Genomic DNA, 144179 nt, shown 5'->3' on the forward strand with positions numbered 1-144179 from the left:
CTATTTTAATAAATATCTACCTGTGCTTGTTTATAATAATATATCCAAATATAATGTATAAGGGCGCCTAAATTTTCTTTGCTTAGAGACGTCAGATACTCTTGTGCCGGCCCCGGTGTTATAAGGAGAATGAATCAAGAGCTATAACACACTCGTGATGAGAGTTTGTGTCAATAATTAAAATTTCAAGGGCAAAACCGCTCCATTGCCGACCTGGACGAAGCCATAATGAGTTGGCTGAAAAACCTCCTTCTTAGTACCCACGGGGCGGAAAGAGTTAAATCAAAATGCATCTCATAAGCTATTTAAAAAGCAAAAATAAACTGATAATTTCTGTCTTTAAGTAACGTTAAAAATCTGTCCGATGCGTCACGTAAGTTGCATTTCTTATCCTTTTCTCGTATCCTCGGGGTGAAATCTAAACATATTTTGTACAAAAGCTAATACTTTAAAGATCGGAACGTCTGTGTTTCCACTCGGACAATTTTCCCAGTAGTTAGAGCAGAGCGTACGAATTACATTTTGTCTCGATTAAATTCAATCGAGTATGAAATTACAGACGCAGAAACTTTAAGATCTTTTCACCTTCGGGGGATAATCTGATTTAAAAACGGTAATCACGTGATCTGTGCCGAATACTATTTAAAGCCGAACGTTTTCATTTCGAATCATTCACTTGCCTCGCCTTTCAAAAACGCGCATTGTGTCGAACACGATGTACTCGACGGTAAGAATACGATACGCTTAAATCTCATTTGCTTTACCACGACGATAATTTAAATTTAATGTGTTTTTTCAGTGTTTCATTTCCTTGTTTGCCTGCGCTCTTTTGGTCCAAGTTTCTTCTTTCGGAAAATCATGGTCGCATCACGGAGGAGACTGGAAGAAAATGTCTGACGATCACGGTTCTCACGGACACGGACACAAATTCGACCACGACGACTGGGGTAAGTGGGACAAGCACGGTAGCAACCAACATCACGATCAAGGTGGACACAATTTCGATAAATACGGCAAAGATCACGAAGGTTCCAACCATCACGGATTCGACGGACACGGATCGCACGGTGGATCCAATTGGGGTGGACACGGAAAGCACGACGAATCGGACGGAAGAATTCATTACCACGACAGAGGACAGAAGAATAACGGATTCAAAAATTCGTACCACAAAGAAGAATTAGGAGATCACAAATCCCATCACGACATCGCCAGCCAGGGCAAGTACCATAAGAATTACAACGACGAAGATCATTGGAAGAAGTACAACGGAGAAAAATACCACAAAAATCATCACAAAAAGGAATATTTCGATAAGGACGAACACGGAGACGATTTCCGCAAATTTGAAAAAGGTGGACGTAACGATTACGACGGAGGAGACTACAAAAAGGGTGGCAAATATTCCGACAAAAAGTGGGACCATAAGGACAATAATGCTCGCCATCATCATTCTGGCGGAGCGATGGGTGGACACGGCTCTAGTCACGGCAAGGGTGGACATTACATAGGTCATCATCATCATTGAAACGAGTAACGACGTTAGACCCGTAGTCGAAATCGGAACCGAGAACGAAACCGAATAAGAAAATGGTTACTTTATAATCACTTCTTCGATGTTTTGGATGTTGGTGTGTGTTGCATTTTTAAAACTGTTTGTGTCTCGCAATCTATTGTTACGCAATGCTTTAAATTATTATATTTTTGTATTCTACAAACTGAAAATTTTGATGTTATTGTTCCTAACGCTTAAGTAACCACAGCGAACTTTCCTTTTGTACGGAAAGAAAATAATAAAATATAATTTATAAGTTAAAAAAATGAATTACTGTATTCGATCCGTATGATTTTAGTCCCATCGTCGAATGAGTAAGAAATATCATACTTTTTAATTGTTTTAATTGCTACGTGACTTAAACTTACGGTTTCAAATAATTAACGAATAGTCAGTGGCTGGCGGAAAAATTCGAATTCGAATTACGTTTGCGAGGATTTTTCCTTCCTCTCGAGATTGTTTGGTATTTTCTAATTGGAAAGAAATTATCGCTTAAATATAATGATATACTCTCAATACAATTTGTATATCGTTATAGTTCTTGATCAACTCGAGAGTTCTTCATTATAGTTATCTTCTCAACAGTTTCGAGACAATACGAAGCTCAACCGTGGAACATTTCAAAGAACGACTAAATGAACAATGTAATGCGCTCCAAATTTGCCTGGTATTAAAAGAAAATTCAATATTACTTTCTAATTTATTACGAAGAATTCTATTTCTATAAATTGAATTTCAATATTTCAAACAATTATTAATAAATACAGAAGATAGCGATTAAATAATAAATGGTATAAGACTAAATAAATATTAGATCGACATTAATAGAAATGAGATGATATCTTGGCTAGTATTAGAATATATCTTTTAACTCGAGCTTTATTGAGAGTCGGATGGCCGAGAAGGTTAAGAAAGCTGCTCGGAAACCCGGGGTCGAATCTAGACAGATGGAAAAACCCCAGGAATTTTTCGGGATTGATCCATTCCGGAATCGTGTATCGGCCCCGTTCTTCACCATTGTGGGCTTGGCCGAACCCATAATGGGCTGGGTAAAAGAGACCCTCTTAGTGCTCATAGGGCGGAAAATAAGAAAAAACCACCCGTTCCATTGTGGACCCGTAAAAAGAACCAATAGAGCCATGGGACGAAAGTAAAAAAAATACACGGGAGATTTTGTATTTTAAATGAAAAGTGTGTAAGTGTAAATTAATGTTTATCTTCTTAATAAGTTTGTTTTTAAATATCCAATTTAACGTTTTGGTTTATTGTTATCATTATGAATATTTTTATTGTAACAGAAAGTTGGCAACACTGTCGACCGATCATTCACGCTGCGAAGTGTCGCTGGTAGCAGAAATTTGCCTGACAGTTTATTCTGGCAATAAATCCGATCCGAGATATATTAAATGGCCGCAAACGTTCGACAACAATTATTACATCTGGCAAATTTGGGAGGATCTCCTAAAGATCAAGTCGATAGGTAATTTATCTTATATATTCGCTTATGAATTGTTTAACACAGGGAAAATTATAAGATAGTCACATTTTACATAAAAATGAAAGTTAAATTACTAACAAAATCGCTTGAATCAATGTAATATCGTTATTAAATGTATTAATCGCTTGCCGAGAATTAATTAATAAACAAAATGGAAGTTAATGTCAACCAGAGAATTAAAAACACATTCATTGATATACAGTATAAGAAAGGTAAAACTTTGAGAGAAATTCCAGAATTTTCAGACAGAAATTATTCTACATTTCGGTGTATAGAAAGGCTGCAAAGCCAATTTTATGGGGTTTGATCTCCCGAAATCTGGATTTGATAACGCTAGACGGGTGAAAGAATTTCTTAATACTATTTTACAAAAATCAAACGTCTAAATTAATACCGGAACGATAAAGCTTGGGTTACGTAACTTGGTTGACGTAAGCTATGCGGGCGTCGTGTCCGAAACTTGGCGTCGACGGGCTTAAGTGTACGGATAACTTATTTATGATGGTCTAAAAATGGTCGTGGACTGCTTTGTCCGACGGACTGCCCGGGAGAACCGAGAGGAGAGTTAAAACTGGCAAGAACCCGTCGGTGGGCCGGTGGATAAAAGCGTGGAGAACCGATGGATGAGCTCACCCGACCCGTGTACTGGTCGTATAGAATTTTCGGGGTTTTCTTCGGCTGCCTGATGTCTAAATAAGGAAGTTTCTCATAGAAAGTTCTCCGGGAGGTGTCTTTCTTGGCACGCTGCTCGTGTTGCATTGCTGTATCTCGTCGTGATAATGGAAATTTTATGGAAATTTACAGTGACAAACTGTTATGAACACTGATTTCAAATGTTATGTTGTGATTTTTATTTTTTAATGATGAAATAAATAAATAATTGAGGCTAATAATAATGTTAATGAAGTTGCTTCTATGTGGCTTATGGAATTGCGTTCGTTCTCAAAATCTGTTTGATTGATTTTGATTAAACTATACCATTTTTTGTTAATTTCGATGAGGAATCCAAAAACTTAATAAAAATGGGGGTCTGTGACTTTGTTTTCGAAATATAAGGTCGTAGCACGAATGTGCACGACAGAACGATATTGCACGAATCGCGTGACTGTCGTGCGATGTTTTGCAGTTGCTAGCATACCTTTTGCAGGCTTATAGAATTGAGTTCGTTCTTAAAATTTAATGGACTGATTTTGATAAAACTTGGCCATTTTCCATTAATTGCAATAATGAGTCCAATTAATTTAAATGTAAGAATGACTTGTAAATGAGGATTTATGGCTTTGTTTTTGATATATGGAAGAATTAAAGTGACAATGTTCGTGCTGTCTGATGTGACTGAACGCACTTAATGTAATTTAGGCTATTCGTCAAAAATAAATATAGTATTGCGTGCACCTAACATAAAATAGGTGCAAAAAATGAACAAAACAATTAATGGCGTTTGCTTTGTTTTTGGGTCACTTCTATGTAGGAAAGTGCAAGGATTGTATCTCCGTACCCAGCCAGTGTCTCCCATGGCCTGCAGGTATGAGGATTCCTGTTCTAACAGGTGCAGAGATTGCTTCTTTCTTCCAGGCTCTGCCTAAATTCTATTGTGATACGACCTGTTTCTTGCCTGCCCCGTATCCCATCCGGCAGTACCGGGCTGTGCCCACGTTGTGTCGCGTCTTTGTCAAATATAGTCTTGCATGTTGCCCAAGTTTGGGTCTTGGCACTCTCTCTTCATGCAAAGCCAGGCTATTATCCCTGGTCTTTTTGTAAGGGAATTCCTCTCTTAGGACCTGGAAGCTAGATGGCTGTAAGGTCACTAGGGTAGTCTTTCAAGTATGTAAGCCTACTGTGTCCACAGTCGATTCTTGGCTATAAGTACCTTTCTTTTGTTACCTGCCCATGGTCTTTTGTTGGGCCTGGGTTTTGTTAGCCGCATGTACATACTTTGTTCTTTTGATGTAACTGTCCTTGTATTGTGTTGTTAATTTCATTACTGTCTAGAGCAGTTTTTCTCAAACTTTTTGGTCCGCGACCCCCCTTTTGCACTTAAAAATTTCAAAGGACCCCCGAAGAATGAGTAGGTGTAGAAAAACATCCCGGAGGGAGGGGGTTAATTTAAATTTAGGAAGAGTTAATTTCATTTGTTTAATTAATCTATTCCATGTTGAAATTTCTCTCCGTTGCGTCACTTTGCGTTGAATTTTTTTCAATGTTAAGACTAACGAAATTTTAAAAAAAATTATTTCTTTATTTTTCACTAACAAAATAAATATGTTGAAAAATATAAAAACAAAACCATTATATTTCGGAAGTTAATCTAGTCTCAAAACGTTCCGATTCAGCACAACACATTCCTCAGAAAAACAAGCAAAACTTACAACTCACGATGGGAAAAAAGTCTCATTCAAATACTGGCGCGTCCTTAAGTACCCTCTCATGGTCGCGCCAGTGCTGCCAGCTAGAAATGCATATCAACTAAAATAATATCTTAGTATCCCAAGACATAACCAAATATTGCAGCACCACAGAACTAGCGGAAATCCAAATTTGCCAACTGAAACGCTTTCGGTTGATCGATTTTCGGATAAGCAACACTCTACTGTATTTCTAACTCGACTTGCCTGCAGACACAACGCTGCTAGCAAACACCGTTTCAAATGACAATGCTGTTCTATCATAGTTTAGGCGGAGAGTGGAACTCAGGGGTTCCCCAATAGTGCACAAATTTATGAATATTATATTTAGGCTCGTATTTAAATATTTATATTGTTTTTATTATTTATATGTGCAATTTATTTAAGTAAAAATTATTTTATATATGTTTTATTTCTATTATTTCTAAACATGAATCCATAGTAAATTTATAAAATATTTGAAAAAAAAAAATTGATCTGGCATCAATTTTTCAGCGACCCCCCCCCAAATATTTTTCAAGACCCCCTTGGGGGTCGCGACTTTGAGAATCACTGGTCTAGTGCATACTCACTGTATAACTCAGGCTATGACCCACTCATTGTATTCTCTGTTTTTATTTGGTTTTAATAAACGGGTCTTGGTGCTGACTGCTCGTGAGATCTCACTTCACGCTTTCCTATTTTTCTTACCCCATCTTCATCTCTTCATTTTCACCCTTCTTACTCCTCTTCAAAGGCTAAGCCACTGGTATGGCCTTCTAAACTTTTCTAGTAGTAGTAGTAGTAGTAGTAGTATTGCGATACAACAAGTTGCATGATATAATAAGTATCAGGTCAGTCCATAAGTCCATGCGCATTTTTATGACCTTGAGAAAAATCTTGTTTTGCTGTTAAAAATGTCAGTCTAATGTCATAATTTTTACACTGAAGTGTTAAATTGGATCTCATTCATATAATACTGTTCAGAATTGTGAACATTTCAGTTGTTTATTTTCATTAAAATGGAAGTAACCGACGAATATAAAAGACATGTTTTATACTTTTTATTTTTAAGTGGTGATAATGCTACAAATGCAGCCAAAAAAATAAATACTGTACATAATCAAATTATAATTAGTGCAAGGACTGTGCAGAAGTGGTTTGAAAGATTTAGAAACAATGATTTTAGTGTGGACGATAAGGCTCGTACTGGAAGACCCGTCAACTTTCATGACGATGCTCTCTCTGCACTAGTCAAAGCAGAACCATCTTTAACAGTTGACGAAATCGTGGAATGTTTAAATTCATCCCACGGAACCGTTCATAGACACCTACAACAAATCGGAAAAGTTTCAAAGCTAGGAAAATGGATACCACATGAACTGTCAATAGCTAACCGACAACGTGTAAACATTTGCACATCTCTTTTATCCTGTATTGCTTTAGAACCTTTTCTTGGTAGGCTGGTTACTGGAGATGAAAAATGGATCCTCTATAATAATGTGACGAGAAAAAGACAATGGATGGATTGCGACAAGCAGCCAAAACCGACTGCAAAAGGTGGGTTGCATCCAAAAAAAAATTCTTTTGTCTGTTTGGTGGGATATGTCAGGTGTTAGAGCTGTTAGAACCTAATCAAACAATTACAGCTCAAATGCATTGTGAACAATTAGTGTTTAAATGAAAAATTGAAAAAAAATTGACTGTCGTTAGTGAACAGAAAGCAGGTTCTCTTGCAGCATAACAATGCCAGACCACACGCTGCAAAAATAACTGTACAGAAACTTGAAAGCTACAACTGGGAAATTTTACCTCATCCACCATATTCGCCAGATATTGCTCCCAGTGATTATCGTCATTTTCGCAGTTTGCAGAATTTTTTAAAAGGGAAAACTTTTGAGGATGAGAACAATGTAAAAAAGGCTATTTCTGAATATTTTGATTCAAAACCGAAATCATTTTACAAAGACGGGATTAAAAAGCTACCATTGAGATGGCAAGAAATTGTACAAAATAATGGTGAATACATTATAGATTGAAATAAAATTTAATTAAAATTTTTTGCTGCTTTTTTTGTAGATAAAAATACACATGAACTTATGGACTGACCTGATATTTGAAGAAATTTTAAGCCATATAGCACTATTTATACTAGATAGTCTATATATATTAATTTAAAAGGATACATTTCTCTCTTTACTTTAAAGATTGCTTCATATTGACTTTAAGAAGTTTGTATCAGGTTTTTTATTTTTTCAGATTTTAATCTGACAAGAATGATTCTGTAAATTGTGTCTTGACTCATCAGTGAACAGAACATTGCCTGATTTATTCAAAATCCAATGTCAATGTTTTTAACATTGCTTTAAACAGGGGATCTTAATTCTGTGCACAAGGGTAAATGGAATGCAATTTACTGGAATCTGAAAAAAGACCATTTTCTTGATGCTTCTTGTTTATTGTTGTGAAATTACTACTGGTGATTGTTGAAAGCTCTGCAAAGAGTTGCCTACCAGATATTCTTCTGTTATAACATTCTGTCAATAGCAGTACTAGCTAGCAGTCCTATTGAGGATAAGTAATTCTTTGGGTATGTTTGTAAAAGTCGAACGAGTTAAACGAGAATGATATCATTGTTATTCTTATTTTGTTAGACTTTTCAACTGATTCGTTTATAACTAAATGGCTGTTTCTAAAATTGAAGATATGAATGTTGCTAATGCAGCGTTATCCAAAATATTTTTCTTAGATTGCTTTGGGTGGACAGTTATTTTTATCATTTCAGCTTTTAATTCACAGTTAAAACACTCGGGAAGATTTAGAAACATCGATATCGTTGGGTGGCATTTTTTTTTAACAAAGTAAACAAACTCTTTCCTTCGTGAACTACGTTAGAATTTTGTTCAAAACGTCATCATCGCAGAGCATGCGCACTGAATGACACTACTACTTTTTGACTGCTTTGTTACTAATGCATTTAACTCATTTGACTTTACAAACGTACCCTTCTTTGTCCACTTCCTGGTTGATCTACAACATCCATTCTTTAAAATTTGGCCCAAAGCTTAAATATGACACTGCAGTACAGTCTGACCAACCCAGAAAGGTACTCCCCTTAGGCATTGGACTACTTTACTAATCATTTGCAGGGATGAGGTTAGCTAGCATTTGGTTGACATACCTTAGGGATAGAGACTATGCTGACCAGTCACATGATACACCTTTACCCCTTCCATTGGTCAGTGAACTAATTCATCACATTGGGGGCATGCCTTCTAGGATTGGTCAGACTGTACTTTTGGAGTCCTGGACACATTTGTCTGTGACTGGCCTGCTTCTAGCCTTCCAACAATTCTTCCTTTTATAGTATTGTCATTGTGGCATTGTCACACAGTAAAAAAGTAATGACTGTTTTTGAATGATTAAACTGCAACAGAACAATGCCATGCCACTGTTATATTTGTGGAGCCTATATATTTTTCTCATAACTTTTTGTTGACCATTTAACTAAATCCTGAGTACTTTTTTGTTTGGAAATGGTCACATAAATATTTTGTTAATTTTTCTCTTTCTATGGGTTGGACAATTATACTGATTTCTTAGATAGTAATAAACATTAATTGTAATAAAATTTTAATTATCATTTGTGATAGAGTGCTCATTTTATAGAATATAAAAATTATGAATTTGATACTTTTCTGTGTGTAGATTTAATATTTTTAAAATAAAATTCTTGAAATGTTTTTTCTGAAACTCAAGAAATATTTTGAAATTTTCTGGGACTTATTTTCTTAAAAAAACAAACATTTTTGGCCACTTCATTGGTTCTCTTTAGTTATATGAGCAGTAAAAAGAACTCAAATGAGGTTCCAAACATTCCATTGAACTTTTGTTCATTCAAATTCTTTTTTCTGCTCTTATACCCGAAGAGGACTAATGAAAAGGCCGAAAACATTTGTTTTTTTAAGAAAGTAATTGCAGAAGTGTTAAAGCACTAGGTAATTATTATTTATCTTGTTTCCAGCTTCTGTGAATAGTTTGATGAATTTTTTTTTGGGAATTCCTGGGTCAGAATCACTAATACATAGCAAACAATACAGGGAAATGATTATCCACAAAGACAGGCCCAAAACCAAGTGCAAATATGGATTTGATATTCCAATACTATTAGAATTTATACAAAAACACAAGACAGGAGGATCTGAAATGTTTACATGTTCTTTTAAGAATCTGGTAACTTTAACCATCTGACTGATATGCAATTGTTATCAGCAGTGGGAAATTCAATTTTTTTTTTTGTTAAACTGAATCCTTTCACTAATAACTAATATGATGTAAATTTTTTATATATTGCATACTAAATTGAATTTAATGATATGATTAAAAGTTTTAATTATGGGAAAAAATCAATGTATTAAAACAATTAAAACAGCAATTTATTATAATGTTAATTTTAAACCAAGATGTCATAGAAGTACAAAAGTCTAAGTATAAAATTTTTAAATTGACTATATTTTAGTAAAATTTATTATATACGGAGGGGGAGTCTGATATTAAAGGTACAGGCCAAAATTACATTAACATTTATAATTAGAAAAATATTTAATACATTCCACAAAAACTACATGCTTTTGTTTATTTCTCAACATAATTGCTGTAAATGTTGAGACATTTATCCCAGCGTGACACTAGTTTGAACATCCCTACACGGTACTGTTGCTTGTCCAGTTGCTTGAAGTAGTCCAGAACAGTGTCTTGCAATTCCTCCTGATCTGCAAAGCATTTCCCCACCAAAAATTTTTTTAAAGGTTCGAATAAATGAAAATCTAAGGGGGTGATCTGGACTATACTCCACACGTCAAATCAAACCAAACTGTGGTTGGCACAGTGGAACTGGGAGGTCCTGCAACATCCTCCGTATAGTCCAAATTCAGTTCCCTTGGATTTTCATTTATTCAGACCATTAAAGAAATTTTTGGTGGGAAAACGCTTTGTGGATCAGGAGGAATTGGAAAACAACATTCTGGACTACTTCAAGCAACTTGACAAGCAACAGTACCGTGAAGGGATGTTGAAATTAGTGTCATGCTGGGATAAATGTCTCAACAATTATGTCAAGAAATAAACAAAAGTATGTAGTTTTTGTGGAATGTATTAAATATTTTTTTAATTATAAATGTTTGCATAATTTTGGCTTGCACCTTTAATATCGGACTCTCCACATATAAAGATTGATTTGAGTTTTTTTATACTTAATTTATTTCAGTAAAAAAAAATTGGTTTTTGATATCTAGTTTGTAGTGTAAATTGATTTAGTATTTGAATATTTTGATTTTTTTTATTAGTAAAGATAATTTATCTTTTTTGTTTTTAGATATAGAAGTGTTCTAGATAATATAATAAAATGTAAAGGAGAAGAACTTATTGAAGGTCTTAAGGCATTTGTAGAAGCAAGTGAGTATATTGTTTAACATACTTTATTTCAGAATGAAATCAGAATATGGTAATTCAAGAATGTTACATAATGGAAATCAATAAATCTTCACTTCTATTCATATACTTCACTACTTTTATTATTTTTTGTATAATAAAATATTTTTATATGTATTCTAAATAAAAATTTAATGCAGTTGTTAAGAAAGTACCTCATATATGAATCCAATTTAAACTTCTTTTCTTAGAATAAAAACTTTAGAAAATTCTGGTACACTTTTATTATTTTCTCTGCCCTGCCATGTGGGCACTGAGAAGACCATTTTTCATGCTTATTACAGATTTCACCAGGTCCACCATGAGTGGTCACCAATGATGGGGCTCAACATATTTGGGACCGACTACTATAAGGGTTAAGTCTAACATGTCTTAGAGAATGAAGTGATTTACATTTTTAATTTTAATGTAAATCACTTCATTCTCTGTTCATAAAAACATGGAGGAAGTTCAATGGAAGAGGGTAGAGAGATTCCATGGTTCCTCTATAATTGCTCTGGAATGCACTCTCAACACCTTTGTAACCAACCATCTGCCTGTCCAGAAATACAGTATTTCATAACTGTTAGAACTCATCCAGAAACTCCAACAAGTAAAACTGCATGAAGGAGCATATGTTACAGTTCTCGACTTCCAAGCAATGTACCCTTCAATCGAATTAGAGCCCTGTTTCTGCCACCTAAGGGATTTTCTTCTGAGCTGTTTGGTGAAATTGCATGCCAAAATACTAGAATGGCACTTTGCAATATGTTCTTTGTTTTTTGCATTCAACGGCAATACGTACATACAAAACAGAGGGGTTCTCACGGGAAGCCCACTTTAAGGACACACTTTGAGGTGGTAGTCAGATCTTTGGAAACTGTGGCATTACCTAAATATGATGAAAACATTGCCCTATATGCAAGATACATAGACAATGTATTAACTCTTTCTTGTCCGTTTATTTTTTAAAACGGCCAAGGGCAATATAGGTCAGTCAGGGTCACTCAGGCAATATTATTTTAAAAATTCACCAAAAATCAAATTATCATTATATCTATATGAAAAAAATCATGTACATTTGTTAATATCTTTAGTTTTAAATAGGATATTTCTCAATACATTTTATTAGAAAAATTTATAAGAAAAAAATAATACATATCAGAACTGACATTTAAACTTGATAATTTGTAACTTTTTGTCAAAATTAACATTGTCTAGTTACCTAGTTTTTGCTGGCACTGAGCCAGAAAGACGTAGATTATTGTTTTGTACAATTTGATATAACACTTATGCATGTACGTTTATTCGTTGTGAAATTATTGCGCATTATATAAAACATTTGTTTGAAATCAAAACTTTATTCTGCTATCAACTAATATAATGAACTAATATACTTTATTCACTGCATATCGAACGAGATTATATATTTTTGTAATAAACATATGATTATCAGTAGCAATACATGTAACATTTACTGATATTTTCGATTAAAATAAAAAATATAAAATATCAGAACTGAAGGTCATAACTTGAATACTTATAATACGTTGATGTTATAGCTGAATAAACTTATTATATCATGAATGAATTTATTATAGTAATATTATTGCATAAATATGCTAAAAATGAAATAAAAAATTATCATGAAATCAAAAATTAAGAAAAAAAAGCATTAATTAAAATTTTTTAAGTCGTCAAAACACCACCTGGACAAAAATATGTGAAACAGACAATAAACAAGACGCTGCCATCATGTGCTGACATCTGTTGTCGATAAATTTTATAAAAATATATTTTTAACAGGGTATTGATGAATCGGTATCCTGGACTATTCGCTTAACAATTAGGGGTATGACAGATTGGTACCCCAGTCAAGAAAGAGTTAATAATATGGAGATGACAGTCCAATATTCAACAGTTCATCAATGATATCAACACTAACCCATACAGATTGAAAATAAAATTAGAGCAAGAAAGTGCCACACGCACACTTCCTGGATGTTTTGCTCACACTAAAGGGAGGGACTATAGCCACAGATGTTTATAGAAAACCAACTTAAACCCACTTTTCATACCATAGATGTCCCACGATTCGATAAGCTATAAACTGGCAGCATTCCATCTCAGAAGAGTTCATTGTACAAACATATGAGATAGAATACAAGAGCTGGAATATGTTAAAGCTATCAGACAACATTTTAGATTCAAACCTCAAACAATAGAGAATATGATCAAGAAGCATAAGCTAGATAAGAAAAGGGGGACACAGACTGAATACACAGTAATCGAATATATGGCACCTCTACACAATTTATACAAAAAGATAGGAGTAGCTACAGGGAAGAAAATTACTCCACTATATACAGACTACTGTGGAATGACAAAGATTCCATCAATCCAATGCACATTCCAGGTATATACAAAATACCACTCGAGGACAATAGGATTGAGCGTGACAAGTACTACATAGGTGCTACTAGTCGGTTTAAAGAACACAAGGACAGCATCTGGAAGGCTAACTCTTCTTCTTCTATCTTCTATTAGCAGTTTACATGATGTCTTTCTCAGTAGACTGGGATCAGGCTAAAGTAATCCAAAAAATGCAAAGTAAAAACATAATAAGATACACAGAAGCATGGCAAATATACAAAACATCTTCAAGAGGGCAAACAGTAAATTATAATGACGGCGATGCAATATCCAGTGCATGGAAGGCTCTAATCGATGTGAACTAATATGTTAAAGTATGGAAGTGAGAAATATCGTATATTTCATGCACGTTATCTGCTAAGGTCGTGTTTTTTTTTTGTTCTTGTTGTTTATTTTTTATATATTTATATTTAAATCCAACATATACATGTTAATTTTTGATGTTTGAATATGTCATCTTTGTCAATTTATATTTGTAATTTATGTAGAAGTCTGACAAGTGCAGTTGGAATTCTAAAGCATTAAAATTTTGAAATGCAAATTGTTCCAGAGGACTTTTTTTGTTCTTATTTTTAAATTGCAATCTGTTTTTATCCTGAGGAAGTGTGTTTAAAACAACCAAAAATGTTAGAAGTAAAATTCACACTGCATTTAAAGGTATGAGTTTTTGTGATTTTGGAGTTATCAAGCAAAAGAAAAAAATGAATGCTGTGTAAACTTGTAGAGTCAACCAGAAAAAAAAATCCCTTCAAAGTAGTCGGAATATACAGCAAACACATTTTGTCTACACATGAAATGCAAAGTGCTCTGAGCTTGAAGACAAAAAAGAACATTGCATCGTGGATCTTGTTTGACTGCAGAAAGCTAAAAAAATAAAAAAAAATTTCCAAATTAAAACCAAGGACAATGCTCATTGGGTACACTCACAATGCCATGAAAGCCTTACAGGAAGTGTCTGTCAGGAAGAGGAGAAGGCTTCAAGAAGCAATGTTACTTCTTGAAGCCTTCTCCTCTTCCTGACAGACACTTCCTGTAAGGCTTCCCATACCTCTATAATGGGAGACAGCCAGTTTCTGTTCCTAAGCTTAGAGATACACAAAAGATACACATACATGAGAGTATCACAACTATGTAGGCTTACATTACAGGCTAAAAACTCAGAAAACTTTGTGGAAAAACACTGCAAGTCATAACAGTGACTCAAAAAGAGTCAGATGTTGAGCAGGCATGCAATTCTGATGAGAGATGACTGACTACAAATGGAATGTACACTTTTGAAATTGCTTCCTGGTAGTTTAATATAAATTTTAATCAAATCCTGTAGGATATAGGTTTTTTGCATGGAGATTTCTTTTGTAAGCCACCCATTTTTTAATATACATAATGTATATACAAATTTTACCAATAAACACATTAATGAATGCCAATGTTAAAAATTATTTTGTATTTACCTTCTGTAACACAACAAAGGTATAGTTCATTCACTTTATTCTCATTTTATTAAATTTAATACACCTGTCGGTTATAGGTTTCATGCATTGGGCCACAGAAATTTAGTTTAGACATAAAAATTTTTTCAATGGTGGCATGAATGTGTTAAGATGCAAAGTGCAAAGATCTAAACAGTGGATAAGTTGCCCAAAGGCAGCAACTGTAAGTATCATTTACAAAGGAAATCAATCATTTAGAGATATTTGGCAACTCCATTAGAATGGTGAAATAGTTAGCATTATGAGATATATTGGGAAGGCTTCAACCTCAAACATCCATTTTATGAGACAAACCAGTGACTTAATAGTGGTTATACAAAGGTTAGAAACAGAATTTTATGATGGAATCATGGAGGATAAAAATGTAGCCATGGTACAGTTTTAAAATCCATGCTCAAAGGCAAATCTATATTGGCTATTGATCACCTCTTGATATGAGGTGGGACAAACAAATGAGTTAATGTGTAGCAGAATTAATTGAGAAGAGTGGGTTGGACTTTGTCTATCCAATCAGATGATTGGATGGACCAAAAAAAAAGACTTGATACAGCTGTGTAGAAAAAGAGAGACTTGATAAGGCTGTTTTGACTATTGTCACATGAACTCTGGAACTGTCTCTGTCAATTATTCCATGGCTCTATCCAATACTTTATGGTACAGGCTAAATTGATTTTGGAAGTGACAGAAGAGCATTTTATTTCCTTACTAGATATCATGAGATATTGACAGATCCCCATATATCCTAATTCAAAGTACCTCACCACATTTGTAATGCACCAAGGAAGGGTCAGTGGAGGGTCATATCCTTTAGCTTAAAAAATTTAGGAGCAACCTTCCAGAAAATTATTGATCAGATTTTGGCACCACATTTCCATTATTCATTAGTCTTTATTGATATCATGGCTGTTTTCTAAAAAATCAGGAAATATCATGTGACTAATCTTGATGTGATATTACATGAGCTCCAAAAATCTGACTTCACTGTAAATTTCCAGAAGTGCCAGTTTGCACACACTCAGACAAAATTTTTAGTACATATTGTGGGCTTGGGGAAACACTCATGTGATCATGACCAAAGTACTTCAATAGCCAATTTAGCTCAGAAGCTTCTGCAAATATTTTGCAGAAGCAGCCCTCCCTTTGACAGAACTTACGAAATAGCATTTATCAAATGTGATATCATAAACTCTGCCTTCAAAAGACACTTATGAAATACTTGTTATGAGTGGTACCTGTTCTTTTTTCCCTGACCTGGAAAAGCCATTTGTGGTGTTCATGGATGCTTTGGAGCATTCTATAGGAGCGTGTTTAGCACAGATATCAGAACAGGGCACCTAACTTGTTTTGAAGTAGAATGTTAAGGGTGCAATTAGAGTGGACAATGAGAAGTTTTTGTTATGGTGTGGAGTTTCAAAACGTTTCACCAATGATTGTATGGTGAACTTTCACGGTATCCACTGATCACAACCCACTGAGGTGCCTGACACTGTAAACTGTTAAATTGGCAAGGTAGATATTGGCACTTCAGCAATATGAGATGCAAATTATACATTAGATAGTGTTGAACACAAATGCTGATGAATTCTCTTGGTTTAAAACTAGTCTTCATTGCAACCATAGTCTCAAACAGATTAGCTACATGGAAGGGGATGTCCATACATTTGTTACTCTGAAGATTTTTGTATTTTACTCATTTTTAGTGGGTATGTTAGGCTGATAAATAGATTGTAGTTTCTGGTGGCATTCTCCAGGAATCAGAGTCAGACAACATTTATTGTACACAGTCAAATATAGCAAATATAGATTATATTCATCAGTTTCAGTTGGGCATGGAAGATATATTTTTTGCAGATTGTCTGGCATGTTGGTCTATCTGGGGAGACCATAAAATCAAATATTTCTGTTTGGTAAAAACTGGCATTCCAGTTTATCCTGGAGAATGACAGCATGCCAGTTTAAGTGAGGTTATACATCTCTCTAGAGGGTGCATTAAAAAAATGAATGAGTTTTTATTCTAAATCTGTGAAACTGTCAGCATTACATCAAACACTATGATTATATGTTTAATTTCTGCATTTTGTCTTTTTTTTAATAATATAAAATATTTGTGGAATGCTGGAAGTGCTTTTTAATGTTTGTTTTATTGTAATTTTGATTCAAAAATGCAAGAAATAAACACATTAAATTTCAGAAACTCACTGTAAATTATCTCAATTTACACTATTAACATCTACTTACTATTAACTATTACCATTCACTTATACTATTAACATCTGCTTTGTGTGAAATTTGAGAGGAAAACATTATTTTTAAGGTCAGGGTAGACTGTCAGTGCAGTCCACACTGACTGACTACTGATTACAATGTTGTTATTTTATTGTACTCAGAAGAATGTTTTTAACATTTAATTAACAATAAGTTTTGTTACATTGGATTAATTTTATTTTTTAGTTGCAGTTTAGCTGGCAGGCTGGTCTCTGTCAGTTATATGCAGCATGCCAGTCAGTTTGCAGAAATACAGTATCATTTTGCGCATCGTTATCTTCCTTGTAGTGTACAAATGTGTTAGAGTCGCAAATGGTTATACCCTTTTGTTTTTGCTTTTAACTGTAGGGTGTCACATAGTTTTCTTGTCATTGTATGTACAGTGGTGTCTAAAATTAAAGTCTGAGCTATAATTTTAGATATATTATCAAAATAACAAAATAAAATAATACAAATGTTTTTGTGATGTACAAAGTAAGTTGATGAACATAATGCATTCTGAAATTTGCCTATTGGGAAGCAGAAAGCCAACAAATATACAAAATAAATTGTCTATAACCAAACTTACAATATGATGGGTATTTCTCATTCTCAGAGATAGCAAAAAAGATTTTTATTGCGTGTGATTGTTACCCTATGCATCACCCTTGTTTATCTAACTCAAATCAAGCTTGGGTTGTGAGGGCATTGAATATCTGTCCTAGGGTTTCTTGGTTGTGGTGACAGTTCAGTGAGACTGTTGTTTTAAGAAGGCCTGGTCAGGTTGTCCCAGGACCACAGTGCCAAGGAAAGACTTATTTAGCTTTAATCATGAGGTATTACAGAATATGCTGCAGAGAGCTCAGGCACTGTCTTCAGAGCTCTCTCCAGCCACTGGGATAAATATGTCAAGACAAACTGTATACTGTAGACTGCATGATGTATGCCTTTATGCCAGACCTGTGGTTTGTATACCTCTTATCTCCTCTCACAGAAGACATTGTATGAACTTCTGTATTCATAGTGACAAGATAATTAGAGTCATATTCTGTGTACAGATGAGTCAAGATTCTGTTTACAGTTTGATTCTCATCATTTCATCTGGAGGGAACAAGGAACCCATTATCTCACTTCTAACATCAAAGAATGAGATGACACTTTTGGAGACAGTGGTTTATTGGTGTGGGAAGGCATTATATAAATGGCTGAACACTTTGAGTGAAGAACTTTGAATGCTTTATGGTACAGGGTCCTCACTATTTTTAATGGATGATGATGTTTGATCTCCTAGAGTTTGTTTTATTGATGATATTCCACAAAGTGATGATATTCATAGGATGGACTGGTCAGCCAGATCTCCAGACTTGAACCGTATAGAGAACCGTATAGAGAATGCTTGGGACTACCTGGGAAGGCAAGTTGCAAATCATCTACTCTCATCCACAACTCTACAAATTAAATATAAATTCGATTATTAAAATTTAAAATTCGATTTTTAATTCGATTATTATCTACAAATTAAGAATGACCTCATTGAAGACGTGCATTGGCTCAGTTGGTGATGCACTAAAAAGATTTGCAGATGTATTTGATGAAGTAATTTCATTCCGATAAAAAATTGATAAACCAACAAGGCTGTTGGAGCAGTGTAGTTTTCAATGTGACTTTGCACTTCTTATTGATGTAAATGGTCATCTAAATAAACTAAGAAGTTGCTGTGAAAAAAACTAATTTGTTTTCCAATTAACTAATATTGGTCAGACTTTAAAATGAAATTTTTCCATACAACTTGAAAGTCAAAGTAAGTCAATCAAGCAAATACTATAATAGTCTTGTTTGTTTGTTTTTAAGTTATGGCAACACTTTTGGGTGATCTGCCTAGGGGGATGCCTTCCAGGTGGTCTTTTTTAAGGGGAACTGGCTCCTATTTAGGTGTTACAGACGTGAGGAAAACCCAGAAAACTCCACGTGGCCAGCCTGTCCGAGCGATGCGAACCCACGACCGAACTCCTAGTGTTCAGGGAAATGAAAACCTCTTGGCCACTGGTGGGCCCCTATGATAGTCAAAACTTTGTTCATTTTCTTTGCTGAAGTAGGATAAAAGCAAGTTTCAGAGATGAAAATGAACTGTACTCATTAAATTGGAATACCTTGAAATTCTTTTGATCAGAGATTTACAGAATCTATATATAATTATTTTAGAACTGTTTGGAAATCCATATATTGTACTGTACATGATGATATAGTTCTGAAGACTTCCATCTGGAATGTGCTGATTTGCAAATATCGGATTCTCACAAAACACAATTCAAGGACTCTGACCTGCTAAACTTTTATAAATTATTACCATCAGAATAGTTTGAGAATCTGAAGAGAAATGCTGCTGTGAGTACAACAATGATTGAAAGTGCATACAGGTATTTTCAATGATGAATTTCAATAAATCAAAAAAACCACTGTTAAAAGTGCATTAATTATGTAAATACTGATAAAATCAAAACTCCAACTCCAAAAATTAGTGAGAATTTAATTAAAAATGAATAAACATTTTTGATAACTTTAAGCTACTTTAATTAAGTTAATTAATCATAGTATCTAGATCATCCATGCTAAATAGTTCTTTCAAATATTACAGTTTGCAAATGAATGGAGATTGGGCATAATTTAAGTAGTTTAATGTATCATAAGTCAAATTGAATGGCAGATAGTGCTGTAAAAACTGATAAAAATATTTTGAGATAAAATATAGACTTAAGCCGAAATGAACCGAAAGCCACACAAGTGAACTGAGTGAATATGCTCAAGAGGGCAACAATTCATTATAATAGCTATTGTTTCAAGTAATGTGTGCTAGAATATTTTTGAGCTTTGATTATTTGGTATGAAATACAGTAGACTTTGATTGTTGTAATCAGAGTTAGATTATAGTTGTTATTATAAAAAAGTAGTTTAAATTGCTGGTGTTACACTAACTGTTGTTAAGGTCGATAACAGCATACAGTACTGTACAAATTATATATTAATTGATAAATTTTTACGCTATACATTTTTTAACTCTTTCAACATGTCCTTTTAATGTTAGATAAAATTCTGGTTTCATTGACTCTAAATGTTGTCTTACCTTATTTAATGTTACTAGTTTAGGCAAGTCCTATAATGAGTACAATAGTGAAGTCTATTATATGTAGAATTAAGAGAGAGTTGTTATATCTTAGATTCTTTGATCTGAAAGTTTTCATCACATTTTATGCAGTCAATGCAATAATATAGAAATATAAGTTCTTGTATAATAATGTAATGAGAAATTACTATAGAAATAAATGTAATAAATATGTTAAAGTATTGTGCCATAAACACATTTTAAAATTCAGATGCATATTTGGTTTCATCCTGTTGACATTTATGGATGTAGTTTATAATTTTAGAAATTAAAGAATGCACTATTCTTACACGTAAAGTGATAAAATAATAATTATATTTACGTAAAGTTTAATAAGTGATTTATCATCAGATGTAAAACCCTTAAGAGAAAACAATTCATTCTATTTTTTTCTATGTGAAAAATTATTATTGAGTAAAATAGTTCAGTTCAAACTTCATGGTTCTCTACAAAATATATTTTGTTCACTTATTGTAATCACATTAGGACTTGCTGAAACTGATAATGTTAATATGTATATATATAATTATTTAATCAATTTATTTTTTCAACAGTTGTTACACTGAAGATGATCTTGCCAAAAAATAATTTGATTGTTGTTTGTAGATTCTCTTTTGAGTTTAATAAAAAAATTAAATAAAATATTTTGTAAATGAAATGAACAATAATTATACGAGGTTAACTTAAGTTCGAATGTATAAAAATTAAATAACTTTTGATTAATTATTTAATTTTCCAAAATTTCAGTTATTCCAATTAATTAATTAATTAGTCTCATTAAACATATCAAAGTTGGATTATGTTTTGGTTAGAAATAAAGTAATTTTTAACTAAATTATAGAAACTTGTGATAACAAGTAAGATGGTAGCTTAATTGTGTGCTTTTAGGACAAATTTCAGAATTTTATTAATTAAAAAGTTTATTAATATTTCGTGTATTAAAAAAACGCAGATTTTAATTCAAAAATCAATCGTATTTAAAACATTAATGATTTTAAACATTGAAGATGAATGAGCATTATTTTTGTTCATTTTATCATATTTAATGTAAAATTTTATTTTAAATTATACTATTTAAGAATGTAGCTGAATTTTCAAGCTTTAATTTAAATCAAGTATTCTCAAAATTAAATTTTGATGAAGATAGGCAATTGTAATACCGTATGCTTTGTTGTATATATATGTAAGGGTGACTCCACATACTCACTACTCACTGATTGCCAAATAATTTCCTTTTGCCAAAGTGTTTGTCATATAGCAAGCACACATGCACACATGATTACTTTCCATTGATTATTCACTGGTTCGTTATAGTAATTACAAACGTTTGTTTGAGATTTGTCCTTTTTTGATTTGACATAGTATACTGCAGGGAATGGGGAGTAGCAAATACTAAATATTTGCCATTCATGAATAAATCATTCACACCACTCAATATTGGCCAAATGTTTGCTTAGCATTCAGTGAATACTGAATGTATGGAGCCACATTAATAAATGTATTCTGTGTATTAATGAATATATTGAGGCAATTTGATGATTGTCAATAGCTGCAGATTAACAGTTTATTGTTTAGTGTTTAGTTTAAAGTTATTCACTCTTAAAATTTGATTCAAATTTGTATATTCACAATAAGTAAACTTCTTTTATATTAAAGTAATATTATTAGTAAAAGTAAAAATAATAAATTTAATTTTTATTTTAGTTGTCAATGAAAATGTGAGTTTAGTAATTTCTAGACAGTTACTGACTGACGTTGGCAATCATCTGACTAGATTAACTGATGACATTTCGAAAACAGTTTCACACTTTACTCTGGACAGAGTACAACCAAGAGTTGTTTCTTTTGAAGAGCAGGTAATTATTAAATTGTAAAAGTACAGTAAACCACAGCTTAAATAACAAATAACCATTCCCTTTCTTCTAAAAACTGGTTGTATGTAATGAACAGCACACCCAAGCGTACCCAAAACCATTGTTTGATTGCTTAAAGTTGTTCTGTTCAATATTCTTTAATATATACCTGATGATATTTGTAGGTTATGGATGAAAATGTCCATATTATTAAATAGTTTTACTGGTTCCAGGTATATTTGGTTTATGTTTGCTTAATTAACCTTTATAAATCCTGTACAAAAATTTAATTTAACAGTGGAAATATTCTGACAAACATTTTTGATCAATACTGATCTTCAAGTCATTTATGTTCTACAAATGGAATGCATTGAAGAAGATCAGTATTGATTGAAAACATTCATCAGAATATTTTTAATGTTAAATTAGATTTTTTGTTTTGTGTTATTTAAGTTGTGGTTTATTGTAGTACTATGCAGTTAATAGAATTTAAGTTGTAAAAGTGTAATACTTATGTTAGTGTAATAGTTGTTATGTAACGTAACAATTATTAGAAATAACAATTTGTAACCAGTTCAAACACTGTTATTCGTTAGAAATGATCACATCCACGGATTTCAAAAGTACTAGCCAATCAACCACTTTATTTTACCCAGTTGTTGATTGGCTAATATTTTTGGAATCTGTAGATCATTTCTAGAGAGTAACCGTGTTTGAACCAATTACAAATTGATATTTGAAAAATTGAACAGAAGCGGATAGTTAAATTATTAGAAATAAATTTTTCTTTCTAGAAACCAAAGTTTATTTTATAAAACGAACATATCTTGCTATCTTAGGCTGTTTTCAGCTTGTAGATACAAATGTTTGAAAAATGGGACATTGTTGGAAATTTACTACAAATGAAAAAATATTTAATATACAAATAAACTTTGGTTTCCAGAAAAAGCAGTTTTATTTCTAATAATTTATGCTACAGAATAAACACACTCAGATATGGAAGTGGCAGTTAACAGCAGAACCTTTGATATCATTTTCTGCAGTTTTCCCTGAAGGGATAGCCAGCATCATGTTGAAATAGAGTAACAAAATTACTTTATATTTTTTATTAATAGTTTACTTGAATTGGCAAGTATTTGGATATATGCCAAACAATATTGTAATGCATTGGGCTATTTTTTGGCTACATTAATAATTAAATTTTCCATAGTGGATGAGTATATAGGCTATTGCCCCAGTTGACACTGTGTAGTAACTGTTGATGGTTATATCAATAATTAAATGTGTCTGGAAGCAAAGAATCACTTGGAGTCCATGTAGCATAACTGGCAATGCATTCACACAGTAAGGGAGAATTGTGAGTTCAAGTCCCACTCCAGGTCAATTCTTTTCTTCCAGAATATTATAAATTTTTTAGTAAATATTAATTTATTATAATTATTAATTTAACCAAAAAATAGCCTGATGCATTACAGTATCATTTGGCATTAACTAATAATGTCAGGTAATATTTACCTGTATGTGGATATTTATATTTTAAAATAATTTTGGTAAATAGAGATTAAAATCTATACTGATCAAAACAATTAGGAGACCAGTGAACGTTGGTGACATAATGTAAGCCAATCATATGATATACTTACTACACATGGAGTATATGTGCAGATCAGAGAGATGCATATCTGTATGGAAATGAATACACGAGACAGCAGATTATGCAATCAATCAATTTGTGTATAAATGATGTTGCTGCAGAACCTTTCTCATTAAACTGCAAATTGCCTTTACTGGTACAAAAATCTGTTGGTTTTATCCAGCAGTTGATTTCAATGATGTATCACCAGCATAATTTACTCAAATCAATGGCATGGAGTGTAATTGGAAGACTGGAAGCTGGCCAGATATAGAGGGTTGTAGTAGAAGCTATGGATGTCATTTTCTTATTGTGGATCTATTTCCATCGTACAAGATATATTTGAAGATGGCAAGGTCAGGGATGTCTGAGCAACAACATCAAGAGATGACTGTTACCATACTATTAAGTATCTATTGGAACAGGTTGTACAGTACTACAAATCTTCACCTGGAAACAGGACTTAGGATATCAGGTCAAACCACTCAAAACTTCCTTCTCCAAGGTGGCCTTTATGCATATAGACCAATGATTTATGTCCCTTTAAGTGTATGATAATGTGTACTTACAGAAACTGGGCAGCAGGGCTAAGGAAACATAGGGGCAGAGGGGGCACATGCCCATGGTGCTGAGATGATGGGACACCAAAATTCCAAAATTACAAGGGAAACTAATAAATTCATAGAAAATTGACACACGAGTATGAAAAATTATATTATTACATGTATTTATAATATGCATTATATTAATGAAAAGTGTTTTTTATTATGTAAAAACAACAAATGTTTTTGAACAGCTTGACTGTCCTGCTTCGGGTAAGTTATACATGTTCAATTTAGAATGTTTATCCTATCGCATTATAAAATATAAAATTTAAATTTTGTAAATTTCAAAAAATATTTGAAATTTGAATTCAATTTGAATGTGTAATGCGACAGAATAAACATTCTAAATTGAACATGTATAAATGACCTGAAGCAGGACAGTCAAGCTGTTCAAAATGTTCATCATTTTTAAGATAATACTGGAATAAAACTAACTGTAAGATTACTTAGGTGATTAATACAGTGGTGCCTCATATAACGTACGCCTCGAATAACAGACGCTGCGAACAACGGACTTTCTGGCATAATTGGTGACTGCTCCATGGGTGCATTCTTTAATAGCAGTTGCTCTGCGTCTCCCCTACTACGGGAGTGTGCTGCTGTTTGTAGACATTTAGGAACGACGGTGAAAGAAAGAAAGATGGCGGCACCCGCACTATCGATAGTATCGTGATAGAGGAATCTAAAATTCTAAAATATGAGCTTTAAAAGGCAAAAGAAGGGTCCCAGTTGTAAAATTTAACCATAAAACGGATTATTTGTTGAAAGAGCAATCAAAATAGCCTCGAAAAAAAATTCGTAAAGACACTTACATCACCGCGTGCGCTAACTCGCGCTTTCACAATTTCTAAATTTTCATTCATAAAACCACATAATGGACCTGGAAACAAAACTATCTGAGCCATGGAGGACACCATGTTGCTTTCCACCATAAACTACTGCTACGAGTGGCCGTTTTTGCCGTTTGATGGCGTGCACTCCTACCGGAATTTAGGAATGTGTTCCGCAGGAATTTTTAAACGGATGTAGCTCGCGCAGAGTTGCGCGGAGGAATAAAAGAACGCACCCCATGTTCATTTTTTATGATACAGTACGGTTATTTTATGCTGCGGAACGGATTAGAATTTTTAACATGTATTTCTATGGGAAAATGCGTTTCGTATAACGGACGTTTCACTTAATGGATGTGCACCTGGAATGGATTAAGTACGTTATATGAGGCACCACTGTATTTACATTTTTTCCAGTTTTTATTTGTTTCTCTTTTAGTAGTTTTTTTATAATGTTTAAATTTTCAACAGAATAATGAAAGGCTTATCCAAAAGGTGTCATATTTAAGTTTGTCCCTGGTACTGGGCAGAGGATCATTTGTGATTGGGGATATAACAAGTGGAGTCCAGTTCTCTTTACCAATGAGTCCAGATTTGCTCTGCAGTCAGGCAATTTACAAAGTTTCATCAGAAGAAAATTAGGCACATGAATTTATCCAGCATTTGTGCAGGGTAAATTCATGCTACTACATGACAATTACAGATACTTTTTCAATATGGTAAATTGAGATATGCCCTTTAACTATTTACAAGCTAATTAGTTTGGAGTGTTGCTTCTGCATCTGAAAGTGTTTATTCTGTGATTTACAGTATGGTGCCAAATTTAACTAAATGTAAAGATTTAACAAAAATTATATTTCTTGAATTTCTTTCATGTCTGGTGGTTGTCTGTTAGTTTTATTAATGGCCATCAACATCTATTGTAAATAGTTATTATACACAGAATAGGAAATATAGCCTGATTAGGAAATCATCAACATTTAGGGCTGTTTCACACTATCTTGTCTCTTCAATGTAGCATTCTGTAGCGCCAATTATATTGTTTCCTACGCCCTGGTTGTGCCACTGGCAGGTACAGGGCATGTAAAATAAATCTTTACGTCAATAAACCAACAATACAATACAATACAACAATACACTATGACCGACTGGTCCGACTCCAAGTTGTGTTGCCATGGCAACAGTAGTCGGCCAACCGACTGGTCGTTCCAGTTGGACAGATTTAAAAAGTTAAATACAGTAGAGACTCGTTAATCGGAACCCCGGTAATTGGAATCGCCGGTAATCAGAACGATTTTCAGTCTGACTGTGTCGTGCCGAATCGAACGTTTTTGATACTAGATTTACTTCTAAAGTATAATTTTTATGTTTTTATATTCTTCAATATATTTATTTTGTTTGTACAAAATAAAGAAATAATTTTTAACGATACAATAGCCTCGATTATTATTATAAAAATTTTGTTGGGCTTAAAATCGACAAAAATTCAACACGAAGCGACACGCAACGGAGAAAAATTCAACACGAAGCGACACACAACAGAGAAAAATTTGAACATCAGACAGGTTAATATATTTATTCGTACATAATCGGTAATCGGAACAAATCACTAATCTGAACAACCCCAGTCCCCAATTGATTCCGATTTTCGGTTCTCTACTGTATTTGTAGTCGGATTGGAGCAGTCTGTGAGCTATAGCCAATGAGAGCTTCAAAGCTATAGCCAATCAAAGTTTGGATTTATCCAACCTACGTCGAAGCTAGAAAATGACGGATTGTTGATTAAAAGTGTAATATACTTTTTCTCCCAAATTTTAAAAATTTACTATCGAAACATTTATCAAAGAGGTTCGTTAACTGTCTATAACCTCTGTTCTGTTTATAAAACATTCGGATAGATATCATTGCCAAAAATAAGGCCTGACGATAAATAGTAGCATATCCAGAACTACAATTTCTGGATACAAATGAAATATGTTTTAAAACAATTCGAAATGCACAATCGCTTTCCATGATGGCCATGTTTTAAGTTTACGTTGAAAAACTTACAATGATTGGCTACCATTTTGATCTGCAACACGCGTTCCAATTGGTCCTTACGAGTTGGCCACCGACATATAATCATACTCAGTGTGAATGCTTTTACTACTAGTCAGTCCGATTATAGGATCGGACCAGTCGGTCAAGTCGGTTATAGTGTAAAACAGCCCTTATTGGTTTATGTTAACTGGGGAATGCATTTTGGACCTTCTTATCCCTCATCGGCCCCTATACAATTTTTTTGCTTTTTAATTATTTTAAAGGAACATTTAACAATTTTGCAATTGTTATTATTTTGTCTATAAAAATTTATAGACTATAAATTGTAATCATGCTAATGCACACATGTATGTAGGAGAAACTAACAGAGAACTCAAAATTAGAATAAAAAGAATACATTGCTGTAATAAAATATAATAATGAGAATTATTAATACGTTGCAGAACATTGCAATAATAACAATTGCAAAATTGTTAAAGATTCCGTTAAAATAATTAAAAAGCAAAAAAATTGGTTTAAAAGAAGACTATGAACATATAGAAATTATAAAGTTAAAAGAAACAAAAAATTAATAATAATAATGACTTACAATTACATTGTTTTTGGTACCCTATTTTAAACACTAGAGGAGGGATATACAATTGAGTGAGTGTAGAAACAAGGGTGAAAGGGAGTAGGTATTTAATGGAAATGTACATTTGAATATGAAGCATTTATCAGCTTCTGCTGAATGTTTATCATTACTGTTAGTGAAAAATATTGATATAAATATGCAGCTCATGATTCATCAATTAGGTTCGGTAGTTTAAATACTCAGAACGATGAATAATTGTACAACATAAAACTTGGAAAAATCTATATACAATTTCAAGCAATATTTATAGCAGAAATGCTTACTAGATTAAAGATATTTGTTTATCATTTTGATAATGTTAAGTAATCTTACAACACATCAAAGACTGCATATCTAATCAATAAAACAAACTCACAACACCTTGTAAATGAGCAGCCAAATTTATTATCCTCTAACATTTTTGATCATGTTGAATGACCTTTCTCAAGAAAAAATTAAGAAAATCGAACACAGAAAATTTGCATTTTCAAACATAAAATACATTCGAAAATGCAAATTTTCTGTGTTTGATTTTCTTAATTTTTTTCTTGAGAAAGGTCATTCAACATGATCAAAAATGTTAGAGGATAATAAATTTGGTTGCTCATTTATAAGGTGTTGTGAGTTTGTTTTATCAAGTAATCTTAGATGCAGCAAGTTCATTCCATCTGTTACATTTAGTGAACATACTTAGAAGACAGAATTACATGTTAGTTATGTTGATACTATCATTCACAGATATCTGTAATTTTGAAAGTGATAATTACAAACAATAAATTCTTTAGGATGTAGATTGTTAAATTTGTTTTTACTCTTGTTAAATAGTCTTTAAGATATGTTATGATATAATCTCTCATTACAATCACTATAAGTGTACTTTGCAGACATCATCTCTGTTAAGTTCAATATACAATTAAACAAAATTGTAACACGTCTCAGGTGTGTTTATGTTATGTAGCGTTGATGCAGCTCTGTCACACGTGTCAGGTGTGTTATGTAACTGTAGACTTAAAAATGCAGGGTGAGATCGTCCTGCCTAGAAAGGGAGAAATTGTGTTTTCTCTTTGGTGTGTCCGGTCAGTGCTGACCAGAGTGTGTAGCTGTGTGGCTAGAAAAGAACCAGTGTTGTGTTTATGAATTAATTGTGGAGTGCCAGAATGTCACTCGCTTGTCGAGAAATTAAAGTTCAAATTTGTTGTTGTGTTATAAAGAATCTGCATACTGTTTTAGACCATGTAAACGGAATCATTTAAAAACATTTTACAATCTCAATTAACATTTTCTAGATAGAATGACTGGTTTGTTATTAAAAACCATATATTCAAAATATCCAAGCTTTATGGAAAGTGTGTATTTCTCTATACAGTATTCTTTAGCTGATATTTTATAGAAAAACATATTTTTTAATACAGTAGTTTAACAAAGTAATATGTGAAATAAGTCTTGAATTGAATTCCGAATACAATTGCTAGAATCTTAGAATCACAAGAAAGATATATTAAGTGTTAACAAAGAGATTATACATCTTGAATGTTGCTGATGCTGGAAGATACATTTCAGCATCATATACCAACACCACATATAACAAAACCTAAACATGTTTTTATATCATTAACAATAGTCAGTCAATTCTACAATTTACAGAAGTGTTACAGGCATTGTTAAGAATGTGTTGGAATTTATTTCTTGTTATTTTTTATTATAAATTTTTATCTGTATTTTTTTTTTTTAATCTCTTTTTCGCCATTTTCCATGCTAAATTGTAAATGTTAATACACATTATCATATTGTAAATATGTTATTGCATACAAAGAAGCTATTTGTTAACAACTATGTTAACTGTTTGGTGATTAGAAAGTGTTGTTTTAAAAATTTTAATCTTAATATGTTAGTTTGTTGATTTTATACAGTCATTCTATTATCTTTTGGAAATTAGTTGGGGTGTTTGGTTTGACTTTGTAATGCATTATAATTTTTCCCATTTAAAATAATGAGAAATTGGCCTGAAATTTGTTTCCCTTCATGACATCAGATTATCAGAAATGGATTATTAAGGTTAAGTGGAAATGCCTGTACTTTCAGAAGGGAGTTAATTAAATTTTGATATTTGACTGAATAATAATCTCCTATAATTGTTTTTCAAAAATGCCAGTAAAACAAATCTTATTACTGATGTGACAAAAACACACAAAAACATTTATTCAGTTCTACACAAGTTCTAACACAATTATATGTACAAAGAGATAATGTATAAATGTTATACAATGTGATTCATATAAGATCATCACTACAGTTCTATCCCCAAAACAAAAATGTTCTGGCTGATTAGAATCTTTGGGCTTTCCATACCCAAACATTTTGTGTAACTTTTATCGATTTATAAAATTTTCATTTAATCTATTGTTACAGTTAATAGTTTATTTTTTTAAAATTATGTTTAATATATTTAGATATTAACTAAATATGGCCACATTTCTTTGGGCTATTCTTTGGCTGGACTAATTATTGTAACTTTGTACTAAAGGTGATTGATCTGGAGTAGGACTTCTACTTATGACTCATTACTTCTATTTATTGTGCAGTTGCATTACTAATTATGCTACCAAATAACACACCTGCACTCTACTTTTCATTTCCAAAACTATTAATTTAAATTACAAAACTATACAGGTTAATTAGTGCGCTGATAGGGCATGACTTCATAAATATAGTCCTCTATAACAGGGGTGGCCAACTTTTGTGTACATAAGATCCACTTTTTATCTTAAAAATGTGTCGCGATCGACTTGTTGTCGTAGGCATAGTCTAAGTGGCGAGGGGAGTGTGAAATACATACTATGTTTATACACTGTGCTTCAGTACGAGGTACACTCCCAGAGAGCTATGGGTAGATAAGGAAAATATATGTTCAAAACTATTTTTTATTTTTTAAATCACTTATTAAGTTTTCAAGATATAAGCTCATAAAGAAAATAAATTTCCAGACCCAACTTTTGATATTTGCAGTTACGAGTTCATTCCGTACAGGCGGCACCTAAAAAAATCGATTTTTCGACACTTTCAAGATAGATTTTTATTAACTTAAAATATAATTTAATTTTTTTTATCAATTACAATGTATAAATTGTGGTACTATTTGTTCGTAAACTTGAAAAAGTTGTTATAAAACTGCACAGTACGGCTGATAATTTGATTATAAGATTTTACTTTCGCGATTTTTTTTTTGGGGCGAGGAAAATTTATCATGGAAGAATGATATAAGATTTTTAGACTTATTTTTTGCTAATCTATCAATAGCTCGCAGGAGTACTCTTTGTACTGAAACACCCTGTATATCTACCTACGTAAAAAAACAACGTAATTATTTAACGGGCCAAAAAACTCACGTCCAGGGGAATTAAAACAACATGAATAATTATTAACAATATTTATTAATTCAAATTAGCTACTGATAAAGACAGATTTAGAATTTATTTTATTACGTTACATTAATGGGAGGACTGAGTTTGCACGTCTCTTACCAAGGAAACATAATTAGGTGTATATCCTGACAAAGATGATAATAATGATTCTTCAGTATGGGAATCAGTCAGGACGGAATGTTTAGTCTTCGTTAACTTTAAGTATGAAAATGCCAATTCACACAGGTATGTAGTTCCGAAACAGGAATAAATATATTTGCTATATTTGGTGATACTGGGATATTTTTCTCAATTGACGTATTTCCAAAAATCCAAAATAATAGAGGTCTGTTGCCGAAAACACTCACTTATCAAGTAAATAGATAGGTAAGAAAAGCCATAATTTAATTTAAAACATAAAGGACAGGTACTTACATTTTAAACAAATGAAAAATTGAAACTCAACATTGTCACTGTGGATAAATAATATTGATTAATAATAATAATATTGTTAATACTAAAGAAAAGAAGCTACCGCATGACAGTATCAAATATTCAAGCTAAATGGCTGTGTTTTCTACGAGTCCAGTCGTAAATGCATGCATATTGTTGCTTTTGCGCGTTATGTTCACGTGTTGCGTTCAGTTACAAGTGTAACACATTAAGTCAAGATATCGCGAGCGATCGACCAAAATTGGCATCGCGATTGACCGGTCGATCGCGATCGACTTGTTGGCCACCCCTGCTCTATAACATTCAGCTGACTTAAGCATTCACATAAGCATCATCTAGCATAATTTATTTACATACAGTCAAACCTCAAATTACGAACACCCGTTTTCAAAAAATCCAGTGTATGAACAACACTTTGAACGTCATATTTGTGCCGGTTCTGTATGATAAATCAGTTTCCAAACAGCTACTCGGCAGAGCTGGCCATCAATGGTCAACTTCCTATACTTCCTACCTATGACATGGGCATACAAAAATTGCTACAGCACATACAAAAATGCATCGATCGAAATGGCGATTATGCAGAAAAATAGATAAATGTTCAAACTTTGAAATAATATGAACATTATTGAAAATAAACATTTTTTTGTATTTTTAAAAAAACAGGAGACCTTACTTTTGGGATTACCCTCATATATTTAGTTCAAAACTACTTAGTTACAATGATTGAAGTATAGCCAAACAATAGCTCAATGAAATTGGTCTTTAAAAATTTTGTTATAGATTCTAGATAGATATTTGGATTTTGGTTATTTTTATCTGTGTTTAGATAGTAATTTTTTTTTTATACTGAATAAAGATGAATAATCTGCCAAGTGTTTAAAAGAAGTCACTTCATTGTGTCAGCATAAAGATAGATAGTAATTGTTTTTATTTTTGAGTATAAAAATAATTTCATATCTCCTTTGTTAATAGCAATGATTATCTAATTTTTAAATCAATTTATTGAAACTTTTTATTCTGTTTCTAAGATTAATTCTCAGTTTATCTCATTTTTTATGTAGGTAGCAAGTATTCGACAACATCTGGCAGATATTTATGAAAAAGAACAATGTTGGAGAGAAGCTGCTAATGTTCTTGTGGGAATTCCCTTAGAAACTGGTCAAAAGTGAGTTTATAGTTGTTGGTGAAATAATTTCATAATGTTGTGTAGATGCAAAAGTAATAAATTTAACAAAAAATACATATAAGTTATGTATGTACTGTATAATCAACAAAATTAAAAATATACAAGATATATCTTATGCATTACTCTCAGAGAGCAGAAGATAACTTTTGTATGATGTTCAAGCAGTTCATCATGGTTATCTGTCACTATACTGAGGACCTTATTGTTTTATTGGTAAATTTTTTGGAAGGTTAAATAAAATCCAAAAAATACTCTGTGATAAAGCTATTGTAGATAGGCTAAATTTCAATTTTTTCATTAAGGATTTGGCTTTAATGTTCTTACTCTGCCAGCCAGATGACTGAGGCGATAAAGTGCTAGCCTACTGCTCTGAGGATTCAGGTCAAATCCACAGATTGAAAAACCTCGGGAATTTTTTGAGCATGGTCCATTCCAAATGCGACTTACCATCCAGCAACCTTATTGTAGACCTGGCCAAATCCAAAGTGGGTCTGAAAACAGCTTTCTCAGTGCCTGTACATTGAAACAGTAAAAGAAAATCTCCATACTCTATTTGGGATCATTTCAATTAGCTCAGCCATTGGATGTGTTAAAACCGTACTTTGTGCCTCATGAATTTTCATATATTGTATAATCTTTTGTCATCGTTAACAGGATTCCATCTTTGTCAGCTATAGTAATAATCAGATCTTTTTTACTTTTATGAATTTTCCTATATATCTTCTGAGATGTATTCTTCCTTCTTATTTTTGTGTTTTTTAATAATTTCCTATATACTTTTCCTTAAAGTAAACTCACTCAGCAAAATGTAAATCACAACACAACACCTTAAGTTGCTGAGAAATTTATTAAAAAACAAATGTTTTCAACCAAATCTATTGGCCATTGCCAGGTTAAACCAAATTCGAATATAAATATAATGGAACATATTTAAATACAAAAAAATTAATGATAGAAAATACACATATATATGTATAAAAAAATAAAAATAAAAAATTATTATGAAAATTATCACCTTTAATTGTCCAGCACAAATGTTTTAACAAAAATAAAAACGTTTTCGATCGTTTTCAACGGTCATCTTCAGTTACAACTCAAATTAAAAAAAGGAGTCATCACAACGGAGAGTCAAAAGATTCACAGCAACCCCATTAGCACGCCTGTTGAATATGCAGAAAGCCACAGTCCTTGCTCCAAAGGCACCAAGAATATTTGCATTTGGGAAAACTCATAAACCGGGTTGCCAAATACGACCGGTTATAGAAAAATGTAATTCTCCGACGTTTCGCATCGAAAAGCAATTAGTAAGATTTATTCGTTCTAAAGAACAAAATCACCCTTTTACTATCACCAACTCGCTACAATTGATAGAGAAGCTCAAAAACATTGCTCTAAAGGATGATGAGTACATGACTGTTATGGATTACGAATCGTTATATCCCTCCATAAAATTACCCCCATGTTTCTGTGCGTTAAGGGATTTCCTTTTTAAAAACATCGAGAATTCATACAAATACCATCAACACATCCTGGAGCTGTCTGATTTAATATGTTATACATCCTTCTTTCAATTTGAAGGGAGAGTTTTCCTGCAAGGTAGAGGGGTGCCAATGGGCAGTCCGATGTCGGCTATACTATGCGATTTGGTGTTACGACAACTCGAAAATACTATTCTTCCCGGATTCCAAAATGATATTATTCTATACACTAGATACATAGACGATATATTCATTCTATGGAATAATAAGCACAACACTCAACGATTCCTAAATGATATCAATGATAACCCTTATGGTTTAACTTTACAACTGGACCAGGAGAGCTATAATAATGTTCATTTCCTCGATATTAATATCACCTGCGGGGAAGGGGAAATCAAGACGAACATTTACCGGAAACCGGGTCTAAATACTATCATCATCCCGAATCAATCGGTGGATCCCAGGCATATTAAGTATGCGGCGTTCCGATCTTGGATCAAGCGTGCCTATACTCATTGCACAAACATATGTGATACCTATAAAGAATTGGATTACATACTCGAAATAGCAACACAACAAGGTTACCAGAGAAATATAGTAGAAAAACTTATCACAACGTTCCAGAATCGAAGTAATCACTCTCCCGCGGATAACGGTAAACAGAAGATGGTAATCAATTATTATCCCTTCTTGAACAAAATGATAAACGAAATTGCTAAGGCCAATAATATACGTATCGTTTACCGACGTAATCCGACAGTTTACAAATTGTTAAGGAATGACAAGAAGAGAGAAGATCGGAACTCTTTAACGGGGGTTTACTCCATACCAATAAAGGACCAACGATTTAATTCGGATATTGTTTATGTGGGAGCTACTTTACGGCACTTAGAGCAAAGAATCAAAGAACACCAGTACTCGATTAATAAGAATCTGGACAGTACGGTTCTAGCTTCATACGCCAAGCAACAAGATATTGAGGTATTGTGGGACCAAGCTTCCGTCATCAAGCCGACGAACAATAGACATACAATCAAACATCTAGAAAAGCTAGAAATATATAAAGCCCAAGAAAAAACGGGATGTATCAATCATAGAGACGCGGATTCTTTATCAACCGCATGGAAATCGTTTTATAAAGATAAACAATAACAACATACAAGAGATGCGGCCACGTATTTTTGTTTACATAATTTTATTCATTTATTCTGTATATTAGGCATCATGCGCAATATATTTATAGTTGTGCATGCGCATTTATTATTTTTGTATTTAATTCTATTTTATCGTTCTTTTTTTTAATTTGAGTTGTAACTGAAGATGACTGTTGAAAACGATCGAAAACGTTTTTATTTTTGTTAAAACATTTGTGCTGGACAATTAAAGGTGATAATTTTCATATTAAGTCTAATTTCCAGTAATTTAAAGTTGGTTTCTAAAAAATTATTATAACAAACCATACATATATATATAAATACATTCATAAGATAAATAAAATAAAATATTATGTCATTATATATTAGTAATGTACAGTACATAATATAAGAAATGTAAAAAACAAAAAAAAACCAAGGCATATACTCTGAGCTCTAACTTTTTAATTAGGTATTTTCATGCTGATGGTAATCCCTCAGCATCCCTAGCATTAATGCACGTATCATGCAATCTGCTTTTATAGATTTCAATCTTCTCCTCATTGATAGCCAAAGTGATGGAATGCACTGGCTTAATAATATTTGCTTCATCCCACTTAACCATCGAGCCCTCAGATTGGGCCATTTGCAACAGTATCATAGTGTTGGATCCTTTGCTGATATTGTATTTGTGCTCTCTTAATCTGATTCCTAAATTTATAGTAATGACACCTATATAATTTTTTTTGATGTCTAGTTCTTTGTTTTCATATGGAATCTTGTATACTCCCACTCTTCTTTCTTTGTCAATGTTGTCTTTGTCATTTCTTAATAACTTATACAGGTTGAGAGCTCTCTTAAAGATTAATTTGGATTTTTTGCGGTCTGAAATTTCCTTTATGATGGCCTTCTTACTTTTATCATAAGTGAATTTTGTGATTTTATCGAAACTGCCGCTTGGGGCCTTTGCTTTACTTACATCGTAGCTTCTGATCAGTGCTGTTATTGTATCTGCTATCCCTGTTAATATCCTATTAATTTCTTTCTGCCTTTCAGATATGCTACTACAGTAGAGAAAGGCTCTTCCAATTAGAGCTCAGAAGGTGTCACTATTATATAGGTGTCACTACTAGAAATTTAGGAATCAGATTAAGAGAGCACAAATACAATATCAGCAAAGGATCCAACACTATGATACTGTTGCAAATGGCCCAATCTGAGGGCTCGATGGTTAAGTGGGATGAAGCAAATATTATTAAGCCAGTGCATTTCATCACTTTGGCTATCAATGCGGAGAAGATTGAAATCTATAAAAGTAGATTGCATGATACGTGCATTAATGCTAGGGATGCAGAGGGATTACCATCAGTATGGAAATACCTAATTAAAAAGTTAGAGAGCTCATAGTATATGCCTTAAGTTTTTTTGTTTTTTGCATTTTTTATTTTATGTACATTACTAATATATAATGTTATAATATTTTATTTTATTTATCTTATGCATGTATTTATATATATGTATGGTTTGTTATAATAATTTATTAATTTTTATACATATATATGCGTATTTTCTATCGTTAATTTTTTTTGTATTTAAATATGTTCCATTATGTTTATGTTCCATTATATTTATATTCAAATTTGGTTTAACTTGACGATGGCCAATAGATTTGGCTGAAAACATTAGTTTTTTAATAAATTTCTCAGCAACTTAAGGTGTTGTGTTGTGATGTATACTTTTTATCTCTTTGCTTATATATATAATATATCTGTCTAGATGGGAAAATTTATATATATATATATATAAATTTTCTCATCTAGACAGATATGCTTTCTGACTAGTTGTTGTTTTTATTTTTCTTATTTTTTATTTAAAAGTAAAACAGGACAAAATTTAAAAGTCCTGTTTATAAAAATGTTTTTGATATAAATAAAGAGTGATAATGTAAATAAAAGACTTTTTTTTTTCTTATCTTCTTGATTGATTTAATTATCTTCTGTTTATAAAATTCATTATATTTTTTTAATCAATTTATTACTAAATATATTTTGCTTGCATTCTGTCAATCTTTCTAATTTCTTACAAAGGCAGTAAAAAAAAAATTCATATAAGGAATAAATGTTTAATGAAAGTGGACTTTGAATAAAATATAAAAGTAGAGTAACTCATAAGATAGTTGAACAAAAATGAGATATTTTTTATATCAAAAGCATAATTGATATAAGTTTTTTAAAGTTTTCTTAAGTAAATGTTGCTTACTAATCTGATTAAATAATCATTTATTCTTCTACATTATAAAGAAAGTATTTTTATTTCAGACAATATTCGGTTGATTATAAATTGGAAACATATTTAAAAATTGCAAGATTATATTTGGAAGATGACGATCCCGTTCAAGCCGAAGCTTTTATAAATCGAGCCTCTTTATTGCAAGCCGAATCTAATAACGAGCAGCTGCAGATTTATTATAAGGTAATTTTTTGAAAGTTTTCCTGTTGACTTTTAGTTTCTGAAATTTATACAGTTAAAATAATAATTGTAAACTGAAAACATTTTTGTAATTGAAAGATTAACCCAGCTTTCTTAGAAATACATAATATATTTTGATAGCCATTATCTGATGATATAGCTATATTATGTTAAAATATTGGATCTGATTATCAGACCTTACACTCTTAGAGTAGGATAAGGATCAAGCATCTTTGAAAGTGCTTATTAAAACAAAGCTTTGTGATTTCTCGAGAAAGTTTGACTTTTTCAATTATAAAATTAAACGAATAAGAAGAAAAGTTGAAAATATATTTTAATAAATAAATTTTATATATATTCAGAAATGAGATTTAAAGTAACTTTCAAATTAAATGTAAATATTGTAACTACAAAATATTTTAGTAATTTATTTTATTATCAACTTTGGAAATTTTTAAATTGCTTTAGGTATGCTATGCTAGAGTGTTAGACTACAGACGCAAGTTCATTGAGGCAGCTCAGAGGTATAATGAATTATCGTATCGTACTATTATACATGATGAAGAAAGAATGACTGCTCTGAAAAATGCACTTATTTGTACAATCTTGGCTTCAGCTGGTACATTTTTTTTAATTGGAAAAGCTGATTCATATTTTATAGAAAATAGAAAAGAAAACATCAAAAATGCTTAGAGATCAACACTTTCATACTTTTTCTTGTTATGTACTTTAATTCTCTTTTGGTTTGAAGGAAAATCAAGAAAGCTTCTGTTTTTATGTGCTTCATAACTTGCAATTTTTTGTGCTAATTATAATTGAGATTAATACAACAAATGTTTATTAAAGTGTTGTTCTTGTATTTTCAATTAAAAAATTTTGTGGATATACACATCTAAATTTGAATAAATATAAATTTAAAGGGTCTATAAAATATTGAAAATGTATTTAAAGATAACTACTCCTAATTTATCAAGTAATATAATGGTCCTTCTTAGTACCCTCAGAGTAGAATGAGTAAAAAATTAACAATAATTTTTATTCTCTCTTCTTAAAGCTATTTAACACGTGAACATTCTCATACTGTAAGCATTTTACAAGTTAGATTTACTTCAATGTGTACTTTTGAATATTGTTAAAAACTAACATATTATTGCTACTGACATTGCAAATGCATGCTTATCTTTCCCATAATTTTGAAATATGAATGCTTGTGAAATGAGAACAAGTATATTCTCTTTTCTTTTTTGTTCACTTAGAGTATGAATTGGCTTTTATTGTTATTTGTACTGATAATGAATATTACTTATTATAATTTGATAAATTACTGTAGATATTATTTAATAATGAATTTAATGGTAAATTGTTTAGAATTTTGAACTTTAGCTTAATATAGCTTATATAAGTTATGTTTAAGTATATATTATATTTAATAGTTTTTAATTAAAAATTTTAGTCCAAAGAGCTTTTAGTTTGCCAAAAATTATTGATTATATTGTTCAATTCTAATCTGGAAGTATTCCCAATTATTGACTAATTAAAATATTTACTAATTGCATAAGTTTGACATTATAATAGATCAAAATTATCTCATTATTAAGATTTCAACAGATTACCATGATTATTGTTAGTGATAAATTGTCAACTATCAAATAATTTACTCATAAAAATTACTTAATCTTATATATATATATATGTGCTATTACTATAATAGAAGTACTATATATAATATAAGTTTGTTAAAAGTTTTCAAAAATATATATTAAATTAAATTTATTACATTACAATTATATTTTAATTAAACATACATTTGCTGAAAGTCTATGTTGAACAAAAAATATGAAATAATGATAGGGATATGTGATGTTTTTAATGTGTCTTGTTTTTAATTTTACACACAAAAAAAAGTATTCATTTAAAATAAATTTAATGTGGATATTTTGAAATGACAAAAGAAAATTATCAAAACAGTTAGATAATAAAATAGCAACGAATTGAACTTGTAAAGAAATTCCAGGATAATTAATTGCAAATTCGATAATCAATTGCAACCTCTAACGTTTTTGATCTACTTAGGGGATCTTCCTAGGAGATTCATTAAATTGGAATGTGGAAATTGGAATGTTTTTAAAAATTATTTAAAAACATATAAATAAGAATTTTTCAACTAATTCTCTTAAAAATTTAAAATAATATTTTAAATTGATTAAATTGAATTTAAATTTCTCCAAAATAATTTTTAATTTGACTGCTCTCTTAGGTATAATGATTGCCATGTATAAGATACTTGTCCTTCCTCTTTGAAATTCATGCAACAGCTGCTCTTTATGGATTTAAATATTTCGAGAGCTTCCAGTGCCCTTATTTGGTCGTCATGTTTAGATCGTCTTATGATGGAAGCTTGGTCTAGATGGACTTGAATGTCGTCGTTTGTCGCATACCTGGCTAGGGCAGTGTTGTATTTTCCTTTACTGATATCATACTTGTTTTCGGCCAGCCTTACTTTGAGAAATCGTATGTTGGCGCCGATGTATTCAAGATAGTGCTGGAATCTATTGTCTCTCAGCGTAATCTTATAAATGCCAGGGACCCTAAGCATGTTGGTGTTGTCCTTTCCGTTTCTAAGGATGTTATAAATAGCAGGAACACACCTATAAGCTAATCTATCCCCTCTGTGACGGGCAGTCTCTCTATATAAGCTTTTCATGTTGTGGTTATAATCTAGAACTATGCGGCGCATGTTGTGAGCATTCCCACTTAGTGATACAACATTATTGGGCATAGGAGTACCCCTGTTGGAATAGGCATTTGCTAATTTATGAATAAGATGTTTTTTGTAACCATGCCTTTTAGCTATGTCTTCAAGACATTTAAGCTCTTTTAACATGTTCTCGTAGTATGTGCAGTGGGTAAAAGCATGTTTGGTTAAGGCATGAAAGGCAGCTATTTTGTAGATATATGGGTTTTATGAGTACGCTGGTATAAACAGTGGAAGGTGAGATGGTTTATGATAAATATTGGTATGGATAACATTGTTTATAATACTGATATAGAGATCTAAAAAGCATGCCCTTGAATTGCTGACATGGTCTAATTTTATGGAAAGTCCATATGAGTTGTTATTCATATGTTCTATGAAACTTTCTATATTTGGTTTTTCTCTCCACAATAAAAATATTGTCGACGTACTGTACCTTCTGTATATGATAATACTAGAAAGGAAAAAAGGTAGGACTGTTTTTTCTAATAACCTAATAACCATCTCACAAAGATCTCCCAATAGGGGATTGCCCATCGGTACACCTCTTTTTTATAAGTATATTTTGTATTCATTGAAAAAAGGAGGAATAGCATAACATATGCATAGTTCTAAAATATGTTTGTGATACTACCTATATTTAGATAAAGTTTTGATATTAATTAAAATTGTCCATAATATTTCTTAAAATAATGTATTCAGGTTATGCTTATAAGTGGAATATTGCAATATTAGTAAAATAAAATAAATTACACTTTATGCCAACTTTTGAATATATAATAACTATATTTAAGTGTTGTGGCATTACCAATATTAACTTTCAGCTTAAGAGAATGTTCACTAGTACTTTCAGTAGCATAAAGTTACCATCATCAGGCAAATATCGAATACAACAGCTATTGAATTTTAAGTTTTTGAACAATATTTGAAATTAAATATAGCATGTGGATGGAATATAAAATGAATTTGAATTAAAATGATGTTCTAAAAGTATAAACAGTAACGAGTGGTGTAATTTTCGTATTAGTGTATGAGCAAACATTCTCATATGCTAAAAGCTGATATTGGTAACACAACAACACTTAAGTGTAGTTATTATATATGCAATATTAGCTTAGTATAATGTCAATAGTGTAGTGAAATTGATGATTTTGTTTTATCTAAAACCTAATCATCAGCAAACACAGAAGAATGGTGTAATAAACAAAATAGCTACTGGAAAATTAATTATTAAAAACAAAAAACTTGATAATTCCAGCAAAAAATATTTAATAAAAACGTTTTCGACTGTTTTAAACAGCCTTCATCAGTTAAAACGAACTTAAAAACAAAAGAATGCAGAAAAAGAACTCAAGCAAATATTTAAAATTCAAATTAATTCTAAAGTAAAAATGCCGTTCTGAATAAGAAATTAACAAATTGCGCATGCGCAATATATCGCAGTGAGAATAAAAAATAAAAAATAAAACAAATAACAAAATATTGCCGCAAAAACTTGTCTATTACAAGAAAAAACGTTATGTACTGCGGTAAAACGATCTCCAAGCCGTGGACAAAGCATCAGCGTCTCTATGGTTAATACAACCGGTGTTAACGTGGGCTTTGTAGATTTCTAGTTTTTCTAAATATTTCAGCATTTGTTTGTTGGTCGTGGCCTTAATGATAGACGCTTTATCCCAATAAATGTCAACATCTTGATGTTTAGCGAAAGCTGCTAGCACAGTAGTATCCAAGCTTTTATTAATGGAGTATCTATGCTCCTTAAGCCTCTGTTTTAAATGCCTCATGGTTGCGCCAACGTATACCAGATCCGAATTAAACCGACGATCCTTTAAAGGTATAGAATATACCCCTGTTTTATAACTATGGTTTTCTTTTTTCTTGTCATTTCTTAATAATCGATATATTGTAGGATTACGTCGATACAACAATCTTAAGTTGTTATTTTTGGCCACTTTCTTAATCATCGTGTGTAAGAAAGGAAAATAATTGAGAATCACTTTTCTCCCTTGATTCATAGGAGGAAGCTGCTGATTTTTGTCCTCTGAAACCTGTCGATAAGTCCATCAATCTCCTTACTCCGATACCCATGTTGTAATGCTGTAGCATGAATGTAACTTAGTTCCTTATAGGTGTCAATAACACTGGTGCAATGCGTGTAAGCACGCTTGATCCAGGCATGGAACGCTGCGTATTTAAAATTCATCGGATCGACAGAATTTTTTGGTATAATAATGGGCTGATAGGTGGGTTTTCTATAAATGTCAGTCCATATTTGACCCTCCTTGCATGTGATTGAAAGATCAAGGAAATTTACGTTAAAAGCACTCTCTTGGTCTAGCGCTAAGGTCAAACCATATGGGTTTTTGTTGATTTCGTGCAGGAAATGCGGAGCGCTACAATCATTTTTCCAAAGGATGAAAACATCATCTACATATCTTGTATATAAAACAATCTGATGTTGAAAGATGGGTATGACCTTGCTTTCCAAACGCCGTAATACAAGTTCACATAAAATAGAGGACATAGGGCTCCCCATAGGCACCCCTCTTTCTTGCAAATATGTATCATCTTCAAATTCGAAAAACGACGTGTATACATATTAGAGATGTTTTCATCCTTTGGAAAAATGATTGTAGCGCTCCGCATTTCCTGCACGAAATCAACAAAAACCCATATGGTTTGACCTTAGCGCTAGACCAAGAGAGTGCTTTTAACGTAAATTTCCTTGATCTTTCAATCACATGCAAGGAGGGTCAAATATGGACTGACATTTATAGAAAACCCACCTATCAGCCCATTATTATTATACCAAAAAATTCTGTCGATCCGATGAATTTTAAATACGCAGCGTTCCATGCCTGGATCAAGCGTGCTTACACGCATTGCACCAGTGTTATTGACACCTATAAGGAACTAAGTTACATTCGTGCTACAGCATTACAACATGGGTATCGGAGTAAGGAGATTGATGGACTTATCGACAGGTTTCAGAGGACAAAAAATCGGCAGCTTCCTCCTATGAATCAAGGGAGAAAAGTGATTCTCAATTATTTTCCTTTCTTACACACGATGATTAAGAAAGTGGCCAAAAATAACAACTTAAGATTGTTGTATCGACGTAATCCTACAATATATCGATTATTAAGAAATGACAAGAAAAAAGAAAACCATAGTTATAAAACAGGGGTATATTCTATACCTTTAAAGGATCGTCGGTTTAATTCGGATCTGGTATACGTTGGCGCAACCATGAGGCATTTAAAACAGAGGCTTAAGGAGCATAGATACTCCATTAATAAAAGCTTGGATACTACTGTGCTAGCAGCTTTCGCTAAACATCAAGATGTTGACATTTATTGGGATAAAGCGTCTATCATTAAGGCCACGACCAACAAACAAATGCTGAAATATTTAGAAAAACTAGAAATCTACAAAGCCCACGTTAACACCGGTTGTATTAACCATAGAGACGCTGATGCTTTGTCCACGGCTTGGAGATCGTTTTACCGCAGTACATAACGTTTTTTCTTGTAATAGACAAGTTTTTGCGGCAATATTTTTGTTATTTGTTTTATTTTTTATTTTTATTCTCACTGCGATATATTGCGCATGCGCAATTTGTTAATTTCTTATTCAGAACGGCATTTTTACTTTGGAATTAATTTGAATTTTAAATATTTGCTTGAGTTCTTTTTCTGCATTCTTTTGTTTTTAAGTTCGTTTTAACTGATGAAGGCTTAGTTATTATAATATGCAATATTAGCTTAGTATAATGTCAATAGTGTAGTGAAATTGATGATTTTGTTTTATCTAAAACCTAATCATCAGCAAACACAGAAGAATGGTGTTAAACTATATTTAGTTTGTGGCGTGGTTTATTCAGAAAGTAGCAAGATATATTTGATAACTGGCAAAATCAAAATGCATTGTGGATAAATTGAAGTTATTCAAACATTCTTTTTGAATTTTAATACTTAAATATTGACAATATTGATATACTGTAAAATAAATCCGATATCTTAATAATAATAACTTGTACATACTCATTGAGTTCGAATTTATTTTAAAACTCAACATTTGAAAGTGTTTCAAAAAAAGATTGGAATCCAGTTTTCATTTAACCTGAAGCAGACCTTGGGTGAGGTTGAAAACATTTGTTTCACAAAATCTAATCATATTTTAGAAAATACAAGGGAAGGTCATTGGAAGGTGGAAGCGGCGCTTCCACCACTTCCAATGACGGCACGCCACTGTTGTGATCCTAATAATAGTGCAGATTGGAGATGAAGATGAAAAATTCTAGTAAATTTCTAAAAAAGTTATTGTTTTAAGAATGAAATAACAACGTAATACAAGAGTAAATGCAGAAAAACAGACAGGTGTTCCAATTAAGACTATCAAACAGTAAACCCAAGTTTTTTTTTTTAAGTTTCCAAATTGTTGTATATTTAATACAACAATTTGGAACACCTGCTACACCTTTAATACAATACCTGCCCTTTAATACCTGCCTTTAATACAAGAGCTTAAATCGCTCAGGCTGCTTTAGGTTAATTGTAGTTAAACTGTAGTCATATGGATATTAAGATATTTTGGACAGATATTTTTGAGCAAATCCAACAATACAAAATTATTGTTACATTAAACTGAAATACATTGCATGAATTTAAAATAATGCTAATGCAAATAAACTCCTACTAAAACACCGGATTGTAAATAAATCTTCAACCAAAAACCTAATAATCGGTGCCAGTCCACTTAAATTTTTTTATGGCAAACGTTTTCGGATACCTCACTGTGACCTTCCTCAAGCCTTCTTGTCTTCTTAAAATGATTTTCGAACAATCTAACTCTTATTTCCGCTACGCACGTGCCAACCGAATAAATTGAAAAATCGAACAACTCAAATTCAAACCGTTAAACTAACTTCCGTAAATAAAGCTTCCACCGAAAACTCTACTCTTTTGCTATTTACAAATTCCAAAACTGCTCCACCCTTCCTCTAAAAAACAACGACGCAAGCAGCTCTACATCAATGCCATACGTTTCACTTTTCTACAAATTTCAAAAATGCTCCTCCACTCCTTCAATAAAAGATCGTCAGCCCGTTTCGTTTCTTTTACTCCGTCTCGTCTTTTTGCAGCAGGGCCTGCCAAGCCATCGATAACTTCACCTCATCTTTTGCGTTTGTTGGCTGTGATGAATGGAAGGCCTTATAAATTTCCATTTGTTCCAACCATCGAATTTGATCAGCATGCTTAGTGGTAGCCAGTAACTTCGGGCCTCGAAGTCCGGGACAATTTCCGGATCGGATGCATAAATCGTTAATGAGGTGGTGGCTCTCCCATGTTAAATATCCTTCTGGTGCTCTCTCAATCTTACTTCCACCGCTCTTTTTGTGGATCCAATGTAAACCAATTCCTGGATATATGCTATCCCACTAACGGATAATAGATGCAATAAGGAATTGGTTTACTTTGGATCCACAAAAAGAGCGGTGGAAGTAAGATTGAGAGAGCACCAGAAGGATATTTAACATGGGAGAGCCACCACCTCATTAACGATTTATGCATCCGATCCGGAAATTGTCCCGGACTTCGAGGCCCGAAGTTACTGGCTACCACTAAGCATGCTGATCAAATTCGATGGTTGGAACAAATGGAAATTTATAAGGCCTTCCATTCATCACAGCCAACAAACGCAAAAGATGAGGTGAAGTTATCGATGGCTTGGCAGGCCCTGCTGCAAAAAGACGAGACGGAGTAAAAGAAACGAAACGGGCTGACGATCTTTTATTGAAGGAGTGGAGGAGCATTTTTGAAATTTGTAGAAAAGTGAAACGTATGGCATTGATGTAGAGCTGCTTGCGTCGTTGTTTTTTAGAGGAAGGGTGGAGCAGTTTTGGAATTTGTAAATAGCAAAAGAGTAGAGTTTTCGGTGGAAGCTTTATTTACGGAAGTTAGTTTAACGGTTTGAATTTGAGTTGTTCGATTTTTCAATTTATTCGGTTGGCACGTGCGTAGCGGAAATAAGAGTTAGATTGTTCGAAAATCATTTTAAGAAGACAAGAAGGCTTGAGGAAGGTCACAGTGAGGTATCCGAAAACGTTTGCCATAAAAAAATTTAAGTGGACTGGCACCGATTATTAGGTTTTTGGTTGAAGATTTAAATGCTAATGCACTTACTGATATTTAGTTAGACTCATTAATGTAATAATAATTATGTCAAAATCAAAGGCTGTGTTGAAATATGTATTAAGCCATGTATTGTCTGCCTTTGGATTAATATTTTCAATTTAGAATTGCCAACTGAAGAAAATATTTATTTGATGAAAGTTAATACTTCTTGATTTTATAATTTACAAGATTTATCAATGTAAATAAAAATTATATGAAGTTATTTTGACTGTAAATTGGATCTGGACATAAATTTTAGAAATATCATCCAGACTGTAATTATAAATGATTACATTATAAATTAATTAGGCCAGCAAAGATCCAGAATGCTTGCAACATTATTCAAAGATGAAAGATGCCAACATCTGCCTGCTTATGGAATTCTGGAAAAAATGTAAGAATGCTTTTATAATAAAATTTCTGATTTATATATTTCTTAATTTAAATTTTATTTTAACAATATTTCTTGCTATTACCATGCATAATAAAATTATTATATAAGAGTTATGTTAATTTACAATTTTATTACTGTAAAAATATTATATGTCATTATGTGAGTATTATTATTGATTAGATATAAGTTGATTATAACTTATATAATATTATTATGAAACATTACATTGTAACAAAATGTACAGTGATACCTCGGTTTTCATCAGTAATCTGTCCGAAAACAATCGGCAAAATTCGAAACTGACGAAAACAGAAGCAATTATTTACATATGAATCAATGTAAATCCAATTAATTCGTTCTAGACACTCCAAAATACATACCAAAAACACATTTTATAGTGAATTAATATAGTGTTAAATACAATAAGAAATTAATATATAAGACTAATCTAAAGGAAAGTGATGGAATTGTTTGGCTAGACGTGTGGGTAATGTCTTGTCCTGTAGAAGCTAGTTGGACATGAGCTTCTAGCCTATATTGTCTCGTGGTAAAGTGTGACATAATTGTCATGTAATAGTAGTTGTATGCATTTATGATGGTCATATCACGGGGAATAATGCCTTCCGGGAGGTCTGTTTAAGAGTAACTGGCCCCTATTCAGGTGTTACAGATGTGGAGAAAACCAGAAAACTCCAAGCAGCCTGTCCTGGCGAAGCATGAACCCACGACTGAACTCACAGTGTTCAGGGAAGGGAAACTTTGGCCAGTGGTGGGCTGTCGCAGGGTAATGCTCACACAACGAGAAATAACGTCACACTGAGCCGGAAAACGTCTGGGTTGCCCTTTGTTTTTGCAAGATTAGTGGCGATATCACTTGAGCACGCCAGTGAAATCCGAGGCAATTGATGAAAACTGAGACAGATTTTTTGCGAAAAAAAACAATGAAAACCGAAACTGACGATAAATGAAGTCAATGAAAACTGCGGTATTACTGTACTTCTTTATCACTGGAAACTTAATTTCATACCATCGAACCACTTTGGCATCCAGTACAACATGAAAGATGTGACAAATCACAAATGTTTTTGGGATCTACCTGATTCAAGCTTCAGATTGAAATAGCTTATTTTGAGTTGGAATATGCTGAATAGAATGCATATACAGGTATACCTCACCTTACGTCGGTAAGTACCTAGGAGAGGCGATGTAAGTTGAATTTACTTGTGTAGTTACGAGATAAGTCGAAACTATGATGGAAAATGCCAATAATGAGCACTTAAAGACTGCTAAATAAGACAACAACACAGAAACACAGATGCTTTCATGTTTTGTTCTCTAGGATTTATGATGATTATAGTAACATTTACTGTAAATGTACATATTTTAATATGATTTTATGTGCTTTTAACGCTTTTCTAGTGATATTATGACTTTAATATTTGTGGCAGACAGATGTAATGTCGAATAAAATGACTTAAACTTGGTTTTTATTTTTCCATATACTTTTTTGACAAACGACATATATTCAAGAATGACATAACTCGAGGTATGTCTGTATAACATTGAAGAGGCCAGTATAAGACATGCACTGAGCCATACTATGTCACCCAGGCTATAACAATGTTCCATACTATGCTTGCCATGCTTTGGATAGCAGTATCTCATCCTTAGAGCTTTTGCAATATCCTGTGTTCCAATGATCTTTTAGTGGCACCCAAATATACTAGATTCTTTCCAAACCTCTCATCTCTTAATGGAACCTTATACACTCCTGTGAGTTTCTGACAGTTTGAGGGTTTTTCTCATTTCTTAGTATTGAGAATATCATTGGGTTCCTTCTGTATATAATTCTCAACCCTCTGCATCTTGATATTCTTGCATATATCAAGTGCAGGTTGTAGTTGAAGTTGACCACTGCATGTTCTGTGACTTTAGTAGTGTTGTCAGTTAAAATACATGGAGGACTACCAGAAACACTAATGAGCTAATAGAGACACTATGACATGTCTCCTCTGAGGGTTACTTTACAGTATTAGATTTTAAGTTGTTATACCGTTCTATCAAAATCCAGCCATATATTTCCTCCATTAGGGACTTCTTGTTACATAAAGTAAGAACTACAGAGCTCCACCAGCAGATTTTAGAACTGTTCAATGTGTTTATGTTATTCTTCTGTGTTTCAATTTAACAACAAAATTTACATAAAGAAAACTGGGGTCCCTATGGAGAGCCCACTTTCAGGAGATCTCTGTGAGATGGTGATAAGAAAAACTCCTTGAACACAAAATTCTCCCTGTCTTCTTCCCTAGAATTTTGATACATAAAATGCTAGGGATGCATAAAAATTGTAACTATAAGAGATATATTGATAATATAGTCATTATGTGAAAATCGGAACCATTTCCACATAATGACTAGATTTAGATGAGTTTGTAACAACACTACTACATGTAATATCACAGAACACACAGTAGTCAACTTCAACTATAACCTGCACTTGATATATGCAAGAATATCAAGATGCAGAAGGTTGAGAATTATATATAGGAGGAACCCAATGATATTCTCAATACTAAGAAATGAGAAAAACCCTCAAACTGTCAGAAACTCACAGGAGTGTATAAGGTTTCATTAAGAGATGAGAGGTTTGGGAAGAATCTAGTATATTTGGGTGCCACTAAAAGGTCTTTAGAACACAGGATATGTGAACACAAATGATTATAAAGCAGGGATGGGCAACCTTTTTCTACGTAAAGGGCCTCATTTCAAAAGTTTTAAACTGACGCAGGCTGCACACAAGAGAAAAGAGGGGGGAAATGTCGATAAATCGACAATTCTTTATTCATATAGGCGTATAATTATAAATTAGCATAGGTATACTTAATATAGCTTCTGGCACCGATTTAAACGTAATAATATCAGAAATATTTGGTTAAATATTAGTCACCGCTAGTTTTAAATTAGTTTCGATGTGTCTGTTAGCCGGTTTCTTGTTTTAATTTTTACTAAATTCATTGCGAAAAAAACTTTTCACAAATATAAGTTGTAGAAAATAACGTTTGAATTTTTGTCGAATATCTCATTAAGCTGGGAAATTGATTTATTTATATCTTTCATTCAAAACCTACTAACCGGTGCAACACAATTATATTCCTGGCTAACGTTTTCGGTCACTCCACTGAGACCTTCCTCAAGCCTATATTTCTTCTTAAAACGATCTTGCATGCTTTACAACTGCGATCTGGAACGCTTTAACAAATTTCTATCTGTAAAGCGTTCCAGTCGTCACTGCCAATAAACGCAAAGGATGAGATGAGGTTATCGATGGCTTGGCAGGTCCTGCTGCAAAAAGACGAGACAGAATAAATGAATGAATGGGAAGTTTAACGAAGTAACGGAGGGGCAGTTTGGTGAAATTGAATAAATTTTGAAAAAGAATGTATATGGCATTATAATAAAAGGGGTTGGCAAGATCCTTTTAGAGGAAGGATGGAGCGGTCATAATTAGTTATTAGATTAAAGCGTTAGGATTTGGAAGTTTTATGGAAGTTTTTCAATGCTTGGAAGCAGAACTGTTCGATTTTTTCGATTTAATAGGGAGGCACGTGCATAACGGAAATTTAAAGGTTCGATTGTTCGAAAATCGTTTTGAAAAAGATCGTGTAAGAAGAAATATAGGCTTGAGGAAGGTCTCAGTGGAGTGACCAAAAACGTTAGCCAGAAATATAATTGTGTTGCACCGGTTAGTAGGTTTTGAATGGAAGATATGCTTATAGTCTGGTGTTTTTAGAGGAGTTTTATTGATTTATTTATTCATATTTTATGCCACGCGGGCCGCAAAAAATATTACTGTGGGCCGCATGCGGCCCGAGGGCAGCGGGTTGCCCATCCCTGATATAAAGCATTCGAAACTCACCACTACCCTGCTTAGATTTGCCTCAGAAGACAATATAAAGGCTCAGTTAAATTGAGTTCAGCTCATCTGATCTCTACGAATTGGTACATCAGGCTCTTAAAGTCCATTGAAATATTTAAAGCCGGCCGTAACTCCAATTGCAAAAGCTCTAAGGATGAGATACTGCTATCCAAAGAACGGCGAGCATAGTATGGAACATTGTTATAGCCTGGGTGATATAGTATGGCTCAGTGCATGTCTTATACTGGCCTCTTCAATGTTACATATGCATTCTATTCAGTGTATTCCAACTCAAAATAAGCTATTTCAATCTGAAGCTTGAATCAGGTAGATTCCAAAAACATTTGTGATTTGTCACGTCTTTCATGTTGTACTGGATGCTGAAGTGGTTCAGTAGTATGAACATTATATTGCATAGTTATTTGGCTTTGGTTATATTATGTGCATACGCAGGGTGTCCATGAGTCTGCAATCATAGGAGTTACATTGCTCTTTGTTTATTCTTTAATAGGTAAGACATGGTGATCAGTAAGGAGGAATGAATATGAGTTATTTTGATGATGGCATCCTGCAGTCGGTGTGAACTTATTGAATAGTTTAACAGGCTGTATCCAGATTGCTCTGTGTGATTGATGCAAAGTCTGAATGTGGCTTGTTAAATTCTTTAGCAACATCACACTGACTGTGGGTCTTCATCATCAAAATAACTTGAATTCATTCCTCCTTATTCTACATTTCATAAAGAATAAACAAAATTCAACATATACAACCACTCACCACACTGGGATTATGGTCAATCATGTATTCCAAACCAATTATGGTATGTAATGACGAAAACAAACAAAAATGAAAATGAATGTTTTATTGGGACTCTATGTGCAGGTGCGATGTGGCTTTAAATAATTTTTCAAACATATATTCAAACTGTTGTTCAAATTTTATTCCAAAATGAAGAACCATCCAGGAATCATTAAAAAACCTGATGAAGGACTCGAAAGAAGTTTGAAAACATTTGTTTTTGTTTGTTTTTGTCATCTACACACAGTAATTGGTTTGGAATATGTGATTAAAATTCAACATATCTTCTCTGACCACCTTGTACTGTACATAGAAGGAAAATCAGATTATCCAAAACTATCTTTGATACATAGTACATCATAGCACAATCTTTGATAAATGGTTTTCAAGGAAAACCATTTATCAAAGATTGTGTTTAGAAATGGTTTATAGTCTGAGCTGATAAGAAGAATTGATTGGTGGCATTATCATTGTGAAGGGCACAGTGAAAATACAGCAGATTGAGAAAAACTGTAAATTTACATATAGGAACAGGGATCAAGATTATTGGTTAGAGGTTTTCACAATAAACAACCTTTGTTAGAAAAATATTGTATAATTCATTGTTTACAAAATAAATGAACTTTTTATTTATTCTTTATGAAGTACTGTAACTAATCATGTTTCTTCTCTTTGAAATTTGATTGATTATTGGTTGATTCTTGTAATTTCTATGTTTTTATTATCTGTTATAATTTCTCAAATGTTTTTTAATTTTCTGAAAAATTGCATCGTAGTGTTAATGATATTGAGTGAATATAAAGGAACTTTCTGAGCTTTGGAATGTTTATACTGAAAGATAGCCAGATTAAGTTTTCTCTCTCCTAACTTGTATTTCAATGTATAGCAACCTATATATGGAAGATTGACATTTAACCACAACACAGTTGCAATGGACAGTTGAGTGGAGTGTCAGAAATGAAAAAATTGCAGATGTTCTTACTGAAAGTACTGTTAATTTTTATGGCTGCTTTAGAAAATATCTTTGAATTTTGGTTTGAGCCATATGGCTGTTTGGAGAATTTTATATGACAATAGAATGCATCCAATCCACCTGTCATTGCATCCTCAACTTTATAATGTTGATCTCAAAATTACATGGATGTCTGTTACTGAATGCCAAGTAAAAATCTACTTTTCATTTGTTAAGTTCTGTAGTCTGATGAAACTGTTCAAAAGCAAACAAGATTTTAATATTTATAATATATACCAGGGATGGTGAATTTATAACATGCATGCCGAAGCTGCACTTAAGGAGAAATCATCTGACATGTAATGAATCATACAATTTCAATTTATCATCTGTCGTAGGCACAAAAACCTTACACACGCTGTTTCTAGCAAACAAATTAATAAGCACAAACGTTTTCTGTCGTTTTGAAAGGCCTTCTTCAGGTGCACTGAGGTCGGTTGGAAAGTCGGATAGCAAATGTTTACATGATGTCATTGACGACAGAGACAAGGTTTTCTGGACAAGCGTAGATAAGGGTAGAAATGGCTACAGGCTAACGATATCATCCTTACTAGGGCGGATAAAAGCAGAAACGTCGTTCTTATGAAGAAGCATACATACGTTCAGCTCCTCGAGAATACATCAGGTCTACAGAATGCCAAAATATTGCGGAAAGTTTCTTAGACAAACTCCAGAATAGGTTGCTAGATTTACCTGTTCAGCTCTAGCTAAACACTAGCCTAGGAAATGCAACGATGCGGTCACCTGAGGTACCAAGACTTTTTGGCTATGCTAAAGCCCATAAATCAGGCAAACAAATATGGCCGATCATGGACAAGTCTAGATCCCCAGCACTCCCCCTTGAGAAAGGTTTGCATGAGCTCCTCAGAGCTTATTTGAAAGAATATAGCTACACCATTTCGAACGTGGGTGAACTCGTCTCTAAATTACAAGGCATTGCTTTAACCGGGCAAGAATTTATCACAGTGCTGGACTATGAAGCTATGTATCTGTCCATTAAATTGGAACCATGCTTCTGTGCCCTTAGAGACTTCCTCTTCCAAGCCGTTCCGCCCGGACCTAAGCATCACAAGCAGATTTTGGAGCTGGCCCACCTAGTATGCTACACCTCCTTTTTCACCTTCAACCAGCAAATCTAACTTCAAAGAAGAGGGGTCCCGATGGGTAGCCCCCTGTCGGGAGACCTCTGTGAATTAGTGGTTAGAAAATTAGATAGCGAAGTCCTACAAACCTTCAACGCAGAAATCGTACTCTACACGCGGTATGTTGATGATATTCTTATTATTTGGAGATCCGAACTGGACGTTGATAAGCTGCTGCAGACTGTTAATAACAATCCGTTTGGGCTTAAGTTAAAGCTAGATCAGCAGGATGATAAGATGGCCCATTTCCTTGACCTCAGTATTTCCCTGGACCGCGGTAGTATAACCACTAGTGTTTTCCATAAGCCTAATCTTCAACCCTTCTTCATCCCCTCAGGCTCGAATGACCCCTTTACCTATAAAATATCCGCCTACAGGCCTTTGATCCCTGATTCCCTATCCCTATCCCTGATTTGTAGGGCCTTTACCCATTGCTCTAACACTAATGACGCGCTTCGTGAAATCCAGCACATCAAACGCATCGCCGTAGCCCACGGTTACAACGGTAAACTTATAGATGTGCTAGCCCAGAGAATACATGGTCTCGTAGTTAACAAAGCTGTTAATTCCAGTCCCTGTAACCCGCGAAGTAAGCAATTTGTTGTTGATTTCGACCCTAGGTTGAGCCAAGCATATAAAATCTTATCCAAAAAAGCCAACGTTGGTCTTATGTACAAACGCAGCCCTACGATTTATAAGCTTCTGACAAATAACAAGGATAAATGCAGCGAAGCCAGAATTCCAGGGGTTTACTCTGTTCTGCTGGTGGACAATAGAGTTAAGCCAAGCAATAAATTAACCTACATAGGCTCAACCAACAGATCGCTTACCAAAAGGATAGCTGAGCATAGGTACGACGCATGCAACAAAAAATTTAATTCCACCCTAGCTCAGTTCGCAAGTGAACCCAGTATAATGGCCGAATGGAAAGATGCTAGGATTACCGTTCCTATACTTGACTCTAGCAAACTTAGAACGATCGAAGCCATAGAAATCTTTACTGAGTCCCTCAAAGGAAACTGTATTAACAGCAGGGACGCAGACTCGCTCTCCCCTGCCTGGCAGGTCACTCCTCGATAACCCCCTTAATTAAACAGGCTGGTCCACCCTCTCCTTGTCCATTTCGTTCTCTCGTGCATTTTCTAAATTTATCAGGTTTCTTTTTCTGCTTTTCACAAATCGCATATCTTCGACAATCGTTCACGCAGCTTGGCTAATCTTAAAGTATTTCCAAGGTCAGTTTCGTTTAAACCATCTTTGCTATGACGTCTCTTGTAAGAGGAAACCACTCATAAATAATGACGTCACGTAAACATTTGCTATCCGACTTTCCAACCGACCTCAGTGCACCTGAAGAAGGCCTTTCAAAACGGTCGAAAACGCTTGTGCTTATTAATTTGTTTGCTAGAAACAGCGCGTGTAAGGTTTTTGTGCCTACGATTCTAAATTAGTTCTAGCTTTGTGTGCAGAGATTATCATCTGTCTTTTTCAATTAGCTTCTTTAAATATTGTTATTTGAAAGTATAAAACTTCGGCAAGCGTAAACATCTTTAAAGCTAAGTATGCTTACTATATAGCACGTGGGCTCAAAAAGGTTTGCCATTTCTCATATATACTATTGCGCAGCAAGGAATCTGCACTGACCTAGAGAAGTGGGCAGCCACACATCTAGATCTATTAATATCTGATATAGAGTGATTAGGAATAAAATCATCAGCCTTTGCTTTTTAATCAACTTTGAATAGTCAAACTTATGTAGATTTCCTGTTAATACACTTCCTGCATGTCTGGAAGATAAACTATCAGCAGCTGGAAAAATGATATGGTCCAGCATAATGGTTGTTCAGCACATTTTACCAAGTTATGCAATATATTCTAGATCATAACTTTTGTCAAGTATGGATTAAAAGAGGTGGTCTGGTATTTTGGTTACCATGATCACCCAATTTGTCTATGTGATACGGGTGGTTTGATATACAGTGTATATCATGTAATAGTGTAGTTATAGCCATATTGTCACAGAGGACGTATGGATAGTTAATGTGAGAATAGTTAACCTGAATGACAACTAGAGACACAAAATACCTTATGTACTTTTCCAGCAACTTAAACTTTAATACAACTAATGTTTTTGGCTTGATTAATAAACCTTTATCAGGTTTTTGAATAGAAATTCTGTTTGGAACGATATTTAAAATTACGTTATTTTAGAATGATATTATTGGGACCTTGAATAAGTTCTCGCTGTTTTTTCGTAAAAATTAATGCTTTATTTAAAAAAAGTCATACAAAACATGTTACTGAAAGTATTGTCCATCACTAGCCACTACTTTCTCCCATCGTTCTGGCAGCATTTGAATTCCACGTCGGAAAAATGATACGTCTTTTGAGGCTATCCAAGAATCAACCCAATTTTTGGCATCTTCATAAGAATGGAAGTGCTGCTCAGCCAGGCCACGTGTCATCGATCGGAACAAGTGATAATCGGAAGGGGCAATGTCTGGTGAATACGGCGGGTGGGGTAGGACTTCCCATTTAAGTGTTTCCAAGTAGGTTTTCACCGATTGTGCAACATGTGGCCGAGCATTGTCATGTTGCAAAATCACTTTGTCATGTCTCTGCTCGTACAATGGCCATTTTTCTTTTAATGCTTGGCTCAAACACATCAATTGTAGTCGATAGCGATCTCCTGTGATGGTTTCATTCGGTTTGAGCAGCTCATAATAAACTACACCTAGCTGATCCCACCAAATGCAGAGCAGAAGCTTTGAGCCATGGATATTCGGCTTTGCCGATGATGTTGATGCATGGCCAGGCTTACCCCATGATTTTCTACGCTTAGGATTATCGTAGTGAATCCACTTTTCATCCCCAGTCACGATACGATGCAGAAAACCTTTCCTTTTCTGCCGTTGAAGCAGCTGTTCACATGTGAAAAGACGCCGTTCGACGTCTCTCGGCTTCAACTCGTACGGCACCCAATGTCCTTGCTTTTGAATCATTCCTAATCCTTTCAAACGTTTTGAAACTGTTGTATGATCAACTCCTAATGATTCTGCAAGTTCAGCTAGCGTCTGACATGAGTCTTCATGAAGTAATGCCTCCAATTCCTCGTCTTCAAACTTTTTCGGTGCGCCAGAACGTTTTTTATCTTCAATGTCAAAATCATTATTTTTGAAGCGTCTAAACCAATCTCTGCATGTTGTTTCCGACAGAGCATGGTCACCGTAAGTCTCAACAAGAATTCTGTATGCTTCAGCTGCAGATTTTTTTTGAATAAAATAGTGCAATAAAATTCCCCGCAAATACTCTTTTTTTGGCACAAAATGCGACATTTTTAACACCACGAGAAAAAAAGTTGTTAACACTTCGGCGAAATGACATATACTGATTTTCAAGGTCGCTTATTGTACTTCCTTACAGATGCGTCACCATCTAAAAATACACGCACACAGTTCTAGTAACGCCCCCTGCTGTAAAACAGCGAGAACTTATTCAAGGTCCCAATACATTACATTTAAAAAAATATATTAACTTAAATTAAAATTTAAAAGAGTTTCAGTAACTACCCTTGCCCAGTATGCAAGCAAACCCGGGGTGTCAGCCGATTTCGGCAGTGCTCGACTTATAAAACAAATATACAATGAATGCAAACTAAGAATGGCTGAAGTATTAGAAATATATAAATCTACATTAAGAGAGCATTGTATAACAGCTGAGACTGTTCATCACTATCCTGTTCATGGAAATCATTATTTGATAAACCCCGCAAAAAGGAGGTGTAGCAAAAATTGTAACACATTGCAAAATTTAATGTCGTCATAGCACTTCTAATCATTTCATTTTATTTACATTTATTCTTAATTGTACACTATTTTAGTATGTTGTTATTATTTAAATTTATATTTTATTTTTATTTGTAACTTAATTAATAATCTGGTTAAGTTTTTAAAAAAATGTAATGTAATATCGTTCTAAAATAACATAATTTTAAATATCATTCCAAACAGAATCTCTGTTCAAAAACATGATGAAGGCTTATTAATTAAGCCAAAAATGTTAGTTGTGTTAAAGTTTAAGTTGTATTTTATGTTTATAGTTACTGTCTAGTTTCTGTTTATACCAGTACTTATATGACAGATCCAAATTATTATTATTATTATTATTATTATTATTATATATCTAGAAGAGATGGGATGAAATCCAAGTTGTGTAATTGGTATTTCATCTGGCAGAAGTTGGATGTTTGCATTTCTTACTGGGTTCTTTTTTTCCCCAGAATTTTCTAAATCATTTAATTAATTTTTATAATTATTAATCTTGATAATATATACCCATCTTATATCAAGAACAATTGAAGTCTGGTTATTTGTTTGATATTTGAAGTGATTATCAGGTTGATTGTATTAATTACGGCTGTATTAATTTAATTGTAAATTTAATTCTTATTATAATTTGAAAAAACTTTGTTGTTTAAATTTGACTTAGATTATATTATATGTATATATAGAAATATGTATATTTTAGAAATCAGAGAAAAGCCAAAGAATCAATATATTATTTATCTGCTGAATGATGAAAAATATTCATTGTAAACCCGATGGTAGCTGGTAAAGGGCTAGCCAAAAAAAGATTGTAGATTAAACAATTTCCATTGAGTAAAGGTGTTTTACTTTTAGAAAAATATTAATATTTTGCAATATTAATGTGCTACTTAGTTTTTAGGTCCAAATCCAGAAAATTAGTAATACATTTTTGAATATTATTTTATGAGGATTTTATTTTATGAGATTGTCAGTTGTAATTAGAGGATTTGATCCTGGAATCTCAAAAATCGGGATCCCAACCACTTTTTAGTCCCGAAATTTTCGGGATTGACATCATTTTAAAAAAATTGCAAAATAGACTGCATGAAGCGAAACGTTCGGTGCCAGTGCTCTTAACAGAATTGCTTGCCTATCATTTTAATATAAAACTTCTTGTATTTTGAACTAAAATGATAGGCAAGCAGTTCTCACTGGGTTGCCTAGTAATATACTTCATTTTTGTACTTTTGAATTTTCGCAGGTGCCAATCAATTTTCTGGCGCAGTCGAAAGCACTTTTGGTTGGCTGTAGAGTTCTATCATTAAGTAAAATAAAGTTGAGAACTCACGCCAAATTTTAACTGGGTTCTGGTAGAAAAACTTCACTGATTTCGGCGTTAAACTATTTCTTTTTTATTACCACTAGCACTTTCAATGAGTTTATAATCGTTGTCTTCAGGTGAAAAGAATTATTTTAAAAACGAATGTGCATAATGTTCTAAGGAGAACAGAATTTTTGAATTCAAAAACAGGCATCCGGTAATTCCGTTACAACGTGCAAAAAGATGTTGGCATGTTCGAATTCTTAAATCTACGGTGCGGGCGGCGCATGCATGGAATTGACACCGCGATGGCGATACGATGTTAGGCGCGTTTCGTTGTTTAAACGCCGATATAATGCTACCCACACTCCGGGTAGATCTAGAGTGGGGACATTGCATGCTTCCGTAGTAGCTGTGAGTAGCGCTTCCCAGATGAGTACAAGCCTTCGATTGTTGCAACATTTTATTATTTCCGTTCTGGACCACAGGGGGTTGTAGCCTTGCTCGAGAACTTTTTTAGCGAGCTCTGTAGTATATTTTCCCTTGGCTACATCATCCTGATGCTCTGCTAGACGGGAGGCGAGCATTCTTGTTGTTGCTCCTATATATCTTGTGCTAGCTCCCGTTTCCGGATTTTCTAGGTGTATTGCTAGGTGTATCCTGATTTTTCTAAAGTGGTTAGCTTGTCACGATCATTACAGATGCACCTATGTAGGTTTGGTAGAGGGGTTATAGGTAGATTGTAGTTGTACCGCCAAAAGATACGACTGATGTGTATAGAGGGTGGTCCGAGATACGGCAACAGAATCTGGATCGTGGATGTTTTTTTCTTTTTTGTGCAGCATGGTACGTGGGAATAGGGACTCCTTTACCCTGCGGAGTACATGCTCATATTTGCCACGCGTGAATCCTGCACGAGATACCGCCACTCTGACGATGTCTAATTCACTTTTTATTGCTATCTGCATCAACGGAAGCAATAGCAGAATGTAGAGTTCTAACACAACCTTCAAAAATTGTAATAAGTCATTCAATGAAGGAATATCATCACCCTTAAGTGAGCGCTCCCACCAGCTTCTGGTTGTTGCATCCAATTTAAATTGAATAATGAGCATAAATAATATGCTCGAGAACTCATCTATATTAAAATTTAGAGCTTCTAAGTGCTTTCTCAGCAGCTGCATATACGTGCAACAAATTGAGAAGCAGACTCGGTGATGAGACACTGGATGCTTTATTTCTCGGATCATATTTTCACAATTCAAATTAGAATGTTATTATTAGATTAGTTTTCTTTATATTTAAGAAAAATGTGACTGACTAATATTATTTTTAAATACTTTTTGCTAAGAAACTTACTTTACTACCTACTTACTAGGTTAGTTGTCTATTTAGTCAATGTTGAGAGAGATTTTTGTTAATTTTCAATGTTTATTTGCATAATTTGTTACATAAAGGTTTTTTTCAATTTATGCAAGTTTAAAGAGATCTCAGTGATGCTTGAAAAAGAATAACTTTAACATGAAGACTGAGTGATTTTAAATCTGGTTAGTCTGACACTAAGTCTGATTAGTTAGAGTGATTCAATTAGCTAGGTGTATACCGTAAAATATGTTGATTTTTGTCTAAGTTTTGACTTGTTGATTAAAGAGCTGATTTCTGTAAGATTTTTCTTAATTTTTATTTTTTATTAACTCTCAATACCGAAATGATCCCGGGATTGACTAAGTACAATCCTGAAATCGGATTCTCTAGTTGTAATATTATTTTATCTATGTAGCAATAAATCTATACAACTTTTTTATTAATTTGATTTACATATAAATCAGCATTAATTATTGTATTTTCTTGATTCTAAGACTCACCGTGAGTTTGAAATCAAAGATTTTTTCTTACTGGAGGGAAAAACAATATAAATGCTATGAAATAAAAAGTTGGGCAACTCTGTTCTATACTCATCTAAGCAGATAAGTATAGAACAGAGTTGCCCAACTTTATAAAATAGCAATAACTCTTCTTTTAAGAAATTAAATGTTTGTTATTTGATAAGTTTGTTTTAACTAGTGTGATGGTGGACCAGCATTACTGGAAATTTCTATTTGGTAATAGACATTTGCAGTGCTGGTAGATCAACTCGGTACTTACCGGTAACCCATTAGTTAGCCTACTGGCAATTACTGCCGACTGTTGTTTTAGAATGCAAGCATAAGAGGCGTCTTTACTTTGGGGCGAGAGAAACGAGTTAAAAAGTGCATCTGAGAATTTGAGAAAATATGGTAATTAAATATGCAAGTATCCATAAATTTCAAATTTACTCTGTATTTAAAACTTAGGTATTTAGATAGAATAATTAGAAGAAGTGAACTGGAAGATTTTTCTGCCCTGTTGCAGTTACATCAAAAAGCCACAACGTCCGACGGTAAGTGAAGTTTAAACATTTCTAATATTTAATTATGTTTACAATGAATTTAATATTTAATTTTTACTTAAAAAGATTATTATTTTTTTATTAAAAATTATCATTTTGGTGTTCAAAATTTCTCAAGTTAATTTCCTAACAATAATCAATTAAAATGATAAAATGACTTTGAGATAAGTCACCATTTTACATTTTACAAATTATCTGTTTACTTTCATTATGCAAATACATATTATGTCTTAATTTTTATATAACAGAAAATAACATATGGATTTTGTTAATTATTAAAATAACAAATAAACAATTAATTAGAAAAAATTCTGCATTTAAATAAATGTGTGTGTTACTTCAGTATATTATGCATTAAAACAATAAACAGTCAAATGTTTGGGCATTTCAAACTAAATCCTTTGATATATCTATATGTCTCCTTTGAATGTTAAGTATATGTTATGTTAATGCCTGTATCATAATTATTGATTTAAAAATAATTTGTGATTTTTAACCATAGAAATAAAATATAAAATTTTTATTTTATAATCTAAGGAATAATTGCACTTAGTGTTGAGAAGAATTCAATAATTTAATCAAGTTTTTAAAATTTGTGCTTATTAGAAGCAGAATAAAAGTGATGAATTTTATTTTTACATTGCATATATTAATTTTGCTTAGCTTTTACGTTTTACATTACACAAGAATTTAGTTTTGAAAACATTTTTTACATTTTATTTGTCTTTTATCCTCTTTATCATATAATTTTTTTAATGAGCAAAGTCCAGGGTTGTAGATTATTTTATTCTTTTCATTCACTAAACAAACTGAAAACTGGTGTTGTTTTTTTATATTTTCTATAAAATACTATATTTATTTTATTGGCATTTACTGATAAATGGATGTAGTCAGTATTTAATTACTTTGTTTTTTTTTCAAATTTTTACAGGAATATTTTTATATAAATTTTTGTTTGAAGAGTGTCTAGCATTATGATGTCGTTTGGCATCCTTCCAATACGGTGTCTGAGGCAGCTGCCTTTGACATCTCACCGATCGGAGTAGTTCTGTTAAATGAAGCACTAAAAATATCCAAATCAAAGTTAAACAAATGCTGAAAAGGTTTTTAAATTGAGTGAACCTTTAAAATGCTCAATTATGACAGATATCTATTTTAAATGTCTTTTTGAGTATATTTTCTAAACCTTTTTAATATAAAATAGTTGTTCAGACTTTTGATCTAAGGTGTTTTGGTTTACTTTGATAGTACTAAGCTGGATTTTGGGACACAATGACCAAAAATTAGAAATACTTTTTTTCTTTTCTTTGATAGCCAAATTTTAATGTAAACGATTTTTGCGTAATCTTTTAGTTTTACTGTTATATAAAATCAGCCCTCTTCATTTGCTGAAAATTCTTAATTCTTCTTGAAGAATATTTGTCATTACATTGAATTATATATTTCATTTTTTTCATATTATTTTCCACCTTGTTTTTATTTGTCTTATGTTATCATAAACTTCTTATCATCCATTGTCTACTCCCTAATTTTATATTTGTGTTGTCCATCATTTCTGCTGTCTCTCTCTCTCACTCTTGGTCATTAATCTAATGATTCCATTAATATAGAAACATTTAGATTATCATACTAATAATAATTGATGTTTATAAATATTTATGAATGTATTATGGAGACATCTTGTATTTCTGAAATAACATTAATGAATCTTTGTCATTAAAAGTGTGAGGAATCTTCTGTTGATAGAGATTTTTTTAATATTTAGAAGTCGGGTATGATATCACTCTATAATATTTGATATGATTGAGAATGAGACAAATGATAAATGAAAGAAATTGTTGGAAGATAAATTTATAATTTAAAAATTTATCAAAGTTAATTTTAACAATCAATTCGAAATACAAGGTCTGTCTGGAAAGTTTGCAAACTTTGCAAATAGAAGTTGTTTGTATTTACCTAGAATTTAGTGAGTTTTGATGCCTTCAAAGTAGTTCCCTCCTAAGTCTATGCATTGAATCCAGTATTTCTTCCATGAAAAGAAGACTTTCCAAAACACTTCTTTTGGGATGATGTGCAGTTCCGCTAACAAATTTTCCTTAATGGTGTCAATGGATTCAAAATGGGGACTTTTGAGAGCAGATTTTAATTTGGAAAAACAAAAATGAATCTTCTGGGACTTAGTCCAGTAAATATGGAGGTTGGGAAATAAGTGGTGTCAAGTTCTTAACTGAAAACTGTTATCAGCAGAAGTGTATGGGTGGGGGCATTGTCGTGATGCTGTTTTCTCTAAGTAGTCAATCTTTTCTTTTTTACTGGTTCATGAAGATGTTTCACCATCTCCAGATAGTATTTGTGGTGAATGACACTTTCATAATCAAACAAAACAGTGAGATAAACCTTCATATTCGACCAAACTTTTCATGCCTTTTTGGATTGCAGTGAAAGTTTTCCCACTCACTCTGATGACTGGCGTTTTTTTTTTTTTTTCATATTGTACACACAGACCTCTGTCTCATCTCTCCGGTGACGATGTTTTTCATGAAACTTTTACCAGAACCTAGCCCATCCCAGAAGCTCTTCACTTTCACTCACTGAAAAAAAATTGCAAAATGCAATTAACATGTGTTTACACAAATGAAAATAGAACAAACTGCTTTTAGCAGATAGTACACAAAACTTGCCTGTAGAGAGCCATGCAAGCTGAATTTATATTCAATTATCAGTTGGTGCATAATTTAAAAAGTTTGTGAACTTTCTGGACCAACTTCATGTATAAGCAGATATTATGTTTGTTTATATATAAAATGTTATGAAGAGATGAAGTCCTTTTCATCAGTTTTTTTTTTTTAAATTTGGCATTCTTCATTTAATGCTAATATTCTATTATTTTATGTATATATTAATTTAATATTTATTATTTTCAGTAATTAATCTGTGCACATTTTAATAGGTTCTACTATTTTGGATCGTGCAGTTACCGAGCATAATTTACTGTCGGCAAGCAAGCTATACAATAATATTACTTTTGAAGAACTTGGAGCACTTTTAGAAATACCACCATCTAAGGTATTACAAATACTTTCATATAAAATTTGTTAAATTCTATTATCATATTGATTGTTAACTGATTCTCAAATTTGGAATATTGCTGTAAAAATTTTGGTTGAATAATCATTATTAAATTTGAAAAATTTGATTTTCTTTCATATGAATATTTATGATGCATGAAAAATTACAACAATTACTTGATTATAGAGACTGATATTTCCAAGAGAGAGTTTAAGAACTAAATGCTTTTTAACACTGAAATTGTGTAAAAATTACAAGAGTTATCAACAACTGCTGGCTGTATTAGCCCATTTGATGCAGTTTGAGTTTGTCTCCCAAATTATTTCTAAAATAGTTGCACTTTTCCTGTTGTAGTTGTTCTGAGGCAGCGATTCCTATAGTTGGTCTCAAAGTTATTTTCCTCTTTGAATCTTCTACACCATTGAGGGGGTGATAGAAGGCTCAAAGGGAATGGTGGAAGACAAAAGAGCAATAGGAGTGTTGGAAGACAAAGGGGACAAAAAATCCAATTTTGAAACAAAAAAAGTTTCTATTGAACTTCAAATATATGTAAAGTCAGTTTTGAGACACATGACTTTGTAATAAAGTACTTCAAGAAATTTTCAGAAAATTATTTTTTCATTTATAAAATAAATGTGTAGATTAAAAACTTTTTCTTAAAATAAACAACACCTTTAACAGCCCAGCAATAAAGATATAATACGATAATAACGTTTTCGACTATCTTAAATAGCCATCTTCAGTTAAACGAACTCAAACAAAAAGAATGCAGAAAAAAGAATATAAGCAATACAAAATTTATTAAAATTTATTTTCAGCGTTTTTGACTAATTTTACGGGGGTGCTAAATAAATGCATGCACCAAAAGGGCCGGTAGTCCAAAAAGTTTGGGAAACATTGTCTAAAATAATGCAAATGATTGAAAGAGTTTAAATGCATATAGTAAAAACATTTAACATTACTAAAGATAATTAGTCAATATTAATTATAAAACTATATATGGAGTAATAATGTTAATAATTTGTATGTTGATAACAAAATCAGAAAAAGTTTCATAAATTGATAAATTTGCCTTATATTCTTTGTGTTTTTAGGCAGAGAAGATTGCTTCGCAAATGATAACGGAAGGAAGAATGAACGGATACATCGACCAAATAGATTCTATCGTTCATTTTGAGAGTGAGTCGTCATTTTTTATATGAATTAAAGAATTTTATTAACAATTGCTCAAAAAATATAATCTATTGTGGATAAAAAAGTCATATTTTTTAATATGCCTCTAGAATGCATAGGCAGTTAGTTGTGCACGTACACGAGAAAAGTAGTATATTTTTACTTTTAATCTCAGACTATTTGTAAAAAATTTTCATGTACATAATTTTTTCCTACGGAAGCATTTTTTAAATATGGCTACAATCTTGTATATTTTCCCTATTTATCACAAATATGCCAATATAAAATAATTTAAAACTTGTTATTTATTCATTTTTTTGTTATTCAAAAATGAAAATAATAGCATTACCATAATAATTCATTATTTACGATTATTTGCACGTTCTAAGTTGCCGCCGTTTTGGGTTTTTCGATATTAGATGCATTTATATGGGAAAAAGTCGTCATTAACAACTTGCGAAACATCATTCTAAACATAAAACTTGTTAAATATCAGTAGCATGTTTTTGTTTACCATTAAGTGTACTAATGCTTTTACAGGCAAGGTGTTTGCTTTCCTCTAAATGTCAACTCTTTCTAAAATTGTTTTCACTATCTTCTTTCAGTTCTATTTATTTTAATCACTGTTAATGAAAAATTTTGTGGAAAAGTTTTTTTGCTTGTTGCCATACAAAATGACATTTATTAAAATATTTCAATATGAAATCCTTGATAGCAATAATTGAAATTTTTCAAAAATATTAGAATCTTTTATGTAATTTTTCTCACCTGGTAGTAAGAGAATTTGATGCAATAGAGATTTTTATATAAAATTTCTGTGGACAAGGTTTCTCCAAAGAAGATGGTTGCAAACTAAATAGATTACTTGAACCTTGTAGATCGGAAGAATCATAGAAAGATTTTCAAAAACCAAACATAAAAATAAGCTTTATTTCTTTTCTAAATATTTAAAAATTTTCATTGATTTACATAATCATTTACTTATACAGTTTTTTTATTTATGCAAAAATTTCTTTAAATATTACATTTGTTTTAATTTGTACAATGTTTTATTTTGTCTTTTTTATAATGTGTGTAAATAAGTACATAAATTTAGAAACATTTTTATAAACATAGAGTAATATCTGTGTATATTTATATACATAAGTAATCTTTCACTTAAAGAAATAGAATGAAGAGTGAAATATATTCCTTTAAGTAAAAAAAGAAATATGGCATAAATTATATTATAATTTATAATTGTTGAAAAGTTTTCAAAAAAACTGCTTTAAACGAGTGCAAAAACCCTATTTCTAATTGCATTTCTGACTTATTTTTGCAAAGTTACATTCTAAAACTTTTATAATAAAATTTTGTTGCCCTTATTTATATAAGCATTCTGTTGTTAAATTTAAAGGACGTGCGCATTAATTGCGACATTTATGATGTTGAAAAATGTTTGAAAGAATTTACCATTAACGATATTAAAACAATTTCTTCCAGCACGCGAAGTATTACCTTCGTGGGACAAACAGATACAGAGTCTGTGCTTTCAGGTGAATAACATCATCGAAAAAATATCTCAGCACGAGTCGGACTGGATGACGCAAATCACGGAGGAGCAGATGGTTCACTAACGAGACTCCGATCGACTTTGGCTCTGCTATATGTATAGTTTCTCAATAAAACTAATTATACAAAATAACTGTTTTTATATGAAAACGACTCAAAATGATTGTTATAGAAGTAACAAGAGAGTATTCTTTAATTATATACATTTAGTCTATATTACTGCTCAATCTACATTTATAATTGTTTGGAGATGCTGTTTTACATTTGATTTTTGCGTTCTAGTAAGTTATTAAAGTCAAATGTTACTTCAGTTAAATGTTATAGTAAGAACAATTGAGTATAATGAGCTTAATCATTAGTTTCTGACAGTTTGTTATAATTCATTGATAACACAAAGCTTTAAAATATTTTCTTATTTGAGCAATGCATCTGTTACAAAGTATTCCAATCCTATTTTCTTATTAATTAGTTATCTCTCAGTTTTAATATAACTTTATTTCCATGAAATAAGTGTTAAATAAATAAGCATTATTTAAATAAAATTCCTTTTGTGAATATTCTAGTATCTTTGCAGAATTTATTTCTGTTGTTTATTTGGTTTTTTTGAAAGAAATTGTTACAAAAATAAAAAAATCTACACTTGTTATATAAAAATATTTGCAAAAGTTCTTTATACATATACAAAATAAATCATTTAATTCCTTTCATCCAAAATGGAGTAAAAATTTTAAGTTGATCTGTCAACTTTTTATATATCCTCATGAAGGTTACATCACATTAATTTGTATAAATCAGACGGCCGGATGGCCGAGTGGTCAAGGTGCAGCCTACCGCTCTGGGGACCCGGGATCGAATCCGAACGGGTCGAATAATCCCCAGGAATTTTTTGGGGGGTGGTCCGTTCGGATATATCGGGCCCCGTCCCTCACCACCTGGTCGCCCCATTGTGGGAATGGCCGAACCCATAATGGGCTTACTAATAGAGGACCTCTTAGTGCCCACAGGGCGGAAAGAGTTAAAAAAAAAAGAAAAGAAATTTGTATAAATCTTCATATAAACAGGTTATTCTTTGGCTCTTACAGGCTATTCAATAATCTTTATACAGGTATATAAAACTTTCATAGTTTCGTACTTTAATATAAGAAACATACTGGGAAACAGGGTTAGATTTATACACAGTCTAAACAAGCTACAGCTCAGGAACCTCACATTTTTACATTATTCCATGGAAGGAAAGGGCCCGATATATGTTAGATCTGTAGTGGCCCCAATTTATAAGTTCAACCGTATTGAGAAAAACCATGGGTATGTTAATTACTAAGCGAGTTATGTTACACATTCACCAACCTTGCGCTATGTATATTTTCATAAATTGTATAAGTGCTGTGGTAATTGGCATACTAGAACAAGAACACGTGGTGGTGATCGGGCCACGTCGTGACGTTTACCTCAAAAAGTGTGAATGGAATTTGTTTTCCCAGTTTGGGCAGATTCGAATTCGGATCCTTAGTGCAGATAGGGGAATAACGTGTCCTGTCGAATACTTTGATTTAATGAACGTGAGAAATATATGACGACGCGTATTACGAGTATAAACACGTACTTTAATTATCTTTTACATCGATTATCCGACTCAATTGGGGACGGGTTGGTCGGATAACTGAAAAGTCGGATAACCGAAAAGTATGAAAAAATACATTATTAGTATAGTGTATTAGGCCTGGTTTAAATACTAGCCTCTCTTTCATGGTAAGCTAAGCTCTCTTATGGTCTGCTGCCAGCTAAAACATGCAAAAATTTAACAAAAATAATATTAAAGTAGCAAGACATAACCAAATATTGTAGCGCCACATCACTAGCGGACATTTGAATTTGCCGACTAGAACGCGGTCGGTTAACCGATAAGTCGGTTAATCGGGGGTCGGATAATCGATGCTCTACTGTATTTCCAAGTGTAGATAATTTTACGTGACAATATCCCAAGCATGAAAATGCGAATTATCTTGGAGTGATTTACATGTTTTATAAATTATCAAGGTGTAATGCTTTAGTATAAAAACAAAATCGATTATTTTCGTAGGGGGGAGATAATTGTCATTGGACACGTTTTAAATTTCGGAACAAATATCTTCCATATTTGTTCCTAATTTCCAGTTCTGCGGGCATTACTTAAGGTATCTGTGCCCATCGTGGATTCGGCCAACTACACAACGAGATTACGAGGAACGGATCCGACAACACCCGCAGAATACCAGTAGTTGGAGTTTTCATGCGTCTAATACTTGAATAAGTACCATTTTTCCATAGAAAGTCCTCTCGGGAGGCATCTCGCTCGTGTCGATTTGCCTTTCCCCGACTCTATCCAACCAAAACGGAGCAACCAATTACGAAAAGAGCCAACTCGAACTCGATCTATGTGATAGGTATCATTGTACGCTCTCAATTAATGTTGCATATTGTGCATTTTAGTGTACTAGAAACAATAGAAACTACACAAAGCGATATTTTGTACCAAATGGTTTTCGTACCTCGATCGCTTCTCGTTACAGAAACGCCGGTTGAAATTCTGTGTCGCTCGACAAGCCGAATGTCTTTCATTAATGTGTTTATAATTAGTGGGTATTACGTTATTTAAAATTCATTATTTATAATATATATATATATATATATATATATACATACATACACATATACACTAATAATTGTTTAAATATCCTACCCTAATCGATTTCCGTACCGATTTAATGGTGGATGTTGTTACTCAGTCAAAACTTTGGAACGTCGATATCATGTTTAAACGTTGTATCGATTTAATAAGTATTATAACGCATAAAATTCTTTGAAAGTACCATTAAAAATATGTGTTTAGTCGATTTTCCTGACGTTAGTTCGAACGTAAATTTAGTTCTCGTCTAGACTGAGATGGGAATTTATTTAAAGACGACTCGCGAGTTACGTTTTGTAATACTTTGTCTGCGTAAAGCGTAAAGTTCGATAGAAATTTTTTATGCGTGGAGGAACGTCTATTACCTAAAAGAATTGGTATAAAGGATAGTGACGAGTGTTGCAACAGTTATCTTATGCTAATGTATTCTAAATCGAGTGTGCTAAACAATGGTGCGATATTCGGTCTCCCCTTGTTACGTCGAAGAGGGCAGGGATTCTCTGTAACAGGAATAAGGCAATAATAGCGATTGCAAAATTGCCTTTTGAACTTCGAACTATTGCTGATTAGTTTGTAATCATTTTGAATACGTAAAAGTATAAAAAATGACTTTTTTATAGTATTTTGCATTTATTGTTTTTTTATTTTTAAATTCTGCCGCCTCTAACTAAAAACAAGCTCTGTTAGTGCTTGCCGAGCGCTAAAATGGCATTTTTATGAAGTACAGTACGTTGAGTTTGGCCAAGCCCACAATGAGATGACTGGGTGTTCAGGAATGGGGCCCGATATATCCGGACGGACTACTACGACCGGATATATCGGGACCCGTCCGAATTCGATCCCGGGTTCCCCAGAGCGGCGAGCTGCCATCTTAACCGTTCGACCTTCTGCCGTCATTTATTGGGATGCAATTTGAAAAAATTGTAGACAAATTTCCACTGCTCCGTCCGTTTGTTTGCTTTTAATTTTGAGAACGGAGTTAGAGAGACGAAAGACTAGACCAGATATGGAAATCTTAGGAGCGGGAGGCCCCGATTAACTACTAACGAACTTCCGATGCAAACCGAAAGTCACGTTATTTCGATTCGAAACTTTCTCCTAAAAGAGTTAGTTAGATAACCGGCACGAGTCCATTGCTAAAAGTATGATGTGCAGGAGCCAATACATTACTAATTTGAGGTGGAGAACATATATTTCAAATTAAATAAATAAAAAATATAATTAAAAATTGTAGCCCGGCATTGCGACCATGTCACAATAAATAATTGCTCGTTTCTTATATTATTTCATAACAAATTACATCATACATATCAGACTTAAAGTATAACGTGTATGGTGATGCACGTTATAGAGTTTCGTGTAAAATTTCGAATGCAATAGAGGCTGAAATAATTTATTTTCTTATCATTTACAGTTAATGGTGTTGACTTATTTTCGTAAAACTTTTTCCCGTTCTGTAGGCTTTTTCACGCTCGATCACAATTTTATCCATTATGGGTTGTCGGCTAGCAGAAATGGAGATGGGAAAGACGTTTTGACTGTAGCAATTGGTGATAAATTACAAGATTCGGGATCCCGCGATAGAAGATCTCCTGGTCTCATCGTGTGTTCGACTAAACTACTAACAAAAATTACCCACTTCATATCTTTTCGCGGTAGAAACTCGAGACAAAATGTTTTTAAAAATGTTTGATTATAATTTATAATTATGTGGTATTTACATAATGCAATCGCCGGCGATGGATGATATACAGCCCACGGGTCAACTCCACTCCTGCGAACGTTTTCAAAACACAGTCAAACCTCTAAATAGCGGCCACTGACGTGAACGTAAAATATGACCACAGTTTGAAGATGGCTGTTATTGGAGGTTTGACTACGTTATAAAAATAGAATAATTTGAATTTGTATTTCGTTTTTCGTATCAATAAAATCAATTATAGGTAGATATAGATAGGTAATATTATAATAAACTAGCTGTTACCCGCGACTTCGCCCGCGCGGATTTTGCAAGCAAACACCGTTTATATTCAGTATTTCAACAATCATAGTAATTGTTATATACCTACCGCTGAGGATGATGAGAATCAAACGAACTGTTTTCAATTTCATCAATTGAAAACAGTTCGTTTGATTCTCAGCGGTAGGTATATAACAATTACTATGAAATTTACTAACAAATTCGAATTTAAAACGGCTCGAATATTTGGTTAAAAAATCGAAATATATAAAAATATTTATAACAATGTCTGAAATACAGTATTATCGATTTAATACACCTAAGTACTCAATGAAGACTAAACGTAGTTAAAAACAAAAATTCGCATCTAAAATAGTACAGTAGAAGCCGTTCTTCGGGTTAAGCCTCAATCCTTCCCTTCTCCCTCGCGGGAGGGAATTTCGAAAAATTCTTTCTTAGTGTGCGTTTCCATGACGTACCCTAACTGTGTACTAAATTTCACCTCTAGGTTCAGCGGTTTGCTCTGGGCGATAATGAATCAATCACCCAGTCAGTCAGTCAGTTAGAACAAGTAATTTTATATATTTAGATTAATTAAAATGGTTGTGACGATTTTTGTTATAAAATATTTTAATAATTCTAAAGGCAGCCGGGTGGATGAGCCGTTAAGGTGTCAGCCTACCGTTCTGGGGATTCGGGAACGAATTCGGACGGGTCGAGAAACCCCAACAAATTTTGGGGGTGATTCGTCTCAGATATACCGAGCCCCGCCGTTTTATACCACATGGGCCTGGCCGAATACACGATGAGCTCGATAAAAAGCCCCTCTTAGTGCCTACAGGGCAGAAAGACTAAAGCAAAAGCTTCTTCCTCGATGCACCTGACATATCCCTCACTATCCGGCCGCCCCTATCGCTCCGGATCGAATTCCCCATGAGCGCTAAAGAAAGCCTTCTTAGTGTCCACAGAACGGAGAATGGAAAAAATGCGTCGATGATTTTCATACGTTGCAATCTTATTTAATTTTAATAATTTATTTATTTATTTATTTATTGTATTCTCTCGGTTCCAGACATTACGAAAAGTTTTGTTAGTTCTTTAATTAAGAGTTCAATTAAATCCACAATGAAACATGGAATGTCAAGGAATATGGTCAAACTACCCGTGGATTCCAGGCAATCTGTCTCAAACTCAAATTCGAATCGAATCCTCTGAATCTATCGAAGGGCAGCTTCATAACAGACTTATCTATCCGGCCAATGTTTGTCTGTTTAAATTTTAATTAATTTCTAGAAAAGAATCATTTACTATGCTACGTAGTTAAAGAAAAATTATTATTTCAAACTCGCATTTTGAACTTACAAAATTAGTAAACTGTTTATCCAGTCATAAAGTCGATCAATAATTACATAATTTTAATCTATGTATTATATATAAACATAACACAATTTAATAGTAGACAATTTTACGTAAATTGAATATTTAAATTTTTTAAAATGTACATTTAAATAAATGCTCTGATAACCAAAATAACTAAGATGGCGACGCCCGCTCGAATCCGCCCACGTGATGATTTAGTTTTATTTAACCACCAATAGAGACGCTACTATCGCAACTATGACCCAAAACTGCCAGCCTTTCAGTATATACATAGACATCGATATTTTTAGAAAGAATAGAAATGTTTATTTTTCATATACGCAGAACATCGACAATTTTACACAGACAGAATAAAATCTATATATCGACGTTTGATATATCTAAACAAAATGACATTAAATAGTTTTCGGATTAAAAATAAAAATATATAATAATTTAAGACTCGTTTGCCTGGCGGCTCCGAATAGAAGGATTATTAATTTAAAACATTTAGATGTAAAATGAAAGTAAATAATTTACTAAATATTCCCTATTTAGTAACCAACAAATTAATTTTTTATTTAAAAGAAGGACGGAGTAAATTGTTAATTAAGATAAATAATCCAAAATCGTATGCACGACAAATTTTAGATTGTAGAAACAAAATTTATCTGCAAGTAAAGATAGACAATTTTTAATATTTATATTTTTATTTGTTTATATTCATAGGCAGTGGTAAATCGAGAGGAAGGCGAAAGATCTCGATTGATCAGCTTTACATCCACGCCAGTCTTCAACTATATACAGAGATTTAATCCAATAGTCGAGCGCGTTGTATATCATGTGACCGTCATCTATAAATAGAAGCGGGCGACAAAGATCGCTTGTCGGTTCGTCGTACGGCCACGTTCTTTAGTTTTGTTGTAGTAATATTTAAACTATAGGAATAGCTAATATGGCAGACGAACAGAAAGAATATAATAACGATTACGCGAACGAACAGCAGTATGATTATTCGGATACCAATTGCAACAACGAAGGCCAAGAGCAAGATGGCGACTTGGTTGATGGAACGAATGGTGAAGAGGAAGAACGAAGTGGAAATACTATAGATGGAGATCATTATCAGTCGAAATCGCAATGCGAAGAAGAAAGGTATATTTATTTTATTTCCACTTTTGTTAACGCTAATCGCGATCGTCATCCGTCCACGCCTTGTTCTGCTCGCCACAAACGTGCAAATTATAAATGGTTCCGATGTTAAATCTGTTGTACACGAGATATGTTAGTCGCCTACTTTTGTTTGATTCTCTTCACATTCCTCTTCCCAACCGTTACTTTCGCATTTACACCTAATTATCTCTCCACCCAGAAAACACTCCGACAATACACCACTGACCACAATAAAACAAAAAAATATGTAAATATATATATATATTTCCTACAACGTTAATTATTCGCTATCGAAATTCCTTTTCGATTGTGTTTATAAAAATAATATTTTTACTTATTGAACCGAAATCGTCTCTTGTTAAGAAATGGACACTTTCATTGAACATTTTGTAAGGACAAATTGTTTGATTTCATGCTCAATTTCACTTGTATAAGTTAACCTTGTTTGTGTGTTCAATAAATATTACAAATGTTATCATGATGAATTTTCAAGTATCCTTGAAGAACTAAAAGAAAAAATACATCTGCTTTTTTTGCTTTTGATGTTTTTTAAATGTAATTTTATCTTTATTAATTTATGGTTTGTATTCTTATATATATTAATTATAATTTTATAAACATTTTTATATATATTAATTTAATATTTCTGTTCTGAATTTCTACTAACAAGTAATTCTTTTTATCCTATTGCGTATTAATAGATTAGCGGTATTAATTAAATACACAACGTTTAATTATAATTTAAATGAATACTAACGCGTAATAATTAATAGAGTAAATTTTTTTAATCGAGGTAGAATTTTAAAATTTATTAAATTTACATATAAGTGTATTTAAATGATATATATTTGTTTGTTGCTTACCTCTGAAATAAGCTTGTATTATTAAACTTTGTTATTATATGTATGATAGTACAGGTGCATTTAATTAATTTATATGTATATGTTAGCACAGTATGCTGTTTTAAAAAATAGGAATACCGTATAGTACTTTCTTTACATAAATTTTCTTGAAAATTCTAAAAATATTTTAATGTTCTAAATAGATTTTATGATGACTAAATTTTTGTGTTTGTTTATTACTATCTCACACAGAGCTGATTCAAACTCTGTTAGCATAAGACAACATGATTCAAAATATATTACTAATATGAATTTGTCATTTGTTGACACTTCTTTAACTACCATAAATTGCTATTACTTTTATTTTGAAGAACATTTATTCATTTAATTTTTATTATTTTTTAACGAATTTAAAATAATTGTAAATCATTGAAATTTTGTCATAGTATATTAAAAATTGTCTTTGTGAATGATACATCACAGGGAAAAAAGTACTTTCATTTAGTGGAGTTTTGAATGGATTGTGTATAAAAGTAATTTTCAACTTTTTTCTACAAAAGCAACTTCCTTTCTATCAATAAACTTTGTATATGTAATGATATATGTTCATTTTGAAATTTTATTGAGTATATAAGAATATGGTATGCAAATTTCAGAGTTATTGCTATAAAAATTTAACTGAAAGGATCTTTAGGATTTGGAAGATTGAAACAGACACTATTTATAGCCTATAATTGACCACCTATTTCTATGTTCATTATTTGCAAAAATTGCTAGGAAATGTGCAGTTCTTATCGCTTTTCAAAGGTGCCTGTCTATTTTCACCATCCTTCGAAATGGAAAGGACCCTCCCGACTCTAGCAGACTTCCCGGCATGTACAGTTTCCCTGTCGAAGACACCAGATGCAATTGAAGACCTTCTGTATGTCGGGTCCACTAAATGTTCTGTGAGAACAAGAATACAAGAGCTTATCTTGGACATATAACATTCTAGAATTTCCACGGCAGACTCGGAAATAATTGCAGACTTTGCGTGGGCCAAACTCCTTGCAACATTGCATACAGAGCATCTTAGATGGTTGGAGGCCATAGAAAGTTTTAAAGCTAACTTTGAGTCATTCTGTATAAACTTAAGAAGGAAATGGAGTTGCTGATGGCCTGGCAGGTCCTGTTTGACTCAACATTATAGTCATTAGTCGAATGATTGTTTTGAGCATGATGACGCTTACTCGGCATTAAATTTATATTTTTGAATGGTCGTTCAAATTACTTTTTTTATTTTTACAAATAGGCGTTAGTTCCGATAACCTTCCCTCGGGTAACTGTTCGGTTGCACCCAAAGAACTCTGAAGAAGTTGGAAAACGTTCGTGTGGTGTTTGTTTTTGTATATGATAATTTTGTATGATAAACAATTGAACATATTTGCTGAATATTTTTTTAGTTGTTATTGATATGATATGATATTCAATTATATAATAATTTGAGAAGACAAAGAAATTTTATCAGTGTAAATGCTTTAATAAAATATTAAACTGTATTACTGTAGTATTTCAATTAGCGATTAACATAGTTTTTAGCAAATAAAGTACTAATCAAGACAGCACTTTGTGATTATTAGTACATAAGCGTGTATGTATGTGTATCTTCATGTATGTTATATGAATTGTGTGTATATATATTCAAACAAACACACTTTCTATTCATAGTAAGATATAACATACACAGTTATCATTCCAAGACTACAAAATATTGTACTAATATATATTTATAATTTTCAGTGATTTCATTCTATAGATACTCTGGATAGCTATCATAGGCCTTAGGTTAGGAACTATTTATGTGCAATATTTGAGCAATGTTGGGATTATAAAAAATTATTTTATTCAAATACTTTTTATTGACGTTAAATGATAAAACTGGAAAATAATTAAGTCTGATTAATCTAGCAGAGTAAAAATACTTTTTATTGCTTAAGATTATTATAATTATTTTTTAACATGAAGATAATGTTCCTATTTTGAAATGCAAAGTAGGAACATGTCGTTTTTGTTTATATTCATGTGGTGTGATATTCATTTGTTTAAATCTTGTGTTCTCAGTTTGCTAATATTCTAGAAACCTCATAAGGGGAATATAAAGTTATAATTTGTGAAAGTAATCCAAAATTTTGAAAGTTGTTTTTGGAAGATTATATACTGTATATACTGTGCATATTATATTTGTTAAATTTTTTCTTTTTTAATTATTTAAAGAAATGAAAAATTAATGATTACTTTTGCTTTTACTACTCAGTGTATCAGATTATAAACAGAAGTTGTAATGTTGATCTACAAAATAGATGTGTACTTGTTAGTATTACAAGAAACTAGCATGTATCACTTTCTGAACATTTCTAGTCCTTTGGAATTACTCCATACAATTGTTTTAAAAGATACTAAATTGGTTCTAAAAATTGTTGGGTAGACACTAGGGTTTCTCATTTCCTGGTCTTTTGCTTGTCCCGGGATTCCGGGGAAAAAGTGAACTGTTTTTCAGATCCTGGGCAATCCCAGGATATAATTAATTATTTATAAGATAGGCCTATAAAATAAATCTTAAAATTGAATGATATAATTATATTTCATTTTTAACTAACTTAATACAACCTGCAACCTCCAAAATAATAATAATGCTGTGTAAAATATGTATAAAAAATTATTTTTGAGTTACATAGAAATTTTCACAAATAGAAAAACTTTAATAAAGTTTGTTGAAAACTGCTTACAACAAAAATGCTTTTGAATTGAGTTGAAAATTTAAAGAAAAAATGAACTTATATCAAACTTCTAAGTTAGAAGGTAATTTTCGTTATTTAAATAAAACATAATACAAAATATTATTGTAAATTTTTATAAGATTTTAAAAAGCAAAGATGGTCAATACTCCAATCACTCAATTTGATTCTTATTTTACTAAAGAAAAGTCCTGCTATTGAGAATGTCCTTTTTGATTCAATTGATGCGGGTGGAATCGTCTTTAAAATTAATGCATTTAAAAGAAGACGGATGTTGTGTGTTTTCTCACCCGTAGCCTGGAAAATTTCTAGTTTGTTTTCGAGATGCGTTAAAATATTTCTTTTGCCATCAAGTATTCTCGATTTGTCTACCTTGTCTGCTTTAATAGCGGCATCAAGCTTATAGTCCGATAATTTGGCTTTAATAATCAGGTTTATAAAGAAAAACTTCGTACTTGTTTACTTCGTACTCATTTGTATCCTGGCCCAATATGTGTAACCTGGCGTTATGCAGTTATTGAAGCTACTGGGCGTGGTTAAAAACTAAGACAGCATAAGCACAATTATTCCAGATATTACAGGTTCTGACAAGTAAAGAATTTTCAGAGTCTCCTCACAAATAGGCTACATATTGATTATTAACAATCTGTGACATGCCATAATAAGCAAAAATTTAAAAAACTAATAAGCAGGCTTAAAATTAATAAATACAAATGTATTCTGATGGTTTATGGGTTAATTATACTTTCTATTTGCAAAATTTTTTCAACTTTAACACAAGATAAGAAAAAAGTGAAGTTTTAAGAAATTTGTAGGATTTCCCGGGATGAGAAGAATTTCCTGGGTTAAAAAACAGCCGGGATCCTGTTGGAGAAACCCTAATAGACACAGAAAAATCTAGAATCCATTGAGGCATGATGTTGCTTTATAGGAGAGGGATACAAATTTTTCTTGCAATTTTTATTTTAGATGTCAACTGAATATGATTCTTGAAAACTTAATTGCAACTATTTTCTTCAATTCTTTAAAACTTTTCTGTAATGTATTGATTGTATGTGTTTTATATGATACACAGATAAAGCATGAACCCAGATGACTAAGTTTATCATTTCAGTTTTGAATAATTTAGGTAATTGTTTTACTTTTGAATTTTTGGGATTTTTGTTTCTGGTATGAATATTCACATATTAAAATTTTATTTATGGAGTATTTACATATGATATTCAGTTATATAATAATTTGGGAAGAAAATTTTATCAGTGTAAATGCTTTAATAAAATAGTAAAACTGAATTAATTGTTAATTAATTCAGTTTTACTATTAACAGTTAACAATTAAGAGAGTAGTTTGTTTGCTAAAAACACAAATAAAGTACTAATCAAGACAGCACTTTGTGTTTGTTATAACTTAATATAATTATTGCATATATATAATATATATATATATATATGAGTCAAAAATATACTGATTATATTATTTCTGATATATGAAGAGTACAAGTGATGTTAAGTGCAGATAATTAATGTAAACTGTAAATAAATATAATACATCTCAAAGCCTGATGATATATTAATAAACCAACAAACGCCTAAATAATCGGGCAATTATATGGTTATAATTAAATAATTACAAATGAATTTGGTATAGAGGTAAGCGTTAGGCACCATCTCTTATCTAAATTAATAATAATTAGAATTTTTAACAATTAAATAAATAATTTAGAACATTCTGGAAGAAAATTATTCTAAATTATTTATTTAATTATTAAAAATTTTAATTATTATTAATTTAGATAAGAGATGGTGCCTAACACTTACCTCTATACCAAATTCATTTGTAATTATTATTTAATTATAGCTATATAATTGCTCGATTTTTGTAAACTAAATATTGAACAATATTAATTATGACGTCTAGATGAAGGATCATTTTGTAGTTGCTTATGTTTTATTGTTTAAGTAGACATAATTGACTGTTTTTGAGCTGTCTGTAACTAAACAAGTCCAGCGGTAGGTATTCATGTTGATGACAACTCCCTTTTGCTAGTCTATTGCATTCCTATTCAAATTCTGTGAGATTCAACAGGAATGCATAGATGCAATAGAGCTTAGAGTAATGTGAGAGTTCTAATAGAATTTGTAATGCACTCTGAATGTAAACAAAAAAGTGATTTCAATAGATTATGTAAACAAGTTATAAGTAAACTTTGATTAATTTTATGGATTTCAGTTTTTGTATTTCCTTATAAAAATAGCACCTTAAGAATTAAGATATAAGAGAGCTATCATGTTTATAGTGCAGTTTGCTTATGTATTCACTTTGTGAAGTAGAAAGCCTATCCAACGCTAAATCATTAGATTTGTTCTTCAACATATTTGGATGGATTTTTTGAAATAATAGAAAAATTTTTTAAATGTTTTATAATTCAAATCAAAAAACAGCTAACAATTTCATGAAACAGTTTGTTTAACTTTTTAATTTGTAAGCTGTTTTATTTTTGTATTAGTTTTATATTATCTTGGTAGTCATGTTATATCTGATTTTAAACTAAAAAATTAGTAAAAAAAAAGTAGGGTTTTAAAGCTCAGATAATCTAATTAGTAAATTTTAATTCTTTATATTTTTATTAACAGTTTTTGTTATTAAATTGCAAAAATATTGTAATTTTATATGCATAATTTTGTCTAGTGAAAATCAACTTTTTTTGAAGCTGTTACATACTATAAATAAAATTATGTAATAGTATATGATACAGACATACAGGTTTTTACCTCTTTGGGGTATGTAAACTTTATCAATGAATAAAATTATATAGTATGCCATTGAAATAATACTGTTAAACTGCATACAATTTACTAAATATTTATTATTTCTGTTAATTTGCTAGAATTGCCAAACTTTTAAAATTATTTAATGATGCATTCTGAGGACTGAAACACTGTGTTTCAGTCCTGTAGACCTTGAATATGTTATTAACCAATATTTGTTCTTAATAATAATTATAGTAATTTCAAAAAGTTAAATGAAACAAAATTGACTAATTTTAATTATTGTGCTCTGTTTTTGGTATATCAATAATAATTTTCTATCGAACATTTGTGAAAATGTTATACCCTCGTGTCGTTACCATGGTTACTGCACTATGCTACTAGTTATAGTTTAAGTTAAAAGGTTAGGTTGCTTTATGGCAGGCATGTCAAACGAGTGGCCTGCCAATACATAGGTTGCGGCCCGCCGAGACTTTTTAAAAATTTTTAAATATTAAGCTTTGACACTTGGAAGTTTCAAAGTTTGAACTTTTTGGTTGATGCTGCGTCATGTGTGGTTGTGTGATCGTTTGGGATGCTGTGCACTGGTGCGAGGAGTCAAATGAAAAGCGGCAGCCAAAGCCAAACCGATAAAAACACAAGACGATCAGAAACATGATAGAACGTGGAGTGATCTAATCCGACACATGACTTGTTTGTGTGGCTGTCTGCCATACTGATATTTGTATATTTGTTCATATTTTATGTTAGGCTTAGAACAAAAAACAAAGATTTCTAACTGTTCTAGGAATTTCCTTTCCAACCCTTTTTCCCTTGGGTGAGGTCACCGTTTCTGAGAAGTGGACTGGGAAAACAAAGGAGAGGAGAGGCCCTGGGGTCACGGGAACCAGGGGAGACGCTTTTGGCTCAAACTCCAGAGAGAAGACGTACAAAGGTAGTGCTCCAGGTCTGAAGGCTGGGGACTACGTGGAGCCACTCATATTCCAATAATAAGGATGTTCCATAAAAGCACTTAGAAAGGAAGATATTGATAGGACACCAAGTTTGAGGTGTAGAGAAGGAAGGAACAGAGAAAGGAACTGTTCAGAGAAAAGACTGAGACAGTGACCCATCCAAGACCAAAAGTCTAAAAATCCTAGGTATTTTCTTCTTCCCCTTCTTTTCTATTCTTAGATACTTATTTTTTCTTCTTTTTCTTTAGTTATAAGTTATAGTTATAAGTCAACTTGCGGATATTTGTTGCATTGCCTGGAATTGATAGCTCAGAAAAAGGGGTCCAATACCCGTTGTATAATACTCCAGTTTTGCTTTGTAAGTTGGGATCAACTGATAAAGAACCGGTTCAAGGCAAGAATAAATTACTTGTTAAAAAAGGAATCTGCAACTCGTTATTTTTGTGTTATTCTGTTCGCGGAGTATCATCATACTGCTACGAACATCACATTTGTACAAGTCGTCACAAAGTGCAGTGTTTGCTCAGTCGTTTGCGAATGATATTTTGAACTCTAAAGTGGATTTTAGTTTTTATTCATATTAAACTAAAAACTTATTTAATAAAAATATAATCAAACTTCAAGAACAATGAGTAAGAAAAGATCAATTGAAGAGGAACATTGTAATTTTTAAGAAAAATGGGAACTGCAATATTTTTGTGTCCAAAACAAGAATAAAATATTATGCTTGATATGTAAAAACTCTATTTCAGTTCCTAAGGAATATAATCTTAAAAGGCACTATGACAGAAATCAAAACAAACTATGATCAATACGTTGTAATACTTCGTGAAGACAAATTGTTGGAATTGAAATCAATTCTTCAAAAACAACAAAGTGTATTCACTAAATTGGTTGAAGACAATACAGCTGCCATAAAAGTTAGTTATATATTATTACATTTAATCGCAAACAGGTCGAAACGATTTACCGAAGGGGAATTTATTAGTGAATGCTTAATTAAAGTGGCGGAAGTATTATGTCCAAAACAAATAAAAAAATTTAAAAGTGTAAGTTTAAGTCGAAATACTGTAGCTAGCAGAGTTGATGAACTACCCAAGAATTTGAGAAATTGGCATAATTCAACAATATCAACATTTCAAGCCTACTCTATTGCAATTGATGAAAGTACAGATATTTGAAATAGCATTCAGCTAGCCATTTTTATTCACAGATGCAATGTTAATTTAAAAATAAGTGAAGAACTTTTGAAAATCATTCCCATGCATAATATAACCACTGAAGCTGATATTTTTGACGCACTTATGGAAGTTTTGAGGAAGTATAAGTTACCATTGGAAAAGTTGGTTTGTCTCGCAACTGATGATGCACCTACCATGACTGGTATTATTAAAGGAGTTGTTGCAAGATTAAAAGAAACATGCAAACAGCATGGTAATAATAATTTTGAATGTTTTCATTGTATTATTCACCAGTAAGTACTGCGCTCCAAAGTTTTAAATATCGGACATGTTTTAAAAATAGTCACCAAAATTGTAAATTATATTCGAGCACGTGGACTTAATCATCGTCAATTTGCTTCATTTCTGGAAGATATAGAATGTGAATACACCGATCTACTGTATTATACGGAAGTTCGACGGCTTTCGAGTCATAAAGTGTCAAAACGATTTTTCAAATTGTTGGACGAAATCATAATTTTCTTGGAAACAAAAAATTATGAATGTGCTGAATCAAAAGATGGACAATGGATAAAGGACCTGGCTTTCTCAGTTGATATTATGAGTCATCTTAATCAATTTAATCTTAAGCTTTGAGGCAAAAATCATCTTATTACAACACTATTTGATAAATATTAATGCTTTTAAACAAAAACTATTACTTTTGGTGAAAACAAATAGAAAAAGAAAACTTGTCTCACTTTGAAAGCTGTCAATATCTATTGCTTAAATCACCTAAATCAAAATTTACAGAATATGCTCACCAAATTAAATTGTTAGAAACGGAATTCGATCGAAGATTTTCTGATTTTAAAAGCTGTGAATTACAATTTCGTCTTTACTTCACTTCTATTGATATTGAAATTGTTGATGAAAATTTACAAATGGAATTAATTGAAATCCAATGTGATAATTTTCTGAAGCAAAAATGTATGGAAGTTGGAATTCCAGATTTTTATACATACTTATCTGTAGATCGGTTTCCTAAAATTTTATCATTTGTTACGTGTATACCGGCTATGTTCGGAAGCACTTATTTATGCGAGCAACTATTTTCTTTAATGAAAAATAACAAAAATTCAGAAAGGTCAAGATTAATCGATCAACATTTATCATCAATTTTAAAAATTGCATCAGCTCAATATATTCAACCAAATTTTGATGACTCGCTTTGTGAAAAATGTTGTCAAATATCTAAAAAGTAATATTAAACTGTGATTTTGTTTATTTCTTATTATAACTTTTATTTTTGTTTTTTATAAAAAGTATAAAATATTTATAGTTTAAGTTTAAAAAATAACATGAGATATAAAATGTCTATGTATGTATAACATACAATACATTGAGCTTGACATTGAGTCTAATAAATACATAATACATAATATAATCATTCTAAAAATCGTATTTTATTAATTTTTTGAACATCGAAAACATGCAGCCCTCGACTTATTACGGGCCACACGATCTATTTTGTATTATCATATGAGTTTGACATGCCTGCTGTATGGGATATTTTTTATTGATTGTATTTTAGATAATGGATGTCAATCAAGAATGGAGGAAAAAAAATATATGTATTTTTAAACGGCAAACAAAATCTTATATAATATGATTTCATTTGCTATTTTCTGTTACATTTAATAAATGGATAGCCAAATTTTAAGCTTTCATATTAACACTTATGAATACATTTATTGTTATTATTATAATATATAATAGTTTTTAAAATCTTTTATTTTACTAGCTTCAAAAATGATTAACAAAATTTATTGTTTCATTTTTCAACCTAATAAATTGTAAACTGATGTAAAACTTTTCTATGAATTATACCATTTATAATTAACTCAAAATACATCTAGATCCAGTAACAAAAAACAATTTAATAAATAAGCTGTTGAATTTTTTGTTACCAGATTTAGGTGTATTTTGAGTTATTTATGAATGTAGTACATCTAGTTTGTTGCAGTAATTAATACCATTTATAGTTTTTTTTGTATTTTTATCAGTTTAAATAAATTTGCTAATATTGGTGAAAAATTTATAATTAAGTCTAAATAATTTTTTAAAATTTATTTTTTAAATAAAATGTTATATTCATTAAGAATTTTATATGATTTCATGATTTTAATGCTTTTGAAAAATTTGTTATAACCAAATGTTTAAGTGTTGGGTTTTTTAGATATGCTTAGACTAGACTTTAAGGTAAATTACTTCATTTCGTTGATTAAAATTTGGCAGTTAGCCTGCTATTTTGTACTGATATTGATAATTAAGTCAGTTGAGCTTTATAAAAGTTCACAAATATAAGAACATTCCATGATGATTAATCAATATGGTTAATAACATTATGAGGATCAGATAAAGGTCCAGATAGCATCACTGGTAATGCCTCATGATAAGCAAAAATTGCAAGTTTGAATTCTATTCCAGAATATTCTAAATTACTGGAATTATTAATATTAATACAAGATGATAGCTTAACTGCCAACTTTTAGAACTTTATTTCATTGATTAAGATCTGTCCTAAACATACCCTAAAAATCTGGCAACTAGATATTTGGTTAAAATTTAAACATGATTATTATATATGTGTGTAAAAGAGTGCTTCAATAATCAAACAGAAAATGAGGACCTAAAAGAATTCAAAAGTCAGACAGCAAAAAGTAAATACAAGGGAGTGTTTTTGCTGCTGCTCATACTGCATCACATATGGAAAAGTTTTCAATCAAGAATCTAAAATAAAATGAAAAAAGAGAGGAACTCTAAACCAACATTAAAGATGCTTGTACTCTAAAAACAGCATTTTGTGTTGAACTATATCTATTTATAATGAGGAGCCTTTCAGATGAGTGTTTGATTAGTTCCATCTCAGATAGTCTTTTGTAACAATACATATATGGTTGATTTCAGATATGAAATAATGATATTTTGACTATATTACAAATCACTTGTCATGTATCATCACAGTAAGATTGGCAAAGTACAATATTTCACTTGTTTAAAATGAAATGTAAAGATCATAACTTAAAATGGAATATCATAATTTTAATGAAAATAGATAAATTTAAAAAAAAAATGATGATTAATTCTAGAAATTTAATTTTGTTTCTAAAATTAAGCATTTTTTCTCATCTTTTTTGAATTTCAAATACCATATTCAAAAAAAATTCAATGTTACTTTTGTTGATAGGCAAATTATTATTGAAATTTTAAATTGATTTATTTTGTAAATATATCTGGCATAATTTCAGATTTAAGAAATGTTCTTGATTCTGAGTTGAATTTTTTATATATTAGAATGTTTGGGATGACCTAACTGTTGAGCTTAAACAGGTTTAATAATTTCCAAAAAAGGAGTATGATCTGTGAAGCTAAGAAATGATCAGAACAAGTGTTTTCTTGAAGTTTCAAAGGGACAAAATTACCTCAAGAAGGAATCATTTTAACTGAAGAAAAACTTGCAAGAATGCAATTTATTGCATAAACCAGATTTTTTTTAGTTTCAGGAGTATAATTAATACAACAAACTTTTAGCCTAAGTACTTTTGGGCTGATAAGCCCATGATTAGAGGCTGAGATTCCAAAACAATTTAGAACAGAATGATTAAACTTTATCAGTTCACTTTATTATCTCAACAGTTCCACTAATAATTGTGTTTTTCTGTTGCAAAAATTTTTCTTGAATGCCCATCATTGATCAATTTATTTTTGACTTCAGAGAATTTTTCTTTTAGTATTTTTGACCAATATTGAGGAAATTGATAAATCTCTTTGTATAAAAATTAAAGACAGATTTATAGTCAGCCTCTAGCCACAAAAAGAATATATCTCTTTGGTAGCTAGAGGCTGGTTTTACATTATACCAATTTTTTCATTTAACATTTGTTAAACATATGAGAATTTTGAATTTGTATTCTTTATCTATTGAATTGTATAAATATTTTCTTGAATTTTTTTTAAAGTCTTAAGTTTTTTTTTTTTGTTGGAGAAATAATAAAAATCACCTGTTTCAATAAATAAAGAATTTACACTAGTCAAAACATAGGTGCAAGAGGTGTTACGTAGAAAATCATTTATGACGAACGATTTGGAAGTCACGAAAGATACAGTAATATGTGAAAAACATGCATATGGGTTAAATTGTCATATTTTCATTTTTTGCACTTGTTGAAATATGCTGATGGATAATGTGTGATCTGCACAACCAGAACAAATTACTTCTTTAGACTATTATGCTGACCTTAGTAGGGTTTATAATCTGTGTAAATAACCATAACTGCTATACATCTGTGTGGGATGGAATTGATGTGGTTGCTAATAAGATGGGGAATTATTTGCCATTCTTCAATGAGCAGTCATGTGCCGCCCAAAATGTTTTGAGCAGTGTAATTTTACAAATTTGAAATTTGTATTTAACTTAACATTGTGTTAAAACATAATTGAAAAACTGTTAAATATGAATTATTTTTTATTAAAATTTTTTTTAAAGAATAAACACAAATAGTTGATATTACTTACTGATATTTTTACAGTTTTAGAATAAAATTTTTTGATCTTTGAAGATAGCAAAATTAAAAATTGAGGACAAGATTGTTATATTTTAATCAAGGTTTTGCTGTTAATGAGAGGGAGGAAATTAATTTGGCAAGACTTTTCCTATTGTAAATGTAAATAAATAAATTATAAATTATCAAAATGTGTACCTAATATGACGAATTAAATAATTACATTTACCTCGTGTTTTTTGTAGTATAGCTTTGTGCAATTGATTTTCTTTCTGTAAAAAATAAGTACAGTTGAACTTGGTTATAATATGCAAGAAGGGAACAAATGCATTTACTTATTACAACCATTAGTTACTATAACCCCTGGTCAAAAGTATGGATTTTCCATATTTTTGTCTCTACTTCTTGACTAGTAAACGAATCATACTTCTTTTATAATGCATAAAACTGATTCCATTTTAGCACATGTTTATGCAAATATATTTTCTCAAAATTTGCATAGGCAATCAACAAGCAAACATTAAACATTTTTTAAAACTTGCCTTTGAAGTGGTATAAATTCCTGCATCGCAACATTATTTTGTACTTTTGACAGAGGAGGTATATCCATTTTTATATAATAACTCATTACAGTTTAATTGACATCAAAGGATTTGCTGAATTATTTGACCCAAAAATAGCCCAATAGTATGACAGATTGTTTGGCATATATCCATTTTTAGTGATTTATCCTATATCACTAACAGTGTAACTTGTTATTTTTTGTAAAATATTTTTCAATATAATAAAATTTTAAATGAGTTATAGTTACTACATTTGTATTTTATAATCATTCAAAATATTATGTCATTTTCTTTTTAAAAAAGTATCTAACCTTTTAATACAATTTGAAACATCTGTTGGTAAAATTTACATATCTTTTCACAAACAACATTGTTATAGTAACAGATACTAAATAAAAATATGTGCATCTCAAAAGATTTTTATTACATTCATAAAAATGTAGTAAACCACAAAATATAATGCAATATTTATAATATGAACTATTAAAAACAGCATATTCAATATTGTTTAAAAAATCTGGTAGTGAAGTATTATTATTATTATTAAAAAATATATATATATCATCTGAATTATCACAATTTACTGTTTTTTTATTTGTGAATTTTAATATTTACGATTGATTTAATTAATGATTGTACTTTCATATCTTTCAAATTTCTTAAAACACTCAAAGCATTAAAAGTCTCAGTAGATAATTTTCTACCTTCAAAAAATGTGATCAGAATATCCATTGTCATTTAACTTCATAGCTTGATGACACTGATTTTGATTTTCTGGTTTTACATTCATTCATCTCATCTTCACTGTCATCATTTTTATTGTTAAGTACAGTTTCTATGATGCAAGTTTCGGTAAGAAGCTCACAAGTTAATAAATAGTCATCCACCAGTGGCCAGATGGTCTTTGTACCCTGAACACTGGGAGTTAGGTCGTGGGTTTGCGCCGCGCTCGGACGGGCTGGCCACGTGGAGTTTTCCGGGTTTTCTCAACGTCTGTAACGCCTAAATAGGGGCCAGTTTTCTTTAAAAAGACCACCTGGAAGGCATCCCCTCTAGGCAGATCACCCAAGTGTTGCATTGCCATAAGTAAATAAACAAACAAATAATAAATAGTCATTGTTATGATTAAAGTCCTTGATTTTTTTTTTTTATTAAAAACGTTATTGCTGTTTAACTAGTTAGAAAGGGTCAAGTTTTATTCACTCAAGTCAAGTCATAAACTGTCAATGAGAGAAATATTTACTAAAGCAATTGAAATTGCAGAAAATGATATTCCATGCATCATTTAATAAATTTTATTACATCTACTATTGACAAATTTTCAATACCCCTTTTCTGTGTAGTGTATCAAATGTAATACTCCAAATCTTTTATAAAAGTTTTTCATGCTTTTAATTATGCCCGTTTTTTACTTCTACAGGCTGTAAAATTGAAATTACATTAGGGTTAAAAATACAGCTTGTATATTGGGCAGATGATGCATTTAGGAGGTAAGCAGGATAATTAGCAATTAACAATTCAGAATAATAGAAAAATTTTATTAACTCTGTTCCAGTCACTAATATAGAATCAAAAAAAAGTCTGTCATCCCCAATTTTTAATTATCAGTATAATCAACAGGTAGCTTTATATTTTTTGAAGCACTTAGAATGTAGAGATTTTCCTGTCATAAAAATTTCCTTTTATTAGTATCTGTCATGTTTTCAAACACAAAGACTGTGAATTGTCTTTTTGATTTTTTTCATCGATACGTCTTTTTCCTTCAAATTTGTAAGTAGCATCAGCAAATTATAAAAAAAAAGACTTATTTTATCTCTGTTTTAGATGTTCTTGTCATTAAACTTTTTTTGATGTTCTGTTTAAAAGCACTTGATCCATTCACTTTGTTTTTAAATTAATAGATTGGGATTATCCACTTATTTTCCCATATACAATATTGTATTTATTTTAATTTAAAATGGTCGACCTATCCATTGTTGCAAACAAAATCTTGATACTTGAATTCCTTCACAAACTTTTCTGCTTGTGCTTTTGACCTATCAGTTAGGTTATACTGTTTGGATTTATTATTACAGGCAATGAAATGAGCTCAAAGAATTTCGTGATAGTACAGAACAACCTATGGCGCACATATCAAATGTGGCATGTGGAACAATTTTAAGTGGCACTCTGATTGAATAGAAATGTACTAAAAATTATATTTTAATTATTAATTACACATTTAAAAAAAAACTATGGTTCAGTGTAGGCTGTGGTACATTAAAAAAGAATCTCTTGCTTGTATATCTATTCCAGCACATATATTTACACTCCATGTTGCCATATACGTGTTGTGCGTTCCTCACATGTAAGAAAAAAATCATATGTTTAGTGCTGCCATAGTATGTTACTATTTAGTGATACTGCTGTAAAATGTCTCAAAAAAAGAGACAAAACTTGATGTTTGCTCTTTTCAAAACCCTTGGACAAATGAATATGGATTTGTTCAATAAAATGATCATGCTGTGTGCACATTATGTTTTGAAAGTGTTGTCTCATGCATCATGTGCACAAAGACATTATCAAACTAAACATCAGTCCACATTTAAAAATGCTGATGAGAAAATGAAGGTATAAGAGGGGTTATTTCTGGCTTTAGGAAACAAAGTACTTTTTTTTTAGTCAAATAATTAGAACCAAAATTAAAGCCACTGAATGTAGTTGTGCAATCGCTCATTGTGTTGCTTCAAAACAAAAAGCTTTCATAGATGAGAACTCATCAAAGAAATGTTTTTGAAAAGTGCTGAAATTTTATTCTGTGATTTACCAAATAAACAAACAATACTGTCTGAAATTTGAGAAACACGGGCTTCTGAGAGATCAGTTGAGAGATGAATAACAGATATGGCTGAAAATGTAACAACAAAACAGAGAACTGTATTACAGCAAGCTGCTGTATTTAGTGTCGCTGTTGACGAGCGCACAGACATAAATGATGTGGTGTGTCCAGCAATAGTTACACAATATTAATATAACAATAATGTTTATGAAGAATTATATTGTTTACTTCTTCTTTCTGGCACAACTAAAGGAAAAGATATTATCATTACATTTTTAAATTACTTTGAAAATAACACAAAATATTTTATTTATGCTAATTTTGTTACTACTGATGCCATCCGTGCAATCGTTGGAAAGGGGTTTTGTTAAGCTATACACCAACCAAAGCCAAATATAATCTGGTGAGAAATAGCTATAATACTAATAATTTAATAGACAATTTGGCATGAGAGGTAGACGTTGGGTGCCATCTCTTAATAAATTTAATAATTACAGTTAATTAAATAATTTTAAATAATAATTTAGAATTAACTGGGGTTTTGTTAACTCAAAAATAATATTGGACGTCAAATATTAAGTTTCCACTGCATAATACACCAAGAAAGTTTAGTTGTGAAAATTTTATTCCAGTGCTTGAATTTGGACACCATCATTCAGATAATTATTTTCATAGTTTCTTGTTCTTCATTGACACACAGACAACTTAAAAGTTAATATAAAGACATGTTGTACAGCAGTGTTGTGAATAATTTTGTATCATGTCTGGAAGAAATTAAATATTTCTTAATAATAAAAAAGAACAATTTTTAGAATTGAATGATGAAGACTGCAAATTGATTTTTCTGACTGATATAACTCAACACCTGAATGACTTAAACTTTGTTTGTCTCTTTCCTTGCAAATATGTATTAGAACTTTTTGAATATTGGAAAGGATTTGAATCAAACTTAAATATATTTTGTTGTGATATTACTATTAGTGCCTACAAATACTTCCCAAATGTAAAGACCCATATGTTAAGATTAATCATATTCGTTGTTGTAAAACTGCGCTCGAGTTAGGCACCATCTGTTGACTTTAATTCTGTTCGTGTCCGACCAATGAAAGATCGCTTTAGATCGAGTCTGTAACTAGAAAGATAATTTCATCAGTAGTATGTATAAAAGGTAAATTGCTTACGAATTGAGTCTTTGTTCATTGTCTGATAAATGTATACCTTATTTTTGTCAATTATTCACAGTTGCAGGTGCCTTTTGTGTAGAATTCGAGTAGAGTGTATATAATCTAATAAATGTTCTCATCAACTACGTTTCGCACCTTGATTCATTCACGGCATTAAGAAATCACCACACCATACAAATAGATTTACCATTAACAAAAACAAATTTCACAAGTATGCTGAAGTACTCAAAGAAAAAATTTCTAATTAATGTGAAGACTTCAAACTCACTCATCTATACTTTCTTTCCTCATCAAACCTGATTTAAATGATGTAAAGTTGACCCCATTTGAATTATCTGTTTTTGAGAGGATGGACATTGATAATTTTGAAAAGGAACTTATTAAATTAATATCATTTAGAATTTGGAAAACAAAATCTGTAGAATTGCAGAAAATGCTTGAAGGAAACTGTCTGAAAAGGTTTGTTGTCATTCTCAATTGTTGAATATCTTATCTGAAAGATTTAATTACTTAAAGCAAATTGCATGTGCTCTGCTTTTGGTGTTTGGCTCAACTTATCTATGAGAACAAATTTTCTCATATATAAAAAATATTTTGAGAACACAAAGAAGCTGTCTACCACCTAGACCAGTGGTGGCAAACCTATGATCTGCGGGTCAGACACTGACCCATGCAGTCTTTTCAAATAACCCACGCATTGATTTTTATAAACTTATTTTTTATATCATAAATGAGAAAACAGACAATCAAAAATATTAAAAAAATAAAGTATTGTATATATATCTAATGTTGAATTTATTAAAAAAAAAAAGTCTAAAGGCCTGATGCAGGCATCGGGGCATGCGCAACAAAAAAGTAGTTTTTAACCATCCTCCCCTCTTCTTTCCAAATGACACCACTTAGTGACTCACGAGCTAGTACTAAAAAGTTAGTGAATATAATTTCACCTACTTCTCAAAAAGGTTCACCATCACTGACCTAGACATTCAGAATCCTGCATAAAGCTAAAAGTGGCCAATTTACACATCTGATATTGAGCAATTGAGCAAAAAGGTACAGGTACAAGTTCTCATTAATTGACCAGAAGCTCTGATTAATAATAAAGAATAATTAATCTTATTAGAATTCTTGATATTTTCTTCTTAGTCAAACTGTGTATTTTGTATTGGAAAAAACTTGTTAAAAATTTGTAATACAATTTTTCATAAATGTGATGAAAATTAAAATTTGACAATACATTCTTTTCACATATGATAATCATTCTATGTATTGTAAAATATTGAATGACCAATAATATAAGATCCAGATATAATAAGTTTTAAAAATATGTAATATATAATTTTGAAGTCCATTATAACCAAACTAATTTTAATTCCACCAATTTTGTAATATTTAGTATCATATCATCCAGAATAACACTATAACTTAGATTTGGCACAATACTGCTGAAAGGTTTGACTCCTGGTGTACTGTACAGTACATCAATGTATAGTCTTATTAATGTTCTGACTACAGTAATGTAATGCATGGTATTGCAAAAACTTCTGGATATTGAAAACCACTTGTTAATTATGATTTTGTTATAAGTATAATTAATCATTAATTTTCTGTTGTCAAGAAATTTTAAATTACTCCACAATTTAAAAAAAAAATTCTTCAAATTATGTGAACTCAGAGTTGGCAGGGTCCAAGGCAGATTAGATTTACTGAATTTTATGATTATTTATTTACTATTTTAACTATCTGTTTTTTAAAGATGTTTACTAATATTTATTTACTTTGTATTATTTTATATTTAACATTTTTTTATTAATTATTATTAAATTTTAAAAATATTTAAAATTATTCAATCTATAAAATATAGTTATTATTATTTATAAAGAATTATAAATTAGGACTTATTAGGGGTTCTGCCCCTAATAAGTCCTAATTTACAATTATGTGAAGTCATTTATTAATAAGTGACCACATTTCACATAATTTGATGAAATTTTATGGTCATGTTATAATGCAGGAGTTAAAAATTTGGTGGTTTGTTTTATAAGGTCTGCCTTATACAGTAGAATCTTGTTCTGATGGAGTGCAGAACAGTGGATTTCTCGGAATAATGGATTTTTTTCCAGGTTCTACCAAATCAATGTAATTTTATCTCTTTAGTGGATCTATAACTCTGAATAAAAATTTTTTTTCTAACTCCATCTATTGTAAACTTTGTTTTATTTCGACATTTAGTTAATATTTGGGTGTTTTTGGAAATTCATAGAATTCAATGATGCATTTATTGAAGCCATGACACATTATGCAATTTTTGTGGGAGACAGAAAAACCTGTCTTCTGGGCACTGAGAGAGCATTCTTTGAGGAGTCAAACCATTTTGATTTCGGGACATAAAAAGTCTCCCTGTCACTTGCTGCAGTCAGTGAGTCCATGTAGATTTAACATATGAGTACAGCTCTTGTTTACAACACAAAAATAAAAATGGAGGATAGTCGCTGGTCGACGATTGACAGGACAAGATGTTTAATCTAATTATTTCAATCATAAGAACCAATTTACTGTATAACCACACTATTAAAGAATATCACAACAAGGTACTCAAAGATACATGCTTTTGAGTCATTAGTGAAAATTTACGATTACCAGATAGAAATGTCGATTACATGATTCCAGCAACTTGTTTTCTTGTGTGTGTGAACATCGGCAAATGTCAACATGTTTGTTACTCTGAAACATGTCTTTCGGGTGAGAAATTGCCTAGTGTATCAAAGCCTTTACAATGTTACTTGTTGGGATATGCACAGTACAATTGAAGAATTGTACAAAGAGAGTCAGTTGGCTGATATGATTGAGAAGGAACCACCTAGTGAACATTCTGACACCGGTCCAAGTGTAGTACTGAAATTTAGCAAGGCCATCGAGTATTTCCAAGTCATGAAGACTTTTGTGATGAGTTTTAGCATAAACAACAGGCTATACATGACATTGCTAATATCAAGCAGTTGTAAAATTTCATTTACCGATTGCTCTGTCCTGTCGGAAACTTTGTTTTATGCCTGAGGAAAAAAACACCAGTTTGAAAATGTTTGTGGTGAACTTTTTCTTTTGTTTTTTTTTTTTTCTGGTCACACTGGATATAGGTTCTCAGAGTATGTTATCAAGCAGTTGGATTTAATAGGCAGACAAGTGATATCAAAACTGAAATGGACAAGTTTTTTAACAAATTGTGAAGTTGTGAAATGCTAATGAGCATACATAATTTGCTTATTTTTGTGCTTCAGTATATGCAGTTTGTCAGCTTTGTCATACACACATACTGCATAATATATGATCTTTGTAACATACGTGTTTCTATAGAATAAAGGACAGATTTTGAGAGACTGAATAATTTTAAGTACAAGCATTTCTTACATGTCCCTACATGTAAAAACTGCTTGTACTTATAAGAAATTATTCAGTCTCTCAAGATCTCTGTTATAGATTAAAAAACATGAAAATTTTTTTTGAATAATGGATAATTTCCTGGTGTGCAGGATAATTGTTGTTTGTGATATAATTGATTCTTGGAACAGTGGATGATCTTTGGTGGCTCAAGCAATCCCTTAAAATGAGATTCTATTGTATTATATTGAATTTGTTTTACTGTAATAGATACGATAAGAAAGAAGTAATAGTTAATAGACTTTACTTCTTTACTACAATTTTAGAGTAAAGCCAAATAATCTTGCAAATTATTGGACTATGATTAAGCTAAGTTAATAATTATACAGTAGAGAATCGAAAATCGGCACCCTGGTAATCGGAATCGCCCGATAATCGGCACGATTTTCAGTCAGACTGTGTCGTGCTGAATCAAACGTTTTTGATACTAAATTTACTTCTAAAGTATAATTTTCATGTTTTTATATTTTTCAATATATTTATTTTGTTTGTACAAAATAAAGAAATAATTTTTAACGATACGATAGCCTCGATTATTATTATAAAAATTTTCGTTAGGCTTAAAATCGACGAAAATTCAACGCGAAGCGACACGCAACGAAGAAAAATTTGAACATCGGACAGGTTAATATATTTTTTCGTACATAGACCGTAATCGGAACAAATCCCTAATCTGAACAACCCCAGTCCCCAATTGATGCCGATTTTCGACTCTCTACTGTATATTAAAAACACTAAACCTATATACCAGCAATTTTTTTAAAACAATTGCAAATGTTCTCACCCGTGTTGAATGGGCATCATCAGGCAAACTAATTGCCAAATGCTGAAAACAAACAGGATTGTCAAACGTGTGTAGAGACATAAGACGAGAGAAATGGGGAGTGGGAGGATAGTAAGATTTATATTTTGAAGAAAGACTTCCACTCTGTGGGGAAGGAGTCAACATCATGAAAATTAATAGTGGTATTTTTGCGGGTGACCTTATATATTTCCACCTGCTCAAGATCCAGATCATAGAACCAAGATTCCAAGCTCATAGATCCAGCTGTCACTTAGAATACATAGTTGCTACAACATGCCCTTTAAACACCCGCCTTAAAGAACATCAGACATCCATCACAAAAGGATTAGCTAATACGGCAGTGGCTATCTATGCCTCTGACCCAGACAATGTGAAATTCTGTGAAGCAAGCCTATTATATGACTTCCAGGCAACGCCTTCTTAATTATCCTGAGCACTTCTTTGGCACAAGAACTCCACCTGAGTCACGTGGTAGTTAAATTTCCAGTGACTCCCAGATTATTTGCTTTTACAAAGATGCACAAACTAGGAAAGAGCTTGAGACCAGTGGTGGACAAATGTTGCTCGCTGACCATCCACTTTGAGCAATTTTTATGAAAATTTGTCACTTAGCACCTACCTGCATATGAACACAGCATTTCACAACCATTAGCCCTGATTGAGAAGCTAAGAAGTCTTGATTTGTATGATAAGGTGTACTGGCCATCTTGGATTTTCGGGGTTTATACCCATCCATCAAATTGGAACACTGTTTTTGTCATCTTATCTATGGAAATTCCACCATGCATCTAAACTACACAATCAAGTCTTGGAGCTAGTGCATCTAGCAAATTATTTGTCATTCTTCTCATTTAACAATCTTTGACTGTATTATAAGACGTTTCTCACTATTAATTTATATTAAATTAGGTTTTCAATATATACAGTTAACCATAAAAGTAGAAAGCCATCTAATGCACCAATAAATTTCACATGTATTTCTAAATGTGTTTGATATTGGAAAAGTTAAAATTTATGGTAGAAACATTGATATACACAAAATTAGTGACATTTTGAAGCAAAATATTGTGAAAAATGAACAGTAATGTAGATAGATAAGAAAAGAGATGTATATAATCTGTTCACTCACCAACTGTTGTCATGAATTATGAGAAAAATTGCAAACACATGTTTTTGGTATGTAAATGAACACATGTACCTTTTGTTTTAGATTTTTCAGTGTGCTTATGTGAGTTTTAGAAAAATAACATGCATTATGATGCAAAATATCAAAAAATGAAATTTGAGAGATTATTATTTCTTATGTGAAAAAATACAGGGTGGGGCAGAAAGGATGGACATTTAAAAAAAAAATTACATCTAATTGTTATTACAAAAGATATTTGTTGTGCTGATTCAAAATATCGTGGCATTTCATTGATTTGTATATAATATGATTATTTATGAACACGAACCAACCAGCAAAAGGTGACAATTTGTCGTAGCACTGCACTTTCCTTAAATCTATGTTTGTTTTATAATACACATCTCAAAGTCCAATGAGTTAACCCTTAGCCTGCCATTTGCCATGCCTCCTTGTTTATGTTTATTTTGTAAAATGGCCAAGGGCAAAATAGATGAATCAGGCAATATTACTTTAAAAATTCACCAAAAATTAAATTATCATTATATTTATATGAAAAAAATCAGGTACATGTAGTAATATCCTTAGTTTCAAATACGATATTTTTCAATACATTTTATTAGAAAAATTTATAAGAAAAAAAATTATATATATCATAACTGACATTTAAACTTGAAAATTTGTTACTTTTTGTCAAAATCAACATTGTCCAGTTACTTCATTGTTATTGACACTGAGCCAGAACGATGTAGAATATTGTTTTGTACAATTCGATATAACACTTATGCAAATACATTTACTTGTGAAATTATCGCACATTATATCAAACATTTGTTTGAAATCAAAACTTCATTATATTGGTTGATAGCAGAATAAACTAATATACTTTATTCATGTCATATCGAACGAGATTATATACTCTTGTAATAAACATATGATTACCAGTAGCAATAGATGTAACATTTTCTGATATTTTTGATTAAAATATAAATTAAGAATTAAAAAAATATATAAAATATCAGAACTGAAGGTCACAACTTAAATATTTATAACACGTTGACGTATTATAACTGAATAAACTTACTATAGCACGAATGAACTTATTATAGTAATATTATTGCATGAATATGCTATAAATGAAATAAAAAATTATCATAAAATGAAAAATTAAGAAAAAAAACTGATAATTAAAATTTTTTAAGTCAACAAAACACCACTTGGACAAAAATATGTGAAACAGACGATAAACAAGACGATGTCGTCAAGCGCTGACGTCTGTTGTCGATAAATTTTATAAAAATCGATTGTTAACAGGGTAACGATCAATCAGTACCCTGGCTTTTTTGCTTAACAATTAGGGTAACGATAGATTGGTACCCCAGCCACGAAAGGGTTAATATAATAATCGAGCAATTGCCTAAATGTTTGGGCTATAATATGGCTATAAATTTGGTAATAGAAGTAAGCGTTAGGTTCCATCTCTTATCTAAATTAATAATTATAATTTTAATAATTTAATAAATAATTTAGAACCTTCTGGAAGAAAATAACTGACCCGGGGTGGGGCTTGAACCCACAGCCTCCGCTTGTTGTGCGGTGCACTACCAATTGCGTCACCCAGATCCCAAGCCAGCCTTTGCTTCCAGAAGTATTTAAATTTCAATATAACCTTCCATGGTTACTAATGGCACTGGCTGGAGATGACCCTATGTCAACAGCCAAATGTTTGAGATGGTGCCTAATGCTTACCTTTAGTACCAAATTTATAGCCATATTATAGCCCGAATATTTAGGCAATCGTTGGATTATTATGTTTGTTTTTTGCAATTTTGGAAAAAATATATTATCATGGATGCCATAGGAAGTATAGACTTAGTTTGGCAAGAATTAACTGATAAATGCACGAACGAAGTGTGGAAGAAGTTATGGCTGAAGGTGTCCAAGAATTCTCAATGAGAAGAGCCCATCACTGTATCGTTAGGTTGACCAAATTGTCAACCTGATCGATACAGTAGGGATTACGAGATGTAGACGAACAGGATATTGAGAAGTTACAGCAGGTTTCTTGTGAGAGTCTTACCAATGATGACATTTAAGAACTGGCAGAACCAGGAATTTATGTAGAACTGGAAAATAGTGATTCTGAAAACAAAGAATCCAAAGAATTTCTCTACAGATTTCCTTAGTAAAAGTTTGGTAATGATAACCAAAATTGTTGATCAAATTGTAGCGAATGATCCAGATTTTGAAAGGAGTGCAAAAGTGAGATTGGGGTGTTTTGGATGCAGTCTCTTGTTACTGACATTTGCTTAAGGGAAGAAAAAAGTGACAAATAAAACTACACGACTTAATTGCAAAAAACAAGAATTTCAGGAGAGCCAGGACCTTCGTCACAAAAAATGAACTTTACATATCTGTGTGCATATGTTTGTGTTATTTAACATATTATTATGCAAATTAATATAAAAATAACTTAAAATTAAAATAAAATCTGTTTATTTTTGGTTGCGTGTTCCTCTATCCCTATTTACTCTGTTAAAATGACCTCGTTTAACACTGTTTCGTTTAGCACTTTGTCGTCTAGGAACACATCCCCACGTTAAGCGGGGTCTTACTGTATTTTTGCTTTTAACTACTGTAACTAATTTCAATGCATACATTTATTTACCTAATTTTTCATCACAAATTTCAATTTTTATACTCTCTCTGTAACAGTTTTGTTAGTTCACTAAGGTATTTTCTGAGGTTCATCTACTGACCCATTAACAATGAACTTGAAAATCCTTGACAGTGTAAATTTCTATTTGTTAGTGCTGTAATTTAAATTTTAAATGTTATTTATGATCTGTTATTAACAGCTAAATGATGTTTGATTTCCCACCCATTTAATATTTGGAAATTGAAAGTATTCTTTTGATTGGATCCTCCAGATTTCTGGGCATGTACTCGATTTGGCTACAAGACCACAGGGTCGATTGTTACTATGAATATATTGGTGCCACACACAGATTGCTACTTACAAGGATCAAGGAGCACCAGGAATCCATCATAAAAAATATCTGAATAATAAAGTACATATCACCTTTGCATTGGACACTGACATTTAAGTAGTTGTTGTCAGAACCATCTTACCTGCCAAACACTTCCTTCTCAGCTTAAATATTTGGAAGTAATGGAAATACATAGAGCTATACTTAAAAGAACTGCAGTCAACCAGAGACACTGCACCTTTCTCACATGCATGTAGAACCTTGTTTGAAGCTGGCACATGATAAATATTGTCTACTGTATTATTTACTATGTATAAATTGTTTACGTTATACAGATCAATTTTTGTATATATTTTTTTTTTCTTAATTCGTGTTATTGTTTATTTTATTGATATATATTTATTTACTTAGTAGTTCACATTTTCTGTATTTACTTTACCTTTATCAAACTCACTATGCATTTAATAATTTATTTTTTAACACCTGTGCTGTGTGACAAGTCACAATGTATATTTATCTAATTGCATTTGAATTTGATCTATTTTTAGAACCTGATGATGGCCTTTTGAGAAAGGTTGAAACGTCCATTGTTAAATTTTTGTTCTTTACTGGATTAAAGTGAAGTATGGAAATTTTAAAGTCACCATTAATTCTCTTTAAATATTTTTTCTTTTGTAATAAAAAAATCAGTAATTTTTTTTTCTATGGTTTGAAGGAAATAGTAAAAAATATTCAAACATCCTAATTATAAAAAAAATTACATGCAGAAATAATCTTGAAATTTTATAATTACAGTAGTTATATTACTAATTTATATGTGTGTTAATAACTGATGAATGTCTTTATTGAAATAGCTATTCAGAATTTCAAATGAATTTTGAAAACAAAATTTTAAAATATGCTTTTAAAATGTTTAATCTGGAAAGTAGAATTTATATAAATTATTTTTGTTTGATGGAAGAAATTCTATAATTTCTTTATCTTATTTACTGCTATTTTTCTTTTTTAAGTTACTGACGTTATTACATAAAACAGAGTTTTAAGAGTAAAATATTGACTAAAGCAAATACAACATTGACAAGCATTGAAAAGTAAATTTACTTTCTATTTTTTAGATATTTTTCACCATCTAAAAATATATATAAAATATTTCTCTGTCGTTCTTGGTTTATTACTTTTCTAACAAATTAATTTTTCTCAGAGAATTTATCATCTTTTGATGTTATGTTGTAAGGATATATACTTATATTTTTCTTTAAAAAATAAAAGTTCATATTCTTATAAGATAACATCCTCCTAAATACAACTAATTCTTTAAAGAAAAAAAATTCTCTAAAATTAGAATAATCAATTCTAGAGACAAATTATAACTAATTTATATAGCTGATGCAACATGAATTTTATATGAAATTTTACAGAATTCCTTCTGTATGTGTTGTTATATCCTTCTTGTAAAGCACCTCTTGTGTTTTTAATACTACCAAAGCCAAAATGAAATGAAAATAAGCTTTTACATTACTCTCCTTTAATTTCTAATAAAATACAATTGTTAGAGTTATATCAGTTTTTATTTTAGTGATGTCAAACTGACTATTGAATAACAAATGGAACAGGTGCAGCAGCATTATAAATGTCAAATAAACAAATAAAAAGTAACACCTACTGCACCATTTTAAACAAACTAATGAAAAGTTTGATTTAACTATTTGAAGAATTTTAATTTGAAGTTGGGAATTTAAATAACAACAAACAATCGACGTCACAATGCCGGGCTGCAATTTTTATTCATATTTTAAATTTATTTCATTTAAAAAATATGCTCTCCACCTCAAATTAGTACAGGTAGCCCCCTGTTTACACCAATTCACAATAACGCCACCGTGTAATTGCCATTTCGCTGTGTAATTCCCCGATTTTTCCCTATGCTAGACTGATTTTCGTTTCAGTGTTGACGTATTTAGTGAGTTGCATAAAATCAATTATTAGCAAGGGGAAAAAAAAACAAATAGAAATTTCTATATTCTGGATAGTAATATTGGTCAATAATAATAATAATAAGGATTCATGATTGCCATACAGGATCAGGTCATAAGAAGGATTCATGATTGCCATACAGGATCAGGTCATAAATACTAAAAACTACAGAAAACACATACTCAAAGATGCAACACTCACAAATGACACATGCAGAAAATGTCACATCATGCCAGAAACTATACAACACATCACCTCTGGTTGCAAGCTCTTGGCACAGACAGATTATTTACACAGACATAATCAAGTAGCAAATATAATACACCAAGAGCTTGCAAGGAAACACAAATTAGTAGACATCCAAGAACCATATTACAAATACATTCCACAGACAGTATTGGAAAACAACACGCACAAAATGTACTACGACAGAGCCATAATCACAGATAAAACAATTTACCAGAACAGACCAGACATCACACTCATTGACAAACACAATAAAATCACATACATTATAGACATATCCATTCCAAACACTCACAATATACAAAACGCATGCACTGAAAAAATTAGCAAGTACACAGAACTCGCCCAGGAAATAAGGCATCTGTGGAGGATGGATAGGGTGCTTATTGTACCTGTTGTTCTCTCCTCTACAGGTGTCATACCACACACACTACACAAAAGCCTGGGCACATTAGAATTGAATAGAAACACATATATCACTCTACAGAAGGCCACTATATTGAATACATGTCATATTGTGAGAAAATTCCTGAATACAGACACACACACTGATACACTTCTTTAATTTCTGTTTTGGTTACTATGCCTTGACTTTGGTCCGGCATAGTACTTAGCCACCGGTGTTAACCGAGTATATCTAGCTTAACCCAACATAATAATAATAATAATAATTTTCTCTAATTTAGAAAAATTAAATATTTTTTAATTCCTCAAAAATTCCTATTGCTAGATTCACAATTTCAGCCATGTAACAAAATCAATAAAAAAATCATCAATTTAAATCTATTTAGAAAATATCTTACAAATTTCATTTTTAACAAAGTAATAATTAAATTCTATCACGTTGAAAAAATATAACAGCTTTCACTATTTTTGTGACAAATATGAATGAAATGGAGTATGATATAATAATTTACTTTTATTTTGATATTCTTTGTAATAATTAGTTTGGTTATTGAAATATCGTATCTGCAGATCCCTTAGTTCTAGGAAGTGATTCTTCACTTCTGGTTCCACATCTCGAAGAACGAAGGACAAATACTCTTCAATATTACTTGCTTCTGTCTTCTCGACCAATGCTTCCGCAGAACGGGATTGGGTTCGATCGATAGTTTGATTGTAACTGTCAGATTATCATCGACGGATAAGAAATTAGGCTTGGGCATTTTCTTGGTCCTCGTTTGATACTAATAAAGCCACCCATTGCCGTATGCCGTCGGGATATATAACAGCTTTATTAATAATAAATGACCAAACAATTTGATCCTAGAGGGAGGTGTTAGGCACCATCTTGTAATAAATTTAATAATTATGGTTTTAATTAAATAATTTCATTTGATACTCTTTTGTCGGTACGGAATTACTAAAATTAAAATCTGGTTACAATCAAATTATCGATCAAACCTAATCCCATGCTGCAGAAGCATCAGTTGAGAAAATAGAAGCAAGTAATATTGAAAAGTACTTGTCTTTTGTTCTTCGAAATGCGGAACCGAATGTGAAGAATCACATCCTAGAACTAAAAGATCTGCAGATACAAAATTTTGATAACCAAATTAATTATTACAAAGAACTTCAAGAACTGAAAATGAAGTATGCAGATATACAAAAACTATTATTCAAAACTAGATTTCTGTTTTGATATTGTTTAATTTCGATGGAAATAGTAAAATGCCACTAACAATTATATTCTAGTTAAATAGTCTATAGATAAAAATAACCTTATATTTGGTTAGTTCTATATGAAAGATAATTTATCAAGTATTTATAGTTTATAAAAACTCAGAGGAACTATATTAGCATTAAATATTAATGACAGAAATCAATTGCTTAAATTCTAAATATATAAATACAATATACTTTATTCCCAGCATAAATTTTAATGTTAACTAATACTTTTAGTCTCATTTAGATCCATTTTCAGGTATTCAAATGATATCAGAACAGTTTTTCAGACCCACGTTATCCTTGACGGATGTCCACGAATGTATTTTCATAGTAACATTTTTTAAATTACATATATATTAAACCCAACATAATAATAAACAATACCACTAGATTTAACACATCTATACAAGCAGATGTAAGCAGTAGACAGGAGCTGCAGTTGGAGTACCACTCCAAATCAATTTTTTCTTCTAAAATATTTTAAAATTTATTTATTTCTAATTATTAAATTTAACTAAAGATGACAACTTAACCACTTATCTTTAATCTAAATTATATAATATCTTTATATAGCTTGATTAAAAATCCAACAATATTGTTTGTGTAGTAATAAACTACATCAAAGGAATAAAATTTAGTAGCATTAATGAAATTTTCTTCAAAATCTTTCTCTAACATAAATCTATAGACAATATAATTCATGCAATGATAAGTTTAAAAGAATAATTTATGCATAACAAAGATATCTGGATGCCAAAATACAGAATCAGATAGCATTGAATCTGTTTACTAAATGGTCAAAGAGAATTAGAAGTTAATCTGCAGGATTCATTCATAACTGGTGAACATTTACAAATTAAGTTTACAATTCAGCTGACCAATTTCAGATTTGCAGAATATTGCTAAAGTAATGTGAAACAAAAATTATGAGTTGTATATAATTTTCTTTTCAAATTAGTATTTACTTATAAATTCCATATAAAAGTTTATAAAGCATTAAGACCTTTGATTGAAATTTATCCTATTTCAAAATATACAATCATTTTTGGACATGTTAAATTTATTAATTTTGAAAGTGATAAAAACTTAGTTTATTTTTTGATTTTAGAATAAGGCTAACCGCTTATTTAAGAAACCGGAAAATATTTAAATCTTTTATATCTTGAAATATTCCAAATGTCATTATTTTAGCTATATTCAGTTTACAATACATAAAAATAGTTGATTCAAGAATTTTAAATAAATTTTTGCTCCAATTGTTCATGCAAACGAAAAATGTATTTTTATATGTAATTAAATTAACAGGCTTTTCAAATTCAGGAGTCATCACTCTTAACTCCGCATCCCAACAGGAGTTTCTCAACATATCATTCTGAAACAAATAAATAGGAAATTTTTTGTGTTTTTGTAATAATTTGAAGAATCAGCCTGTGAAATTTTTGTATATATATATATATATATATATATTAGGCTCAAAGACAGAAATTGCTCATTGAGTGAAAAAAACGACCACAATGTGGTGTTGTGGTTGTTTCAAAACTGCCACAAAGCGAAATTCGTGTTGTGGCTTTCGTGATATTTGACCACAACGCATTGTGGTGATTAAGAAAAGCCATAACGCGTTCTGAACGTTAGCTGATGCAACCACAATACGAAGGATATGTTGTGTTGACGGGCACATTGGAAACACTTGCGGAGTTTGTATTGTGTTCATTCTTGACCAGTGCTGCCGTTTCTAGGGTAATTACCCTTTCCTAGAGTAATTTCAACCTCTCAGAGTAATGTTTTGGGTAGTCTTATATTTAGGGTAAATCTAGGGTAAAAACTACTCTGTTCTGATGCTATTACTCATCACACACACAAGGTTTCGCTGGGAAAAGTTTTAGCTTAAAACTATTATATGTTTTCCTATAACTGGAGGGTTTTAGGATTGGACAACAGAATCTAAAGAAATAATGCAGATTGATGCTAGGTACCTGTACATGGATGTACACTGTACAGTGATACCTTGTTTTCGTTGATAATCCATCCGAAAACAATCGGCGAAATCTGAAACCGACGATAACTGAGGTATTACTGTAGATTACACCCAAATAGGATTTCGCTTATCTCAACCTCCATGCATTGAGCCGTTGGCACTCTCCATATCAGATGTAAATTAATACCTCTGATAAAGCCTAAAAATTTTAAGACGTTTTAGTTATTAAAATTTTTAAAAACAATGAATTAAGAATTGTTCTGATTATTATTTCACATTAATAGTATAGTATAGAATCGTTCGTCTTATTTATTTATTTTTATTTGAATATGAGCTTGAGCTTGGAGAGAGTTCTCAATTTAGGGTAATTTTTTACAGTTGAAATTGGTTCAAATGTTTTAGTTAGGGTGTCTGATGTTGATAGAGGATGTGCAGCTCCCAGAAATGTTTTAGCTGCTGTTATGAGCATTAATCCATCGGGTCTCTATCAGTTAGGAAACAAGGAAAGTCTTCTCGATAGACTTTACACTTTCCGAGAGTAACTTTATTAACATTCAGGACGTACCCTCAACTTCACTAACACTTTGCTCAACATCCACATTAACATCTGGAAGTAAGCAACGGTTTATAATGTGTCACTGTAAAAGATACTGTATTGATGAAAAATGAAAATGTAGCTCAAAGAACATAAAATGCAACTCAAAATGTCACAGTAGTAGTTCTTGTAAAAATAAATAACTCTGAAACATTCTTGATTCTCATAAAATAGACTGATTTATTAATAAAAGTTCCTGACAAAGTAATTACTTTTAGTAAATTAGTTAGAAAACTTTGGCATATTGAGCACCGCAACAGATTTCACAAATGATTACATGTTGTTGAAAAGTAACCAAGTTACATTTCTGTATGTGGCGAATAATTTTGTTACTTACTTATATAAGATGATTGAAGATAAATAAATCATAATGAAAAAGAAAGTTTTATTTTCTTACCATCACCTTGTTATTAGTTAACATCCAGAATGTGTGGTGGCTTTTAACCGTAATAAATCTGTCGCACAGTGGTTTTTAACTTTAGCAGCTGATTTTTATTTCATCGTGTATAGTATATCAAGCAGCTGCAAGTAGTTAGACCTTTAGCACTTTTTAGCGAAGCCAAAGAAAAAAATGTGTATTTTTCTCCATACATTCTATTTCTTTGAAATGTTTTTAAGTATGAAAATTAAATTTCTAGGAAATCTTGTAGAACTAATGTTGTTCGGCAATAAAAATTACTAAATCCGGAACCTGTTACCAGTGTAATTTTCGTGAAAAAATCTTTTCACAAACGTTTTCAAACTTTTGAGATAGTTCTTCTTCAGGCAAAGAAATTCCATTGGAATGCTTCAAAAAAATGGAACATGGATATTTAAACATAAACCAAATATTCGCATAGCGGAACTTGTTGAGATTCATTTTTGAATTCAGCATTAAAAAAAAGCATATAAGGATAACACAAAAAATGTCAGTTTTTCCACTGCAGACCTGTGTTATGTTAAATTTCAAATTTATTTGTTGATTTGTTTCACAAATTTTGTTTGTAACAATTAATAGAATGTATGTGTTTTTCCAAATAAATTGACCCAGTTCTTGACTAATTTGTTATTAGTTGTATTAAACTCATTTATAGCATATTTAATCTGAATTTTCAGAATGCTAATTCAAAAGTAAGATTGTTTTTATTATTTAAATATTTTTTAAATATGACATAAAGTAAACTTAAGAAATCACTAAATTTTCCACATTAAGTGAATTTAGGCATTCAGAAATGACTGCTTGGCACTGTTCTGCTTCTGTTTACATATATAAAACAAAACCTTTACCATCCAGTAAATAATTTTAATGTAAAAATTCATTTTTGATCTTACACAAGATCTACAACATTCTAAATTTGGAATGTGCAGAACCAATTTCAAATTTTTAAATAATTGGAACAAAAATACAAAGACGTGAAATATAAAATTGTATACATAAAGATTCAATGGCCTTTTAAGATGTATAAAATTAAAACAGATACAAATATGTGACATAAAAGTATTACAAAATAATAACAAATTTGTGTCAATATTGCCTGGTTTTTCATAAAAGCATTGTCAAGCATGAGAGATGCTTTTTCCATCCTTAAGGTTAATGCAATTGCCCATCAGGTCAGCTTTATATATTTCTAAGGCTTTTAGAGCCCTGATGTGGTTCGTTTGGAAGGATAATGCCATGCTAATCAAACAATCCTTAAATTAGTTGAGTCACTAACCTATTCTTCTTTATTAAATTCACTCGAGTCCGCATAAGTCGTCACAGGTATAACTAGACATCATCAGTTAAGTAAATCAGTTTTCTGTGGTCCTGGCCGACTTACGTAGGTATTAATGTTAAAAAACTCCGGTTTACTCAACACTGTTTAACTTGTCACCACTGGATAAATCGATATACTTTTGCTGTCCCACACTTGTTTAGACATCTGATAAGTTGACTCCCCTCCTGAAAAAAATGAGTTCACATCGCACAGTAAGCTGTGTGGTGTGAACTCATTTTTTTCAGGAGGAGAGTCGACTTACATAAAATGTTATACATATTAATAAGTATTTTTATATATAAAATAATAACAGATAAACAAAAAGAAAATATATAATCTATATCAATGTCACAGCAGAATCCGATTTTGCATTTACTCACATCATGCGTTATTTGTAGCAAGTGTTTCACATTTCAGTTAGAAAGGAGTGTTCAAAAGCTAACAACACTTATGCTGAAGGAAAAATACGAACTTGTGTCTGAATTTGAATGTAAGAAAACTTCACAAGCCAACTTTGCAAAACAAAACAAACCTTCCAAAAACAACATTGGTGAGAATCCTGAAGAAAAAAGAGGAAATTAATAAGCTTTTTCTTGGATTTTTGTCATGGATGTCTTGAAAACGCAAGAGAAAGTTGCCATACAAAGATGTCAAAAATGCTCTCATACATTGGCTAAAGCAAATTCGTTTGTCGAATCTTCCTGTTTTGGGACTGATACTGAAACAAAAGGCGATGGAAATCTCTGAGGTACTTAGAGTAGAAACCCAACTTTAGTGCCAGTGATGGATGGTCAGAGAGATACATTGCATGTACTATATAAAGCACTACAGGTACTCCTTACTTTACAACCGAGTTTTGTTCTCGTTTTTTAGCAGTTTGGAATGGTTTTTCCAAAATAGAATTTGTAAAGAACTTTAAAAATTGAAACATTGATGTTCTAAGTAGAAGATAACCTGAAGAATGCTTTTCAAGAAAGCCTAATAATGCTGGGAAAGTAAGTTGTGTTTTCTGTTTGCATATAATATATTTAATGGAACTTGTGTAAGATTTCAAAAAAAGTGATGTTTATGCAATTCTAATAATACATTATGTACAATAAAACTTCTGTTATCCATCACTCAAGTATCTGTCAGTTTTGTTTTTGCTGTCTTGCTACTGGAGTGCATCACATATCTGAAAAATTGTGCAATAGTATAAGTGAAATAAGATGTTTTTTGGATCAAAAAGTTGATAAATAAGTATAAAATATTCAAATAAACATATAGAAGTCTAACATTTTCAACATTACAAAATGTTACAAGGATGAATGATTTATAAATAAAACAAAAAAGCATGTGCAAGAACATGCAATAAATATAGTCACATTTTACTTATGAATATGCAAAAGTAACAACAACTTGTGCTTATTCGTCATTTTTTGTATTATTGCTGTTGTCCTTTACTCTAGTTTCTCATTGCATTTTCAGAAATCACAGTGAAATGTGAAGTACAGTAATCACAGATGAGTACAAAAGTTAAAAATACAAAGAAGTTGACAACAGATGCATAACCATAATTACCATAATGAAATTTAAATTATACTGTCAAAATGCATTCAATAGTCAAACAGTTGGATGCACTTTGCTATTTCTTGCCTAAAATTAATAACATATAAAAGCTAGGAATGCACTGATAGAAAAACAGATTACTAATTATTAGATACTGTCCATATACTATGTTATCATTAACCCAAGAGAAGGGGCTAAACACTGATGATAGTAGATGATGGGGATGGATCAGTTGCATGAAGATGATGTCATTACTACTACACATTATTTTTGTAACTATTGCACTTTTGGATGATTTATCAGAAGAACTAAAAAATCTTGGATTTGATATTAAAAGGAACATATTTGCACTCAATGCCACATTCTTCCTTTACATCTCTCTGCAAACTTATTTTGATTAAGTATTTTGTAGAACCACATTAATATAACTGAAAGAATTTGGTTTTTTCATGACAATAGGACTAACAAATGTGTTGGTCCTATTGTCCCACAGAAGTTTTTTACCCATTTCAGTATTGTTTCATGAGCAGGAATTGGATATTGCGGCTGTATCTTAAAATGTTTACGAAATTCATGTTGCACGCGCACAACAGATTCGCCGATGTGAAAATAGCATTCTATCACGAATGCATGATGTTGCTTCAACCAGTATGCCATGATACTACATAGTAACCTATATGAGATGAAAGTTGACAGTCTGCACTACTAATAGAAGGTGCCACCATTGCTGTATCTCGGTTTTAACATGAGTTATTCAACTTTGAAATTGTCAAAACATTGTGAAACACTCTGTATTAAAAAAGTATTAAAAATTTATGATGATAATTCAAATTTTGTGGGCCCTTGACACTGGGAGCCCAGGACTTAAGCCCTATTAATCTCTATATAGATCTGCCCCTGTGCACAATACATGTATGCTGACTGGGTACTGCAAGCTTTCGATACAATCTGGCTATGTTAAATGCTTCTAATGATGTCATCTGCATGCACTTGTTTGCAGCAGCAAACCTCCACACAAGCAAGCAATCGAGTTCCCACAAGCATCATCGCACCGACTTAAAACGGCTAGCCGCTAGCTGTCAATGTAAAAGCAAACACAAAAGAGTTTACACGCTAGAATAAATTTATTATTGGCATATTTGTTCTCACATTGACAGTCAAAACTTTCTCTTAAGCATGCAGCACATGCTAAGCAAACCCAGAGAATTCACCCGACTGGTAGTAATATGAAATTGATCATACTTTGAATTAATTGTATGTATTACATTAATAAAGGGGGTTGTGATGATTATGATGATGTAATATTGAGAGGAGGTGCTTTTATAATGATGCTTAATGACAGGGATGAAGGAAAAGATGAAAAATGACCCATTTTTGATGATGTAATATTTGGACAGCCTCTTGCTGATTATTTGCACTTGTGTTTTATAACACTTGTTTTACATTGAAAACTTATTGTATATATTTCCAACATAAGTATACAAAAAATTATTTATATGATATGTTGTATAAATCATTTTTGGAAACTTCCATAACCACTTTTTTGTTATCCATCACACTGTTTGACATTGTTGGATAATCAAAGTTTTGAGTAATAATTATTAAAACAAAATTGTAGATTCTAAAAATAAAATTATTTCTAGGTTAAAACAAGTAAATATACTCTTTACATCCAACTTCGAGAGACTTAATCAGGCAGACAAACGAAGTAACAAAGAAATACTAAACTTTTATTTTTAACAATTTCATTCTCGACAATTTCAAAACATCCAAATGCATTTCACCTTTGCAATCAGGCCTCATCAGTGGATACAATTAACTACCGGTTGCTGTTCTTAATTTTTATTTATAATTATTAAACAAAATAATCTTTCTTTCATCTTCTTTTCAAAGATACCATTCAGATAAATCACTTTAAAAATATTCAGTATGAATTTATTGTTTTAAAGTAAGATTTATCTTCGATTTTAAAATATTTTGAATAAATTTTATAATATGTAATGATTTATGGTCAAATCTACATCACTCAAGTTGTGCTTAAAAATTCATTAAAATTATATCTATTTTTACTGTAACTTTGATGATTGATTATTAACATTATTACACAAATTTTTCTGGTTTTTTATTATTATATTCTTTTAAGATATTAATCTCTTGAATATAATATATTTTTAATTTCTTTATTACATATAAATATTGTCATTGAATGAAAGTAAATTGTATAATTGTGTTTTAAAATTTAAAGTACTAAATAAAGAAAAATATTTTTTCTTAGCTATGCTAATTTTTGAACAAATTTATTTTATTTTATAATAGTAATAAAGTGTTAAGTATTTTAACTTGATTTTATGCATAATTTCCATAACCTTCAACAAAGAAATGAGTGTAATGCCTATCTAGTATCTAAAGTAGTGAATTGAGTGAGTCAAGCATATTATATGTGTAGGCTGAAGAATATTGAAAGTGTTATATACTCTGATAAATCAGAATATAGTGAAAAGAAAATCTCATTTTGAAGTAGAAAAAACTTTCAAGAATAGGATGGTGTAGAAAAGATTTTTTGCAGTTTCTATCTCTTGATGATCAATAGGGTGTTTCCCACACCAAATATTATCTATTCTACACCATCCTAAAACAAAAGAAGCAGTGGCACAGACTACTTGCCCAACTACACTTTCAAGAATATTGTTATTGGTTCAAAGATACTGTTGTGTAGTGTTGTTAAAATCAGAAATACTGTGAAAGATTTATTAAAATTTTTGAATTTTTTTCCATTTTAGTAAACATGTATTTTTGTTACTATATATTCAAAATTTTTGGTTTATATTAGTCTAAAAGTTCTGAACTTACTGCTTCACTTCATAGTATTTTGGAGTAAAATGCACTTCACATTCAGTATATCTTTCAGTTTCTGTTGACCATTTCATTTTTAAGGAAATCAAAATAATGATTGGAACAAGAGGATCAAGCTTAAGTAAGAGATGATGCAACATACTTCACTAAAATTTTATAACAATGTTTAAAACGTACAGATTCAACAAAGTATTGAAAAACATACAAAGATTTCATTCACATTCTTGTCTGGATAAATTTATTGAAATTGTTTTCATTGACTTTGGTATCACAATAAAGATTTTTAAGTTATTTTAACATTTTAATAATACATCTATCAGAATCATTATTCAACACTTTAGGGTACTGTAGACATGATCTTAGCAACTGGAAGAAATACTTTTAGCTTTTTTGTCCCGTGTGTCACTAACTAGCATTTTTACCTCAGATTAAGAATGAAAATCACATTCAAACTTCCTCATAAGGTAGATCATCTCTTCATAAAGGAATAAAATTTTGAGAAAACTGTGATTATCCATCACAGTTGCTCCTTCTAATGAAAGTTGTAATGTTTGTAAATACAATATACTCAATTGAAACTTACAATAGATCAAAAAAATTACTTTTCTAGTAAAATTGAATGAAAAAAGAAATATATTGAATTAACGTGTAGACATTTCTACATGCATTTTACACGATACATATAATTTTATTTATCTATTTTATATCATTTTTAATTATTAATCATAAATTTGGTTAATATTCAGTTTTAATTATTAAAAATATATTTTAAGAGTTAAAAAAATATTGGATATTTTTACTTATAGCATAAGTTTAGTGGAAGATATGAGAGTAGATGTGATGAATTATATAAACAAGATTAATAAATTTTAAAACTAATGATATGAATCCTTGGGCCTTCGGAGGCAAATGAGATCTGTCAAAATAAGAAAAAAAAACAACTTACAAGTAATGTTTTTATTTTGAAATTATTAATGAAAAATATTTTTAAAAAAATAATTGTTGATCAAAGTACCTAATTAAGTGGTGAAAGTTTTGAAAATCCTCAGAAATCTGTAGAATTCTTAAATTGTGTTAAGTTTGGTAATACTGAAGTTTCGGTATCAACTTTTTGTGTATTATATATGTTTTTAATTGATATACGTATATTTCTCTTTTTTACCAATGGTATTTATTGAATTGTATCATACCATATAATAGAATATATATGAAAAAGAATCTCTTACAAGAAATTATACAACGAAAACTTTAACTGTTTGGACACATTACGAGAATGAATGAAAAAAAAAATTAAGACTTTAGTCTACAGTATTATGGATGGATCCAACAAAAGAGGCAGACCATATAGGGAATGGATTGATGACGTGAAGAAGTAGTGTGGAGTGAATGTATGGGAATTGAGAAAATCGGCAATGGATCGAGAGAAATGGAAGAAAACAGTGGTAAAGGCATCGGACACCAACAGACAATGGCTCCAGGGTTGATGATGATGATGATGATACTATAGTTTCTGAAGTTAGGTTTTGAAGAATTTGAAAGATTTTAAAAAATATATTAAACATCCCGAAGCCCGATACATAGATACTAAACCAAATTATCACCTTAAATCTATTATTAATCATTAATAATAGTGGATTTATATCCCAATTGTTTAAGGCAATTGTTTGGTTGATTTTAAAAAAAGAAATTAGTTTAATTGATTCCTTGAAAAAAGTAATAATTTCAGACTATCATCATACAATATACTTAAATATTTTAATTGCAGTAACTAATTTTTACAAAAATTATTCTTTTGTGTAACCAAAAATATGATAAGTTTATCCTTTGCTGAACACTTAGTTCAGCAAAGGATGAGCTTATTGCTGTTAGAAACTATCTGATCTGGGCCTAGTCTTAACTAATTTTGGTAATACTGAAGTTTCGGTATCCAACATCAGTGGGAGACTTACATTGCATAATTGAACATCAAACTGGAAATGCCTAATAGACTAGCAGCCAATGTATTTACATGTGGTATGACTGAATGTGCCATGTAAATCCCCTAATACCAAAACTTCTGTATTATTGAAAGTAATTAAGACTAGACTCTTGGCTATGATAACCAGAGTTCTAGTTTGTAGATTAATACGTATCTTTATTTTGGACATATCCACGTCTTGTATTGCATTTGAATGTCCAATATTGCAAAAAATTGTATGTCTAGACTGTATTTAACCATTATATTGCTTCAATGAAACTTTCAAAGAGTTTCATAGAAGAAATACAATGATTTTTATAAAGTTATAGATTTTAATATTTTGTTTAATTTAAAAACAGATTTTACTTAAATATATCAATCTGGCTGGATTTTTTTTAAATAGAAGTTAGTGATTTCAGTAAAATTTCTAGAATTTTTCAAATAAAAGGAATGTAAATATTGTTATATTCTTCTTGTAGCTGAATCTTAGCTAAATCACTGGTCAGTTTTATATAGCATTCTCTTAATGTCAAGGATATGATTCAAGAAAAAGTTTGTGTATTCACACATGATATAGATAATGCATTTGAATTGAATGTCTTTTCATCTTTGTTTCAATTATAAATTTATGAAAGGATTTAGAGAATTATTAGTAGTTCTTTATATATAATGATTGATGATTACATTTGCATTACTTTAATTTATTATTTAAATAAAATTACAATGCTCCTTACTAATATGTTTTTTTGTTTTGTTTTTAAAGGAAACTTTTTATTGGTGGAATTAGCTGGGACACTGAATCAAGTAAGTGAAATTTTTAATTTTATTTTTCCTTTTGTTTCATGTTGGAGTTTGATTAATTTTATTTATTTATTGGGCAACTATGTTCCAAAACTAGAATCTCTACTTAAAAACCTGATGATGAAGGCTTATCAATCAGGCCAAAAACATTTGTTTTAATTAAAGTTAATTGCTGGAAAAGTGTGTTTAGTGTCTTTATATACTGTGGTCGTTCTAGCTTCAACTATTATGGATCTTCAGGTTCTCAAGCTAGAATGGAAAACAACTTTTAAAATACAATAGAATAATTTGAATTATATTACATAATGCATGTGGAAGAGTTGAATATACAAATTGGTTTAATATTTAACATAAAATTAAAAATAAAAACCTAAAGAGTAGTTAAAATAAAATTGATTATAAATTATTTTCTTTAGCTTTTTGTAGTATTTTTATTTTAAATTATTTATTAAATATTAATTTAATCATAATTATTATATTTAATAAGAGATGGCACCTAACATCTGCCTCTAGTAACAAATTATTTAGAATTTAATTATTAAGTAGTGGAAAAATAGCCCTGTTTAATCCGACAGTTGTTTGACGTATTACTAAAATGTCGGGCTTCGGAATGTTATATAAATGAGTAAAGATATAACAAAAGAAGTTTAAAATTAATATACATGTGATAATAACAAAAAGAGATGATAAATTATACTAGAAAAACTTCAAGCAAAATCCTCCGTGCATGCAACAACGGTACCATGTCTCTACTGTTAATTGCTGTCCCTTTACAAAGTGTCTTACAGATTTCAAGTATTATCAAATACTTTGTGCATTGACTCCATCTCATCTAATGTATTAGATGTGTCCATCAAAAAAGATACCAATTACCTCAGCATTCTTTACCTCTGACCAGGCAAAGGATGCTGAGGAAATTATAGTCAAGCATTTTCTGAGTGAGTCTTGCCATTATTTGATCCTAGTATGCAGAGATCTGCACGTGACACTTATATATTCATAGGAATGATCTATTATCTTTTCTGACATAGCACACATTAACCCAGACAAGAAGTGTGAATATTTACAATGATCTGTCATGATGTCATGGTATTGAGTAAAGGAGGAGATATTTCATTTACAGGATATTTGTCTTTCCTGAATAAAGAGAATATATTTGGGCTCCTTTTATATGCAATTTGAAAGTTGGAGCATTGTGCTATAGCTTTGTAGGTCCCATTCAACAGTTTGCTGTAGGTGACAGTTCTGTAGGGTTTATCTCCTCTGAGCTGGAACTTAATTGAGACCAATAGCATTATATTAAATGCAATTAAATGCTGTTTGTTAGATTAAAATAAATCATGTTTATGAGAGAAGTTATATTGTCTTGTCATATGACAAGATTTTAGGTAAAATCTTGGAAAGATATTTTCAAAGTTGTACTGTACATGTGTGTTTCATGGAGTTATATCTGAAAATAGTGTTTCTATAGTGCCTAAAAAATGTCTGTTTTACCACTAGAGTCTATTTCTGCCTGTTTTCAGTTATTGGTTTAGTATAAGAGAGGTTCAATATGTTGATATTTCAGTCTGAAAATAACTAACAACTAAGGTCTTACCATAGAATAATTTAGTCTCAAGATTGAGAATTATGAAAAGTGTAAAAGTAAAAAGGGCTACTTATGTAGGACACAGCAATGCCTAAAATCAGGATTCAAAGGATTTCTTAGTTTTCCAATGTTTACATGAATAATTCCAACATTGACAACCAATGGCAAAATAATCTATTGAAAAACAATTTAACTTACCTAAAGCATTCATATGAATGGAAATTTCTTGATTCTCCTTGGATATCATCTGGCTTTTGTATAATGATTATTCGGGTTTTGTTTTTAATTTTCAACTGTTTTGCTGCTACGGGCCAAAATTTTTCTGTCAATCCAGGAAATATCATAAACTAAAAAATTGTTTGGATGTTATGAACTGATTTCCAGCTATGAGGTGTATTAAACAACAGAAGTATCGTTTTTCTGAGTGGTCTCAGTTGGATGGCTGAATGGTCAATGCTAGTGGAAGATTTGTAGATTAAACATCTCTCAGCACAAGTTTTCTTGTTAAAGTGACTGCATTGAGTGCTGCTAAACTAGAAGCTAATTTAACCACTTTTCCATTTAGCATTTTTTTTCCATTAGCATATTTTAAATTTCTAAGTTTTTAAAGAAGAAAACAATGTTTAGAAACATAACCAAACAATTACCTTAAATAATCGGGCTATAACTCTGTTCATTTAATGATTAATACTAAATAATTTGCTACTAGAGGTAGATGTTAGGTGCCATCTCTTAACAACTAAATTATTAATTAAATTATCTGGAAGAAAAGAACTGGCCTCGGGGCAGGGCTTGTTTGGTTATGTTTTTATATACAGTAAAACCTGTCTATGGTGACCACCCACAGTTCCTTCAAAAAGTGGTCTTTTAGATAGGTGGTCGTCCAATACAGGTGGTGCTGTAAGGTGCTGTAATACCGTATTTCCGTACGTATTTTGTGCACTTATTAGCCATTTCTACTAAGCAAAACTCAAGGTGAGAAAAATAAGCGAATTTTTCAGCGATAGAGCTATATTGGTATTGTATTTTATTTTTATCGGATAACTCAATTTACAAGAGTTGTCATGATTTTATAAGACTGATTTAATACCACCATTTTAAAGATTAATACAATACTTGCATTTTCTCAATTATAATGCACACTTTCTTTTTTCTAATTAATTCAACCTGGTTCTTTTTGTTCGCTCCTCAGTAGTGTTGCCACCTTTTCAAAATTGCTAACCTGGACGGCAGATCAGGTTTATTCGAACAGAAGTTCCTGATGCATGCGCAATATTATTTTACCATGCAAAGAATAACATGCACACCAGTTCTAAACCAGTTAGGGACTTGTGTAGGAACTGAACTTAAATTAAGAAATGAAATAACTTAGATTTATAACTTCCCTTTACTCAACACCGGAAGATAGTCAGTTACGTACCTCTAAAAACCTGTTACCGGTGAGTAACAGGTAAAGACCTAATTCATTATATCGGGAGGGGGAAACGTTGTTGAGATGGGTCCGAACAATAGTTTAAACCGGATATATTTATGGAAGTGGTCGCTTATTACAGTTGTTGTATGTTGTTTTGGATCAAAAATCTATGCCCGCGGTTGCATTACACAGGTGGTCGTTTAATACGGGTAACTTATACGAAGACTCTATGTATAAACTATTCAGTGCCAGAAATTTTTGCCCGTTTTGACAGGTGCCCATCGAATGCAGGTGGTTACCTAAACAGTTTTCACTGTATATATAAACGTTGTTTAAGTATATCAAACATCACAAAGCCCCCGGTGTGTGTATATATATATACATACAGGTATACCACGAGTTATGTCATTCTCGATTATACGTTGTTTGTAAAAAAGTATGTGGAAAAATAAAAATCAAGTTTAAGTCATTTTATTCGACTTTACATTCGTCCGCCACAAATATTGAAGTCGTAATATCATTAGAAAAACGTTAAAGGCACATAAAATTATATTAAAATATGTACATTTACAGCAAATGTTAATATAATCATCATAATCCTAGAGAACAAAACACGAAAACATCTGTGTTTGTGTTGTCGTCTTATTTAGTGGTCTTTAAGTGCTCATTATTGGCGTTTTCCATCGTAGTTTCGACTTACATCGTAACTACACAAGTAAATTTGACTTACGTCGCCTCTCCTGGAACCAATTACCGATGTAAGGTGAGGTATACCTATATATATATATATAGGGCATTGTGATGTTTGCTATACTTAAACAATGTTTTGTTTTAATTTAATGCAAATGAAAATTTTTTGATACCAAAACTGCCTTTGATTTCTAATGATTTAGGGGTATTTAAGTTTGGAGAATGAAGTAAATGAAACATTTGAGGTTTTTTTTAATAAGTTAAATTTATTTGAATTGATGGCATCAAAACAGAAATTTTATTTAAATTGTATACATTTGTGGTAAATTTAATGATAAATTTACTATCAAAAATCATAAGAACTATACAATATTATGTAATACAATATACTCATACAAATATGTAGTACATAATTTTTATCGAAGGGTTATCGTACACTTGAAACCTTTAATGCCTTATATGCCTCCTAAAATGCATTTCAACCCCAGTATATAAGGCATTAAAGATTTCAATTGTATGATAACCCTTCAATAAAAATTATGTACTATGTATTTGTATAAGTATATTGTATTATATATTAAATAAGTTATTAAGGGCTAATTGATATAAATAAGAATTGTGTCTTTTTAAAAATTTAAATTTACAGTCTCTGGTTGGTTAAGTTTTCTTTAGTTGTTAAATTTATCCTTTATTTAACTTTTTAACACTGCCTTTTATTATAATTTCAAAAAGTATCGTGCATATTTAAATTTTTGTCATAGACACGTTTATTTAGCTATATTATATTTTATTAGAAAAGTTTATCTATTTATTTTATTAAATGTTTTATACACTATTTATAGCTATTATTGTACCTTCAAAAAGTTTAAAAATTCATATTTTATTTTTTAACACGTTAGACATTCCACAATTTTTAAGTAACTGCCTGGAGAAACTTTGTAAATAACAATCAAATGATGTTGATTTAAGTTAGACTAAAACTATTCTAAGAAGTTTATGATAGACTGTTCTGTGATGTTTTCTTCACATAATAACAGCCTGATTTTAGTATATTTTTTAAACTAATGAAATAATGTATAATGTCAAATTAAAGAAAGAAAATAATAAAGCATGTTTATTTGTATAAAATTCTACTAAAATTATCAAATTGGATATACAGTAATACTTCAGATGTGAATAAATGTAATGAAAATCTTTCTGTAGCATTTTTTCTAATATTTATAAAATATTTTAATGAAGGGCATATGGGACAAAACTGATGTCTGAAAAATCATTGTCTCATGAAATCATACTATGTCACTTTTAATAAATTTTTGACTTGGAACTTTAAACAGATATGTTGACTTTATGCAGTAAGATGTACAATTAGACACAAAACATTTTCTATCTGTTTAAAAAGAAATGATAATATAATGCTAAAAATAAATACAGTCGAGTCCTCATAAGTCGACACCCCAAGGGGAAATGAAAATGTGTTGAGTTATCTGATATGATGACTAGAGCAAAGTTGGAAAAAACCACAATACTGCAATTAGGAAAATCCAGTAGTGAAATGTACCTCTGTGATTGTCCATCACTGGCACTAAAGTTGGTTTCTACTCCAAGTACCCCAGCAATTTCCATCGCCTTTTGTTTCGGTATGGGTCCCGAAACGGGAAGATTCGACGAACAAATTTGCTTTAGCCAACGTACGAGAGCATCTTCGACATCTGTTTCTCTGGTGTTTGAAACAGCCGCAACAAAAATCCAAGAAAAAGTTTCTTAATTTTTTTTTTTCTTTGGGATTCTCACCAATGTTGTTTTTGGAAGGTTTTTTTTGTTTTGCAAATTTGACTCGCAAAGTTTTCTTGCATTCAAATTCGGACACAAGTTCGTACTTTTTCTCCATCATAAGCGTTGTTAGTTTTCGGACCCTCATTTCTAACAGAAATGCGAAACACCTGCTACAAATAACGCACGACATGAGAAAATGCAAAATCGGATTCTGCTGTGACATTGATGTAGATTGCATATTTTCTTTTTGTTTATCTGTTACTATTTTATATATAAAAATACATAAAATCTTAAGGCATTTTTATTAATATGTATATATTAATAAATAAGTCAACTCCCCTCCTGAAAAAATGAGTTCACACTGCGTAGTGTGGTGTAAACTCATTTTTTCAGGAGGGGAGTCGACTTATTTATTAATAAAGACATTTTTATTAATATGTATAACATTTTATGTATTTTTATATATAAAATAGTAATTGCATATTTTCTTTTTGTTTATCTATCTACATCAATGTCACAGCAGAATCCGATTTTGCATTTTCTCATGTCGTGCGTTATTTGTAGCAGGTGTTTCGCATTTCTGTTAGAAATGAGGGTCCGAAAACTAACAACGCTTACGATGAAGAAAAAGTACGAACTTGTGTCCGAATTTGAATGTAAGAAAACTTTGCGAGCCAAATTTGCAAAACAAAAAAAACCTTCCAAAAACAACATTGGTGAGAATCCCAAAGAAAAAAGAGGAAATTAAGAAACTTTTTCTTGGATTTTTGTCGCAGCTGTTCAAACCAGAGAAAGTCACCGTACAAAGCTGTCGAAGATGCTCTTGTACGTTGGCTAAAGCAAATTTGTTTGTCGAATCTTCCTGTTTCGGGACCCATACTGAAACAAAAGGCGATGGAAATTGCTGGAGTACTTGGAGTAGAAACCAACTTAAGTGTCAGTTATGGATGGTCACAGAGGTACATTGCACTACTGTATTTTCCTAATTGTAGTTTTTTTTTTCTTTTTGTTTCAAATTTGCTTAAGTCATCATATTGGATAACTCGACATATTTCACTTTTCCTTGGGGTGTCGACTTATGTGGACGCGACTGTGTATGTTAATATTTGCTACATGATACTTTCTCCATTATAAAACACTTTTCAGCTATGTTTTTAACCTGAAGTTAATTATGTATTCACTTCAGGTTAATCCACTGACAGAAAATCATCAGGAAATACAAAAGGATCGAATATACGTAACATGATGCTGTTTCTGACAAATTCCCATTTGACGAATTGCTCTGCCAGTTCTTTTTTCAATGGACTTGTCACATACTGTACTAGTATGTAACAAGTTCATTGAAAAAACAAACAAACAAACAACTTGATAAATTTTTAAAAAATACGTGACTATTTCAGTTGTATTTCTCTTATGTTGTTCAAATGTAAAGTATCAAATATAAAGTAAATTGAAACTTCTTTAAGAATTTCACATCCAAATTTAGTTGTGCAGTGTTAATTTGTGCTCTACACTACTTTTGTGATGAGTACATTCATTCTGAAATCAATTCAAAATAGTTTCTCTTATGCTTTTCTCACTTATATTTTTCTCAGTTTCCTTGAAAAATGTATAAATGTGGTTCAACTATGTTTAAGTAATAACATTTTTATTAAAGAGTTGGGTACTAGGAGAGGTTACCTGTAACTACTGAAGGCCATTTGGGAAATTCGTTAGCCTATGTGAAGTTGTGATATCTCATATGTTGTAAGACATGAGACAATTTTCTTTGACAAAAGTTTTGTTTTACATGCCATAAAATACAGTAATTCATTTGTACAATTAAGTTTTTATTGATGTGTAATTACTACAATCATGTCAATAAATATTGTTATTGAAATAGTCAAATAGATTACAGAGGACTCCCGTTTTTATGACTAATGCAAATTTTCTATTATAAATTGTGAAATTTCATATTATATTTTTTTATTAACATCTTTTGTGATATTACATATTATTAGTGTTAAAAAGTTCTCAGAATTCAATTTTATTATGAATTGTATTTTTGATAATATTTAGATATCATTTTCCTGTAGTTATATCCTTGTCAGCAAGTGTAAAGTTCCTGGAAGCAGTTGTTCTTGAAAATCATTGTGGATTAAATAACCTTTTCAACATTTTTTAATAATCTTGTCAGCATCCTTTCAAAACATGTTTAGTTTGAATTAAAATAATCATAGTGTTTGGTGAAGAGAGTAATGGAGATGCTCCACCATTGTTATGTTTTACATAGGTTGTTATTAGTAAACATACTCATTAGCCAGACAGATCTGTGTGCTAGTGTTGCAATGAAACCACAGATTACTGGATCATTTTCATCAAAAATCATTCTTCAGATGGATCAGCACATTTGTTTGTTTCCTTGGTAATTGTTCATTCTCTGGTGTAGATGGGGAAAAAGTTTTAAGCATTTCCAGGGAATTATTTAATGTCTTATTTTTGCTTTTGTTCTGTTTGAATTTTTTACTCAAAACAACAACAGAGACATACATATTCAGAGGACCCTTGCTAGCGTTATGGGTTATAAAGAAAGAACAGATTTCATTTCTATTGACAATCTGGTCAAGAAAAGAGTCATCTTTATAGCAATATTGATCAAATTACTTAACTAAAAATGCCCATGTTTCTTTCTGGTCTGTAGTCAACAGTCACAATGATGTATTAAATATGAAACACAAAACATGTTTAACATTATCATGCAAACTGTATGGACAACTTCCAATAAAAATCCCAACTACAAATATGATCTCTTCAACACCACCTTTCTAAAATTATAATTTATTCAACTCTGATGCTGTTTGCATTATTTGTTGGAAATGATGGCTGGCTCATAAAGATTATTATTTGATATTTTGTGGCAGTCTTTTTCTCACCACTTTGATGATCCAGTAAAGTGAAATAGACAATCCTTTTGGTACCACTTCACTTCTCTACTACACTATCTTCTCAACCTCTTTGTCTCTCTAGATGATGCTTTTGTCTTATGCCGGCTAAAGCATTTGATGGTGATTTCTTTAACATAAAAGCTTTGTTTTACGAAAGAAAAAACATTTCTATTTCAAAAAATGAGTGTATGCAATGCATTCAAGATAAGAATAATTAGTTGTTTGGGTGATCATTTAATTCCAGATCACATTGTCAACTTAATGTAACAATTAGATCATTTTTCTATTGTCATTGAAAAACTGCCATTTAAGATAAACAATTCCTTAATTTCTCCAGATTTAAAGCTATTTGTAGCATGTTTTTATGTTTTGTTATTGGTATTGTTGTAGCAGGGGTGGCATATGTCTTCGAGACATTGTCAGATTTAATGTATTTAAAAAGAAATTAATAACGATTGTTGCCAAGTACCATTTCAGGAAATTTTTGAGGTGCTAACTTACTGTCTAGTTTAAACTATATTTCTAGAATTTGACTTTTACTTTGACATTAACATAAAACAATATAGCAGACTCCCCACTTTTAAGTGTGATCTTTTAATTAAAATACTTAAAATTATTTTGTGTGTGATTTTTAAATTTTCTAAAAATATCTATTATTTTTTAAGAGGATTTAAAAGAATACTTTAGCAAATTTGGAGAAATCATAGACGTCAATATAAAAACAGATCCCAACACCGGAAAATCTCGAGGATTTGGTTTCGTAACATTCACAAATCAAGAGGCGGTCGAAACAGTGAGTTTTTTTAAATTAATAATTATATTTTATTTTTTATAATGAAAAAGATGATAAACGAAACAACAATTTTATATGTTAGGTTCTCAAAACAAGTTCTCATGCAATTAAAGGAAAACAGGTCGATCCAAAAAGAGCCAAAGCTCGGCCAGGAATTAAAAAAATCTTTGTGGGAGGTTTAGAAGCAGATTTTCCTGAAGCAGATATTAGAGCTTATTTTGAAAAATATGGAAAGGTGGATTAAAAGTGTTAGAAATTTTAAATCTACAGTTAAAAAAATAAATAAGAATATATATAATTATTCTTAATTTTATTTCAGATTGAAAATATAGAGCTTCCTTTTGACAAAGTAAAAAATCAGAGGAGACAGTTTTGTTTTATCACCTTCGAAGCAGAAAATGCCGTAGAAGAAGTCTGTAAACAGCCTAAACAGAAGATAGGCAATAAAGAATGTGATATCAAGAAAGCAACACCAAAACCCGATCCCAGATTCATGCGTGGTGGCTGGGGTTTTGCATGGGGTATACCTAGAAGTGGAATCATGGGAAGAGGCAGAGGTCGTGGGGGTAGAGGTAAGTTGATAGAAAATAAAGAATAAACTTTCAAAATATACCTATAAATTTCTAATTTAACATGTGAATGCATTATTTTTTGGGTCTATAAAATTGACATTCTGTAATTTCATGTAGGCAATCTGTGTTGTGCATATATGTTTCAGAAAATTCCTAGAATGGAAATAAAATCTTTTTCATAATCTGTATCACTGTATTCCCTGCATGAGCCAGAGCAGCCGGTTGAAAGCATGACACGGGTATGCAGTTTAGAAAGTGAAAATTATAAAAATGTTATTTTTTTTTTTTTGCTTCAAATCTTATATATATGACTGATATAAATAACCAAACCTGAATATTCTACAATAATGAAATCATTAAGTACCAGATTATTTGGACTGTGATTCAGTTCACTGTAGATGTAATTTTGATGATAAATTCTAAAATAAACATGAAAAAAAATTGAATAGAAGATATAATAAAATATTCAATGGGACAGAAATTTAAATTAAAATAAATTCAAAAATTTTTTAAAAAGATTGAGATTTATCCTTGTATTTAAAAAAAAAATGTTATGGCTTTAGTGGCAGTAAACACATTTAAACAATACCCATAACTAGGATAGAATTATTTATTCTCACTCTCATTATACAACTATAAGTCACCTATCACGTGCATTTTGCCAAACTTATGATGTTTTGGTCTCTTCGGTGATACAATTCAATCCGCACGCAGTGCATTTGTAGTTAACAAATCTCTCCTAACATGAATAGAAGATAATTTTAATAGTGATGTGATGGTTGTTGGAGAGTCAATACTCAGCTCTAAAATTTAAATGAATCTACATACATCAAGGAACACCGGGGATGTAACAACACTTTCTGGAACCTTTTACCGGTGTTAGACGCAAAACGAAAAAATTTCCGTTAACGTTTTCGAACTTTGTAGTTCTTCTTCAGACGGTAAAAAACGAGGAACGCAGATCGAATAAAAGAACGAGTTATTTTTAAACCGAAATCGAATGCTTCACGATGCAGCTGGTCAGACATGCGCATACGGTGCAAGCAGATGGCGATTAAAGGTCCGTGTCGATGAGGGTCTGCCAGGCGGTGGACAAATTGAGTTCCTCTTTATAATTAATGCAGGTGGCGGTGCGGCTGTGTTTGTAAATGGAGATAGCCTCCAACCACCTCAGATGTTCAGGGTGAGGCGATGCGATGATAAGCCTGGCTTGGTTGAGGGCCGCTTCGATGTCCGGATCGGTGGCGTAAGTTGAGAGTGCCGTAGAATTTCTCTCATGCAGAATATCAGCATTGTGCTCACGTAATCTGATCCCCAAAGATCTCTTGGTTGAGCCGATGTAAACAAGGTTTCTGTCAAACCTGTGATCCTTAAGAGGAATGGAATAAACGCCCGGAAGCCTGTTGGGGTCGGGGGATCCTTCCCGTTACGGAGTATGTCCAAGATGGTGGGACGTCTTCTGTATGCGATCTTAATACGGCGCTTGCGGGTAATCTTCTTATATAACGTCGCCACATACGGATTATACGTGACGGGGATCCGTGACTCATCTTCAGGTTGATTGGTGAGACGGGATCGGATGTCGGAGATACGTTCTGTGCGACGGTGACGATTAACCAATCTGTTAACGAGCTTGTGGTATCCGTGGATGGTCGCTACGCGTCTGACATGCTCCAATTCGGTGGCCAGTGCTGCTGGAGTGGACGAATGCGAAAACGCCCTCTTAATTAAGGTGTTGAAAGCGGCGGACTTGTATTGGAATGGGTCACATGACCCAACAGGGATGTAGAGAGAGGGCGTACCAGGTTTACGGTAGACCGAAGTGTGTATATATGGGCCTTCAATGCTGATGTTTAGATCTAAGAAATGGACCCCAGTGCTGTTAGCTTGTTCTAATTCCACAGTCAAGCCATAAGGGTTGTCATTAACCGCTTCCACGAATGCCGACACATCAGGTATATTTCTCCATAATATGATGATGTCGTCGATATACCTTTTGTATAACATGATGTCAGGAAGATAGTGCGGCAGGACCTTATGTTCCAATTGTCTGATGACCATCTCGCACAAGTCTCCAGCTACCGGGCTCCCCATAGGGACCCCTCTTTTCTGTGCGTAAACAGCTCCATTGAACATGAAGAACGAGTCATAGCACAGCATATGGGCCATCTCCAGTACTTGTTTGTGCAAAGTGCAGTCTCCAACAATACTGAGGAGGAGGTCCCCAAGAGTGCAAAATGCTGGGGGGAGCTCCAGTGATGGATACAAAGATTTAAAATCCAAAACGGTGATGAATATTGGAGGAGAGGGAAGATCCTTAAGGATAGAAATGAGGTCCACAGAGTTAGCGATGTTGAACGAGTAGCCCTCCATTAGGGGGGCTATCAATGAGTGTGCGGCCCTTTTCGAGTTTACGAGTAGGGGCTCTAGCTTTATCCACCACCGGTCGTAATTGCCGACCTTGTTTATGTGTCTTGGCGAATGCGAAGAGCCTCGGCGTGTCGGGGGAGTCAACAACAATGTTGCCCAATTCCAGGCGTTTAATTAGCTTCGAACGGGCTAGTCTCTTGACCTTAGATTGCAGTTTGTCTACCATATCATCTGCCACCTTGTCGCACTGTGTGAGATTAAGGTATGGTAAAAAATACCTTAATGTGAGAATTAAGGTATTTTTTACCGTCTGAAGAAGAACTACAAAGTTCGAAAACGTTAATAGAAATTTTTTTGTTTTGCGTCTAACACCGGTAAAAGGTTCCAGAAAGTGTTATTTAAATGAATGTTTAATTAATATAAATTTTAAGATTTGTACACTACAGTTTATTATTTTTTATATCATATTTAATCTTGATTTTGCTAGCAAAGTGGTAGAAAATAAAGCTGTTGTGCATAATCTCTGTCCTTCCTTAATCTTGAGAATGGTATTAGATATATGATCTTGACTTTCATCTATGGAAAGCTTAGGGGATGGAGGCTCCAATTAACTATACAGTCAAACCTGTTTTTATGCAGTCTTTTTATGTGCAATTTTTTTTATGCGAATTTTTAATATGTGCGGTTTCTTTTGTGCAATTTTTTATTTGTGCGGTATAGTTGGCGACTAGTCTCGTGCGATTTGTCATGTCTCACGTTGACTTATTATAGCTAAATAAACTTATTATAGCATAAATGAACTTATTATAGTAATATTATTGCGTGAATATGCGAAAAATGAAATAATTTACTTTTTAAGTCAACAAAACACCTGGACAAAAATATGTAAAACAGACGATAGACCAGACGATGCAGTCAAGTGCTGACATCTGTTGTCAATAAATTCTATTTCGTACGGTTTTGAGTTATTTTCTATGTGAGACTTTTTTTTATGCGGTCCCTGTTGATCGCATAAAAAAATATTTTTTTAATTGTGTTGCGAAAACTATTTTTTACAGCCATTTGTGAAGTTTCGTGCGATTTTTTTTTTTTTTTTTAATGCATTTTTTAATGCGGTTCCTATCCCCCGCATAAAAACAGGTTTGACTGTATATGAACTTCTGGTTTTCATTGGAAGTCATTTGGGGATTTCAGTTCAAAAATTTTCCCCAGAATGGAGTTACATAGATGACTGCCAGAACTCTGTTGTTGTTGTTGGCAAAAGTATGACATATAGGGGCAAGACTACTAATTTGAGATCAACAGCTTATATTTTAAATTAAATAAATTAAAAAATATGATTGTCACAATGCTGGGCTACAATTTTTCATGTCACAATAATTTTGCCTGTTTTATTCATTAAAATTCACTTTGACTGTTGATTTTATTACAGTAATTTCTAAATGGTTTTCTTGGAGAAAATTAATCAGCTTTCCAGATAAAAGTTCAAGTGGAAGTGTGTAATAATAATTAAAGCAAGGACTAATGCACAGAAAAGAGAGAGAACTAAAGGCAAGGCAAGCATATATATGTCTTGAGTTTTTGAGAAAATGAGTGGTTTTGAGAAAAATTGCGATGACATACAAATGTCTGCAGCACATGAAGGACTTTTCACATTTTCTAAAGACGTCCTTGGTGACTTAGATGAAGAAAAACTATTTGATAATTTTTAAGCAAAAAGAAAATTCAAAAACTCACGCCAAGTTTTGTATAGAGTCTGGATGAAAAATTCACTGAGTTTAGTGTTAATTAATGGTAAAGGAACTTTATTAATGCTGAACTCAGTGAATTTTTCATCCAGAAACTATTGATACCTTTGAATTTTAACTCATAATTAAAAAATTAATTCACAACCCCTTTCAAGTACACACTACATATAATTATTCATGAGAAATTATGATATGTATCTTTTCCATTTTAGTCTTTCTAACAAGTCACAGTATATTGCAGATTTTAATTATTGTTTACAAAATAAAAACTATGCTATCAAGAGTCACAGCAGTGTCACTACCTGCTAAGTAAAAAAAAAAATCACTGACTGACTGACTGACTATATATAGTCAGTCAGTGACACACACACACACAGAGGAATCAGAGTTGTTGATTTTCAGGGGTAAATTTTTCTGCCACTCAAATGTCTAAACTCTAAAGTAATTTCAAGTATCTGCTTTGAAAGATAATTGTTTTCTTAGGTAGTGTGCAAAATTTCAAGATTTTCTATAAAGTGGTTGCTAAAATATAAACAATTGAAAAGTTCAAATTTTTCCAAAAAAGCTGTATGTTCTTTTCTTTATCTGGCACTGTAATGCTCAGAGAGAACTACTGGGTCTAGGAAGCTCAAATTTTAAACCTAAGTCTTCCTTATTAAACTGTGAAACTTCTGTCAGTAGGTCAAATCATGGAGGTTTCCTATATAGCTATTTCAGTTTTATGACTCAATTTTATGCTTTATAAGCGTAAAATTGCACCAAATGAATAAATTTTAAGGCATAAAACGGCATAAATTTGAGCTTTTATTCTATATAATAAAACCAATTTATAATGATTTTACTAAATGGCGTATTGAAAGCATTCAGTTGGTGCCAACCGGACAGTTGTGTCATCATGTTAGGTTGCAACTTAACAACAATTTAAAATATATTTAGAGATAAACATAGATGACATCATTGTTTCTAACATCAAAGTTTACGGAGATTTCCTCTATGGCAATTTTGCTAAATTTTATAATTATAGGCCTAAATTAACATAAATGGACCATCTACAATCATGCCGATTTTCTCCCAAAGACTTTGTCGATTTCTATCTTTTCCAGGTTTTTCGGCCGAGGCAGTTCTGCCACATAGTTTTGTAGTCACATACAAAAAGGCCTTTTGTTCCATCCACAAGGAGATAGCCCGATGTAGTAAGCATACAGTTGTTTTTAGAAGAAACTGTATGATTTTTTCACTCCTTAGAAATGAAAAAGACCCCTTTGAGAGATAATAATGCCTCTGCTGAAACACCCAGAAAGTCTAGAAATCTTCAAAGCCTTTGGGAGAGGGACAGCTATCAACTTCAAGGAACAAACTGGAAAGCACTATTTGAACTTGCTTAATTTGGTGCATTGTATCTGATATGAGCAACTTTGCACATTCAATCTGTAATTTGAAAAAGTTCCAAGATTTTAATTTTTTGTTTTTCTATTCATGTACTATCATCAGTTAAACCTTTGTATGTCAATTTAACAATGGGCATTACACTAGTATGTTCAAAGAAAATAATGATTGGATAGAATGCAATGATACTATAGTAGAAAAAAGTAAATGGCCATGCAATGCAAAAACTCTGTACCTACTTATTCTTAGGAAAGTTTAAATACAACAGCTTATATGAAAATGAAAGTATTATTTATTACTTTCAAGAAATCATATCTGTATTCCTGTCAAAATAAAAACACTTTTAAACCTTCATTAACAAAAAATAAAAAAAAACAATTGATATCCAAACAAAAACATCCAAGATGTAAAAAACATTGCAGCAAGTAAAAACTTATGACAATTTAGATGATGGTCAACATTTTTCTTACAAGTTTTTCTATGGTAGATAAACTTGGCACTTGGAAGCAATTTGTAGACAATCATAATATGGGTAAAAATCTTGTGGGTGCTGTTTTGAAGTGCCAAGATTATCTTTACCGAAGAAGAACTTCTATCACAGTTTAGACGACATTCAAAATTTTTGTTAAGTTTATACTTGGCACAACTTTTTTACATCTCTGATGTTTTTGTTTGGATTATTTTTTTTCCTTTATCATCATTTATTATAATTGCCTTACTTTTATGTTGAATGTTAGGAGGGCATGTTTGCATGTATCATTGAATGTGTTGCAAAACTGCATAATGGAAATAATGGTGTAACCCACAAGTTATTTGTAAAGATGTTATTTCTGATTAGAATAATCATAAAATAAATGGCTATTTTTGTATACGTGATTTAATTGGTGTATTACCAGATTTATTATTATTTCAGGTGTAAATTGATAAAAATTTTGATAAGGAAATTACTATTGATAACAATCTAAATTGGCATTTTATTAGTTTCACAACTGAGTCTAAATTTCTGTTGGAAAAGTGGATGGCCAAAGATTTCGTTTTAACTGTTTATGTCAAAAGTATTTGCAGATATATTGGCAGCTAATTGAGATTATAACTAAAGTTAACTTAGGTCTTTAACTCAATTTAACATCAGAGGGAGCATGTAAAATCATAACTAATTTTTTGTAATATTTTTTATAGTTTTTGACCAGGAAAATATTAGTACTATAGACATAAATGCAGGCCATTATGTAATCTGCATGTACTTTTAAAAACTATAAAATTGCTTCTAGTATATCTAGAATACACACTTTTTTGATGTTTAAGTGCAATTTGTTCTGATTTGCAAATGCTCCTTTAGATGTGATTCAAACTGTTTTAAATGAATTCAAATTTCAATATATTTAATCTTCTTTCATCAGACAGTTTTCCTGCTGTTTTCTTAATATCGTAGAAATACAAGTGCCACATATCATAAAAATCATTCATTATAATGTAGACAAGTCTGTAATTGCATGTAAATGATGATATTCATATTTTATTATGGTAAATCTGTTAATCTGACCATTCCTTGCACATGTGGATGCTTGATATACCAAGTCTGGGCATTTGGTATTGTTTCTTTTTGAGGTAGGTGAGAAAGTAATACGACATGCAGTACTGTACACAGAAATGAAGTCGGGGTAAACAAAACGGGATGTGTGACGTGGCTAATGTTTTTGTGAAAATAGAAATGTGCAGGTACACTGGAGAGTTTACAATAGACAATTAATCCAGCAATGTAGATTAAGTTCTCTCATATAAAAGCAATTGTCTTTTAATATTTTATCAGGTTTTAATAATTAAAACTATTTTCAGGTGGTTATCAAAATCAAGGTTGGGCAAACCAAGCTTACGGTTATAACCAAGGATACGGAAACTATAATCAAGGAGGATACGGTGGCTACGGTAATTATAATTACGATTATAATTATGGGACTAGCTACAGCGGGTACAATGGTGGATACGACTACGGCGGATGGAATTACGGGCAGGGAGGTTACGGAGGAGGATACGGTACGTAACCAATTTACCGATAGTAATTTTCTCGATGCGCGCATTTGTTTTGTGTGGACGTGGCGGTGCACGCGTTTGCCCATAGCCCGGATGCGAACGGTTCCTCTTCGTGCTATAAAAGTTGTTTTGAGCATGTGAAAATATAATTTTGAAAGTTTCGTTAAACTATATTAAAAGTTCTTATTTTAAGTAATTAGTTGCATGTTTGTAAAATTTCTTTTTATAAATTATCTTACCTAAGCAAAGATTTCTAAAGTGTAAAATTTTGGTTCTTAATAATTAACTGGAAATTTACTAGCAAAATGTGCTGTATTTTTCTTTGTGTGTTAGTCATTAGAGTAATTCGTTTACTAGAATATTAAGAAGTTACGACAATTTCGTAGGTCGTAAGCGTAACAAATTACTATAACGATCTATCCGTTTTCCAGGAAATCTTTGTGACAGAAGGTAAGATTATTTTATACGCCGGCGAAATTCGATCGAAGGGAGTATAGTACAAAGTTTGGAAGGATGTCCCGTTCTCAACAAGCATTGTACATTTGCTTTCCCTTACCCATACCAAAGACATCAGTATTTTGATGCTTGGCAAAGCTGTGCCAGAGAAAGCTATTTATATATTGTTGTCTAAATGTTAACAACAGAATATTCTGCTGCAAAAATTTGTTGGTTGAACTGTAATGCACTTTTCCAAACTGTTGGTAATAGAAATAAGGCAAGTGACCACAGGATCACATTCCAATGCTGCTTGAAACTGATGTAGAAAACTTGACAAATACTACAATCGGTACAGGCCTATCTGTTGGTAATTTCATTCCAGCATTTTAGGTTTTTATCAAGTGCAATTTTTGTTGTTGTTGGAATCTTCCTATTGTGCCATATGTACTATGGAAAATGTCAACGTCTACCTGATTTAGAAACAAAATTGTGTAGTTTGGGTTGGTGTAGCTATTCGAATTTAATGTGAAAATTTTTTAACCATTTAGCGGTACACGAATTCGTTCGCAGTATATCCAAAACTCGTTACCTTTGTGACTCCTAGTTATGCTTCCAGACAACAGTCAGACTCAGAAAATGGCAAGTTTTCCTAAACGGTTTACCTGTTGTATATTATGTAAAATTAGAAAAATTGTCAAAGAGTTTGTGAACAACAACTTTTTATAGTAATGTATGATGCCTGGGAGAATTGTTTTGTCATGTTGATGTTGAAAATAAAATTTAGTTTGATTATAAGATGTTTGTGTTTCTTTGTGTGTGTATGTGTGTCTGTGTGCACGTGTGAGTTAGATCTTGTATTTCATTAATTCCAACACCATCATTTTTAATATCGTCACGAATTCTTATTTGTAACACGGAACCAAAATGATATGGCCAATTGGGGGAAAGAAAACCGTAATGCGCCTCGATAACAGATTATTGTAATTGGGAATACAAAAAACATTCGGATAGATTTTTGCTACATCTCTCTATATTGCAGGTGATCGACAACAGAAAAACGACAAGACAAGACAAGCATCTTTGGTCGGACAAGTCCCTCGTCCCTGCGTCTGCTGACCGCAGTCGATCTCACGGACAAGTTTCATACGAATCTGTTTTTTGTTGCCTCGTGGTCCCTCGTCGTCGGTTTGTTGTTCACACAGGCCCCGTTGTACATAATGGCAACTATGACATTTTAGCAATAAATCTTTTGTTGACGCCTTAAGTTGTATTTAACCAAACATTGAATCGTGCAGGGTTTCTAAATCCGCTTTTCTTTGTTTAATTCTCTCCTGGTAAAAAGAGGGAAATATATGTTTTATCTCTATTTTTAACTTCATTTTTATTCATTTACCTGTTGTTTTCTGTACTCTTCATAATCGGGATCATCTGTAGGTAGTTCGTCTCTACACACCGGACACGTGTTGGTCTGAAAATTAAGTTGGTCATTGAAAATCTTATATTTTTATGTAAATTACAGTAAAATATGCCTTTATGAACTGCTTTTAATTTCATTAAGATTATACAGACTAGAAAAAGATCATTTTTGGCAATCGTGATTAACATATTTTTGGAAAATATCAGATGTTTGATTTACACGCTTTAATTTTCTAAGTAATTTTTCGTTTCTTATAATATACGTAGCCTTTTCTAAAGAACTGGTTACGTGGAAATTTATTATTTTTCTGACATTGCACTGCTCTGTGAAAATTATTTTTAGTAAAAACAGAATCAAAAGGCAGATTTCACTGTATATATAAAAGAATGTAAAATATACAATATTGAGCCAAGGTGATATGCAGGATGCGTGGAATAAATGTTGACAAGGTAACTGCTTTCCTATGTCACCTTCTTCAAACTCCTTCATGCACACGGGGCATTGTCTGTCTATTTAGGAGCAAAATATATTAATTAGAAACAAACCGTAATTAACGTGCGAAAATTCAATAGAAATAACACTTAAAACAAAAATGGTAAATGAATAATGTTATAAACTTTGTATAATTTGAATAATAAGTGTAACTGTAATTGATATTTACTAGAATAGTCTAAGAATGATCTTTTAGTTGACATTTTCCTGGTGCTCATTATGGCAAAAACTCGATTTTCAAAAATTAAATATAAAAACAATACAAAATTTTAAGAAATTTGGAAGATGATATATATCTATGGAATGTAATTAAAAATAATGGTAAGTGCCTGTGAAAATAAATGGTTACAATGCAACGTAAATGAATTCACTTTCGCCGCATAACCGACTGCCATTCTGTGCTAAAATACAAAAGAAAATAGTGTACGTGATAGACGAAGAATGAGAAGTTTTTAGAATACTGAATTAAGATAATTACTAATTTAGTACGAATGCGTGCGTGGATGCGGGTATAATGTAACAAAGTTCAGAATCCTCATGTTGAAAAATGTCCAACTGTTTTGTAAAAAAAAATTGTAATAAAGTTATAATTGATGTTATCAGAGTTTAAATGTGCATTTTCATTTTTCTGGTGTTTTCAATTTAGTTTTTAGTCATAAAACTTCTTAGCCATTTCAAATAAGTAAATTAAGCCAAAGTCATGAAATTGAGAAAAATATTAAATTGTTATCATGGTTCAATTGTAAAGTTCTAAGATGACATTAAATCAATTACTGCTATTTTTTTTAATGTTATTCAAAGCAAAATGAAAAAAATTTTTTACATAAAAAAAAACACAAATACATTGATACTTGCCAAATTTTAAAAAATAAAGAGCACAAAATGAGGTCATTGAAGAAATTTTAATTATTTTTATTTAATAAATGAAAACAATCGCACCTTTTGGGAAATCTGTAATCGTTTTAAGTTTCTCCACAAAAGATTTTGATGCCGGAGGATGAGACCTGCCATCACCAAAAAGCCTGAAAATGGATTTTGATTATTTCATATTTTTAATATTGCATTTCAGTTTATTTCTGTATTTAAAACTCCACCTTCTGGATATTGAGAGAGTTTTTATCATCATTTCTTATCACTTAAGACATTACAATAAATAAATACAGCATTGTGAATAAATTTTTGAGACAAAAAGTAAGCAAAAGGCTTTGAATAAAATTGCACTTTTATTTTAAACAAAAAGTTCGTTTTCAGATAGTATAAGAACATTTGATATGGTACAGATGTAAATTTAGTATATATTTTCTTACACTTTTGATAAAAAATATACTTATGAAAATTAATAATATGGCCAGGGTGATGATGATATATAAAAATATTCAATTGAATAGAACAGACAATAAATGTTTTTGTTGCCCTGGAATTTTTACCTCTATGAGTCAAAGATGTTAGTCTCCAATAACGGGTTGACCCCTCCATAGAGACCATTGTTCCCGAAGTGTGTAAAAAGGATGAATTATGAAGATTTTGTTTCTTCTATTTTATTGAATATTTTTACTCTTGTGGGATTTTAAATCAATTGGATAGTAGATGAAATATAGAGAAATAGTCATATATAAAAGTTCTTATTGATAACAATTTTTATAACATTACATCACACTGTCATAATGCTAGAAGTTTTTGCTGTTAGTTTTGTTTTTGTCAAAATATTTATTTCCCATTAAAATCAAATTTACCAAATATGTTGAGAAACATAGATTGAAATTTACAATTAAATTTGATGTCTCAAAAAATTCTCTCTTGAGAATTTTGTGGGTCCTCTTCCAAATATGAACACAAAATATACTTTTCTAAAAATGTTTTTAATGAATTTGCTCTTTACCAGACATTAAATGTGTTAATACCTATGTAACAAATTGACTGTATGAGGCAGAGTAGATTCATCTCTAACTTATAACTGTTTATTAGCAATTTTGGTTTATCTATTTTGCAAATATATCAAATAAAAAAAGAATGCCACATCATCATATACTCTCGTTGACAAAAAGTCCGCACATCCAAGAGGAGGCATTGAAATTGAATGGAACTTTCTGACATTAGTATAGTTTAAAGGAACTTTTATTACCTTGTAGGACCTTCTGTTGGCTGGATACATGCAGGATATGGAGACATATGGGCACCGTATGCTATTCTGCATTAGATTTGCCTGTATATATTGCAATTGCCATTCCACATACTTCACACTCGCAGGTTGTCAAAATTGACACTGCATTTGTTCCCACAAATTGCCTGATGGACAACAAATCTGGATGCTAGGCAAGCTAAGGAAGTATGGTAACATGCAGGGCCAATGATATGAGTAGACAATAGCCTCTGAATATTTTATAGGATAAATTTAGTAATTTTCTCATATTATTAGGATAAGTACTTTTGGAAGGGTTTGTTGTAAAAACAAAGACGAGAAGCTACAGACACAACAGTATAAGTTTTTATTCATTGCTCCATTAAATTATTAATTTCATGTACAGTGCATTCATAAAGCTTGCCTTACTTTATTATTATTTACTATCTCACACTGGCAATGTGATGGAGACATTGCGTGGAAATCTCATGAGCAGTTGAACATTATCTTGCAGGAAAATGGCTGTTTGCAGCCTAGCCACAAAATGCAACATATAAGAATGCAAAATTTCCTGAATTTAGCACTGTTGCCACCAGTTGTCCCTCAGACCACTACTAGGGATGACTGTCATACAAGACTGTTCCCCAGACCGGTTTGCAGAGAATGGAAGCAACACTTGACGGTAAAGGTAAGACTGAAGTTCTCATCACTGATCCTCCATACTTTAATACATTATTCATCCATTCTTAAACAGAACCAGGATTCATCACTAAATACAATATGCTGCCAGTTAATAGCGGTCCGTGCTTGTCCGAAGTCAAAAATGTCAGAGTGCTCGTGGCAGATCCACAGCAATCACCTTGCATGCAAATTTGTCTCTGCTAGTTACCTGCCAATGGTACCGGATGAGATGGGATTCTGTAGTGAGGCTTCTACCTATCTGTGGATGGAGGAAAAAGACTAATGCAGCTGTTCATAATTGTCTCTCAATTAAATGCCATCTCTCCTGGTGATCTGTCCAGAGCAATCAGGCCACATTCAAATGGCAAGCCTGCATGTAGTTATTGACTGCATCATTCAAACATGTTCGGCATTCAAAGACTCCCAACAACAAATATGCTGAAAATTCTGAAGATAGCATCTGCAAGCCTTTTTATAGGATGCAGGGTAGCAATTTTAAGGCAATCTGGTATTGCACCATAACTGTAATTATTTACATATCTACCTGCCAAATTTTTCAGTAATTGGAAAAAAGTTATGCACCCAGATTGAGTTGTCAACAAGTGTGTATAAAAACTGATCTAAGAGAATGAAAAGCAAATGCAACACAAAACAAATTAGAAAAAATCAAACTTATTTCTTAAATATAAAGAATAATTTCACATATCGCAGACTAAGAGGAAATGTATTCTTATAAATCAAAATTTTTAATTTAAAAAAATTGTAATTGTTTTCTCTCCTTAGCAATGATATGTTACTTAAAATATAAATATTACGCATTATTTCTGTTAAAAATTAGGTTTAGGTATTGAGACAGTCATTAGATTCAATAGCGTATAGATAAATAACTCGTTAGTAACACAAAACACGACGGTGTAAGGATGATAATCTTTAAGAAACAGTAGTAGTAAATAGTTCATTGCCAATTAAATACAGGTTAGTTTTGAAATGCAACACCAACACTATATATTTGCAATGAAGTAAAAATCTACATACATCAAGGAACACCGGGGATGTAACAACACTTTCTGGAACCTTTTACCGGTGTTAGACGCAAAACGAAAAAATTTCCGTTAACGTTCTGCACGGACCAGCTGCATCGTGAAGCATTCGATTTCGGTTTAAAAATAACTCGTTCTTTTATTCGATCTGCGTTCCTCGTTTTTTACCGTCTGAAGAAGAACTACAAAGTTCGAAAACGTTAACGGAAATTTTTTCGTTTTGCATCTAACACCGGTAAAAGGTTCCAGAAAGTGTTGTTGCAATGAAGTTTTTATTAAATTGCTACTGCGTGTAGACATTCAATATATATTGAATAATACAAATCTGCCTGTTTGAAATTACAAAGTTATTAAATCAAAAACATCATAACATATTCTATGTAATTTTTGGAATGAGAATTTCAGTATTGGGAAAACTAGCCTTAATAATTTAATATTGGATTGTTATTTTTCAATTTTTGCAACCTTTATCTATTCTAAGTTAAATAGCATCTTGCATTAGATGCTATGTATGCTGATATTTTATGTATTATATTTACATTAGATACCTAAAGATGGCTAATTACATTATTAGCCATCTTTTACAGTAACCATTCTCAGTGCTTAAGGTGCAATGTCAGAATGGTTATTCTTTTGCAACTCTGTCCTTTTGATTGGCAACCTGAGATCATTTGATATTTTGATAATCAATAAGAATTTTTTAAATATTTTTTTAGTAAAAGAAAATTACAATTAATATCAATACTTGATTCATTGTGATTTTAAGTTTTTATTAACAAAATTGTTTCCATAAATTATTGTTTATTATTATTATTCAATAAATTATTAAAAAGTTTCAGTAAAATATTACTGAAACTATTTTAAATTAGATTTAAAAATCATTATTGAATAAAATCATAAGTCTACATATTTTTATTTATAAATAATTATTTTTGAAGAGAGTATTCCTATTTATATCAATTGTCAAAATATTGGCTTAATGTATAAATAAATCACACCACCAATATCAATAACCAGCAAAAAGAAGAAAAATTTTCATCCCAGAGAGCGTTACTTGGGTTGGCCTAATTCCCTGCAGCAGTATTTTGTATCCAACATGCACAACTCTGCACATGCTCAATCTAATCTAAAAATGTTCTATTCTAAGAAGATTTTCCATTTTAATTTTTTGTTCTTCTGTTATATGTTCTATCAGTTAAACCTTACAACGTCCATTATGCACGGAAGAAAACGTTAGTTATGGTAAGACTTTTTGTTCTTTTTGCCGATTATTGATGTCTGTGGTGTGATGCATTCATATTTTGTTAATTTTTTTTTCATCATTTCTGCTATTTATTATATCAAACATCTCTATTATTATTATTATTATAAAATAATTTTTTTCCCTGTATTATTCAATTACTGATACAATGAAATATTTCTAAATGATTATCTTAGGTATGGATTTTTAACAAATTTATCAGTATTGCACAATAGCTTCTGAACTGTGCGGGATCAAAAGTGCATTGCAGTAGTAAAAGTCAAATAATGCAATTGCACTCGTTCGTCGTGAGAGAACTATCCAATGTGTCGATTGTCAGTTTTTGTTGTGGGATCATAACGTAGCGTGTGACTTAAAAACACTTATAATGCTAAAGAATTAAAACGGTTTGTAAGAAGAAAGCTTATTACTACATTCTTTATAAGAAGATATTTAAAATATCCATCTATATATTTAAATGTAAAAAATCATATGTATTTCTTTCTCTTCATTCTGAAACTTTGTAATCTTGTAATTTATTAATATAGCCACCCTTTAATTTAATATTTCCATTACTTTTTTTTTTATTACTGTATTTGATTCTAAGATGCAGTTTTTTAAACCAAACTAAATAAATGCTTTTGGGATAACATTTTTATTTGCATAAAATAAAATATTTCCCTTTCTGTTAAATATATTATTGCAACATATAATGATAATTCTGTATTAGTCTTCTGTATGAAATTATTGAAATGTTATATTATCAATATCTGTGCTAAATTTCTTGAAAATTATCAAACTGCAAATTAATTCTCACTTATCTTAAACAAATTTTTTGTGCTGAAAATTTTATCTTTTTTATAATTAAATGAAAAGTAACAATAGATATAAAACTATTTCTTTGAATCTGAAGTAAACCTGAAATTTCTTATATCTTCCTTAAGATATGTAATTTTCTCATAGTGACTAATATTGTGCCATTATGCATGCTACTTTTAAATTTCTTTCCTCATCATGATCGTGCGGTACACATATAACAACGCATATTTGGCCACACAATTTATTTGCATATTTGGATAATTACAGATGCAAAGGATAAATACAGTAGAGCATCGATTATCCGAAACAATTCGGGACCGGGGTTGTTCGGATAACCGATCATTTATGAAAAAATATATTAAACACAAAACTGTACTGTATATATTTTGTATCACACCTCTTATAAATACATACCTTATATAAAGTAGTACATTAAAGTAGGCATACAGTTTAGGTTGGGAGGAGGAGGAGGAGGAGGAGAGTGCTGCAGCACCACAGTACTAGTGGAAATTTGAATTTACAGACCGGAACGCTTTCGGTTAACCGGTGTTTCGGTCGATCGGTATTCGGATAATTGACGCTCTACCGTATATCAGTTTATCGTAGGGTCAATGTGGGTAAATATGAGACATACAAAATAAAGTTGTGAAATTTGACTTAGTATAGGACAGATCAAACATAAATTAAGTTTATTTAGTGCTTTTTAACATAACTTTTCTGAATGAAAATGACTATTTGATTTTATTGAGTCTTTTTAATTTTTAAGAAACACTACAAAAATAGGTGCAAAAACTTTTCTGTCAGTTTAAGTAACTTTTGCTCTGTATGTCTGCAAAAGACACAGATATTTAATTAGAAATTTGTATGTAGTATATAAGCATAGCTTTCGGCCGCTAGTTGTTTTTTAAAGCATATATCATCATTTGTCCGAGTTTTGTGCATTTCAAAACGAGATAAAAAATGATACACATCAGATTTTATTTATTACTTTCCACGAAACTTTTACTTTAGTTGTGCCATATTATAGTAAAAATATTTCTTTGTTCTTATAAGTTCGAAGTCATTATTCTTGAAATAATAAAGATGCCAAACAATTATCAGAGAAAAACTAAAAAGTAGGATCAGTGTGGGTAAATATGAGACTCTTCGAAACTGATGAATATTTAATCTTATCTACTTCTAACTATCATGGAGCAATGTTTTATACAAAAATGTCTTGCATTTAACCCGTAGTACCTCAATATTAACCTGCCCGTTGGCATAGGCAAGTCCTTACGGTGATATAACGGGTGTCTCATTTTTCACCTCCCGGCGTCTCATATTTTATCTTCAAAAGGTAAAATTTTGAAGAGCAAAAAATTTTTTTCCCTAACGTTCCTCATACATGGTGTTAAAATCTAATGGAGTATTCATTTTTTCTGTATGTATTTTTTCTCCATTAGATTCTAACACCATCTGTAGTCCTCGAGTATTTCTCTTTGTAAAATACTGATCCTAACAAATGCCGTTACAAAAGTTTTGAAAAGTGTCTCATAATTTACCCACATTGACTCTACATCATATTTTATGTTACTTTTTCATTAAGTATCACCACACAAATGCAATCTTCTTAAATTTTGTATTAATCGTTAGCATTGTTTCCGAAAGCATACGTGTATATTAATATTTTTTGAAAATTTTTAAAACAAATTATTCTATATTACTCACTGTTCATATTCAATCTGGAATTCGGCAGCCAGTCCAGAGTCCAATAATAATCTACAAGAAGACGATAACGTAATTAAGTGCTATTTTGCTATAAATACTTATTAGATATTTTAGAAAATTTTTGTAAAACACACATATTTTAAGTTTGTAACTTTTATATATATAAACAATAAACAAAACAGAGGCATGGTCAGTAAATCAACTGTTTTGAAAATTTAACAACCAGAAGAGATTTAGGTTAAATTAATATTGCAAAATATCTGATTTCGAAAAATCATTTACGACAAAAAATGTAATTCGAAGCTAGTCTACACCATCCGATTGCAAAATTTTCTGTCTGTAATAGAAGAATGGTTTAGCGCTTTTTCTATTTTGTAAAATTAAAAAAAACGATTTTCCTGGACGAAATCTCGGCCCATCTTTTGTTACGTCACGGAGTCATTAATTCCAACAAAACCATGTTTTACGGTCATTTATCATCTGCCAAATGCAATTCGAACCCGCCATTAACAAGCCGACGGGTTCCGGTTAATTTTTATTGTACTTGTTTTGCCGATTATAGTAAACAGATCCCGGTTCCATCATTTGTTTTGATCATAAGGTGGAAAATTTTCTCTTAAAGTAATCTTACCTGACCAAATGAAGGAAGTTATTGGGCGTCTCTCCAAACTCGCAGTTGTGTTCGTCGAAATACGAAGACATTTAAAAACCCGATGGAAACCGACAAATAATTCCAAACGACCCACTGTATGATACGGCAATATTTACCGTGAGATTTAAATCGCTGGAAGCCAAGTGTTGCCAGCTGGGAGATTCTAACGGAATTCGTTGTCGGAAAATAGCCAAAAAATAAAATTTATTTATTAAAATACGTATAAGAATCTTTTATGTAACGTGACACGAACATTGTTTAACTATTGAATTTCAGACGACATACTGTACTGTACGTTGCAATTTTTGATAC

The 144179-nt window shown here is 31.6% G+C and overlaps 4 protein-coding genes across 10 annotated transcripts; 3 read left to right on the top strand and 1 right to left on the bottom strand.

Moving 5' to 3' along the window:
* Nucleotides 1-362: 362 nt before the first annotated feature.
* On the top strand, nucleotides 363-1759 carry LOC136979366 (uncharacterized). The gene is made up of 2 exons (XM_067275307.1): nucleotides 363-727; nucleotides 800-1759. The coding sequence occupies exons 1-2, from the start codon at nucleotides 716-718 to the stop codon at nucleotides 1526-1528; spliced, it is 741 nt and encodes a 246-aa protein (XP_067131408.1). The 5' UTR covers nucleotides 363-715; the 3' UTR covers nucleotides 1529-1759.
* Nucleotides 1760-2867: 1108 nt separating this feature from the next.
* CSN4 (COP9 signalosome subunit 4) lies at nucleotides 2868-67610 on the top strand. Its single transcript, XM_067275409.1, has 11 exons — nucleotides 2868-3035; nucleotides 10812-10891; nucleotides 21938-22089; nucleotides 32726-32829; nucleotides 37783-37936; nucleotides 38402-38552; nucleotides 47177-47261; nucleotides 61590-61675; nucleotides 64635-64750; nucleotides 65848-65932; nucleotides 67409-67610. The coding sequence occupies exons 1-11, from the start codon at nucleotides 2962-2964 to the stop codon at nucleotides 67540-67542; spliced, it is 1221 nt and encodes a 406-aa protein (XP_067131510.1). The 5' UTR covers nucleotides 2868-2961; the 3' UTR covers nucleotides 67543-67610.
* Nucleotides 67611-74289: 6679 nt separating this feature from the next.
* Nucleotides 74290-136208, top strand: LOC136979433 (RNA-binding protein squid-like). Of its 3 annotated transcripts, none has more exons than XM_067275417.1 (7): nucleotides 74290-74616; nucleotides 115936-115976; nucleotides 125028-125155; nucleotides 125238-125390; nucleotides 125475-125727; nucleotides 133068-133265; nucleotides 134249-136208. In XM_067275417.1, exons 1-7 carry the CDS (start codon nucleotides 74417-74419, stop codon nucleotides 134302-134304), a joined length of 1029 nt encoding a protein of 342 aa, XP_067131518.1. In that variant the 5' UTR covers nucleotides 74290-74416; the 3' UTR covers nucleotides 134305-136208. The 3 variants fall into 3 exon arrangements, with proteins under 3 accessions (XP_067131518.1, XP_067131519.1, XP_067131517.1); XM_067275418.1 differs by having other exon boundaries at nucleotides 74291-74616; nucleotides 133694-136208; XM_067275416.1 differs by having other exon boundaries at nucleotides 74291-74616; nucleotides 134740-136208.
* LOC136979436 (E3 ubiquitin-protein ligase RNF181-like) lies at nucleotides 134567-143996 on the bottom strand. Of its 5 annotated transcripts, none has more exons than XM_067275427.1 (6): nucleotides 143847-143996; nucleotides 143216-143266; nucleotides 136549-136631; nucleotides 135517-135626; nucleotides 135094-135168; nucleotides 134567-135031 (listed from the first exon to the last, which is right to left on the bottom strand). In XM_067275427.1, exons 1-6 carry the CDS (start codon nucleotides 143915-143917, stop codon nucleotides 134972-134974), a joined length of 450 nt encoding a protein of 149 aa, XP_067131528.1. In that variant the 5' UTR covers nucleotides 143918-143996; the 3' UTR covers nucleotides 134567-134971. The 5 variants fall into 5 exon arrangements, 4 of the variants coding, with proteins under 4 accessions (XP_067131528.1, XP_067131527.1, XP_067131526.1 ...); XM_067275426.1 differs by having other exon boundaries at nucleotides 135517-135629; XR_010881385.1 differs by having other exon boundaries at nucleotides 135094-135629.
* Between the last annotated feature and the right edge of the window lie 183 nt (nucleotides 143997-144179).

The sequence above is a fragment of the Centruroides vittatus genome, unplaced genomic scaffold (assembly GCF_030686945.1).
Source record: "Centruroides vittatus isolate TY-2023 unplaced genomic scaffold, ASM3068694v2 contig_620, whole genome shotgun sequence".
NCBI classification, from domain to species: domain Eukaryota; kingdom Metazoa; phylum Arthropoda; class Arachnida; order Scorpiones; family Buthidae; genus Centruroides; species Centruroides vittatus.

Bases quoted from the DNA above. Each gene is read 5' to 3' on its own strand.
- CSN4 (XM_067275409.1), top strand. From the start codon at position 2,962: ATGGCCGCAAACGTTCGACAACAATTATTACATCTGGCAAATTTGGGA. The intron at 22,090-32,725 runs GTAATTATTAAA...TTTTTTATGTAG, and splicing joins TTGTTTCTTTTGAAGAGCAG to GTAGCAAGTATTCGACAACA. The intron at 38,553-47,176 runs GTACATTTTTTT...TAAATTAATTAG, and splicing joins TACAATCTTGGCTTCAGCTG to GCCAGCAAAGATCCAGAATG.
- LOC136979433 (XM_067275416.1), top strand. From the start codon at position 74,417: ATGGCAGACGAACAGAAAGAATATAATAACGATTACGCGAACGAACAG. The intron at 125,391-125,474 runs GTGGATTAAAAG...ATTTTATTTCAG, and splicing joins ATTTTGAAAAATATGGAAAG to ATTGAAAATATAGAGCTTCC. The intron at 133,266-134,739 runs GTACGTAACCAA...TCTATATTGCAG, and splicing joins AGGTTACGGAGGAGGATACG to GTGATCGACAACAGAAAAAC.
- LOC136979436 (XM_067275424.1), bottom strand. From the start codon at position 143,917: ATGTCTTCGTATTTCGACGAACACAACTGCGAGTTTGGAGAGACGCCC. The intron at 143,267-143,846 runs GTAAGATTACTT...GTCTTCTTGTAG, and splicing joins AACTTCCTTCATTTGGTCAG to ATTATTATTGGACTCTGGAC. The intron at 135,630-136,548 runs GTGCGATTGTTT...TTTGCTCCTAAA, and splicing joins GATTACAGATTTCCCAAAAG to TAGACAGACAATGCCCCGTG.